The sequence below is a fragment of the Vigna umbellata genome, chromosome 5, assembly GCF_029865625.1.
Source record: "Vigna umbellata cultivar VRB3 chromosome 5, Vumbellata_1.0, whole genome shotgun sequence".
Lineage (NCBI taxonomy): Eukaryota > Viridiplantae > Streptophyta > Magnoliopsida > Fabales > Fabaceae > Vigna > Vigna umbellata.
In genome coordinates this window covers 59965848-60109045 of record NC_142169.1, presented here as the reverse complement: position 1 = coordinate 60109045, position 143198 = coordinate 59965848, and the positions used below count along the sequence as shown (strand labels likewise).

Sequence of the window (143198 nt, the reverse complement as noted above, 5' to 3'; positions counted from 1 at the left end):
AATTGACTATGTTAACATACAATTCAGATACCCACATAATACAATTATTCATATACAAAAATCATAAAATCGACCACTTTACACTGATTGTCCGGACTAGTATGAATATGAGTTATGGCCGTTCGTGCACTCGTGGGTGGTAACCTGGAAAACCATCAGTATTACTGCAACATGGAAAAATCCTTGAGCTTGCCACACGAGGTTAACCCGTTATACCTCACCTTAGTTCAAGGTAATACATACCGCCCAGGCTAGGGTCTCCTGCTATTCTCACCACATGCATCACCATTCTCTACTTGAGACTTAGTGACCATTAGAATTTCAGGATGAACGCCAATACTAAGCTTTCCCTATTCATACTTTTACCACAATACAACCAATCACTAAGACATTCCTCCTTAGAATTCTCTTTTAGATCCATAATATAATTTTCACATCATACTTTCTCATCCCATCACAATTATCATATCATAACTTAATACCATCACACTTTCACATTAGAGTAGAATTATGATCACTCCTCATCCATCACATCTTTAAATAACTTCAAACCGAACATTAAAACAACATCACCATGGAGCATAACTGACTTGGAAAATATCAACAATTATTATAAACAAAACCTGACTGAATGAGATATTGTTTCCTTATGGTGAACATGACCGAACGGTCATGTAAAGAGTGAAACTCACGCATGAGCTGAACGCTATTAGTTTGATCTGAGTACTATTGAATTAGACCGAACACTTATTTATTAATGCCGACCACTAGTAGATCATACCAAACACTATTATTTTAGACTAATCACTATAGGCTTAGGCCGAACACTGAGGGCTTATGCCGAACGTTATAACCAGGCTAAAAACTTTAGTTGAACCTAATACTTATTGTGAGAGAACATTTTCTCATGATTCAAAGACTATAACCTAACTGTATTTACTAGACAAAATCCAAAGAATTGAATGAATACTATAGAACATCTATAATTGGACATAAACAAATATTAAAGCTTATAATCAAAATCTAAGAGCTTAGACCGAATACTACGAGCTTAGACCGAACAATATTAGTTTCAATTTCAATTACATAATTTGGTAATATGAATATACCGAGTGCTTAGTGCATCACCAAGCACTACTGAGACTGAGTGCTAGCATCTAACCGAGCACTACCAAAACAGTTCAAGACCGAGTGGTCAATAACAGTTATAGTCTATGATAGACCGAACGTCGTTTACAAACAAAAGCTATGTTTAGACCGAATGCTGCAATAAATTGAAAATCACACTAAACCGAACGGTCATTAACTAAGAATCCACAATAGCAGAATTCAGTTAAGACCTAGCACTAGAGAGAAACTGAACGGTCAATTAAAGACCTTCAACAAACTACCTAATTCTGCAGAATAACTACAGAATTAAGATCGACACCAAACCCCACCAATTTCACTCGACCACTGCTCCATAATCATTCAGATATACAATCATCATAAACACAACATCAATTAATCCATACCAACAGTACCGAACACCCAATTCATCCAATTTTACATTCATACAACTTTATACCAATCAATTTCATACACATGCATATTTATCAAACAACATCTTCATATATCAAAACCAAGTAATTAAATTATCTAGCTTCCCTTACCTATTAGACTGAACCGAACAGCTCTACCTCTTTAGAAATTTACTCCTAATACCAGAAGACCTCAGGAACCTAGTCCAAAAATTTGCGGTAACAGACCAACCCAAAATACCAGAAAAGTGATTAGAAATAAGAAGTTGATGAACACATGCAACCAGAAATGTGGCTTGCATGTGTCAGAAAGTTTCAAAATCCTACAAGAACCCCAAAGAATGAGACTTACCCGTTCTAAAGGAAACATTGATCGGTGAAAATTGAAGTTCTTGACACTCGGATAGCTTTCGTACAATTTAATTGTAAACCAGATGAAGTGAAATGAGAGATTTTTAGAGAGAAGAAAAAAGATTTTAGAGAGAAGGGGGAGAAAAGAAAAGAGAAGAAGTTTTAGATGGAAAGAGTGGTGTCAGAAAATGGCAAGAGGTTTTAAAAATTTAATTTAAATACTACCACCGAAGCCACTTGTCCACTCGAGAAACATACACTTGCCTTCTCCCTTCCACATGTCATTTTTCCACATATCATTTTCAGGTTTTGACATATTTCATATGTTTACCAAATTCTATTCTAAAAATCATGTTTTGAAATTTTTATTTGAAAAAATTATTTCGGAAATTTCGAAAAGTTTGTTCCGAAAAACTTTCCAAATATATAATTCGGAAATAACTTCTGAGAAGGCAAAAGGACATTTCGAATGTGTGAGGGGGTGTGCGAAGAAATTGCGGAGATTCATGAAGGGAATTTTTCTGTTGAACTATATACTTATTAAACTTACTTATTAATGCAATGTTAGTATAAAGAGTTACATTGATCAAGTAACGCTTTATATATGACTTTTAAACTAAAATTAAATGGCGCGTTTACTAGTAGTTTAAATAAAAGAAATTCATCTAATTTCAAAGTATTATATAATTAATTGACTTGTGTAATAATTATTGTTGGAAGACAACTTATCATGATTTTTAGTTACTTGAAAACGTGAATAAACTCTTAAAACTAATTACCAGCAAATTTAATTTTCAATGACATGAAAGATTAAGATTGATTAACCATGTAACTAAAATTGTATATTTGATTAACCCATGTTACTATTGTCATGGTAATTGTTTTTTAATATTGTTAACTACGTTGTCTTTTTAATATTTTTTTTTAAATAAGAGATATTAGTTCGTTTTCTCTAAAAGCAATTATGTTGGTTCCTCTTATCATCATGATACCATGGCTCCAATGTGATAGATGATGCATGATACCTTGGCCAAATTCTCAAACATGTTCTCCAATGTGATAATACTTATGTTTCTTCATTTTTTAAATATATATTTCTTATGAGTTTCTAGCATAAAAAAACAAATTGAAATATTATAAATATGTATTGGTAAATCAAATTTAAAACCTCAGTTGTTACAAATTTAGCACCTTGATATATGTAAAAGGGCGAAAAGTAACAATTATTATGTTTTATGACACTGGATTGGTAAATTTTTCGGTTAGAGTTAAAATTAAGGCCCTGTTCTTTTGAGTGGATTTGAGAGGATGGATTTGAGGGGATTTGAGAGGATTTGAAGATAATTTTTTTTGTCGTTTATTTGAGTGAATTTGAAGGTAAATGAGAGTGAATTTGGAAATAATTTTTTTTAATTTGTCATGTCAATACAATTCTATACTAATTCTCACAAAATTTATTTTCAAATTCACTCTCATTTACCTCCAAATTCACTCAAATAAACGACAAAAAAAATTATCTTCAAATCCTCTCAAATCCCCTCAAATCCATCCTCTCAAATCCACTCAAAAGAACATGGCCAAGAGTCATCGTACATGACACACTTTATATGTATAAAGGTAAAATAATTATATAGGTAAAAAATATATATTAAATAAATGTAAAAAATTTAACTACGTCAAAGAAAATATTTTCTTAAAATTAATTATTTACTGTATGTGTTAAAAGTCAAAATTTTTATTTTCGTGGTTTAAATATCTAGTTAAATTAGAAAAAGTTATTTATAAAAGATATTTTATTGTTAAAGTAAAGATTAAGTCATTTAAATAATTAACACTTATTAAATATATTTATTTATCTTTTTTTATTTTAAGTTTATATTTATAAATTTTGGAATAAATTTTAAATTAATAATAATTTAATTATTGATAAATCTAATTTAAATAATATTCGTGATAATTGAAAACATTTTCAAACTGTTAATAGACCAATAACTATGCATGTAAACAATCACCGAAGGCCTACAAAGTAATATTTTTTTAAGAATTAAGATGTTAGGATATTTATTATGAAGAATTCTAGAATTGAGAGACAAGTTCATGTTATATTTTTATAAACAACACAAGTACATTTATTTTTATTTAGTACTATTTATTTATAAAATAATATAGATATGAACTTCAACCTTTTGTGAAGTAGGACACAGTTATGATAATGAATGAGCCATAAATATAGATTGCTTGCGTGGTTTTGCTTCCCTAAGCAGAAAATAAACATCCTTGTTGTGTTGTGCCGGTAATAAATCTTACTTTACTGTTACTTTATCATTCTGCCTATTCCTTCACTTTCTCCTAGTTTTTCTCTAACCAAACACTCAAGAGATTTAGAGGCTCTCTGATACTTTTAGTTGTGCTTCATTTTGTGGTTCCTCACACTCAGATCTTTTCACAGTACTCTTCAAAAGGTTTGATTTTTCTTACTTTGTTGCTGTTCTTTTGATTTTATCAATGCAATTTCTGAGTTGTATTCTTATAAACGGGTTTGATCGTGCTGAATATTGGTTCATTGGGTTGTTTCATAGATGTTGAGTGAACATAGACTAATGGGTCTGTTTCATTCTTTCACTGTTTAGTTACTTACTATTGGGGGTTTCGAGTGTTTCTTTTCTGTGCTGCAATTTTACATTTTCATTTATTTGGAACGAGATTTTGTAAAATGTTGATTCTGCTTTTGTCGGTGTAAATTGCTCCCGAAAAACTTTTGTCCCAATGTACAGAAAACATGTCGAATTACTGTGTTGTTAGTATTTTCGAATTTATGTAGAAACAGTTAGTGCTGCTTATTTTGTTGTTTGATTAGGTTTATCTTTACTATCAGTTCATGAGTCTTGTTATAAACATTGCTCCTTTTTTTTTGGTTTATGGAACTAATCCTTAGATTGCCTATGTGAGGGTGTGTTACATGTAGAGTACTGGCAACCCATTCTCTGATACACTCTTTCTAATACACTTTCTGTCATTGGTTAAAATTTATTGAAACCTAAAATGTGAAGCAAGACTCTATGTTTTTGTGATTTTCAGTAAGTTTCAACCAGTAGTCAAGAGTGTATTTAAAAGAGTATGTTACACATATGTTGCTAACATTTCTCTTGACTCATATGAATACTAAGTGTGGGGGTTGTTGTTACGTAGATGAAGAATATATTCATATTGATCTTTGGTTTAATGGTAGACAATTTAAGAGAAATTGAGACGTTACAGTTGTGGTATGACTACCCTTTTTAAACTATGGAAAGTTGAAGAAAGTCTCTGTTTTTTTCCGGCTTTAGAGAGTGAAGATTCTAGCATAGGATGTTTGACTGATATGAGTCTTTGTTGTTGAACAAAAGAGAGAGCATTAGTGATATTATGATGTGACCAGATAAATGTTTGCTAGAATAATACAAGTTTTCTTTTTCCTTCCCTCCTTCACCTCAAATTATAAAAAAATAAATTCGTTTTTAATTTTTATTTGTGCGCAGACATGTACAAGAATCGGCTGCAAGAGTTGGCTCAAAGAAGCTGTTTTAATTTGCCAGCCTATTCATGCATTCGCGAAGGACCAGATCATGCTCCTCGTTTTAAAGCTACTGTAAACTTTAATGGAGAGACCTTTGAAAGTCCTACTTTCTGCTCTACTCTTAGACAGGCAGAACATGCAGCAGCTGAGGTAGCTCTTAACACTCTTGCAAAAAGAGGTCCCTCTAGAGCTTTGGCTGCAAGAGTTCTGGTGAGCAAATGAAATTTCTTAAGAATCTTCTTTCTGGGTTTTCTTTCTTTCTTTAGAGCTGTAATCACTCTTCCATTCACAGTTTGTAGTTTGATGTATAAGGATTTTGATATTGAATACTGGAATTGGAAAAGTCTTTCTTCTTATGAAAATATTCAATATTGTACTAGTATAGTAAAATAAGAGCAGAAATCTATCTTAAAAGTATTTAGTGTATCAGAAATACAGAAATCATTTTAACACCCACTTTCTAGGTAACCAGAAACATTTTAATAAGATTATTTAAAGCTGAATTTTCATGTTTAGCTTTCTCTGTATTACTGGTTTAAATGTCAACTTATAATATAAGTCATTTCAGGGCAAAATATACATTTACAAATAGATATTTAATTTTGTAGTCTCTTTTTTATCTTCTTTTAGAGGGTTGCATTTCCCCAAAATATGTTGAGTCTGGTTGATTCATTAATTACATTTAACGTTTTTTGCAACCAAATAGTATATAGAATAGACAAATAGAAGAATTTTGGATTATAGTAAGAACAGAAACATACCACAAATGTTAGGAATTAAAGAATTATAGAATGTCATTGTTGATCTAAGATTTTTTCTAAATATAGATTTTTCATTTGGATATTGACAGGATGAAACAGGAGTATACAAGAATTTACTCCAAGAAACTGCTCATAGAGCTGGACTGAACCTTCCTGTTTATACTACAATTCGAACTGGACCAGGTCATGGTCCTAACTTCTCTTGTACAGTTGAGATTGCAGGAAAGCATTTTACAGGAGATCCAGCTAGGACAAAGAAACAGGCTCAAAAAAATGCTGCCATGGCTGCTTGGGCTGCATTGAAAAAATGTGAGCATTTTGATTCTTCAATCATATCTCTGTGTGTCTGCATATTAGCTGTCTGAATATGACTTTTTTTCACCGTACCTTTCTTTCTCCTTTTTTCACATTTTTCTGTCTTTCCTTCCCACATTTAACTGATTGTTATTGTTCTAAATTTCTTCAAGTGTCAGAGCATAGTTTATCATCTTCATTTTCACCGGAGTCTAGAGGCAATGACGAACAAGATCAAGTCATCATAGCTCGCATCCTTGCAAATGGTTCAGAGAATTTTTCCAAAGGTGATAATCAACTTGGACGGCAAAAATTCGCTACAACCTCTTTGGTATCTACTCATCCTGCTACAGACATGTACACTACTCAATGCCAGCATTGTGTAATCTCTAGTTTCTCGCCAGAGGTGGCTCTATATCAGATTTGGCAGCAAGAACAAATTTTGCAGCAACAAAATCGTCTGTTGGCACTAACCTTTCAGCCAATTATTCCATCTACTCAACATATTTATCCATTAATGCAGTCCATGTTCCAGCCAGACCACTGTCTTTATTTCCCCAGCGAGTTGGGATCAGTTCCTGTAGGACCAAAATTTTCAATGGCTACATCAAGCCCTTCATTTTGTTTTTCAAACCAAATTGCTCCAGAACTAAATGCAGGCAGGTCAACACTAACCATCAGAGAGATACAAGAAGAAAAAACAGAAGATCCTCCAGTTTGTACCCTTAGCAATGAAACCGGTCTCTTACCACCAGGTTCAGTTGATGAGAGTAAGAAGCATGATAGTTCTGGAAGCAGAAGTAGAACTACTGAGCAGGGAGAACAGTGTGAGAAATCTGAATGGGATTCTCATTGGAGCATGGGATCTGTACACAGACCACCTAATTCTGAGCTCCAAAACCCATCAAGGATTGGTTCATCTGTTCTCAGATCACGTTCACAAGCAAGCTACAACAGAAGTTTTAGACCACCAGCTCCTTCATCATCTTCCATTGTGCGAACCATATGCCCTACTTCATCTGTTGGTTCAAGACCACAACATGCTGCATCAAGGTTGAGAACAGGCATCCCACTAAGTCCAGGCACATCTACTCCTGAAAGATTTGGCATGATGAGAACACCTACTCCTCTATTTAGGGCACCAGCTGTGAGAATCAGATCCGTGGTTCCAGTCTGTTCAGCTCCTCCAAGGAGAACCATGGCAGAAGAGGTGTCCAAGAGCAAGGAAAAAGAAGATCTAAAACCTGAAGACAAAGAGGTATCAAGAACTAGCTCTGAGCTTGGCCATCTTAGAATATGAGTGAGTATAAATACTAGAAGATAAGTATGGTAGTTCTTTCCAAATATCATGACCTTTACAGTCATTTACAGGAAAGAATAGGCATCTCCTTTTGGTAATTTTATGTCAGGTAATAAATTGAAATACAAAATTATATATATAAATATGTCATTAGAATTTGTTGAGTGTATTAACACTATTAAGAAGGCTGGGCTACTGAGTTTGCCATCCCTCTACGATAAGAAAATGAACTAGAAAACCTGTATGAGGGAGAAATTAATATATTATATATACATATTGTATGAATAACTATTAAGTTAAATAGATTATGTACCATTGGGCAAAGTATTTGTGTATTATCATCTAATTACAAAGTATCATTACAGGTAGATAATTGTACTATAGAGAGACATATATATCTTGAGTGTGGGATTAGATATTTATAGATGAATCTTATATCATATTAAGAAATAAGTTTTGAACTTAACTCTATAAATTTGGATTGTAAGATGAAGTTTGAATTTATTTTTTCTTATTTCTAGTTAATGTGAGATCTCTGACACTTATACTTGTGCTAATGAGAGATCTGGCTGGATTCAGATCCTCTTCAGTCATTTTTCTCTCCTTGGAAGTGAATCATCTAATGGTCTAAAACAACTATATTACTAATAAAATCTCATGAAATGATCAGGCTTACACATTTTCTTTTCTTTGTTGCAAGAACTTCTAACTAGAATTGACAATACTTTACCCAGCTGAACTTATTGCAAGAGAAAAATTATAAAAAGCTCAAGACACACTTTGCCAACTATACTAAAAAAAATGTCAAATTTCACTTTGGGTTTGTTGGCAAAGTTCCGTATAAGTTTTTATAATTTTTATCTCGCAATGAGTTAAGTTTCAACTCTAATTACAAGCTCTTGCAACAAGAAAAAGAAAAAGAAAAGTGCATTTTTGAATCATATCTTGTCCAGTTTTTGTTGGCAATAGTATAATTATTTCATACCTTTAGATGATTCAAATATACAGGATTTGGTACATTGAAGTATAACAAGGTTGGAAAACTTTGGAATGTTTTTTTTACTTGTATTATTCTATTGTTTCTGAGTTTGCATTTCTTGGGATGGGTATTTTGGATCATATGCATTTCTTGTATTATCACGTTACGTAAGTGCTGTTAGTAATATTACATTTTTTTTAAAATTTTCAAAAGAAAAAAAGTGTTTATCATGTTAAAACGAGTATTAGTGAGTGAGGGTTAGAATTTTTTTTTTTAAATATGGGATAAATTAGACTTAATTCATTAAATCTTTCCTTGAATTCAAGTTAGATTGACTTACCATTACAGATATTAATGTATGAAAGTTACACAGATTAATACTTTAATTTTTAATTATTATCTATTTTTAATAAATATATAAAATAAATTAAAACAAAAAAAAATTAAATGAGTCAATCTACTTACTAACTCATCAATGAGCATGATTATAATGCTCTTGGTTCATAAAAAAAAAATGAAGCCGATTGAATTGACTCTGTTTATCAGCATAATTGATTTATTTTTACATTCTTAACAGTAATTTATAATTATTTTAATTTGAATTTGTATTGTCAAGATAAATAAGAAAGTAAATAAAAAATTATTTTCATAAAAAGTAGTCATTAAGTAAACATTTTTTATAATTCTATTGTATATAATTTTTTTATTATGAAAATGTAACAACCTAAAATATAATATAAATACTATAAAAGAGTTATTATAATTTTTAATAAAATAAATTAGTCAAGAAGTGAAAAGATAAAATTATTTACCATCCTCTCAACTTTATAAAAAAAAATTTATATACAAAAGAAACTTTATATACAAAGTGACAATCAAAACTATATATAAGATACTAGTCTAAAAGATAATTAAGTAATCTCTTGCTCTCTCTCACAAAGAAACAAGGAGAGAAACATTAAACAAAAATTCCTTATACTTTGATATTGATTTTTCTATTAATTTTACCAAAGTAACTGAAACTCTCTTTTCAGTGATATCAGTGAATCCACTGAAGTCGTGTTGTTTTCCAATATATAATAAATTGAAGTATTTAAATAATTTTGCTGGCATGGTCAACTAAGTCTCCTTCACAATGTTTTGTTTTGTTTTTTTTTATATTGATAATGAGTGACTCCTAAAACATTCTTATATCTCAGACTAATAATAATCATCTTTTAATCGATTTATTATTTTGTGCTTTGAGTAATTTCAACTAACAACACATTATATGTTGACACATTTGTACAAAAAAAAAATCATTGAACAAAATCTCAAATAATATTTGGATACTGAGTTTAAGAAAATATAATTATAGAAATTCAAAGATAAAATAATAATTAAAATTTATTAATAAAAAAATAGTGAGAATTTATATATATTATAATAACAATTATAAAGAGAAATTCTCTTTATTAATAATTATAAATTAAAATGTGAAAATAGGTGAAAATTAAAGAAAGACGAAGGAAGAAAAATCCATATCAAATTTCAAATTCTTCTTTTAACACAGTAAAATAACTACAATGATAACAAACAAAAAAATCCGACATATGATTACCTCGAATTTACCATCATAAAAATTCCTTTTTGTAAAAATATCTCATTGGAGAAAATTATGTAATGATCTTAAAATTAAGTATTATATCTTATATAAGATACTTAATATTAATAGTAGATTATTTTGTTTTAATAATTAAAATAAACGGTAATTACAAAAATTAAAATCCTAACAAAATTTGAAAATGTTTTTTTTATTTATAAAATCTTATAATTGAAGTAAAAGTTTTAAAATATAAAAAAATATCGAAGTATTACTTGCTTTGAAACTTGTCTAAAATATTGTTCATTATAGAAATTAGAGTTCTGATTTTATTTTTAAAAAGCGTGTCAAAAAAATATTTAAACTATCATATACTTTAATTCTTAAATTATAATATTTTAATAATTAAAATAAACTGTAAATTACAAAAATTAAAATCGTAATAAAAATTTAAAATGTTTTTTTTTATAAAATCTTATAATTGGAATAAAAGTTTTAAAATATAATGATTTGACATGCAATGAAATTAGGAACTTACATTGAAGTTTATTTTGTTTGGTTCCAAACAAATAAAAGATGTATGAGTAAAATTAAATAATTTTATTAGAGCATAAATTTAAGAATTTTGGTAAGGAAGTAAAGAATTTTGTTGAAGTAAAATGAGCGAATTTTGAGAGGTTTGCGTATGAAGAATTGAAACTCTTATTTATAACAATGATAAAATAATATAAAAAAAATATCTACATAAATTTAAAACAAAAATTGAGATAATTGTAATATTATTTTATTTGTAAATATTATTGTAGGTTAAGGATATATTAAGACTTGTTTTGTCCTTCATGTCACATTTGGTATTTTAACATTTTTTTTTTCAATATTAAATATACTTCAATATTTCGATATACAAGTCAATATTTAGTTAAAATAAAGTTTAATAAATATAATAAATTTAAAAGTATTGAATATTTTATCTGTATATTATATGTATATTATATTTATAGATATTTTAATGATTTTTTTGATCTTAATGATAATATAATAATAATTTGATTACTTTTTAATCTTGTTTAACATAATTTTATATTTAATTGCAAATTTATCTTTATTTGCAATCTCGACCAGAAAACTTGGAGCCGATTTAAATGAAGTTTAAACACCGATCGATTTAATTATAGTTTCCTATATATATCATATGTAAAGGAAAAAAAACTATTAACTTTTATTCTTTTTTTCATAAGCAACCATACTTACAGAGAGAAATAATACATCTTAACATTCAATTTATACTTAATTAGGAATTGCTTATTTAACACAATACTAAATAATCCTCCGTTGCTATAAGACGAGGAAATTTAAAAGGTATAAATACAAAAACATAATAATACAAAATACACTTAAAATAGTTCATTTTAAAAAGTTACATTTTATTTTATTTTTAAATTAGAATTTATATTTATTTATTTTTATAGTTTATAAATGTCATCAACAATATTTTCTCCATAGGTTATATTATAATAATTTAAAATACGCGTTTTGTCATATAAAAGACTCATTACTTCACGTGTTATATATTGAGAAAAGTGTATTACATTACTTATATAAAATACAACAACGTATATTAATTTAAAGACAAAAACAGTATTTTACAAAATAACTAGAGAAACAAACGTATTAGAGATCATATAAATCGAATTTATAATATATAAATAAATAAAAACTTTATTTTATTAAAGTTTTATGTTAGTTAAAAATTAAACAATTTTATAAGCGATTTTTGTATAAAGTTAAGTTAGATATAGAATCGTAGAAAATATTTATTTGTATTTTATGTCATACAGGTAAAAGAAAAGTCAGAGGAATATATAATCTCTAACTATAACTATTTTTAACGATAACTTCTAATAAAGTTTATTAGTAAACCTTATTTGTTAAGTATATTAAACTTTGATTATGGTTTTGTCGATTATAAAATTTATTTCGAGATAAGACAAAGAAAGTAGGTAATTTTTTTATTACCAATTTAAGATTTTATTTTACATCCAATCGATTAGATTAGTAACTTTAGCGTCAAAATATTTTAACAGATATAAAACTATTTAACCTTAAAAAATAGTATAATTTTGTTTATTTTGAAAAAGAAGAAAAATGTTAAAACAAGATTTAAAACAAGAAATGAATTATTTCTTAAAACAATAAGATAATGATATTTTAGTAAAATTATTTTGATAATATTTTAACATCATTTACATTATATTCTATGATTGGTCCATGTTAGTGTTTATGATTATTATTATTGATTATGGAGTAATTTTGGACCAATAACAGAATGACACGATGTTAAAATATTGTCAAAAAAATGTTATGAAAGTATCATTATTCAAACAATAATGATCACATGGATTAGATGCAGCAACATATGGCAGACATGCACTCATTGGGATGTGTTAGCACTCCCATTCATTCATTAAACTCTGCAACCCAAGTTTTATTTTTCTTAAACAAGACACCAAATTCCTTCTCCTAACGCAATAAATAAAGTTACTAAATGTTTATTAATAAAGATTATCAATTACGGATTAATGGCCGTGCCTTAGGAGTTACGAAACATCCCACTAAATACCCGTTAATTTAGGACACACACATCACTTACGTACAATAATACGGTCTATGTATGTATGTTGTATGTATCTATACAAACATCTACGACTACAAAAACGGCTTCGTTTCTGTTCTGTTTGGGATTTGACTTGTGAGAATCAGAATGAGAAGAAGATCTCACTCTTTTCTTCTTGTCCCAGACCAAAAGTCCAAACACTGCGCTACACTTCCGAACAACACTCAATTTCACTTCTCTTTTTATTTATTACCCTAACTCAGAGGCCATTCATAGATTTTCATTTCGCTGTCCTTTTTCGCCCAGATCACTGAATCTTGCTGGAACTACTGACGTTTCTGGTTTCTCTATGTGCTCCAAGATTGTCGAAATCAGGTTTGATTTTGGTTTCGATTTTAATTGCTGATTAAAATCGTGTTCTCTCGTGCAGTGAAGCTTAGGTGCATTTGTCTTTTTTTTTTTTTAGATTGGATTAATTGGCGTGTTGATGATTGATTGTTTAGGTAATTGGGAATGCCGATGGATGGAGCTTAGATTTGAGGAATGGGGTGTGTGATTAGCAGGGAGGTGTCGAAGGGGATAATCTCTGAGGTGAAGGAGGAGAAGGGTTTGAGTGGTCAGAGTAAGAGGAAGGTTGATGGAGTGTCGGGGAGCAAGAGTGAGGTTGTGGTAGAGGTTCAGAATGGCGAGGAGAAGGAGAAGGAGAAGGGTGGTGGTGAAGGGGTGCAACGGCCTCGAGGCGAAAGGAGGAGATCGAAGGCGAATCCGAGGCTGAGCAATCTGCCCAAACATTTGCGGGGGGAGCAGGTTGCTGCTGGATGGCCGCCGTGGCTCACTGCAGTGTGTGGGGAAGCACTCAGTGGCTGGATTCCGCGAAAGGCAGACACCTTTGAGAAAATTGATAAGGTGTGTCTCAGGGTGTGTTTGTGTATAATTTGTGTGTACATATGCATTGCATTGTGATTAAGAAACGGAAAAGCATTTGTAATCATCAGTCATGCCTAATCTGGATGTGCTAATGTGGTTTGTTTGAAACTCATTGCTACAGATTATCCCATGTCCCCGGTGTTGTCAAAAGTGAAACTTATGGTTGACTGTTAATCTGTTTGTAATTTGCTGGTGGTAGAATTAACTGGAATTGAATTTGTGCATTGTTTGAGTGGATGGGATAAACTTGTGTAGTTTGGGTTCTTATATTTTCTTCTGACTATGATTATTTCTTCTCTTTGTTTCCTCTTTTTTCTTTCGTTTTAGATTGGACAAGGAACTTATAGTAATGTGTACAAAGCTAAAGACACAATGACTGGTAAAATTGTTGCCCTAAAGAAGGTTCGTTTTGACAATTTAGAACCTGAGAGTGTAAAATTCATGGCGAGAGAGATTCTTATTTTGCGAAGGTTGGACCATCCCAATGTTGTAAAGTTGCAAGGTTTAGTTACGTCAAGGATGTCCTGTAGTTTGTATTTGGTGTTCGATTACATGGATCATGATTTGGCTGGACTTGCTGCAAGCCCAGGAATCAGATTCACAGAGCCTCAGGTTAGACCAGGTTTGCCTTAAAAATTTAAGAATTACTTATCTCATTTCGTAATTGGTACATTTTCTTTTCAAAGGCTAGGATCTGATGTCCCCAAATACGGTACCCTCCTTGCAGGTAAAATGTTACATGCATCAGCTGCTATCAGGACTTGAGCACTGTCATAGCCGTCATGTACTTCACCGTGATATTAAAGGGTCAAATCTTCTTATTGACAATGAAGGAACACTTAAGATTGCCGACTTTGGATTGGCTTCTATTTTTGATCCAAACCATAAGCATCCAATGACTAGTCGTGTAGTAACCCTTTGGTATCGACCTCCTGAGCTGCTCCTTGGTGCCACAGATTATAGTGTGGGTGTAGACCTCTGGAGTGCTGGATGTATTTTAGGAGAATTATTGGCTGGGAAACCAATCATGCCTGGTCGTACAGAGGTAACAACTCACCTACAGGCTATATCATCTTGTTGGCTTTTCATCATTTCCCTCTTATTAGGTAATTCTATGAATGTGTCGTATAATATGTATACATTTGTGAGGACAGAAACTAGAGAGGTGCTGGGAAGATTATAAGGATATTAACAGTAATTTAGCTTCAGTCATGCAACATAGATCACTACCTACCAAATTGCGTTGTGTACAATATGTAAATAATTTTCATATCCTGTTTATAGAAAGATGCTTTCTTTTAATTGGCATACTATTAGTAGATCTTATGTTTTGATTTCTCTTGCATATTTTGTCAAGAAGATATATAGCCATTGTTGCATTTAATTTCATGGTTATAAAAAATCGCAATTGGATTTTTTCTAACACTTTTCTTGTACAGGTGGAACAACTGCACAAGATATACAAACTATGTGGTTCACCTTCAGATGAGTTTTGGAAGAAGTCAAAGTTGCCTAATGCTACCTTGTTTAAACCGCGAGAGCCATACAAGAGGCGCATAAGAGAGATTTTTAAAGATTTTCCATCTTCTGCTCTACCCCTCATTGATACACTTCTCGCGATTGATCCTGTAGAACGGGAAACTGCCTCAGATGCTTTGAGAAGTGAGGTGAGGTTTCTCAAAATTCCAGATCTTCTTGTTAAAATGCTGGTTTGTTTCTTTCAAATTTTGCACTGCCGTGTTTTTTATTTATAATTTTTTAAATTTTCACAATAAAGTGGGCCGTTGATCTTAAATTAATGTAATATACTTATATCTGTGTAAAAGTTGATAGAATGACCTTCATTCTAATTTATGTGTTTTTCCTGCTGTGTTTTTATTATCTTTTTAAATCAAACCCATGTACATTTACCTTGCCTGTCTGCTCCTGCATTTTGCAGTTCTTTACCACAGAACCTTATGCTTGTGATCCTTCTAGTCTTCCAAAATATCCCCCAAGCAAGGAAATGGATGCTAAACGAAGGGATGATGAAATGAGGAGGTATCTCTGCTATTAAGTTTCTTTTCTGCAAAACCAAAGTATATGTACACACACAAATATATGGTGAGAGAAATTGGAAGGAAAATAAGGCATGTGATGAGTAAATGCAATGTGTTGTTGGCCCTGATGCTGCTTAACAATTAGATTTTGTATTCTTTAGATTATTCATTGGCATTTGTAACCTTATACCATCTAACAAACACACCCTTTCAACAAGCACATACACAAAATATAAACCCCAGACTACGCTTACTGATATTTATAGTGGTTATCAGAGCGAAAATTTTCTTGTCTTTGTAGTTAATCTTTGCTAGTTATAATATAGCCATCCTACTGTGTTTAGTTATCTCTAAGATACTTCATCTATATGAATGTACAGACTAAGAGCTGCTGGCAAAGCTCAGGCTGATGGCCCCAAGAAGCATCGTACTCGTGATCGTGGAACAAAAGCTTTTCCTGCTCCTGAAGCCAATGCTGAGCTTCAATCGAATATTGATGTAAGTTTAATAATCACTAGTATACTAGAGATGCTTTGGTTCAGTTTATAAAACCACTGAATATTATATGCTTTGAGATTATTATCTTTTGCAAGAATGCTTAGCACAATGAAATGATTGAGAGTAAGTACTAAGGACAATTAGGATTTGGCAACAGAACTTTTTTGTCTCAGACTGGCTCAAATATCTGCCGAGTGCCAACAGTACCATTTTCAACTTTCCTTCTAATATCTGTCCTACTTTACAATAGAAAAAAATATATATATGAATGATTATGCATCCTGAGTTAAAAATATAGTTGATTAAACTTGTTGTGTAACAGAGAAGAAGGCTAATCACTCATGCAAATGCCAAGAGCAAGAGTGAAAAGTTCCCTCCACCACATCAAGATGGACAACTTGGTTTTCCTTTGGGTTCTTCCCATCATATTGATCCGGATACTGTTCCAACTGATGTCTCTTTCACATCAACCTCTTATACCTATTCAAAGGAACCATTCCAAGCTTGGTCTGGTCCCATTGGCAATGCTGCTGACATTGGAGTACCAAAGCGGAAGAAACACACTGCAGGTGATGCATTGGATTTATCAAAACCACAGAAAGATTCTCTCAAGGACAAGATTAAAGGAAAGAAAATCATAGCTTAGATATTAATACATTCTTATAGAGTCAATTAAGAATCTCCCTCTGCTACCTCATTTTTGGATGCATACAACTGCTGCGCAATGCGTTTTTTAAAAATGTCGTGCTGCTTCCTCATTCCTCGGTAAAAGTATAATAGCTCTCAGTTCTCAGCAAGGGTACAAATTACTTACACCCATCTTTACACCTTCATTTTCCCCATTTTTTATTTCTTGGTTTTTATTTCAATGAAATGAAAATTTTCTTTTCTGTTCAATCTGTTAGTATGATGAGAGAATTACTACTTTGTACATCGTGATTTATTTTTTAAAAGGAGTACCGTGTTAATATCTGAAATGTGTTTGTTTTAGAATTACAATACATTTGAGTTATTTTGGTATTCTCATTTATAGATATAGGTAAGGATGGAAAGTCTCATGGGGAACGAACCACGTCAAAATTAAGCATATGTTTGATAGTGAGGAAACAAATAAAGGGAGTAGAAAAGAAGATAAATAGGTGAGAAATGAGTTGAAAGTAAGATTCTTTGGTTGGAAACAAATAGGTGAAAAATATAATAAAGATGGAAAATAGTTTGATGAAAGCAAAAATATGTACTATATTTAAAATTAATTTTTTATTTATTTACTATTATCATAAAATAAAAAAAATGTAAAAAAGAACAAGTAATTATCAAATTATGATTTTTAAAATCAAAGTTCGAAGTAATAGATTGTGTATACATGCATGATTGATTGTGTATACTCTATTATTGAAAGGAACAGTTTCTGTATTTTTAATCTTAAGACCTTGACAGGCATTTTTTTTGTAACATTGGTATCCTATTTTCTCTGCATTTATTTTGTTCAAAACCATCCGTGTTGGTTCTAAGAGCATAAATCATTGGGTCAATTTACTTTTCAAATGATATAAATTAATAATAATTATCATCATACATGTAAAGATAAAAACATAAGTATCAAAATCATAAAATTCAATGTATGTATTCAATTTGTTATTGTTGGAGACTTGATTTATAAGATTTTGATGAAGATGGTTGCTCTGTTGATGGTATTTTTCTCTTCAAAAATCTATCTGTTGTTAATCTACAGTTTAAAAGAAATTAATAATTTTGAATATAAAATATCCATAAAAATTAAAAATCTATAAATTCATCAAACATAATTAATATGTAATTATATTATTTATATATCAAACTTAAGGAGAAAAATAAAAAGATGTATGAAAAACCAATAACTAGAGTAGAGACACCTTTATAATAGTTATTGATATCGAAATCTTTTTTTTTTTGTTTAGTTATTGGTATTTAGAAGAAAAAGTAGAAAACATGCTCCAGAAGAAATGAAAGGGTAGAAAAAGACAAAAACTTAAAAAAATAATAAAGAAAGAGAAACAAATAAAATATATAATTTTATTCTAATCAAATAATATATTTATACACTCTCAATTACAGGCCTATCATAGAACAGTGAATTCAAACATATAAGATTTAGGGGAAGAAAATATTTTTTTTTGACATACTTAATAATACACATATCTGACACACATACATATATAAATAACACGAAAAAACGAAATCAAAATAACCGTATCTTATATTAATTGAGGAGGTTTTAAATAAGATATTTTTAGGAGATGGATGTTTTAGTGGTATATGGGTGCAAAAATTTAATTTTTCAATGATTTGTTGCTCTAATTTTATTTTTTTATTTTTATTTTCAAAGGTTAATTGTTGTCTTACATTTCTCTTTTTCTTTTATTTCGTAGTGATATGTATAAAGGTGGTAAACACCATTGTATTCAACAACCACATGCTAGCATTACATATATAATTTTTGTAATTTGTTAAAGTCACACCACTAATCATATGTTATAATTGTAAAAGTTTGAGTCAGTGATTAGGTTGGGATTAATTGTTTCTTGTATTAGAAAACATGTATTACATTGAACAAAAAATTCAAATGGATGCCTTTAATTATGCATACATATTTCATGGTTTTATTTATTATGTTTGTATTGTGTAACTCTCTTAATTTAACATTAACTTCCTTTTCTCACTCCATGAATAATGTATTAGCACATAATGAATCGGAGTGACAAACTATGCAAACAAAAAATATGCGACAATTATGTTAGAGATCTTCTTTTCATTAAAACTTAAGCACAAAAAATATAAAAAACATTAAAAAAATTTAATCTGTTTTTAATCTTTCTCACGCACAAACTTTAATTTCACTTTAATGCAAAAAATAAATTAAAACTTGTAATTGATTTAAATAAATTTTAGTACTAATAGAATTAAGTCATCCTCGCTTTATTTTCCAAATTACTATTAAATTTCATTGTTATCAATGTTTAACATGATTTATTTCTAGGAATTATAAGTGAAAGAATCTATCAGAATTATACTTCACTTTACGTATATTAGTTTTCATTGTTTTAAAAAGTTGTTTTATCTCGTAATTTTCAAATTATATTGTTAAAGAATCATTTATGAAAAAGCGTTTCAACCATTAATTTGAACTTCGATTCCGTTAAATTACGTTTAGCAATTTCAAGAATAATAAGTTTTATTTTGTAATTTGCTTAAAACAAATTTTAAAGGAACACGTCAAGTAAGTGACACAATAATTTCCTTTTTCATTTAAACTAAAAGAATCCAATTATATTATTCTAGTATAGTAAAAACTTCACTGTCATAATTAATGTAACTTCTCAAACATAATTGTCTTTAAAACTTCATATCATAAAATAACAGTATTATAAATAATAATATAATAAATAATAAATAGTAACTAACACAACACCAAAATTTTGTTATAATAAATAAATATAACTGTGTAAATTTAACTGCTCAAAGATAAAAAAAATTAAAAAACCGTTACGCTCTTTAATATAAACCTTAAACCGAACAATAATTATTATAATCATTAATTTATTCTACGTACGTTTAGACTTTACACTCACGTAATAAAACGTGACCTTTTTTTTTACTTCTACAATTAGTAAGATGAAGAAAATATTTACCCGAAAATAAAATCAGAAAAAAGAAAACTTGGCGAAAAAGGAAAAAAGAACAAGGCGAGAAGAGTCACGCTCACGCACCGCCATACGCCACCAGCACATAAATACGGAAAAAGCTGCGTGTGAGTGTGTGTTGAAGTGAACCCAAAAACCCAACCGAGACTTTGGGTTGAAAGAAAGAGCGAATCTCTTTCTCTCTCTCTCTCTCTCTGAAGAATAGAATCGAAGGAGTGAAAGAAAAGAAAAGAGTAGCAGTTGAAGTTAAGAATGGAGGACAGTGTTGGCAACAACGGCGTGACTGCCAACAATGTCGCCCAAGCTATACACACCGCGCTTGATTGGGCCTCTACTCCCGATGCTCGCCTAAACGCCGTCGCTTTTCTCGATTCCGTAACTCTTTCTTTCCCTTCCTCTTTCCGTTTTCTCCGTTCCGTGCCGCGATAACGCGTTTTACTTTTATCATTCCTCTTATGCATCATCTCATCGCTTCTTGTTTTGTGATTTTTCCTGTTCTCTGTTTGCATTTTTGCTTGTTTTTAGAAATGACTGCGATGTTTTTTGCGCATGCCCTAATCGACATATAGAACACAACTCTTCCATGTATTAGTGAATTTATATATGTTTCTTTGCATTCTTTAGATTTATTTATCTCAGTAATTGTTGTTGATTGATAGTGTAGTTACAATTTCAAGGAACTAGTCGGCTTTGATCCTAGGTTTCTTTCGTGTGTCCTCAATCGTGCTGTGAAAGTTGCGGTTTCATTTGTAATTTTGAATAAGTTATTAAATATATTTTTTGCATTTCAAAGTATAACGATGGATTGACCATGGAGTTTCTGCACATCATTACACTCACAGATGGATAAATAGATATAAAGGTTGCGATTATTTGTTTCTGGATGCAGTTTGTGTAGTTGCTGTTACAAGGATTAATACTGTTGCCTCTTTATGGTGATTGATTGTCTTCCTTTAATATTTAACATGTGTCTATGGTGATTCATTTCCTTGCTTTGGTGTTTGACGAGCGTGGGAGACTAATTAATTTATTTATATTTTCTTCAGATCAAGAGAGGTGATGTACGGGCATTAGCAAACACATCATTCCTTTTGGTGAAAAAGAACTGGTCGTCTGAAATTCGGTTACATGCCTATAAAATGCTGCAGGTTTAAGTTCACGTGCTTTTGTTGTGTTTTTTTAATGATAAGTCTGCTTTGGTGTTTATTCTTGCCCCTTATGTGAAACTGTATTTATATACAGCATTTAGTGCGCTTACGTTGGGAGGAATTGAGCCCTGCAGAACACAAGAACTTTGCAAATCTTTCCCTTGAGTTGATGTCAGAGATTGCGGATCCTTGTGAAAATTGGGCTCTCAAAAGCCAGACAGCTGCCCTTGTTGCTGAGGTTTTCATCGCAAGGCACTTCCTTTTCATTATTTTTGCTTCTTACTCTCTCACAATTGCAGATTTGCCTTACGTAGACCATATTCTTTGGTGGTTCTTTCACAGGTTGTTAGAAGAGAGGATATTAGTTTGTGGCAAGAAATGCTTCCATCTTTGATCTCTCTATCCAACAAGGGTCCAATAGAAGTAAATTTCAAGTTTCCCCACTTACATCGATTTGGGTCGATTTTATTCAATGTCAGTCCAGTTCCTGGATATTGTTTTTATGATTCGCAATTATGTATTAGGCTGAGTTGGTTGCAATGATGCTGCGGTGGCTTCCTGAAGACATTACTGTTCACAATGAAGATTTAGAAGGTTTGTAATAACTTAACTTTTCTCATGTGGATGTGTGTGAGTATGACTCAGGTACGCAAATTGTGTAAAAGAATTGAATTTCTCCAACTGGAGCAAATCTGATGACTTGATCAATGAATTACTCTAGGGAAATTTTAGACACGACAATAATAAGTTTTTCTGTTAATAAACAAATGGAAGGGACATTTTTGGATGACTTCTTTGTTACACTGTCCTTAAAAATGCTTTTCATCTTGGTGAATATCACGTCACTGTCCGTGTGAACCATGATGGGGAGGAAATATGAAGTGTGTCAGTGTGGCTGGATGCATGTTGTGATTCTTAAGATTCATGTGTGCATATTATACTAGTAGACATTGCTACCAATTGCAGGTTGAGGAAAATGGCAGAAAACCAATAATCTGCAATACCATATAAGAATAGCATTATGGACAAATAGCAGAAATAAAATAGTGGTTGGAATGTATGATATATATATATATATATATATATATATATATAATTATACATGTATAAAAAAAGAAGTTCTATGCAAATTAAAATAAAAGTTCATACGAATTGGCTTAATATTTACTCATTCAATCAGTGAACACTCACCAAAGATGACAAAGGATGCAGGAGGCATGCTGTAACCACAACATCTATAGCAGCTGTTATAGCACAAATGAAGTTGCGGTTCTGGATTCTAGGAATTCACCAACACAATAGTGCCATACCAGCTATTTAACAGCATTGCAAATAAACTAAGTGTCCTACAAATAAAATACAAGACATAAACCCAACACTCCTAACAGGCTGGCTGTTGACACAAATGTTGTCTATTTGATATTGAGTGATTTCTCCTTATGTCGTATGTTGCATATTTATTTTTACTTGTCATGTTGATGTGTTCAGGTGATCGGAGAAGGCTACTTTTGCGTGGGCTAACTCAATCGTTGAGTGAAATTTTTCCACTATTATACAATGTACATTTCAGCTCTAAACACCTTTCTTACATGTTAATCTTTTGTCATTGTTAATGACGTTGTGACTCGTAATATTTGATGCAGTTACTAGAAAGACACTTTACAGCTGCAATGAATGAAGCTGGTAGAAATCAGATGGATATTGCCAAACAGCATGCTGCCACTGTAACAGCTACTCTAAATGCAGTGAATGCGTATGCTGAATGGGCTCCATTGTCAGATTTAGCTGAGCACGGCATTATTCACGGGTATATTTATTTCCTCTATTATCTTGCACCATGCAATATTCTCAGTACATAATTTCTATATCGTCTGGTCATGTTTTTCTGTTAACTCCCTGCAGTTGTGGTGTGCTACTATCTGCTCCAGATTTTCGTCTTCATGCTTCGGAGTTCTTCAAACTTGTCTCTCCAAGGTATGTGTTATTGTTCTTTAATAGTTTTATGCATATTTCATGGATCAATAATACCACTGGTCTCTCTGAATTGTGTATGTAGGAGGAGGCCTATTGAAACATCTATCCCTAAATTTGACCAAGCCATGAATAACATCTTTCACACGTTGATGAATGTATCTAGAGAATTTTTGTATAGATCCGGTTCAAGTCCTGGGTCTATAGATGAGGGTGAATACGAATTTGCTGAATATATATGTGAAAGTATGGTGTCACTGGGCTCTTTTAACTTGCAAAGTATTGCTGGTGATAGCAGCTTACTTCCACTTTACCTAGAACAGGTATGAGTTAATATAGCTCAGGGAAGGGAAGACTTTGCTTAAAATGACATATTACGTATGATTTTGGCTTCTCTTTTGAAAAATTGTCATATATTGTTTTGAATTCAACATTATAGTTACAGATGACAGAATAACTTGTCTTGGTGCTCTTTCTTGCAAATTTTTCCACATCACTTGTTTGCCAAATATGTAGTTATTGTTGTTATTTTGTTGTTCACACTTGTGCTGATGAGCCTTTATTCACTCTCTTTATTGATGCATCTCTTCTTCCTCCATCATAATATTTGTTTCTCTTGCAAATGTCACTTTTTATTTTCTGGTTTTTTCTTCACTACAGAGGGTGTGAATTCTTCATTGCTGAACCTTCTCCCACATCTCGAGCGCTCTAATCCTTTGGATCCTGTGGTGGAATCTGATTTTAAATCTCAGATTGCAGCCTTGCAAAGAAATATCCTTGCAATTGATCTTTGATGTTGATTTGCTTGTGACACCAAGCTTGAGGAGTCATTCCCTTCAAACATGGGAAACTCCACCCTTTTAATCCAAGGCCTCAGCCTCCTCATTTGATGTACTACTATGTAGATATCTTTCTTCCTTTGTCTTCATCATCAATAAAGGAGTTTCCTCCTTCAGACAATTTTTTGCTTTTCTTGATATCTTGTGACATTTTTTTTATTTCTTTAATGTCTGGCAAACTTTCTTTAATAATAGCCATATCAGCTTTCAACTCTACAACCACCTTCCCTTGTTCACTGACCCATCTTTCCAATGTACTCAAATGACTTTCTGTAATGAACCTTGGCAGTAGAAGAGCTGACAGATCGGACCGATTTGTCAGAAATCAAGAATTGAAAAGAGCAACAAAAGAAAGGTTTGTATTGAATAGAATGAAGTGAACCAAAAATAGGAGAACACTCTCCTTTAAGGACTTCCCCTTAGCAAAGAGCTAACGCTCAATCTACAAAATTCACCTCCTTTATCCTCTCCTCTCCTTCCCTATTTATATCTAACACCTCAAGTAACTGACTCTTGAATATTCTAACTATCTTAACTAATTTCTTTGTGTATTCTAACATAGACCCTATTTGTCATAATCATTCATTCCCGTGTCTCCTTTCTGCTTAAGTCATAACGTTGCTACTGCTAAATTCTGCAGACCTCTACATTTTGCAGTGTGCCTCTATATTTTGTTCTCATGCTTTGTGGTCGTTCTGAGGATGTCCACACCATTCACCTTTGGCTTTACTGCTCTGCCTGTTTCGTTCTTGATTTTTTTATCATTTATTTTTTATTTTTATGTATGCTATATTTTCTTTATTTTTGTACAAATGTTACTCATTTTATTTATTTTTAGTTCTACTAATATTGTGTAGTTCTGATTTTTGTTGTTATTTTCTAATTATGTTTTAAATTCGGCCATATTTTGATTCTACTTAAATTTTACATTTTTAACTGGTGTTTTCTGATTCTGTTTTTAACTTGTTAACTTTTAGTATTGTTTTCTCTCCTTTTTTAACTGTTGTGTCCATACAAGTAACCTTATGTGTTCCTTTCTTGCTGTCTTGTTTAATTCTATATGTTGTTATGAATAACACGTATGTCACTATCCAGTATAACACGTATGTTGCTAAGCCCAAAGACAATTTTTTGCCTTTTTATTTTACTACTATTTTACTGGAGCATGTATTTTTTCTTGTATTTTATTTTATCCTTTCATTTTAATTTCTCTTGTTTCTCTCCAGATGCTGGGATTTTTCCAACATTTCAAGTTTGCTATTCATTTTCAATCCCTGCAATTTTGGCTGGTATGTGGGAATACTTCACCATAGTACTGTTTGATGGTGTTCCATGTTTCTTAGTGAATAGTCAATACTGTGTATCAAATGGCTATGTCTCATTTCTTTCCTCAAATGTCTACCTGTAGGTACTAATGAGGGATTTGATGTCAAAGCCAAAAAATTCCACACATTCAGCTGCTGACAGTTCAGCTGTTAGTAGCACAGGTTCTGGAGAAGTTGAAAATGCAAAGAAGAAGACTCTAAGCTTTGTGAGTGATGATTTTTGTGGTGCAATTTTGGATACATCTTTCCCTCGCATGCTCAAGAGAGAGAAAATTCTGCATGAGACTGCCATTACATTAGGGGTATTGGAGTTGTGGAGCGAAGATTTTGAGTGCAAGGGAACATTCAGCCTTTATCGATCTAGATTGGTATGTCTCATGCACATGTGAAGTTGGATAGTATTTTTCATCACACGATATATGCAATTTTTTTCCCTTCTGTTTACAGGAAAAAAAATGTCATTGAATGTGTTGTATGGATGTTATTAATTTATATTACTGATTTTTTTTCATCTTGAAGTTCTAAGATAATAATTGGAGCTAATGGTTTAATTGCTTCCAATGTTTCAAATGATTTTAAGTAAATCTTAAGTAAACTTTTATACATCATGGCTTCTGCATTAGTCATTATGGAACACTTATGGTTTTTCAATATTTTTATAATTTCACTTTTGGACATTTAAACCTGTAAAAGATATAGAGAAAGTATTTTGTGCATTGTAACATTTTGACTTTTAACCCCGGACCAAGTTTGCACGGCTGACAAAGTTGAAAAATACAGAGAGCAAGTATGTTACTTTAAATATTTTACTTATGAGCAAGTCACATGCAGCTCTTGTATCAATATACTCAACTATTCTGCCTTGGTATTCTTAACTGTTTATCTTTCTCTTGTTCCAAATCTACATATATTCTTCTTTAAGCTTTATGTCAAATTAACCCTTTCAAAATGTATTTAACTGATGAATGGTTTATTAAAACAGTTGGAGTTAATTAGGTTTGTTTCTTCTTACAAACCCCTTATAGCTGCTACTAAAGTATCTGAAAAGATTGATACAGTCATTAAAGGTCTCTTGCTCTCTCCAGCACCGACTCAGGTATAAATAAATTCCATTCCAATTTTAAACATACTCTGTGTCAGGTGTCATCCCCCCACCTTTTCTACCTTATTATGTAATTATCTGTTATGGCTTCTGCTTTGCTTACTGTAGGACTTACCTGTGATGGAAAGTATGCAGTTGGCTATAGAGGGTGTTGTAAATGCAGTTTTTGATGGATCCAATGACTTCACCAAGACAAATGCTGAAGTCCAGTTTGCATTATGTAGAACGTTTGAAGGTTACTTTGGTTAATCTTCCAAATTAAACTTTTAGAATTTCTTTCTTAGACCTCTGTTATAGTTATGGTTACTGTGTCTTGTAGGTATACTTCAACGCTTAATTTCCTTAAAGTGGACGGAGCCTGCACTTGTTGAAGTACTTGTTCACTATTTGGATGCTATGGGCCCCTTTCTGAAATATTTCCCTGATGCAGTTGGCAGTGTTATTAGTAAATTATTTGAACTTCTAACATCTCTGCCAACCATAATCAAGGTTCCTGCAACAATCTGTTTTTTATTGTTAATTTCAACCGTTGAGAAATTGTGTGGCATGTTTAATTTTTATTGCTATGTCTTTTGATAGGATACATCAGTGCATAGTGCACGCCATGCAAGGCTGCAGATCTGTACATCATTTATTCGGATAGCAAAAGCTGCCGACAAAAGCATTTTACCTCATATGAAGGTGAATTCTTTAAACATCAATTGACGGAAAACTATAATTAGCTGGTTCTGTCAAATAAATGGGAATCGTTTTGTGTATACATGAATGAGAGAAATGCATATATAGGACTGCACTTAAATATGAAATTTACAGAGGAGGGGCCATGGAGGAGAAATCATTCAATGAGAGTAACCTTAATCTATTTGTAAATTATTCTTATGTAAGTTTAGGGTTCATACTTTCTAGCTACATTATCTTTTGATATCCTCCAATAAGATTATTTTTCAAAGCAACCTGTGCAGTAACATGAATTCTAAAATTTTGTTTTTCTAGTCTTCACAATTTTTGTATGAATATCTTGAATATTGATTTTCTAGTTTGACTTGACATCTATTATCATGTATTGAAATCAGTTTTCGTGCTTTGTGCTCTAATATTTGTCTTCTGTTCATTACCTTGTTTCATTCTTAGGTCCTCTTCCTCACACGTGAATATACTGGTGTATAATGCCATTTCAAATTATTAGCCAAATCTCTTACAAAACTTGAAGTTAACTTTGAAACTTAATAATGGGAGTTTAATTGGATGTGGCTAAGTGAATTTAACTCTGGCAGAAGCAGTGTGGTTATTTTTGTTACAATAAGATGCTAAACATGATCAAAATTTCTGATGGTACGTTGGATTCACAAACCTTTATACTTTCAAAACTATAGGGACCTAAATGTTTGTAATGGATCTCTGTAGTTTTACATATTTTTAGTTGGGTCCTTAAACCCAGCCTGCAATAGCCTATTAGAGCACCATTATGAATTTTGTTCCTATGGTATGACATAATTATAACCATAATTTTTTAAATAAGTGGGACCTAGTTCCACACTTTTAAAAATAAAGATCTAGCTGAAAGCCAAGAGTCCATTAATTTCATAATTTACATTGCGTTGCATAATTGTGCACATCTTAAAAATCTGTCTAAATTGGGGTTATCCTAACTTTCCCTAGTGGCGTCCTCTTTGGGCTACATTAATTGCAGCATTGAAGGGGATGTATGTGGTCTGATATCAACTACACATTGAAGTTTAAATAGCTTATGAAGTTCGGGAATAAACTTGTGTATGGGTTTGGGACTTTAGGTGTTAAATTATTTGCTTAAACTTGTTTCATATGCAGAGAGACACGAGTGAAGTTAAGGTTTATCTGACAAGAGGTTTGTACATTATTTCTATAAAATACAAATAATGTTCAAAATTCTTACTGAGTTTTGGCTTATGGCACTATTCTGCTACTAAAATTTAGATGCGAGTATAAGCCCACCCTGTTGCTATGTCAGGAGACATCGATAGTTCATTAATATCTTGTTTCCCAATCGTTTAGTCATTACAATTTTTACACTTCATATATGCTCTATAGAAAATTTTTCTCCACTTCCTAAAATGTGGTTTGGTACGAGATAGCTTTTATTTAATTTATGAATTTTATATGTAGGGCATTGCTGATACAATGGCATGTTTGCAAAGGGACGGTTGTTTGCTACAGAGTGAGCATAATCTTTTAGGTGAAGCTTTTCTTGTTATGGCTTCTTCTTCTGGGTAAGAATCCAACAGGAGACGTAATTCTGTTAATTCTTATTTGATAGTCTTTTGATGTTTTGCAATTAACCACTTCTTGTTATTGCTCTAAACTTGGCTCAGAATTGAACAGCAACAAGAAGTTTTAAAATGGCTTTTAGAACCTTTGAGCCATCAGTGGACACAATCTGAGTGGCAGGAAAAATATCTGTCAGGTCCACAAGGTTTGGTTCAGTTGTGCTCTGAAGCACCTGTAATGTGGTCAATTTTTCATACCTTGACATTCTTTGAAAGGGCACTTAAGAGGAGTGGATTGAAGAAAGGCAATTGGAATTCAGAAAACAGCGCAACACCAAATTCAACTCCAACAAATCCAATGGCCTCTCACATAGCATGGATGGTGACTCCTCTCTTGAAAGTATGTATACCTGCCATTAAGAGGCTGGCCATGTTATGTTTCCTGTATTACTTTGAAACAAAAGGATCGGTATGCTTTATAATCTTTCTCTGTAACTACTTTGTATTTATAAGTAAATCACATTCTTGTTTTCCAGCTACTTCGTTGTATACATTCCCTTTGGTCTCCATCCATAAGTCAAGCTTTACCTGGAGAGGTAAGAGCTGCTATGGTCATGATTGATTTTGAGAGGTCAGGTCTTCTTGGAGAAGGGAACTCCAAATTGCCAAAGGGTTCTTTGACTGTCACAGATGGATCTAAGGTCGACATTAATAAAGAAGGATATGCGGAACCAAATGGATCAGATATACGGAACTGGTTTAAAGGCATTAGAGACAGTGGGTATGTGTGCAAATCTTATTCTATTTTTTCATTTATAATTCATTATCTGTTGTCCCAAATATAATTGATCTTCCCCTTCGATATTGGTTTTACACCAAATCTGTAGAAAAGAGAAAATAAAGTTCCTTGTGAACAGAAAATTATGTATCTATGATGAGACTGGCATTTTTATTTCCACTTTTTTACTAAATCCTTTCTTTATATGAAGATATAACGTATTGGGCTTGTCAACAACCATTGGCGATTCATTTTTCAAATATTTGGATGTGCACTCTGTTTCTGTTGCGCTGATGGAGAATATACCGTCAATGGAGTTCAGGCATATTCGACAGCTTGTTCATTCCACTTTGATTCCTTTGGTTAAAAACTGTCCTTTGGATATGTGGGAGATTTGGCTGGAGAAAATTCTACACCCATTGTTTATCCATGCTCAGCAAGCCCTTAGCTGTTCATGGTCTAGTCTTCTACAAGATGGTAGAGCAAAGGTTCCAGATGTTCTTAGCGTTCTTAGTGGATCAGACTTGAAAGTGGAAGTGATGGAGGAAACGATTTTGAGGGATCTCACGCGTGAGATTTGTTCACTCCTCTCTGTCATTGCTTCTCCTCCCCTTAATAATGGAATTCCTTCTTTGGAACAGTCTGGGCATGTTAGTCGATTAGACGCTCTGAAAAGCTTGGACTCAGTTGCATCTTGTTCTATGGTTGGGTATGCTTTCTACCTGTTTGTAGTTTTAGTTTTTCCATATTTTGTAACTTATATAGTTTGAGTTTTATTTTTCGCAATTCTTTTATGTGACAGTTTCCTTCTAAAGCATGAAGGTCTGGCCATTCCAACATTACGGCTATGTTTAGAAGCTTTTACATGGACGGATGGTGAATCTGTGACTAAAATTTCTTCGTATTGCTCTGTGTTGGTAGTTCTTGCGATAGTAACAAATCATGCAGAACTCGTAGAATATGTTTCTAGAGATCTTTTTACATCCCTTATTCAAGGTTTAACCCTTGAATCAAATGCAATAACCAGTGCTGATCTAGTTGCCATTTGTCGTGAAATATTTGTATATCTTTGTGATCGACACCCAGCACCCAGGCAGGTTAGTATTTTTCTTGTTTTTCATAACTTAGCTATTCTTTTTTTTTCCTTTTGACTACATTTGGCATTTGGAGTTCATTTCCAAAGAATGGGTTGCTAAAACTTTTGTTAGTGAGTAATGTATTTTTTTACTCCTTTTAGGTTTTGTTGTCTCTCCCCAATATTACCCCTCACGATTTAGTTGCCTTTGAGGAATCTTTAAAGAAAACATCCAGTCCAAAGGAACAAAAGCAACATATGAGAAGCTTACTTCAATTAGCAACCGGTAACAAATTGAAAGCACTTGCTGCACAGAAAAGTGTAAATATCATTACAAACGTTTCAAGTAAGCAATGACTTCTAGTTTTTTTCGCATTTTACTTCTCCAACTTCTGGAAAATATAGTTTGGCGTGGGCAGTTAGTTAATAAATCGATGTAATGCATTAAACTGTAGAACTTCTCAACGTTTGGGGTTAATTGTAATTGTGGTAACTGGAGACTTTGTTGGGGTAGTTTTTCTACATTGTTGTGCCTGTCAATTATTATGTCTTTTGTATATTGTAATGTTGCTTGTAATATTATAAACATTTTAACCTCGTAGTTATGGTTTTCAGTGAGACAGCGCAGCTCAGTCAATGCTCCGGAGTCCAAAGTTGATGATGGTGATGTTGTGGGGTTGGCAGCCATCATGTGATATTGTTTTGAGCTCATGGAAGGTTTTGTGTACAGGAATGAGCTCATTGAGAAGATTTTGGTTTTCATTATTTACTAACAAAGGGTGCGAAAGCATTTCCTCCCCTGCCCTGCCTAATTAACAAGGTAATCGGGTGAGTACAGAGATTTTATGTCCTTCATTTGAATAGGTTTACTGTATCCACGCTGTCCTTCATTTGTAGTATATATAGCATAGCATAACCACACCTGGCAGTTCAGACTTGTGTATTTAATTGTTGCCAGAATCCAAAGCTGCCATTAATTATTTTCTTATTCCTCACTTTGTAGCATAAATTTGAAGAATTAGAAACACACTTCTACTCTTTACATGTAAATGTGTTCTATTGTGGGGTTAATATCCACTACATGGATTGTTGAGGAGAGTCTAGTTTGATTTGTAAGTTGTCTTGCTCTTTCTATAGCTTCCAGCAATTACTATATGTTTGATTTGGAAAATTTAACTCAATTGTTTAAAAATTTTAGGCTGAAACTTTAGGTTGATACGTAATGAAGCGTATGGTTCAATTTTTTTATCTACTTAATAATACATATTGATGATAAAATCATTACAAAAAATGATACGGTTTGAATAGATCTTTCATTTTTTTTATTGTAATATATTTCTGTCGTTATAAATGAGATCATAAGAGAGGTATTTTAAGCTCTTTAAGATATATTTTCTCTTATTAAGTATAATAGTCAAATAGAGCAACTGATAGAGAGCGCATTTGTTACTAGTGGTGTGACTGATTGTGTTTATGGGTGCATTATATAGAAAATATCAAATTTATGATTGATGAATTTTTCGCCTCACCATTTGGACTATTATTTTTATAATTTACTAATATGAAAAAAAAAGGTGTGAATGGTTGGAGTTTATGGTTGTATTATATTGAAATATCTTTATGAATTTTAAGTGAATATTCATATATTTAGTATCATATTGATGAATTGAGTTACATAATTTTAGTTTTCTGTAAGATGAAATTATTATATTAAATATACTAGTAGCTTTTAGAATAAAAACATGTGGAACCAGATCACTTCAAATATTTTAAGCAAAACTAATTTCACATTCAAAATCAATCTTGCAAACCCAGCTTTTTAGACTTAAAAAGTTATTTTCACCACATTTGAGGTGAACTAGTTGAAAATACTGATTCACAAAATGACATATGAGTGATTTATAAGTATATAAAGGAAAATGTATTTTATTTGGTAAGCTTTACTGAATCCAATAGTATTAGTATTTTCTAGATTTAAATAAGCATATATTTCCGTCTATTTTTATTCCTTCTAATATTTAGTTAGTTTTAAACCTGATATTTCTAACTTTTTTTTTTAATTTAATGCTGCTAAAGCAAAATATTAGAATACTTAAATCAACAAAGAATATTTAAAATTTTGATTATTTTATTGTTTAGACACGTGATTTAACTAAGTAAAGTAATTGGATAATGATAGGTTGATATATTTATACTCATTTGACATGGTTTTTATAATAAAAAAATAATGTATCAAATGTAGAAATGTATAAAAAGTATATTTTCTCTTTGTTATTTAGAGTAAATTAACGTAACTATGCATATTGTTTTTCTTTTTATTCAATAATTTACTATTTTTATCAAAATAATTATATTTTACGTAATGTTTATACTATATTTGTATATTAATTTTGGTATTATAGTTATAAAATAAAATAATTTGTTAACATATCATAAACATGAATCTTATCTCTAAAAGATATAACAATAAAGTATATTTTAGATGTTATAATTAATAATTATAAAACACAAATAATTATATGAAATTTTAAAAAGTCACTTCAATTTTTTTTATCCTTACATAATTTGAAACTAGCATAAAATTATTTATATAATTATATTTTAAATTTTGTATATATTATCTTGTCCTATTTAAGTTTGCGCAAATTATTCTTAATTAAAGTAATTAATATTTTTTAGTGAATTTAGTCTTTATTATCAATTGTAATAAATGAGTATCAAAATGTCAAATATTAATTAAAATAATTTGATTATATTTAAGAGCACAATTCAAGAGGGTGATAAATTTAATTTTTTTTACAATGTTCTTAAAATGAAAGTTTTTTTTAATAGAAATAGGTATGGGAATATGTACGCAAATTTAAATGCTTTTCAATAAAAACTTTTACTTTGATTTCTTACTCATTGCCCTTAAATATATATCACTATACTCAAATTTTAAAATTATAGTTTCAAAATATATACATAGGTCAAAAAGAATATTTAAACTACAGGCCTCTTTTTTGTAACTAAATCTTCAAAAAAAAGTCTTGCCTATTTAGTAAATAAATGTGAGTTAACTCAGACTCTCAGTAACATCCTAAATTATTACTATACTAAAAGCACATATTATGAGAGTTATTTAGTTAAATTATTATTTTTTTAAAAATACTTTTATGTGTCATTAAATTTTGAGCTGTGCAAAATTATGGAAATTTTGGTATATTAGCCTATATTTGTTATGAGTTGTTTAGTATTTGCGTTAAATATGTGAGTTAAACAATAAAAACTTCCATTAAATGAAAATTAATTGAACTTGTTAAAATTAAGATGAACTGATTATGTGAAGAACAACATTGAAGATGAATCATTCACCAATCAGATTCCGAAATTCTAAAGATGTAGTTATTGAGTAACAACCTTTCACTAAAAGTATTTTCAACGAGAATGTGATGTAGAAGATGGTTTGAAAGTTAGGTTAAAATTAATTGGAAGATTAGTTGGGAGAAAGTGAACAAATGTATAATATATATACACATATGCTTCCATGCTAAGTTAATTTCATGAGCTGTGTCCTATAAATTTCCAAGGAACTCAAACTTCGTATATATCTTTTTCCTTCTTTTTCTTTTTTCAGGAACTCACATATTCTCAAAAGACAAAAATCGTTGCTTAAAATGGGACCAGGCGGCCCGCCAGGTTGGGGTTCACCCGGCCCACCGGGGCCGGGTTTTTTCGGTGGGTTTTGCGATCTCGTTAACTCTTGGTAAGTAAATATTGTGATCCAGTAATTATGCTATTACAGAGGATTAACTCAATACAATTGCTTAGTTCCTATTAAAACTGATGATATAAATGCATGAAAGGCTTAATCTATTACCTTTTTGAAACATAAAAGTGGAAAAAATGTCAAAGATAAAGCATATAAAGGAAATTTTATGTTCTATCATTTATAAGTTAGTTTAGAAGAAGTGATAAAAAATTAAATTTCTTTTTTTTTCAATTGTAAATTTAATTATAGATATTAGCTAGTATGAAACACAACAGGGTAATTTTAAACTGATGCTTAGTGAAATTATTGTGGGTTTTAAAATGTTGTGTATTTTTCGTATTTAATCAGAACATTTTGATTTTTGTTTTCTTTTCATACCAATTCGTCTGGGGACAGTTTGAGCTTTTTGTGCTGCTGCTGGTTACTACAGGACTGCTTTGGGGGTCCATCTGGCCCACCTGGAGGCCCATTCCGCCCACATGGGCCTCCATGAGTTTCTAAGTTGCCATGGTTTCCAATGTATGTATATGACGTTCTATATGTTATGTAATTAATTATCAATCAGAACTCTGCTAATCTCTGTTTGATGTAATAATACATTCCTGGCACGGTCGAAGGTTGAAGAATAATTTATTGTAATTTATTTTATTTTATTTTTATATACATTTATATATTAGTATATTTTCTGATATAATTTAAAAATATATATATTATTTTAAAATTTTAAAAATGATAAAAAACACATTTTTGTTGAAAAATCGGCATTTAAGAAGAATGGAGACTACTAATTAATCACATGGTTAAGCAACCCATTAAACAAGAGTTTTTTGTCTTCATTTTTTTTATACAAAAATTGGATACTAATATGGAGATATTTATAAGAACTCACAAATATTGTTCTTACCTCTTTATTGAGAAAAAGGTAGTTTAATTCATTTGTTTTGATCTTATTTATAATGAATGTGTTCTTTTATGTTTAATCATCTTTCAAATCACATCTGCATAACAATAAAGGATACGTAATATTATTAAATAAAATATGGATGTATTTATCAATAATTATAGAACTGAACCAACATTCAAATCATAGCTGAACATGTATAAATATAATATAAGAGTTAAAAATATAAACCATAGCTTCATAATATGCATTCTAAATCTTAATGTTTCACGCTGACTTTTTATATAATATTTAATAATACATATTGCAAGTCTTAAATATCACATCAAATATTATCCTTCTCAAATCGATTTTTTATTTTTCTCATTATAATTATCCACGATAAGTTTTTTAAATAAGTTAAATAAATCGTTTATGCATTACGACTAAATTTTAACGAATTATATTAGCTCACCGATTATTTAACCATTTGACCAATTTTCAAACCACTAGGTTATTGATGTTCTAATTAAATTGTAAATATTGCAATATTTTATTTTGAATTTTTAAGTGTATATTTTTTAAAAAGAAAAAATATTGGGAATGTTTACTATGAAAAAAATTTGATCCAAAAATGACAACTTTTTTTTTATTTAACTATTTTAGTGTGAGAAGTTATTTAGTATAAGGGTGAAGAATTTAGTTACACTAAAATTAAAGTTATGACTTTATGAAAGTTATAATTAGGCTTAAATATTTACTTCGTCTTTATGTTAAATTTTTGTTTATTATCCGGTTTTAAAAATAAGATATTGGGTTAAATGAAGAGAAAAAATACGACCACGTCAGCATGGACTTAATGTCGTTGTTGATACTCGCATAAAAAAATTGACGGATATTTTTCAATCCGCAAGATACCTATTCGATACCAATTTTCAATCTGTGAATATTTTAAAAAAATATAAATAATTGAAAGGAAAAGAAAAAAAAGGTTGGAAAACGAAGAGTCAGGCCAAATTTAATAAAAGCCAGCTTTGCAACTTAAGAATAAAAAACTATTAGGCTTTAGGAGATCCAATTATCATTATGAGTGCAATTTTATAAGATTCAATTACTGAAAAGTTTACAAGTTTACAAATGCAGCTTCAAATTTGTAATAATTCCTAATAATATAAAAGAATAAAACCTAATTTAAATCTAAGGATAAAAATGTAATTTTAATTTTGTAGGAGTAACATGTACCAGGGGTCGGGTAGTATAGTATTCATACTCAACGCATTTATAAGTGGATATTAAAAATATATTTGCTGATAGTAAATATCCGCAGGTACTAATTATCCGTCATAAATTTTATCCGTCACGAATTTTATCCGCGAATATTTGTAAGCGCAAATTTTTTTGCCATCTTACATAACGAATTAATTCAAGAAAATAAATTTCATGAAAATTGTGATTAAGATATATTAAATGTTTCAAGACGTTACACGATACATATTACAAATATCCTGTAGTGATAGTGAAATAAGTTTAATATATTATACTTTATTTCAATATTTTTACAATATATTGATTTAACATGTATGTTTTCTTCTTCACCATACACCACAACAATAACCATCAACATTAACAATAACACATCAATTATTATCATTTTCAACCTTCTCATTTATTTGAATTTATAAATCATTCTCACGACCTATTTCAGGATTTCGCATCTCAACAAGATTCCATTACATCACTGCCCTTATGCCATCCACAATCATTCCTACACTCATATCAACGACCAATACAAAAACAATAACAAAAAATAAATATGATAACAACATAAAAAAGATGTTCAATCATTTACCACAACAAATCAGATAATTGCCAAATAAGAATTATAATGAAAAGCTTAAACACAAATTAGGAAATCAATTTGTGAGAAAAACTCTCATGAATGATTTTATTGTACCAGTTCATTTAAAATATTAATTTTTTGTATTAAATAAAGATTGTCAACTTAAATATTTATCATAATTGATTTCAATTTTTATTTCATTTTTCATTGACAAAAATTCATTTTAACCTACCTTAAAAAAACTATCATCTAAAGTAACCTAAATCTGAAGTACTATTTTTAAAAATATAGAAAAAAACTATAATTATAAAATAGTTGAGAGTTGTTCTTTCAGTTGAAGGTTGTAGTTACGAAAGACGAAGGACAGTTGAAACGTGTCTCCCAACAAATATTTAACTTGCTAGTCTCACTCATGCTGTAACCAAAATTCTTATATGCATATGAAAGTAACATAATCATACTTTCACTATCATTTGACAGTACAATGATAAAATAATAATAAAAATATAAATTTTTATATTGTTTAAAAAAAAGAGTACAATGATAAAATAATAATAAAAATGTAAACTTTTATATTGTTTTAAAAAGAAAAAGTAAAAAGTAAGTCAAGATAATTCAAATAAACGAAAAGAAATTTAAGTGTATCATAAAATCATTAGTCATGCATATAAATGAAGTGAAGAAAGAAACTGAGAAGAGAGATGCCTCCACCGTGGAGTCCACCACCAGGGGCTTCCTCTACTATCTGCGGTTGCATATCTAACATGCTTTCATTATCTACCACCACTAAATTAATACAAATCTTTCTCTTCTTCTTTTCTTCCTCACTCTACTCATCCAAACTAGTTTTCATAGCCCAATGTTTGGTAGACCACCTCCTCCTGGGCCTTGGGGCTCGGGCCCAGGCCCAGGTTTCTGATGGAGACTCTGTGTGATGGTTGTTCTTTGGGATTGTATTATGAAGCCACTACTGGTAGCTACTTCTCATGTCTGGGATATGTTATGTCGCTTCCTCCCACAGAATTCCATCTTCTATAATAAGAATAAATAAAAATTACATTTCATTTTCTTTCAAAAATGCTTGGAGACCAAACTTTAATTTTTAAATTAGTATAAATTTGATCAATTCGATTAATTGCGCAAACAATATAAAATTCAAGGAATTATATTAATGCTAAATTAATTAATTTAAGCTTCTAATAGTATACTAAATCAATCAAGAATAAATTATAGTAACTAAAAAAGGAATTTATATATTTTTTTAAAACATGTTTCTTCCTTATTTTTATTGTTTATAAGACTTAACAAACAACATGATGACCGCCAATATTACTTTTTCAAATCTTATTCGGGTAACATATTTAGAGCCTTAATTCAAGTAAATTTTGAGGATGACATAAAACTCACTTTTTTTGTGATTTCAAAGCCACAAATCATAAAAATGTGTTAGGTGTTTATTTAATATTCCTAGTAATAAAAAAATATACAACTAACTTGGAGATTCACTTACACCCTCAAAATATTATTTTCACCACATAAGGTAATGCAAATATTTTAATAAACATTTAATTATATCATTTATGGAGTCTTTGTTCCATGTATTTGTATAATTTATTCAATTTAACCCTATATTTATATAGTATATTCAATTCAATCCTTTTCTTGTTAAAAGATTCTATAACTTCTTAGATATTTAAATTAACATCAATTTAATCCCTATTGCATAACATTGTTCGTGCCAATCTATAGATAGTACCCAATTGACGCTAATTTGAAAATGGAAAGAAATGGTTAAGTTCTATAACAATTTAAAGATAAAATTGATGAAATATATACCTATAGCAACCCAATAAATAATTTCGCCAAAAGAATAATTGTAAGTGAAACTATTATAGAAATTTGCAAAATTATCGTGTATAATTTGCACAATATACAAAGATAAAAATTTTGTTTATGAGAATCACTTTGTGATGTATATAATAAAATCATATTTGACATATAAGTATAAATATAATAGTTGGCTCTAACAAAAATCTTTACTCTGAAAATAAAAAACAAAACTAAAATAATTTTCTGAGTTTTTTTTATCAAAGATTGTTTACACTTTTCTGCTTGAATTTTTGTAACAATTGAAGCCATTAATTTGATAAATAGTCCATAACTATGAAATGTAGGCGTATGTATAAATGAATTTAAGTTATACATTTTTCACGAAGAGTGTCTCGTCGAGTGTACTTTTACTTTGATGTCTATAAAAAGTGGACACTATCTATGTCCTCCACTAGTAGTCCATAATGTAAATAAATCAGTGTAAAATTATTTTATAATGATACCAAATGTTAATCAAAGAATTACAATTTGAAACCGAAAATTACTCAATTAACACGAAATAACGAATAGGGTGTAGAGTTTCGTGATGAAGTAAACAATGATACCTAATTCTTTCTAAACCTCTCTTATGTAGTGAAGCCAACATAATTATTAAATTCATACATGACCCAAAATTGGAGGAGTTTATTTTTACATTTGTCCTAATAATTACTACAGTTCGCCTAAGTATTTTTCAACCGCATGAGTACAGGAATGATCAAGGAATCAAAATATCAATTTCGAAAGTTTCATCACTTAACCTGTTGAGTGAGTAAAAATTAACAGGTAAGTGAAACTCGAGGGATACGATCTTCTAAGGTTTTCATATTTCTTAAGATTAATTCCTCCACATAATATGCACAGAAACTCGTCAATAATTACCCATTTGAAAGCGTATATGAATGCACTGAAGCCCCTTTTAAGCTGCTGAGATGACAGGACCCTCAAAAATCCTATCTCATTCCTCGTCATCATCGTCTTCTTCGGGTGCCTCTTTTAGCCACTACAACATGAAACGTTAAATGGCTTACCCAAAAACGCAGGTAGCATAAAACCTAGTTCTGTTAGTGTGAAAAAACAAACAATGGTTCCTTACTTGAATGAACTTTTGGGCTTGCTTAACAAAAACTTTATCTGCCTCATCAGCATCTTTCTTCTCATCTTCCCAACTCAAAATAGCATTTTCTTCTACAAAATCGTCATTATACAAGTGGTGCAAAATCTGAAAGCAGCAATTAAGTCACAACATAAAAAAGAAAAGGCTACACAGTTAAAATGACAAAAACTCAATGTCACAGAAGTACTTTCAATTCAAACAGATGCACAAGAATGAGAGCAAGAGACTTTCTTAAACCTTGTTTCTGCGTAAAAATCCGTTTCCTAACATTGTTAATTGATTTACTTTTTACACAGAACAACAATGCAAAAGTTACTATGACTGATATTAAAAAAATTTCTATTTGATCAAAAGAATATAACATTATTTGAATCTGAGTTCACCATTTTAGTTTTCCTATCAGATTTAAATTAAAACATCGCAATTAATTAGCCTAATTTATGAAAGATATAAAAAACAATTTCATAATTATGAAAGATATATGGCCACATTTATACTTCTATGCATGATGTTCCCACAAACAGAATGAGACGTCAATAAATCTAACTAAAAGAAAATAAGCATACCGTTGTGAACAATGTAGCAAACTCCTTAGCCGACTCCAAACACATTTCTTCAAATTTAAGAATTACTTCAATCTGGTGTAAAATTTCAAAGCAGATTAGCAGAGGGCTAGTTAGCCAGTAAGGCACCACACGGTGTACAAATTCAGTAAAATTCTATCATTCAAAAAAACATTAGACAAGTCACGAAAGTAATTCATAATGATAAAGATCCTTTATGACAACTCAAAGTTGATTACACTACAGGTTTCACACAATCAAATATCATTTTGCCTTCTCTACTTCTTTTACCCAACGAGTAATAATAGTTTTAAAGACCATCAAAACGCAAGTATAAGATGAAATAACCAAGCTCAAAGATTGCTCAGCAGCAAATCCATAAGAGATTTTATTTGATACTGCCACAAAAATCCTAACTTTAGCAGCAGACAAAAACTAACAGTTTGTATAGTCCAAAACAAGTTAAAAATTACGTGAAGAACATAAAGTGCCATGCATGCCAGTGTAGATATTTAATTAGTCAGAGAATATGACAGCAACGCTAGAGTTATTCAGCCTACATACAGAAATAAAAAGCAGAGAATTGCATGTTTAATTTTACAATTTTGCAAAAGAATTCATACCTTGAAGCCTTATAAATGGCAATTGAATGATGAAATCATGAAAATAAAAATATATATTCTATAGAATTTTGCAGTGAAAAATAAAGAAAAAGTATTGACAACATTATCAGTAAATATTCTAATATAATTGCTACACAAGTGAACATGAATCTCGTAAACAAAGGGAGAGAATTGACAGATTCACCTGCTCATCGTTGCCATTCAGATAGGATGTAAGAGCCTTTTTCCACTTAGTAAATACACCTTGAACATTTTGAAGCAAACCATCTGAAAAATATCCCAAGCAATAATAAAATCAGTAAACAACCTGATACAGCCCAAATACCTGTTGGGCCACACAATATATTGGACAAAGAAACAAAAGAGCAAAAGAAGTGGGGACAAGTTTATAGCAGGAGAAAACAAAATAAAAGGGGCTGAGGTGGACAAAATTAGTTAGAGAGAGAGAATGGGAGGATCCTAGGAAGATTTACCTTTTCGTTATTACCTTTATATTGTCAAGACAGTGTGTGTAGGGGAGGGGGGTGAATGAAATATAGAGTGGAGAGTACCGTTTTGGTCTCTTAAGGAGCCTAGCTCTGGACAGTAGGTTATTCCTTCTGTTTTGGCCTTTATTTCAATGAAACAGGATCTATGATCCTTTCTTATACCATTTTGTCCTCTTAATTCATTTATTGTTCATAGGTTTCCTAACAATTCTGGTCCGACCTGCCGGATAACTTCATTAGAGGGTGAATGGTTAACACACGAGCAGACAGCAGAAAACAAGGAGAACCAGTGGTTTCAGGAAAAATGGAGGAGAGGGTTGGGTATGTAGAAGAAGAAGTTATTCGAATGAAAGCAATCATGGAAGAGTTGCGTCTGCAAGCAACTCAAAATTACTCAGCACTAGAAGAGATGAGAAAAGAAGCTGCAGAAAATCAAACAAAAATGATAGAGTTGATGACGAGGAGTTTTGAAAAGAGAATATATGAAGAGGGTGAAGGTTCTGTGGGAAACAAAAATACAGAGACTAAGGAAAATACCAAGGGTGGAGCGAGTTCTACAGCCCTAGAAGGGGATGCTTTGGTAGAGTTTCAACAATCAGTAAAAAGGATTGAATTACCAGCATTCACGGGTGAGGATCCGGCTGGGTGGATTTCGAGAGCGGAGATTTACTTTAAGGTCCAGGAGACCAGCGAGACGGTGAAAGTACATCTGGCTCATTTGTGCATGGAAGGAGGGACAATCCATTTTTTCAATTCATTGTTAAACGATTATGAGGTGTTGTCATGGGAAAATTTGAAGAGGGAGTTGCTTGAACGTTACGGAGGAATGGGGGAAGGAAGTGTATATGATCAACTGACGACGCTGAACCAAACAGGGAACATGGATGAATATATTGGACGATTTGAATGCCTGATCGCCCAAATTCCTAAGCTCCACGATGAACAATATTTTTCATATTTTACCCATGGGCTCAGGGAGGAGGTCCGAGCGAAGGTGCGAAGCTTACATATCGCAAACCCTCTAACCAGAGGACGTTTGATGAACGTTGCGCGTGCTGTTGACCTGGAGGTGTCGGGACGAAGCAGAGGGTGGCACAGGCGGAACGAAGCACAGGTAGGAGGGGACAATTCGGGTCACAAAACGGGATCCAACATAATAGGACGAGTGGGTCAAAAAGGGTATGGGTCTAAGGGTTGGAGTAATGGGTCAGGCCCAAACTGGAAGAGCGGTGCAAATGATAAGGGATCAGGGGGAGCACGTGAAAGGGGCGTGCATCACTTATCTTATCAGGATTTGGTGGATAGGAAAAAGAGAGGGCTATGTTTCAAGTGTGGTGGGCCGTATGGGCCAAATCACCAATGCCCAATTAAACAACTAAGGGCCATAGTCGCCGAGAATGAGATTCAGATTGAATGTGAAGATGAAGAAGGAACCAAAAAAAGTGACGACGAGAGCGAAACGGAGGAAGCCGATGGAGTTTGTAGTGCAATCAGTCTCTTCGTGCTGGAGAAAGAGACTCGAGATGCGCCCAGAACGATGAAACTAAAAGGGATGATCAAAGGAGTACCTCTTCTCATTTTGATAGATTCCGGAGCGTCTCACAACTTCATTTCGAGAAGGTTAGTGAAAGCAATGGAATGGGAGTGGCAAAATACGCGGAGAATGCGTATTTTGATGGGAGATGGGCATCAAACAGAAACAGCTGGGGTTTGTCGGGGGTTGAAGATTGTTCTTGAGACAGGGGAGTTCGTAGTGGATGCGTTTTTATTCGAACTTGAGGATATTGATCTTATCCTTGGCATGGCATGGTTGGAGTCGTTGGGAGAAATGCGGGTAGATTGGAAGAAACAAATCATGAAGCTTAATTTGACCCAAGGAATTAAAGTACTGCGAGGGACAGAGCAAAGTGAATCTTTGAGTGCTAACCTTTGCAAGTTCGAAATCGAAGGGGAGGCGAAGAAGGAAGAGGAAACGAATCAAACTCTGTTGGAAAAATTAAAACAGACGATGGGTCAATATGAAGATGTGTTCAAGGACCCAGAAGGTCTACCTCCAAAACGCCAAAAGGAGCACTGCATCAACTTGCTTCCCGGAAGTGCACCAGTTAACGTGAGACCTTACCGGTATCCGTTTCACCAGAAAAATGAGATAGAAAATCAGGTTCGTTCCTTGCTGGAAATGGGGCATGTTCGGCATAGTCAAAGTGCGTTCTCAAGCCCGGTAATCCTGGTGAAAAAGAAAAACAAGCGTTGGCGAATGTGTGTAGATTATAGAGCGTTGAACAAAGTGACGGTACCCGACAAATTCCCAATCCCCGTAATTGAAGAGCTCTTGGACGAATTGCATGGAGCTAAGTATTTTTCAAAACTAGATCTCACTTCCGGGTATCATCAAGTCAGGATGAGGGAACAAGACATAGAGAAGACGGCCTTCCGAACCCATGAGGGACATTACGAGTACTTGGTAATGCCCTTCGGACTCATGAACGCACCTTCCACATTTCAAGCTTTAATGAATGAAGTTTTTAAGAAGATGTTGAGAAAGGGAGTCCTGGTATTTTTCGATGACATATTGATATATGGAAAGGATTGGGAAGAGCATCTAACAAACTTCACTAAGGTATTACAGCTGTTAAGGGAGAATATTTTATTTGCAAATAAAGAGAAATGTAGTTTCGGGAGAAGTAGTGTTAACTACCTGGGACATGTGATATCAGAGAAAGGAGTCTTTGTAGATCCTGAGAAGGTAACAAGTGTGGTTGACTGGCCCGTGCCAAAGAATGTAAAAGGCGTGAGGGGCTTCTTGGGCCTCACAGGTTATTATAGGAAATTTGTGAAAAACTATGGAAACGTGGCGCACCCCTTAACTGAATTGACGAAGAAAGATAACTTCAGTTGGAATGAAAATGCCCACAAAGCTTTTGATGAGTTGAAGAGATTGATAACAACTGCTCCATGTCTTTGTTTGCCCAACTTTGAGAAGGAATTTGAACTTGAATGTGATGCATCAGGTACTGGGATTGGGGCCATTCTGATGCAGGACAGGCAACCAATCGCCTACTATAGCAAGGCTCTAAGCCCAAAGAATCTGTCCAAATCAGCGTATGAGAAAGAATTGATGGCTGTAGTTCTATCCATCCAACATTGGAGACCCTATTTACTGGGGCGAAAATTTAAAGTTTTTTCTGATCAGAGAAGCCTCAAACAACTATTGCAGCAGCACATCACAACAGGGAGCCAACAGAATTGGGTAGCAAAGCTATTGGGGTATAACTTTGAAATAGTGTACAAGCCGGGTTGTGAGAACAAAGGTGCGGATGCACTGTCGCGGAGTAAGGACGCTGCAGCTTTAAGAAAATTGGTGACAGAGCCAATTTGGATGGATTATCCTGCAATAGTTGATGAGGCGCATAAGGATGGGGAGCTGGTGGAGATTATTACAGCACTGAAAGAGGGAAGAGTTGAGGGTAAGTATACATGATTCAGCTATCAACAAGGTGTACTACAGTATATAGGCAGGTTAGTCATTTCATCTCTATCACCTTGGATTCCTGAATTGTTGAAAGAGTTGCATGCATCTCCCCAAGCCGGACATTCTGGTTTCTATCGAACATATAGACGGGCTACGGCGAACTTATATTGGAAAGGGATGAAGGGGGATATCATGAAGTTTGTTCAAGAATGTGACACCTGTCAACGTCAAAAATATATAACTGCTGCCCCTGGAGGATTGTTACAACCCATGCCAATTCCGGAAGAAGTGTGGGAGGACATAAGCTTAGATTTTATTACAAATTTACCAAAATCCAAGGGATTTGATACGGTGTTGGTGGTTGTTGATAGACTTACAAAATATAGCCATTTCATTCCAGTAAAACATCCTTTTACTGCGAAGAGCATCGCTGAGATTTTTATCAGAGAGGTAGTTCGCTTACATGGGGTACCTAAATCAGTGGTAAGTGACAGAGATCCTACATTCATAAGTGCTTTTTGGAGGGAATTTTTCAGGCTACAGGGGACTAAGTTAAGGATGAGTTCAGCGTATCATCCACAAACCGATGGTCAAACGGAAGTGACCAATCGATGCCTGGAGACATACCTACGTTGCTTCATCACTGATCAACCGAAGGTGTGGATTAATTGGCTGCCGTGGGCAGAATTGTGGTTGAACACCACTTACCATGAATCTATAGGAACTACACCCTTTGAGGCAGTTTATGGGAGGCCTCCTCCAAGGATTATTCCAGTTGTAAGAGGAGAGGTGAAAGTAGAGGCAGTTCAGCGGGAATTAGTTGATAGAGATGAAGCTATTCGTCAGCTGAAGGGACACTTGGTGCGTTCCCAGGATCGTATGAAGGCACAAGCAAACAAACATAGAAAGGAGAGAAGTTTTGAGATAGGGGACATGGTGTTTCTCAAACTAAAACCTCACAGGCAACACTCGGTTATTTCGCGCATCAGTCCTAAGCTTAGTGCAAGGTACTACGGACCTTTTGAAGTCATTGAAAGGATCGGAGAGGTAGCTTATCGGTTGCAGTTACCACCCAATTCAAAAATCCACCCTGTGTTTCATGTTTCGCTGCTCAAGAAGGCCATTGGGGAGTATAAATCAGCAGAAGGACTGCCCACAGGGCTAGAAGAGGACCAATCAGAGGTATGGTTACCCCAGAAAGTGTTGGCTACTAGATGCATACTCAAGAGGGGAGAAAGGGTTGACCAATGGTTGGTGCAGTGGCTAGGAAAAACAACAGAAGAAGCAACGTGGGAGGATGAAATGTCAATGAAGGTCCAATTTCCAACTTTTAGTCTTGAGGACAAGACTATCTTTCAAGAGGGCGGTATTGATACAGCCCAAATACCTGTTGGGCCACACAATATATTGGACAAAGAAACAAAAGAGCAAAAGAAGTGGGGACAAGTTTATAGCAGGAGAAAACAAAATAAAAGGGGCTGAGGTGGACAAAATTAGTTAGAGAGAGAGAATGGGAGGATCCTAGGAAGATTTACCTTTTCGTTATTACCTTTATATTGTCAGGACAGTGTGTGTAGGGGAGGGGGGTGAATGAAATATAGAGTGGAGAGTACCGTTTTGGTCTCTTAAGGAGCCTAGCTCTGGACAGTAGGTTATTCCTTCTGTTTTGGCCTTTATTTCAATGAAACAGGATCTATGATCCTTTCTTATACCATTTTGTCCTCTTAATTCATTTCTTGTTATGTGGTTTCCTAACACAACCATTAACAAATAATAAACAAAAATACAGAATTATAAAAGAGTAACATATGTCAATCAATTCCTGCACAAATTGACAAAAAGGTAAAATCAGATGTGCAACAAACTCCAGTAGAAGTCAGCTCCATGGATCACATCACACCAATGGACTCTATGAAAACAGTCTAGTGTAAATTGATTTTTCCTCTAACCCTTTTAAAAACAATACTTCCATTTGACTCAATTTTTAACAAATCCTCCGGTTGATTAATTTATCCAAATCATTCTGTATATTTTGTTAATAGCATTCTCTGACAATCAAGATGCTCTTTGTTTTCCAAGAAACAAGAATGTTCAAATTCTAAAATAAATTCCACAAGATATTATAATTTAATTTAATAAGAAAGGAATACTATATAAAGAAACAGATGGAAAAGATTAAAAAGATTATGTAACAGTTGAAAAGGGGAAAAGCTCACCAGATGAACTATGGGGGATGTCTAAAGCATACTTCATCATGGCATAAAATAATGCTCCAGCACAGTCAGAAGTTTCTTTATTGTATGACAACCTACCACATAAATAAAGCCAGTGTTACTACAACTTAAGACCCAGAGAACGCATGTTTAAAGTGTAAAACATATAATAAAATATCAAACTTGCAGAATAAAAATAGTTTGATAACGACTGCTGAAGATATTATGCCTTCTAGAGAAAACAAGAGTGACAATTCTCATATATTTAAACAAGAGCAGATGGAAGTCGGATGGTCTAGAGAAGACATTCCAATATTTCCCGTGGAAAACATATAACAATTAATGGTGTCATTTGATTCCTCCCCCAGCATAGCACTGTCTGCCTTCTCCATTTCCAAATTTCCACTCAAGAATAGCACAAAAACAACCTATTAACCTTCATGGCTAAGTTATTGCTATTCATGGTTAGACTACATATACATTTCAGTAATTTTATGTGATATAAGCTCTCATGTCATGAACTTATTGAATAAGAGCTTAATTAGTTTGCCCAAACACAACCTCGATGTCATCCATGAAGAAAGAAAGAAATACAAATTTTCACATGTGACAAGGACTAGTGAAATTTTGTTAGCATCCTGGTGAGGTCACTGTGGTTATGGAATAAAGCATGTTGGAAAGAGAATACACACATTGTGCATGTATCCATCGGTATTAGTCATTGATCCCAACAATGAATAATCTGTACCAGTACCATGATTACAAAAATATACACAGAAAAAAGGACTTCAAAATTTGATAATAGAACCCATTCCTTTATATTTTTTGGTGAGAATCGGATGAAATGGTATGGGTCTAGATTCAACTTTTACTAATACATTTACGTGTATTACTTACTTCAAAGAATTGATTTCTAAGATCAAATGGCTTTCTTGTATGTTTTCATGCACAGCTCTAAGAAAGGTTGCTTCAACCTGCAAATGATGGAGTGTTTTAAAATCAGATATCCACACAATGCATCTGACACAGGTTTAAAGGTGAAAATTGGAACCTCTTTCTCAAAGTAATAAGAGTCATCTCTAGAATCTTCATGATCATCATCATCTGAATCATTAGAATTAGGTTTCAGTTCTCCAGAAGGTGGGAGAAAAACGTCATCCGTAGCAAACTCCATATCATCTTCCATAGTTTTGATTGCCTCCTGAATTTTATCTTTAGGAATAGGCGCCACCGAGTGCCTCCACTCTTCTTCGAGGCCACCTTCACATGTTGACCAAACATGACCTGCCCCACCCACACCTAGCTGATCAATATAAAAGGGTGTAATGAGAAACAATAAATTCCCTAACCAAATCTTGGGGTTCATTTTGGTACTCCCTCTTAAAAAAGTAGTATGATATTGCATTTTTTTATTATCAATATTAGTGACTTATTTTGTTATTGCAACTAACTAGTGTAAAAGGATATATTAAATGTGGTAAGGAAGAGATAGAACAAGAGAAAATCAAATAATTTCACTTTTTATTTTAAATCTAAGACTATTGGCGGAGACAGAAAGGTCACCAGCCCAAATTACTAGCTTGTTTTGACCCTATGCATAAATAATATACATTTTTAGTCCCTAGACAAGCAAATTAATGAATTTAGTCCCCATGGTTAGTTGTCTTCAAGGACAAGACGCATTAAATTAGCTCAACTAAGCACCAAAATGCATTAAATTTGCGCATTCACCTTCAGGGAGAGAAGCTTACAATTTTTACTTATAGGATCAAAACAATAACGTGGGGATAAGTACCGGGAACATTAATGTAGGAGCATGTATCCTTGTAGTCCTAAATATCCCCGTGTAATCAGAACATCTGAAATGGATCTCCATATATAGTCCTAATTATAAGAAATATGGACCTATTTCAAATGTATAAATTGTTAAATCTCTTTTAAACCTTTACTTTATTGTAAAGTCTTTGTTAATGAGACAGTTACTCATTCCCCGTTTAAGTGGATGTATTTTTCCTTGAATGTCTAATTAATTGAAGTAGTTTTTTTCTCAAGGGATATTGGTTGATGGGAAATACTCATGACTTGGAATTAGAGGTGATTAAATCGGTGTCATTAAATATTTAAGTTCTATAATTTAGATTTCAACATAACTCAATTCTATAAAACTAGTTTGTGAGGTCTTAACTCAGGTTAAATAATAGTAATTTGTTAATCTTTTAATGAATCTAAGCTTATTCTTCAGAACATATCAAGAACAAGTTAATGCAAACAACTGAGATAATGGTGAAAAATTCATATCCAAAAGCCATACACGGACTAACCTGAGAAGCCGGACTAAAATTTGTCTCCAATACTTTGGAAGCAATCTCTACATCTGATTTATCCACTTGGCTGCCTATGACTGCATACATGCAAAAGGTAATGAAAGATTTAGCTTATGCTTTTATTCTATCAATCAATACACAGCACTGAAGAAGAGTAAAAAAATGCATATAATTTAACATAATATAGAAGCTACAACTAGAAGAGCATATAGAATGGACGATCTAATAGTTGATTGCAGTATTCTCTCCGGACCAAAATGTTTTATGACAAATAAGTTATGAGAATTCTAGTAAGCAAATTATTATGACTCAAACTAACACAAACTGTGTCATTGTTTGCAAACAGGTACAAATAAATTGCATTCTTACCAACTAAGGTCCTCAACTTTATTAAAATGTATTTTTATTAATAAACTGTTGAGAACACATAATCATTATTCAATAGATGAAAATAATAATATGAACAAAATGCATATAGCATATATCTCCTGATTATTTTTCAATAAAGCATAACAGTGTCACTTGTCCATGTGACCAACAGAGCCAAGTGTACTACCTGAATATATTTACTCATCAAACCAAAAAAACAACAACACAGATTTAACTCACAATCAATCCCAGTTCAATCCAAACACATACAAACCCCCCCTACAAGAAATAAATTCATAGGTAGAAAGATATCAAAGAAGCACATTCCAATCAAACTAATTATTTATATTAAATTGAATTTTCTTTTAAAGACTAACAGAATCAATAAATCAACTCGTATCTTAAACTTTAGCAGCTAAACAGGCTCAAAATACCTGTTTGAAGCATTAAATGGAACAAACTTGAAATAAGGCATGCGAAGTTACCAGTGCAAATAATTTTAGTTTTAGAACCTAAAAATTGTCACTTTGGTTTTGTTAACTCCAGGTAATATTTAACTTGCTATCAATATGACATTTTGCAATTCTAATTATTTAATTTAATATAAGGAGAATAAAGAATCAGCATATATCACCACGGCACAGTTCAAAGTTTCACAAAAATTCAACAATACCACTAGTACTATCAGCATATTCAAGCTCCTCGTCACTGTCCTCCTCAATTGGCTGCTGAAAAAGAGATACTTGTGAATACGCAGGAACAACAAACTCTGGCCCAACTACAACCTGGAAGCATAAAATTGGTTGTTACATCAAAAGCTGTATGCACAGTACATTATTGACAAAAGACAAAGTCAATATATTTCGATCTCAGAGTGACTAATTGAAATAAATAAACAAGAAGCTAATTGAACTTCTATTAGACCATAATCTCGATCAAGAAAATGAAAGTAAATTGTTAGATTCATATCTATAGAGAGCACAAGAAAAAAATAAGAAAAATTCCCCTCCTATAGCAAATTTACTCTCCTTTACCTCTTGAATTTCAACTGGCATTTTAAAAAGAAATCATAAATAGTTTAAAAAATCTTATATCACAATTAAACTGTTGATTGTAAATCCAAAATATAATGTATATACGTAAAGATATTTATTTATTCGAATTTGAATTATATAACTAAACACTTATCTGTGCACACAGGCTAAGAAAAAAATTTAAAGACTAAACACTTCAATTGTTCTCAAGCCTTTCTTTTGGTTTGAAACCCTCTATTTCTGGAAGCCACTTTCGGCTCAAGTAATCTGAGTCTGGTGGGCCCACTTAAAGGAGATAAATTCCCTGTGCAAATTAGCCTATTTCCTTCATTAAAAAAAAAAATTGAATCCAAGACCTTACATAATAAAAAAAAAACGATGCGCCTTGATAAACCAAGTTTTGGTACATGATGCTCAGATTTAATGACAACATAACTATTGTGGTGAAATACAAAAATCGTTTTGAAAGTAAGAAATGATGGCTACAAGCATGGTATAGATAGTAGAAGGATACAAACCTTAAAAGACAAAATAACACCAGGTTCCAGAACAGCCCCTGACTTTATAATCACTCCATCACATACAATTGCATGCTGGAGTTTACAGCCATCTTCTATGATGATGTTATCCCATATATAGCATCCCTCTATGATAACATTTGACCCAATTTTACATCCTTCGCCAATAACGGAATTCAAAATTTTACTGTTATTCCCAATTTTGGTGCCAGATCCAATGACAGTGAAAGGGCCAATAACAGCAGACTGCGATTGTGATATTTCTGAAAGGAGAGAAAATTGTCAAAACAGAACAATGTATTAAAATAGATAAAATTTGTAAAAAATAGTTTTGACACAACAAAAAGTAGAGCAAGTGAATGAGCAATATTGAGCAAACAGTCAAACATAATCATTGATTGAAAGTTGAAACTGGACCAAATATACATCATATTATCATGTAATATTATGCACAGCTAACAAGCACACCTAACTGACAAAAAATTCCAGCCATACCTAAAGCACGGTACATTCCTTGTCGTTCAAGTTTAGTCGCAGTATGGCCAAAATTCATTACATCTGGCACCAGTGGATAAGTCCATCGATGAATTATATCCTTGCTGACAGTATCATAACTTCGGAAATTATCAATCCTTGCAGCATAGTCTGAGTGGATTTCATGAACAAAAATTTTGTACCCCATTATCTGAACGAAACATAAGGTCAATTTTTACATGCAGTACAGAGAATAATAAAGAATATTTATTATAGATGAACAGAATGATGAGCTTGGATACAGAAAGATTCAAAGACAAGAAATGCACAAGTTTATCAGACTAGTTAATTGTTCATGCATCCAATGCATGTACAAAAAAATTGTTGGAAAAGTGTGCAGGTAGGATATTATTCAAGCTCCTACACATGCAAACACATAATCAATACAAAAAAGCACTGTGTTTAATATGTACTCACCAACATGACACCTCTGAAGGAATATCAAAGGTCATAGGAGATAAAATTTGATTGTGTTCTGCCAGTTAAGTGAATAACAAAAATATTGAAAGGATAAGTTTTTCCTTCCAAGAAGGATTTAAGAAAGAACTTCAGAAACTTATTACAGGATCCATAGTACCAAAACAAAAGGTATCTAAATTTAAAACCGAGAAGAGAAATTACATCATCAAGAAGCAATCCCTTGACAAAATGACGCCGTAGATGTTGGTAGTCAAAATTGTCTGTAAATAGACTAAGTACTTCTGGCGAGCAAATGTCAATGTAACAATCCTGCAGATAAGATATTACTAACTTAATGAGCTGAAAAAAATTAAAAAGGTAGTCACAGGCCAGAGATATGATCCAAAATATACTAGGAAATATATAATAACAACAGTAAATAGTTTATTAACCAACTGAAAAACAACTTAGATAGGTAACATGTTCGATTGAGAATCAATAGATTATTCCAGGGCACCCAGTCATGTGATAAACATCAGTGGAATCAATTAATTGTTGCTAAACAGTAACTTTTTCACGGAATGAATTTAAAATAACAATTTGGACAGGAATTAGTAATGTGCTTTTTTTACAAATAAGTGCCATCAATGGAATTCCTTTTTTCACAAGAAGTAAAGTTGAATACTAAAAGAAATATCTAAACAGTTCAACCTGCTTATCATGATGCAGAGAGAGCGAAGGATTATCAACAAGCAATGACTTGTCAAGCTGTAGTGTCCCTCTTGATTGGTCTGCCCTATCCTCATAATACACAAGCTGTTTGGTATTAGGATCAATAGCCATAAAAAGTTCATCAGTACCAAGTCGAGATTGATGGATAGCTGGATTCGGCTTTGACCGTTTAATGACCATAGTCATTACTGCATTATTATCTTTCTTCCTCCTTTCTTTATGTTCCAGAAGTGCCTGAGTAAGCGACATGTTGCTCACAGTATCTCCACTGATAAGGACAAAGTCTCCTTGTATCTTCAACATAACAAATAACTCAAAAGTGTAACTATACAATACTCAAAAGTCACAACTCAGACAGCAAGCATTGGCACGATGTGGAAAGAGCAGTAAATATTTTTTAAAAATGCAGTAAATCATTAATTTTACTTTAGACTGGCAGTGGCTCACATGTAAGGCTTATAAAAAGGGCATACAGAAAGTTTCATAGTTAACCTAAATTTCTTTAAATAAATTTAAATTAAAAAATACGAGGATAATCATGGATGGTTATTATGCTTTAAAACTCCAATGTCTTGTTTGTGGTAAAAAGGAACAAAATATTAAAATTACAATAACCGTATCTACTGTACACTACGAGTAGTTAACGATTTAACAAAGTACAAGATGCAAATTATGAACGAGTTTATGCACTATGGGAACATATTGTTACATTGTCAATAAAAAAAAATCATGGAAAATATGATTTTCAAGGTAACAATTCTAAACTTTAACGAACTAATCGTACATATCATTTCATGATTAAATCACAATGTAAAAGCTGCAAGTGCACGTAATTAAGAACAGCTGAAAACCAATCCTAATTAAGAACAACCATTGCTTAACAACAATTCTAATATCAATTTTTTTAAAACTTGCAACATACTTTTTCTATTGCATCCATACAGGAGACTGCAAAAATTAAAACCAGAATCGAAAAGAATCCGTACCACATTGCGCTCGTAGATTACGCGGAGAGCATCTCCGGCGCTGACAGAGTTCTGCGATTCTATAGTCGTCACCGTGAAACTCGGTTGAGATAGCCACTCGGATTTCTCGAGGTAGTTAATGACCTGCTTGGAGTGAGAACAGCAGAACACGAAAACCTCTTCGACGCCGGCGGATTCGAGCCAAGTCAGCGTGTAATTTATCATCGGAACATTCACGAGCGGAAGCAGCACCTTCAAAACCACGAAAACCGAAAGATAATCAATAAAAAAACGGAAAATGCAGGTTTCCGTGGAAGATTAAAGAGAGTAGGAAGATTACTTTGGGGCGTTCAAGCGTTATAGGTCTGAACTTGGTGGTGAAACTATCAGCCAAGAGAATGGCCTGCAACGGAATCCGCACCAGTTCGTCGGGGTCCTCGGAAACCCTAGCGCCGCTTTTCTTCTGTGCGCCCATTTTACTTCGATTTTGGTTTCGACTTTGCTTTGCCTAATATTGGCACTGGCAATTGAGAAAAAGTGATATCACGAATTGTAGGAATGAAGAGGGGAAAACCTGAAGACTTAACAGAACTTTACAGTGGCTACAATGGAGTATGGCTTTATTGTTCCATTTCGTCCTCTTCGATTCTCTTCCTCTCTTCTGCCACATTAAAATTAATTCTCAGTCAATAATGATTTCTCACGCCATGAATTTGATCGGGCCGGAACTAGATTCCATTTTCTCATAGGGGCTGCACCCGACGTTTTTCTTCTTCATGCACCCCCAAATTTAACTGTGCTCATTATAATCCTACTATATATATATATATATATATATATATATATATATATATATAAAATTTGCTAAGCAATAATAATTGCTGATATCCACCTGTATTTAATGTTATCGCGGCTATACTTATTTCTTCCCATAGTCATTTTCATCCATTAGACTTAAACGAAGTTTTTCTCTTTTGAGTGGTATCGAGGTTAAATAGCAATATTCATTGTTTGTTGATTATGTTATTTTATTGTAATTGAAATTGCAACGTTAATATTTTATTAATTAACAATCGTCAAATTTTTAAGTGTTATAACGGTTAAATTATTTATTGTTTTTATTATCTTTTATTGATTTTATTCTTCCCTAGTTCTATAAACAGAGAACTTTTTCTCCATTCCAAAATACATCCCAAATCAGTCTTTTCTCATTCTCCTCTCTTTTATTCTTCTTCTAAAATTATTATGGGTTTATTTTATACTCTTGGTAGAGTTCCTTGCTAGTTCTGAGATTCTTAGAGATATTCTGGGAAGTTTCTGTTGTATCCTGGGGGCTTGCATAATACACTGCGAATAAGTCCTTAAGGACACAGAATCTATGCGCCTCAAAAAATATTGTTCGTGATTATGTCAAGGACATAAAAACTCAAATCAGTGAGGACCACAAGTTGTTGGAAGATATCAAAGCAGAAAATATTCTGCTACCGGATGAATTTGTTTCAAAACTTCTGATCAAGAAATTACCGCCATCCTAGACAGATTACAAACAACAGTTGAAACAAAGTCACAAACAGAAGTCTCTACCAGAACTCATTACACGCATAATAATTGAAGATACCAACAGGAAGGAGTCTGCTACTGCAAGGGCCAAAGCTTTATCTGCGAAAGCAAATATGGTACAAGTAAAACCTGCTCCCAAAAGGTACGAATACAAACCTGATCACAAAAAGAAAAATAATTTTCTTAAATCCTGTCACAATTAATCTAAACCCACCTTTAAGAAGAAAAGAAATTGCTTCGTATGTGGGAAGCCGGACCATCATGCACCACAGGGCAGACGTAGAGTGAGAAACGACAATCCTCATACGGTCAATATAGCCGAAGGAGATGACATTATTGTTGCGGTCGTTTCTCAAGTGAATATGATGACCAATGTGAGCAAGTGGGTGATAGACTCTGGTGCTACTAGGCATATCTGTGCAAACAGAAGTGCTTTTACCTTTTACACTAGTGTAGGGGATGGAGAAGAACATGTCTACCTCGGTGATTCTAGGATCACTCATGTTTTGGGAAAAGGAAAAGTTCTTCTCAAACTCACATCTGGAAAGACTCTAGCCTTTAGTGATGTGCTACATGTGCCATCAATCAAAGTTAATTTAATCTCTGTAGCACTATTGGGAAAGGTGGGGGTTAAAGTGTCATTTGAGTCTGACAAGATCATTATGACAAAAAAAATAATGTTATCGTGGGGAAGTGATATTGTGATAAAGGACTCTTCATTCTAAATGTTTTTGAAAATATTAATGAATCAAGTTCTTCTACTTATATTGCTGACTCGTATGATATATGGCATGCTAGATTAGGACATGTGAATTCCTCTTATGTTTTGAAATTACAACGCTCAGTGGTTTTAAGTCATAAAACACAAACTTCTTAAGAAGTTTGGGTATTATGATTTGAAACTCGTGAGTACCCCTTATGATGTTAACTCTAAATTAATGAAAAATAAAGGAGAATCATTATCTTAGTCTCAGTATGCCCAGATAATTGGGAGCTTACTGCACTTGATGAGCTTTTCTAGACCTGATATTGTTTATGCAGTAGGTAGACTGAGTAGGTACACTCAATGTCCAAATCAAGAACATTGGGGTGCACTTTCCAAGCTTATAAGATACTTAAGAGGTTCAATGGATTATGTCATTGAATATAGTGGATTTCCCGTTGTACGAGAAGGGTACAGTGATGTTAATTGGATCTTTGATTCAAATGAGACAAAATCCACTAGTGGCTATGTATTCACACTTGGGGGTGGTGCGATTACTTGGAGATCAGCCAGACAAACAATTATTGCAAGATCAATAATGAAATAAGAGTTTGTTGCTCTTGAGATGACTGATAATGAGGCTGAGTGGTTGAAGAACTTCTTAGCGAACATTCCACTATGAATGAAACCAATCCCATCGGTATCAATACATTGTGATTACCAATCGGCAATAGCTATAGCTAAAAACAAGAATAATAGAAAGAATAGACATATCCAATTGAGACACAATTTGGTGAAGCAGCTGCTAAAGAGTGGACTATTTCCGTTGGTTATGTGAAGTCAGAATGGAATCTAGCAGATCCTCTGACGAAACCCTTGGGAAGAAAATGATATTAGAAACATCAAGGGGAATGAGACTTAAGCCACTTGCAAACAAATAAGTGATGGTAACCCAACCTTTGTGATTGGAGATCCCATGAATAAGGTTCATATGGGTAAAAACAAGTCACTTGTTAGTTCTGATAGCACAAAATTGATTTTAATCAATTATGTCCCTTCCTATGGTGTGTGAAAGTGCTAAAGACTACATTATTGAGAGGCTAAACTTTGTTACTAAAATTCTATGTGGTGAAAGAATTTAGTTTAAACAAAGTTTTTAATGATTTTCATATCTCTTATGGGTGATGTATGATTTGCAACATACACTTGATGAAATGACCTATATGAGTGTCGAGTGGGGCCGCTTGCATGAGATCTTGACATGATCTCTAGGCACTCATGAATATCGGCCACGCGCATGGCCTAGTAAGCGCAACACAACAATAACAACAAGGATTGTGGAGGTGTACTCTGATTGATAAATCTCTAACACACATCACGTGTCTTTGGTTCATATAGTTTGCTATACCAACTATAATGTGTGTTAAGTATCTCAATCTAAGATTGGTTCATATAGCTTGCTATACCAGCTCTGATGCATTACATCCTATGAGACCTAAGATAAAAGTTTTTTTTCTTTTCTCTCAACTTTCTTTTGCAATAAGTGGGAGATTGTTGTAAAATATTATTATTTTATTACAATTGAAAGTTGTGCAACGTCCGTAAACTTTTGCAACGTTAATACTTTATTAATTAACAACAGTCAAATTTTTAAGTGCTGCAAAGGTCAAATTATTTATTGCTTTTATTGTCTTTTATTGATTTTATTTTTCCCTAGCTCTATAAATAGATAACTCTTTCTCTATTCCAAAATACATCCAAAATCAGTCTTTTCTCATTCTCCTCTCTTCTATTCTTCTTCTAAAATTATTCTGGGTTTACTTTATACTCTTTATAGAGTTCATTGCTAGTTCTGAGATCCTTAGAGATATTCTGGGAAGTTCCTATTGTATCCTGGGGGCTTGCGCAATACACCACGGATAAGTCCATAAGGACAATGAATCTACACGCCTTAGGAAATATTGTTCATGATTATGTCAGCTTTTATACAACAATATATTAGCATGAAGGGTGTGGTTGAAGTCTCACATCGACAAAGATAAGATTAATTTATAATCTATAAGTGGGTGTAAACCTCATCTTATAAACTGGTTTTATGGGGTTAAATTAGATATAAAGTTAATATATGTAACACCCCAAATTTTCAGGTGTCACGGTGTAATTTTTTTTTTCAAAACACAATATTTCCATAAAACATTTATGAAAAATAATAATCTTTATTTGATAAGAAAATGCGGAAGCTAAACATAACCATAAATGTTGTCTGCAAATCTCAGAATATCTCTGATACATAAAAATACAAGGTCTGAAAACTTTTCAATAATAGAAAATAAAATCCCCGAACTTAAATCCCAACTCTCGTCAGCTACTCCGATCCAGTCTTATCTGCATACCATCTAATCCCGTACAAGTACGATCATCGTAGGTGGAAACCACAACCACAACATTTCAGGGTGAGCAACCAAAATTATCATATCACACAATAAACAATAATCATATTAACTACAATAATAACCAAATCATAAACATATATCATCACCAGGTTAACATCACAACATTAACATCACCACATTAACATCACAACAATAACATCATAACATTAACATCACAACTCAATGGTATATTTTCTCTACACTACCACAACACCTAATCGCCATAACCAATTCAATACGAGTCACACGACATCCTCTTTTCGTATCACACGACCAAATAGAACATTTTTCCCGCATTACCCGGATGAAGAGTCATTACTACTAAACCATCATCTTCCCGCATCACACGACCGAAAGAGAATTTATTTCTCACATCACACGGCCGAAAAAGTCATCACTACGAATCATCATCTTCCCGCATCACACGGTCGAAGAGAATTTATTTCCCGCATCACACGGTCGAAAGAGTCATCACCACCGAATCATCATCTTCCTGCATCACACGGCCGAAGAGAATTTCTTTCCCGCATCACACAACCGAAAGAGTCATCACCACCGAGTCATCATCTTCCTGCATCACACGGGCGAAGAGAATTTCTTTCCCGCATTACACGGCCGAAAGAGTCATCAACACGGAAACATCATCTTCCCGCATCACACCGCCAAAGATAATTTCTTTCTCGCATCACACGGCCGAAAGAGTTATCCATACTCAGTTCATATTGTCCAACAACCTTACTCACAAATTAATTCTCCCATAGAAACTTTTCCTTAACAACCATCAACTTATTATCAACATAACCAAGTCAAACCAAAACAATGGTGTCGCAACCGGAATCGCGACGGGACGACGATCCGAAAAAAGGAACGGGTTTTGAAAAGAGATTTGGAGTCGCCACCATAGTTTATACTGGAAAACTACGGAAAAAACCATAAAATGATAAGGCATGGTTTAGGAAAAACCAGATTCTGGGTTCGGGAGTCGGTTACGTGTAGGGAAGGTGTTAGCACCCTACAACGCCTGTCCTAAGGCAATACTTTTAACTAAATGCACGAATATGATGTGGTTTTCAAAATGTTTAACTATCCCCTAAAATAAAACTGTAAAGAAACAAAATATATTTTTTAGTTTTTTGGGCCCGCCAAGGATTGACCTTGCTCCTACGTATTCTCATTCGAAATGAGAAATTAGGGTTACGTAGTTCTTTTGGAAACTGTGTTGGAAATTTTGTTTAGGAAATTGTTTGAGAATTTTGTTTGGAAATGATTTTGGATTTTTGGGAAGTGAACCTTACAAGGACTAGCCTTACTCCTACGTATCTCCACTCTTGATGGAGAATCAAGGATCGTGTAACACCCTAATATTTTAAAGGGTATTACTGATAGTAGAGACTAAATTAATTTGATATCTCATATAAACAATCAAACTTTATTTCAATTACTCCAAAGTACAATACCAAACTTACACACTTTAACAATATAGTCTTCACCATTGAAATTTCAACTTATAAGTTTTACACAACATAATCTTCCCAATACAAATTTATTCTTTTTACAAAAAATCCCTGAAAGTTTTTCCCCGCATCTCTCTCATCTCTAAGCTTTTTCAACCGCATCTGCAACATTATCTAATCACATATAACATGAGTTATATGATCATAGTACAAACAAATAAGGGTAAGCCAACCATATCATAAAATCATTAAACTTGTAATAAAAATATTATAATCATGTATTTCTGCAATTGATAAAATATCATTATTCCGATGTCATTAATTCATCGTTATCAAAATCATCTTTCTCCTTTCCATAAATCTTACAAGTGTACCATGCTTACTCATGAAGCCTTATGGTCAGACCACTCTCTGCCTGCTTCCTTAAGTCTCACTTATATACTATGTCTTACTTTCTGAAGCCTTATGGTCAGACCCCTCTCTGCCTGCTTCTATATAACTTACGAATCATATGTTTATGTCAAAGCCTTATGGTCAGACCACTTTCTGCCTGCTTTCATAAACCTCAGGTGTTACATTGCTCATACCAAACTCTCATGGTATAACTCGAACATACTACTCCCGGTAGTAAACATCATTTCATAAGTAATGATTTCTCATATCCACTCCAACATTTCATAAAACCAACAATTCATACCCTCTTATCCATCTAACTCAATCATGTTCATTCTTTAATCATGAATTCATAATAACCCGTTTTGGTATCAATAAATTAAACATATAGCCAGATATCATGCTTCATATTATAAACTCATTTTTGCCCATAACGAGTATAACTCAACGTATTTTCACCAAACAAAGATCATGGATCAACCAAAATATATCAACATATCTTAGGAAATACATATTAAAGTCTGGGCTCAATGTAATAAAATATATATGAAATTTTTACCATGATAATATTATGCATCTACAATCAACTTGTTTTATTTTATTTTCATCCTAGTATGGATTTTTCTTTATTCCAGTTGGTCACCGGAGAGGACCCAGATGTCTGAACGCATCAAACTCACCTTCGACGCCAGCACATATGACTAGTCACAACTGACTGGACCAGGCCAGGGCTGCTCTATGATCAGGGATGTGCCAACTCAGGTTTTTAAGGTTCCTCTATCCTACCAACAAAGAAAGGCCCTAAATAATTAACAATTGATTTATTTAAATTATCTATCATGTTCTCTTATGCTCTAAATCTAAAATGCCTAATTTTAATATTTTTACTTCCTCTCACAACAACCTCAAACAGTATCTGTATATCTATTTAATACTCATATATAAGCTATTACAGAACCCTTACTCCAGACCTTCCAACAAGATCAATTTCAGCCAACAAACTCATTCAATAAATTCATCACATCACAACATGTACATTTAACAGTTTCAGTTATAACACTCAATATAATAAAAGTCATAAAACAGTTTCGCAAGAGAACACCAGTTCAACATTCGTATATTTATAAATTCATACAAAAATAATTAGTTGCCCTTACCATCAAAATAATATTAATATAAAAATTCAGGGGAAACAAGAAGTTGAATCTGGCAGAGCCGGTTAGACAACTTCTCATCCTTCCACAAAGATGCAATAAAAAGAATAGATAAAACAATAAAATTTCTGGGGAAACAAGAAGTTGAATCTGGCAGAGCCGGTTAGACAACTTCACATCCTTCCAAAAATACAATATAAAGATATAAAAAAACAACAACAAAAGCTTTGGGGAAACAAGAAGTTGAATCTGGCAGAGCCGGTTAGACAACTTCTCGTCCTTCCAAAAATACAATATAAAGATATAAGAAACAACCAAAGTTTTGGGGAAACAAGAAGTTGAATCTGGCAGAGCCGGTTAGACAACTTCTCGTCCTTCCAAAAATACCATATAAAGATATAAGAAACAACCAAAGCTTTGGGGAAACAAGAAGTTGAATCTGGCAGAGCCGGTTAGACAACTTCTCGTCCTTCCAAAAATACAAAAGAAACAAATAAATGTTCTCATTCAAAATTCAAGACCATACAGCAACAAAGTACTACATATTCAAGATTTAGGATTAGAGAAAAGCAAAGTATAAGAGTGGCTTCCCTTACCTCTATTACAGACTTAATCTCCTCGCTCTCTGAAAACTTCCACAATATCCCCTTTGCAATTAGAAATTCTTCCAACTCTCTTCTCTCAACATTTTTCTAAGTTCTTTGGTGTAAATTTTCAGCCTTCCCCCTTGGCTATTTATAGTAAAAAAATTTACTATTCATTTTTACTATTCATTTGTACTATTCATTTTTTTATTCATTTTACTATTACAAAAATAATTTTTTATTTGCAAATTGGTGAATTCTGATCTCAAAGCTACGTGTAACACTTATCCTTTCCAAAAATAATTTTTTTTTTACTATTCACTTTTTACTATTCACAATTTACTATTCACTATTTTTTTTTATTAATAATTTTTTTTTTAATTTTTTTTTTTAGTATCTAACTTACAAATATTTTCAAGGATCTTACAATCTCCCCAACAACAATTATTTTCGTCCTCGAAAATTATTTATTAAAACAAAGACTATTTAACAAAAGATTACTTACAAAAGAAATATGGATTTTCGAAAACCATTGCTCTGATACCCAATAGTGTAACACCCCGATTTAGGCGTTACAATTTATTTTTCCACAAAAATGCATATATTACTTTTCTTTAACAATTTTCAACACCAACAAAATATTAAGTGTTGTATTACAACACAAGTCTTCTAAAATAAAATTTCACACAGTTCATAAACTTCTTAAATTTAAAATTCCACACAGTTTGAAATTTCAAAATATATTTATTTAAAAATCCCCCATGTCTCTTTTTTTTTTTTTTTCACAGATCTCTCATCTTCTAAGCAAGTCTAGAACCATATGCTAATTCATCTGAAATAGTTTATGCTCCCGTATAATATCACACATTATACGATCATTGCAATCACATACACAAACACAAACAATAGGTTGAGCTAACTGAAACAAGCATACAATCCATTCACAATCTGTTAATAATACATCCACAATATTCAATACAGTTAAGCACACCCACTCAACATATTATCACAATATCATTGCTCAACAATTTTACTATTCCACTTATCAAAGTGTTACAACTTCACCTCATCCGACCTACTTACCAAAGTAGTACAAACCAAGTTATTCTCTCTACTTATCAAAGTAGCACCGCAAGACAATATTGTCTACTTATCAAAGCAGCACAGCAAGACATTATTGTCTACTTACCAAAGCAGTACGGTATAATTAATTCGCCTACTTACCAAAGTAGCATAAAACAAGATCTTCTGCCTACTTACCAAAGTAGCGCAGCAAGACAATACTGTCTACTTACAAAGTAGCACATAGTTAATCTGCCTACTTATCAAAGTAGCCCGATTTATATCATTCTCTTTATCTCTTCATTCATCATCTCATCCTGCCTACTTATCAAAGTAGCGCAAATCACCCTGCTTACTTACCAAAGTAACGCAAACCCAACATCTACTCGCCCACTTACCAAGGTAGCGCAAACCAACATCATTTACATTATTTTAAAAAAATTATTCATAATCAATCACAACCCATCCAAAATTAATCATATTCAACAAACATAAGAGAATCGGTGAACTTTTCTCAATTCCCTTCTGTCTACTTACCAATGTAGCATAAATTAACAAAATTACATTTTCCTAACATATCATTCATAACCAATCACATGTCATCTCAACCACTAATACCAAACCAATCATGCTCAACAAGCACATAATAACCAATCAACATATCTCAGTTTCAATTCTGCCTACTTACCAAAGTAGCACAAATTAACCAAATTACCTTTTTCAACATATTATTTATCGACGATCTGAACCAATCAAACTAATCAACAACATGTTTAGATCATATGGTAAGCTTTTCAGTCCAATCCAACAGTTAATGAGGCGGAAATCATCAATTTTTTTTTTTATAAATGATCCAAAAACATAAATTAAGCAATATTGAGATCCCTGAGAAGTTACAAAATTAATATCTCTAAATCGGTAACTCTGATCTATAATCCGAACGGTCGAAGTATGTTCCTATCTGTTAGAAACCTCATACTAAAGTTTCAGGTTAATCTAACGGTTAACTAAGTAGATATGAAGGTCTTACCGAGGTAACTCAGAGACAGAAATTTAAGTGGTTCTCGGTTAAACTCAAAATACGGAATGAATTCCTCTAAGAACAGACATCTAATTCCAAATCGAAACGGTCAAGATCACCTAATATGTCTTATGAACTCCATACTAAAGTTTGGGCTCAATCTAACGGTAAATGGAATATATATGAAATTGTTACCATTATAACTTAAGAACAGAATTACATTGTTCATCAAATATTTCAAACTTTAGAAATTTCTTTCTCTAAGCATAGACCTTCAATTTCAAATCCGATCGGTCACAGTGTATTAATATGTCTTAGGGATTCTATATCAAATTTTGAGGTTGATCCAACGGTCAAATAGGTAAAAATCTATATTTTTACCGAGACACCTTAGTAACAGAACTACAGGGATAACTAATTTACTCAAACTTGCAGAATTTGTTTCTCCCAGTACAGACCTCTATTTTCAAATCGGAACGGTCAAAGTTTAGTAATAGGTATTAGGATTCACATACTAAAATTTTAGCTAAATCCAACGGTGAAGAAAATTAATAGAAATTTTTCACCACAGTAACTCGAAAATAAGAAATTATAATCATGAAACCCAAATTTTACACAAGTCAATAGATAACTACCATTACCAAATTTTAACACATTCATACTCATATTCATGATCATAACAAGAAAGGATTAACTCCCCTTCATCAAAATCAAGCAATTGGAACCATATTTCTAACTACAAAATTCTAGAAATTAAGTTGAGTTAGCTCCCCTTACCTCATGAAGACTAAAACACCTTAAACTCTTCTTCAAAAAGAGCAACTCCTCTCCTCCTTGCTAGACCAAGTCAGCCTCCACACTTAGGACACTTAGGATTTCGTTCACCTCCCACCAAGGACCTCTCTACTCTCCTCCAAAACTCCAAATCTGATTTGGAATTAAAAGAAGATGCCTTAGACAACTAAGGACCCATGCACTTGGCACTTAACAATAATAAACAACCAATGGACCATCCTAAACCATTTTCCAGCCCTAAAACATGGTAGGAAAGTTTCCAAAGGGTCCCAAAATGTTCTCCTAGTGCAAAACAACCTACTCACTCCAAAAAGTTGCAACTTGTAAAAATACACCTAAAATTAAGGTTGGACGCTAGCCCCTGGACAATAAAACTGTCACGTTTTCCCCAGCTCAGTTAGACCCCTTCCCGAAGTCCAAAATATGCGTATGAGTAGTCAAATTGAAGCTCTTTGAGTCTAGTTTCCAATAAAACAAGAATCAACTCAATTGATATTTTACTAAGAATAATAATTTCACTCCCCAGAGTCCCAAAATATTTTCGAAAACCATTGCTCTGATACCAAAATGTAACACCCTAATATTTTAAAGGGTATTACTGATAGTAGAGACTAAATTAATTTGATATCTCATATAAACAATCAAACTTTATTTCAATTACTCCAAAGTACAATACCAAACTTACACACTTTAACAATATAGTCTTCACCATTGAAATTTCAACTTATAAGTTTTACACAACATAATCTTCCCAATACAAATTTATTCTTTTTACAAAAAATCCCTGAAAGTTTTTCCCCGCATCTCTCTCATCTCTAAGCTTTTTCAACCGCATCTGCAACATTATCTAATCACATATAACATGAGTTATATGATCATAGTACAAACAAATAAGGGTAAGCCAACCATATCATAAAATCATTAAACTTGTAATAAAAATATTATAATCATGTATTTCTGCAATTGATAAAATATCATTATTCCGATGTCATTAATTCATCGTTATCAAAATCATCTTTCTCCTTTCCATAAATCTTACAAGTGTACCATGCTTACTCATGAAGCCTTATGGTCAGACCACTCTCTGCCTGCTTCCTTAAGTCTCACTTATATACTATGTCTTACTTTCTGAAGCCTTATGGTCAGACCCCTCTCTGCCTGCTTCTATATAACTTACGAATCATATGTTTATGTCAAAGCCTTATGGTCAGACCACTTTCTGCCTGCTTTCATAAACCTCAGGTGTTACATTGCTCATACCAAACTCTCATGGTATAACTCGAACATACTACTCCCGGTAGTAAACATCATTTCATAAGTAATGATTTCTCATATCCACTCCAACATTTCATAAAACCAACAATTCATACCCTCTTATCCATCTAACTCAATCATGTTCATTCTTTAATCATGAATTCATAATAACCCGTTTTGGTATCAATAAATTAAACATATAGCCAGATATCATGCTTCATATTATAAACTCATTTTTGCCCATAACGAGTATAACTCAACGTATTTTCACCAAACAAAGATCATGGATCAACCAAAATATATCAACATATCTTAGGAAATACATATTAAAGTCTGGGCTCAATGTAATAAAATATATATGAAATTTTTACCATGATAATATTATGCATCTACAATCAACTTATTTTATTTTATTTTCATCCTAGTATGGATTTTTCTTTATTCCAGTTGGTCACCGGAGAGGACCCAGATGTCTGAACGCATCAAACTCACCTTCGACGCCAGCACATATGACTAGTCACAACTGACTGGACCAGGCCAGGGCTGCTCTATGATCAGGGATGTGCCAACTCAGGTTTTTAAGGTTCCTCTATCCTACCAACAAAGAAAGGCCCTAAATAATTAACAATTGATTTATTTAAATTATCTATCATGTTCTCTTATGCTCTAAATCTAAAATGCCTAATTTTAATATTTTTACTTCCTCTCACAACAACCTCAAACAGTATCTGTATATCTATTTAATACTCATATATAAGCTATTACAGAACCCTTACTCCAGACCTTCCAACAAGATCAATTTCAGCCAACAAACTCATTCAATAAATTCATCACATCACAACATGTACATTTAACAGTTTCAGTTATAACACTCAATATAATAAAAGTCATAAAACAGTTTCGCAAGAGAACACCAGTTCAACATTCGTATATTTATAAATTCATACAAAAATAATTAGTTGCCCTTACCATCAAAATAATATTAATATAAAAATTCAGGGGAAACAAGAAGTTGAATCTGGCAGAGCCGGTTAGACAACTTCTCATCCTTCCACAAAGATGCAATAAAAAGAATAGATAAAACAATAAAATTTCTGGGGAAACAAGAAGTTGAATCTGGCAGAGCCGGTTAGACAACTTCACATCCTTCCAAAAATACAATATAAAGATATAAAAAAACAACAACAAAAGCTTTGGGGAAACAAGAAGTTGAATCTGGCAGAGCCGGTTAGACAACTTCTCGTCCTTCCAAAAATACAATATAAAGATATAAGAAACAACCAAAGTTTTGGGGAAACAAGAAGTTGAATCTGGCAGAGCCGGTTAGACAACTTCTCGTCCTTCCAAAAATACCATATAAAGATATAAGAAACAACCAAAGCTTTGGGGAAACAAGAAGTTGAATCTGGCAGAGCCGGTTAGACAACTTCTCGTCCTTCCAAAAATACAAAAGAAACAAATAAATGTTCTCATTCAAAATTCAAGACCATACAGCAACAAAGTACTACATATTCAAGATTTAGGATTAGAGAAAAGCAAAGTATAAGAGTGGCTTCCCTTACCTCTATTACAGACTTAATCTCCTCGCTCTCTGAAAACTTCCACAATATCCCCTTTGCAATTAGAAATTCTTCCAACTCTCTTCTCTCAACATTTTTCTAAGTTCTTTGGTGTAAATTTTCAGCCTTCCCCCTTGGCTATTTATAGTAAAAAAATTTACTATTCATTTTTACTATTCATTTGTACTATTCATTTTTTTATTCATTTTACTATTACAAAAATAATTTTTTATTTGCAAATTGGTGAATTCTGATCTCAAAGCTACGTGTAACACTTATCCTTTCCAAAAATAATTTTTTTTTTACTATTCACTTTTTACTATTCACAATTTACTATTCACTATTTTTTTTTTATTAATAATTTTTTTTTTAATTTTTTTTTTAGTATCTAACTTACAAATATTTTCAAGGATCTTACAGATCGCGTAGTTCTGACTGAGAAATTTTTTGTTTGAAGATGTGAATGTTTTATATTTTGGTATTTTCATGTGAGAAGGAGAAAAATTTTTAGCACAAGGACGATGCGAACGATCACACATGTGCCTAAACCTTAAAAATATATTTTTGTATTTTTTTATAAAAGAAAGAGAAAAGGTCTTTTAGCACAAGGACGATGCGAGCGATCACACATGTGCTTGACCTTTAAAATGTATTTTTGTATTTTTATAAAAGAAAGAGAAAAGGTTTCTAGCACAAGGACGATGCGAGCGATCACACATGTGCTTGACCTTTAAAACGTATTTTTTGTAATTTTTAGAACAGAAGAAGAAAAGGTTTTAGCACAAGGACGATGCGTGCGATCACACATGTGCCTAAACCTTTAAAACATTTTATTATTATTTTTTTTAGAAAAGAAGAAGAAAGGGTTTTAGCACAAGGAGGATGCGTGCGATCACACATGTGCCTAAACCTTTAAAATATTTTATTGTTTTTTTTGGAAGAGAAGAAGAAAAGGTTTTTAGCACAAGGACGATGCTAGCGATCACACATGTGCTTAACCCTTTAAGACATATTTTTATAATTTATTTGAGAAAGAGAAAAGATTTTTAGCACAAGGACGATGCGAGCGATCACATATGTGCTTAACCTTAAAAATATTTTTTTTGTGTAATGAGCATTAGGCTTATGCGTACGATCGCACGAGCGTTCAGATGACTTTTTTCTTTTCTTTTTTATTTTTCATTATTTTTACTTATTGTCTTCTATATTTTTTTTATAGATTTTTACAATATAAAAATAATGTTTTCCTACATATTTAAAATAAAATCTAAAATAATAATTACTTAATTATTTACGTAACACAAAATGATACTTAGCTATTTAAAATAAAAAAAACAATAAAATTATTTACACAAGTGTTTTTAAGAATGTCAAAATAAATAAAAGTAAAAATAAACCTTATTTACTAAATGTTAAAAACACACTAAAACTATTTCTTAATTTTAATCTTATATATTTTAGAAAACAATTGCTTAAAGAAATAACGTTACTATTAAAAGCTCTAAAACCATTTTATACAATTTTATATATTTATTTCTTTTGTACCTTTTTTCATTTTTTTTGTCTTTTTAGGTTGTTTTTTTTTTATGGTTGCGTCGTTTTCTATTAACAAATAAAATTGAAGTTTAAAATAAACAAATCTAATTAATAAACAGACAAATGTTAAAAGAGTAAAAAAAATAAAATAAAAAAACGGAACAACCAATAGGGAACCAAACAAATACTAAGAGCATAAAAAAAACAAGGGTGTTGCTCCCTCCACCACCCCAAGTGCTCCTGCACCTCTCCACTATTTTCATTTATTCTAAAACTACTTTACACCTCCTCACTATTTTCTTTTATTCCAAAAATACCCTACACCTCCCCTTTATCCTCAATAATCTTTCCCTTTCTCTCTCTACATTAATGGAGCATTTACATGGCTCAGATTTGAACTTGTGATATATTGCAAAATGTAAAATAACTTTAATATTATTTACATGACTTAAATAACTTGAATAAAGTATTTAATTTATTAGATAAATAATATAAAAATATTATTAAATACTTAAAATATAAAAGAAAAGTTATTTGTTAAAGATTTGAAATTTATTTAGTTATTTCGTCATTATAAAGTTAGTATATAATAATAATAATATATTATTATTTACTATTAATATTATTATGTTTATTATTTTGTATTTGCATCTAATTTTTAAGTCTATAAAGTGGAAGTAGTAGAAGCACTAATATTGAAGTTTCTCAGAATTTTATATATTTTGCAATATATCACAAGTTCAAATCTGAACCATATGAATGCTCCATTAATGTAGAAAAAGAAAGATTATTGAGGATAATGGGGAGGTGTAGGGTATTTTTGGAATAAAAGGAAACAGTGAAAAAGTGTAAAGTATTTTTAGAATAAAAGAAAATAGTAGAGAGGTGGAAGAACACTTGGATGGTGGAGAAAGCAACACCCAAAAAACAATTAAATAAGGATAGGGGTGTATGATGAAAAAAAACCTTCCCTGGCAGCCGCTGGCCCAAGCCCCAAACCCTTTTAGGGTTTACTTTTTTTTTTCTAAGCACATGTAAGAGAAAGGAGGCAGCCTCCCTTTCCTCCAAACCGACAAGCTGCAACTGGCCGGCGCTTCCATCATTTCCTCTGACCATATTTGCAATCAGTTCAAAACCTTTAATATGATCTTCTGCAAAATACCATTCACTCCAAGAACAATCATCATCCCACTGCATCCTATCGGACATTTCAACAGTAACCTTTTCTTCAAATTTTCTAACTCTGGAAGCTTTCATATTGTCGTCATCATAAGAAATGCTTGCCGTTGAGAGAGGTGCTGACGGACTTCACAAGCGAGTCGCGGTCTGAGAGCTCCACAGGGACAGCCATGGCGGAGACCCTAGCGTTGCAGCTTCTTCTGGTGAGAACGACACCAGTGGATTGATGGCGAGAACCAGGGAAAGGGAAGGAGGAGAACTTTTGTGAGTTTTTTAGGAGGTCTCTGAGGGTGAGAGTGGGTTAAGGTGGTGGTTGGTCGGTAAAGTGGAACCGGATGTTGACTCGGGCTTCTCTGTTCTTGTTTGAATGCAGGGGAAACAGGAGAGAAGTATGATAAGAAGGATGAGAACGAATATTTGATTGAGATGAAGACGGTGGAAGGGTGTTGGTAGTAGCTGTAAATGTCAAGATGGTTATGGCGATGTGTGAATATAGATGATGGTTGATGATTGAGTGAGGGGAGTCAAGGTCTAGTGGAGAATCCAAGCGGTTGATGATGGTTTGCGAGTAAGACAAAGGTTGGAGTGGGCAGAGGCTAGGAAAATGAGTGAATGAGGATGAAGGTTGGGGAATGATGGATTCCTGTGACATGCTTGATGGAGGAAATTGGTTTCTCCAAAGGTCTCTCTGTTGAGTGAGTAGAGAGTGAATCCCCGTTTTGTGAGAGGCGAATCCTCGGTTATGTGAGTTGATGTCCCCTTTTTTGTACGAGAGGGAGGTGTTTGTTCTTGTGGATGGGCATGATGGAGGAATCAGTTCTTACCTTCTGAACAAAATCATTTTGAATTTTTCTTTTCCCTTTCACAGGCTAAAGTCATCTGTAACCACTCTACAATCCAGCCATCCTTCCCTGGGCCAGAGAAGTTCTTTTCATTTTTGTGGTAATCCAGCTAGAGGTAGAGTAGGTCTATCCAAGGATTTGTATCCCAAAAATGGGAGATAACATAGAGAAAAGGACTGATTTGAGAAAGCTAACTTTGCCTAATGCGTGTTCTATTTTTTTTTTTTTTTTGCTTATTTTTATATGTTGGATAAGTTAGTTAAAGTAAAGAAATATTAAAATGACAAAATAAAATAACACTAAATAACAAAAATTAAGATAACAAAATAAAAATAAAAATACAAAAGAATAAAAATGTAAAAGATAAAATAAAATAAATCAAAGTAACAAAATAAAGTGACTTGAAATAAAATTAGAATAACATAAAATCAAATAAAATAAACAATATTAAATAAATTGAAACATTATTTATTTAATTAGTTACTCGGACGAAATTGAGTGTAAATGGATATACAAATTCAAACAACAACCCTGAATAGAAAGAACAAAGTTAAGACACTCCATCTTAAAATAAGATTTGACAAAAGATAAATGTGTTAAATTATGTTTCAAATTAATCTCTCAGCTTCAATATCGTAAAAGTCATCAATATATTTTTTTAATAGAATATTTTTGAAACGCAAAATTTGGAATGAAAGTTATAAATCTAACACAAATTTATTATTCCCCCACACCAAAGGCTTCTATTATGATTGGTGTTCTCTATTTGTGTATGTGATCCCCGCATTGCACGCTTCTTTGTCTCCGTCTCTTCTTTTCTCAACGATTCTCATCATTCTCCGACTTTTTCTCTTCTGCTTCAATCGAACAAATATCCCCAACATTTTCTCCACTCATTATTCATCATTCTCTTTGTTTCCCTTCCTCGTTTCGTTTGCATCATTGCATGCATATAGCTTCGGACTAAAAGCTTAACATTTCCATTTGCCGGGAACTCGAGCACCAGTTTGGTTCCTTTGATTACAGAACATCCTCTCTTAGTTTCCACGTTAATTACTCTTAAATTCATCAGCATCTTGCAGCCAAGCGTTTTGGTGAGAGTTTTACGTAATTTTTTGTTCTTTCTATCACGTGAATTAATGTTGAGCTTATGGTTAGAAAAATGTCTTTCCAACTTTTTTATGCTGATAGATTCACGAGCATGTATGTTGATGTTTTGATTTAGTTGCAGAGACTTTAATTTGTTCTTGCAATACATTGGATCCAAAGATAATTAAGGAGAGTGTTAAAATGTGTACATCTCCAAGGCATATTATAAATTCGGATTTGGTTCGTAAAGTGATGTTGCAAGTTGCTTAATCTCAACAAAGAAAATCTGAATTTGGAAGCAAAGAGGTTTTGCAATTGAGGGTTCAAAGAATGGGTACTGAAATAAGTTACGCACTTTCAAAATTGCATATGCTATCCACTTCAGATTATGCCTCCGTTGTGTCCATGAACATTTTTGTGGCTCTGCTGTGTACTTGCATTGTCATTGGCCATCTTCTTGAGGAGAATCGCTGGGTGAATGAATCTATCACTGCCCTTTTTATAGTAAGCGATCATTACTCCATAAATTAATTAATATACTACGAACAAATTGCTATACATATACACGCGTGTAAATTTTAGTACTATAAATAATTCTGTCAATTAATTGCTATTTGCAGGGTGTTTGCACTGGTGTAGTCATTCTGTTGCAAAGTCGCGGCAAAAGCTCGCATCTTCTAGTTTTCAGCGAAGATCTTTTCTTTATATACCTTCTGCCTCCTATCATATTTAATGCAGGGTAAGGCTTTTAGCACCGAATTCTTGCTCTCTAATGGTAATGATGATAAAGTGTCTGACTCTGTATTTATCATCGTCTAATTAATTGGAACTACAATGAAAATTGACCACCATGTATCCAATGAGATAATCTGAATGTAGTAGAAAGGCCTGAATTTTTTCAATTCTTGCGGAAAATGGCATAAAATAATCTTAATATTCTACTATACTACTAGTCAAATTTTCTTACAGACATTAGTTAAACGTTAATAAAATCATTAAATAATGTGTATCCAATTTCATATTTACTGTCACGATTTGGTGAATTCTAGTATAAATTATTAGCTAATAATTACTGGTGTGCTCATGACACTGCTCTTTTAGTCCAAGGTACTAATGGATAATGGCCTTTCTGCTCAACTCTTCTGAGATTCCTTGTGGGGTGTTTTTTTGTGTTTTCCTGATGTTGTTGTTGTTCTTTTACTTAGACAAATGTATACCTGAGTAATGTTATTATATATTTCTTCCAGGTTTCAAGTGAAAAAGAAACGGTTCTTTGTTAACTTCATGACCATTATGCTTTTTGGAGCTGTTGGTACATTAATAAATTGTAGCATCATAACTTTCGGTATACCTTTTCCCTTTAAATGGATCTCTTACCTTGTTCTCTCCAAAACTTAACATAACGACAAAAAAATTGGCACCTCAGATTACAGTTAATTTGTAACTGAGTGCCAATCTAAATTTGCTAAGTAACTTTTTCATTGGAAGTATTTAGATTCTTACCTGACTTGAATTTTCGAAGCATTGTTTCAGGTGTCATACAAATTTTTAAGAGAATGGGTGTTGGAAAATCACTGGAGATAGGAGATTATCTAGGTATAATAATATTATTCAATCTCTTCTATTTGGCAACTTTGACAATCTATTTGTAACTGACTCCATATTTAAAAATAATTCAGCAATTGGGGCAATATTTGCTGCAACAGATTCAGTGTGCACATTGCAGGTTTGGAACTAAATGTGCCTTTTTTCACAATGTTATAGCAACAATCAAGGTGTGAATGCTGAGCACTGAACTTACAAATTATGTTGTTGCAGGTGCTAAACCAGGATGAGACACCTTTACTATATAGTCTTGTGTTTGGCGAGGGTGTTGTTAACGATGCTACATCTGTTGTGCTTTTCAATGCAATCAAAAGTTTTGATCTCGACATAATTGACCACAGAATTGGTTTACATTTTTTCGGCAATTTCTTCTACCTGTTTATCGCAAGCACCATGCTTGGTGTCCTGGTAACTGTCTTTCTCCCTATAACTCTCTCTAGTGTAACGTCACAAAGTGACAAGATTTAACACATCAATTAGCACTTAGTACATATTGATACTTAATATATATATATATATATATATATATATATATATGTATATATATATGTATATATGTATGTATGTATATATATGTATGTATATGTATGTATGTATATGTATGTATGTATATGTATGTATGTATGTATATGTATGTATGTATGTATGTATATGTATGTATATATATGTATGTATATGTATGTATGTATGTATATGTATGTATATATATATATGTATATATGTATATGTATATATGTATATATATATGTATATATATGTATATATGTATATATGTATATATATGTATATATGTATATATATATATATATATGTATATATGTATATATGTACGTATCTGTATGTATATGCATGTATATGCATGTATATGCATGTATGTATGACATACATGCATGAAAAATTATAGAAACATAAACATATTGACCCTTAATGGACCAAAAAATATAAACTATCCTCTTTATGTATGATCACGTGAGAGAGGAAGATTACACTATATCTTTAGAAAATAGAAAGCAATTATGATGAGAACAGTTTGCAATTTTTACTTTGTTCTTGGTAATTTGCAGAGTGGTAATTACATATTTTAGAATTTTATGTACTTATCGTTTCCTATATATTGTTATAATATTTGTATCATGTGTGCATCATAGGGTCTGATATGTCCATATCACCTTGCAGGCCGGTCTACTCAGCGCTTACATTATTAAAACGCTTTATATTGGCAGGTATCATGTTGATAGAATTCCTTTTTTACCACCATTATTGTTTTTCAGCAGTTACTATGATAGTGTTCCATTGTTTTATACTCTATATGCAGTTAATATGATATTTTTTTCCGTAAGGAAAATGCTTTCATTGCCTTATTTCACTACAGGGGAATCTCTTGGGTGTTTCTACGTTTTATCTTGATCACCAGTTTTCTAAACCTACCATAAAAAATTGTAACAATTGTTTAGGTGCTCAACAAATTGCTTACTCAATATTACAGGCACTCTACAGATCGCGAGGTTGCTCTCATGATGTTAATGGCATACCTTTCCTACATTCTAGCTGAAGTAAGTTTTGAAGAACGCACAAACTCCATTGTGGAGTCCTTTATGGGCTCTATATTTATCCATTCTTGCGGTTGACATTAATCAGTGGGGGTTCTCATGTATTTAAATAAAATGCAGTTATGGTATCTGAGTGGCATTCTCACTGTATTCTTCTGTGGGATTGTTATGTCACATTATACTTGGCATAATGTGACTGAGAGCTCAAGAATCACTACCAAGTATATCTTCAATCAGATTCTTCAAACTATATATGTGGATCTATTGGCGGTTGTAACACTATTTAACTTGTTTTGCCTTGCTGTTACAGACATGCTTTTGCAACTCTCTCTTTTGTTCTTGAAACCTTTATCTTCCTTTATGTTGGTATGGATGCGTTGGACATTGAAAAGTGGAGGTTTGTTAGCGATAGGTAAGTCCTGATTCTGTCACACCTTGACCATTTTTATTTATGAAGATTGTTAAATCATGCATCTCCCTACTCAAAAATGCTTTCCTCAAAAGTTCCTTTTAATTACTATAGAAAACAACTCGTGTACCTCACTCGGTTTCTTCTGCAGGCCGAAAACATCTGTTGCTGTTAGTTCAGTTTTATTGGGTCTCGTACTTGCCGGAAGAGCAGCATTTGTTTTTCCCCTATCCTTCTTATCAAACCTCACTAAAAAATCTCAAAGTGAAAAAATAAGCTTCAGGGAGCAGGTATGGCTAGATTTCTGTGAAAATATTATCTTTCAGGATTTCGCGGGATGTTGAAAAGGTTTCCATTATTCCTTGTTTTAGGTGATCATTTGGTGGGCTGGTCTTATGAGAGGTGCTGTTTCAATGGCACTTGCCTATAATCAGGTCAGATCAATGTTGCTCATTTGGAGATACAGTTTTTGAAATATTAGTGTTAATGGCCAGTTAACAAAGGCGAAGAAACAGATTAACAGTTACTGTACATAGGATCAAGTCTTAAATTGCTGTTGTATTTACCTTGGGTATGATTTAAGTTCAAAGTATCTAAGAAAATGATACTCCTGTAAAATGCAGTTCACCTTGTCAGGTCACACTGAACTGCGAACCAATGCCATCATGATCACCAGCACCATCACTGTCGTGCTTGTCAGCACAGTGGTAAGAAGCCTACATTTTGTAAATTTTTTATATCATGTTAATGTTCACATAAAGAGATTTTGCTTTCTGCTTCGGTGATAATTACCAACCATTTCATGAGATAGCTAACATGATAGGAAATGAAAAATCCACCTCAATAATATGCTTAAACGTAAACTATATCAAATATTGATCAGTTGTGGGAGATTTGGGATCTGTAAAACACGATACCTCAGTTTCGAAAGAAAAATTCTCGAGATGAGGCTGACACAATTTAGTTACAACTTGTCAGGTGTTTGGTTTGATGACCAAGCCACTCATAAGGTTTTTGCTGCCAGTTAGTCCACCTCCTAAACGCAAGAACAGCTTGGGAAACATGGAATCATCTAATAATCCTCCAAAATCAATCACTGTGCCCTTTCTTGGAGGCTCTCAGGATTCTGAAAACGAACTTGATGGCAATGAAGATCATCGTCCAAACACTATTCGTGCCTTACTAAGCACTTCAACTCATAATGTTCATCACTTATGGCGTACGTTTGATAATTCAGTCATGCGTCCAGTTTTCGGCGGTAGGGGATTTGTTCCTGTGGCTACTGCTTCACCAACTGGCAGAAGTAATAGTCAACAGTGGCATTAAGAAGATTGCTCAGAAATGTGTACTATAGTAGATCGAAAATTTTGTTCAGATGATGCAACGCATGTATAAAAACCGCGTTACGTTTAGTCGAGTTCTTTTGGGTAGTGAGAACATTGTGCCATGGGTTCTATTTCATTTTGACCATACTACGGGTCCCTGCGAAAGTATTGCTGGTAGTGTGAGAATTGTGAATTCAGTTATGAACCCATTTTCTTTATTTTTTTAAGTTAAGATTATTGAAAATTACAACCACTGTCTTTTTATTCAAGGAAATGTTTAATTCGGTAGGAAAGAATGGAGGAATAGATCACAATGAAAAATGAATTATATTATCTATTTCATTTCATGACTTCCGCTTCCCGATTCCCCAATTAACTTTATTCCATTCAATCCCTTTTTCCGACTTATTTATTTCTTTATATCCTACTACCAATCCAAACATTATCTGACTAATTCATCGTGAAAACCTCTCATTACCCTAATATCATGCTGCAAAGGCAAACCGATCAGATAAATATGGACAAACCACTAAACACGCAATTCAGGCAAAAACCATGAAATAAGCATCAAGTGTCTACAAATGACTCTCATACGATACAAGTGAAACACAGAATTCAGCAGTACAGACCAATCCTAACCAAACGGGTTTAAAAGGGCGATTCTTTATTCCACAATTCTAAAGCTTCGTCATACGATCACGCCCGTTTTCATGTGACTAGTTTATCCTTGCAAACCAATGATACCTATACCAACAAACGGCAAAAAGAGGATATCAGTACAGTCAACATAAGCAAACGGAGAACTGAAAGGAGCCATGAGACAGTGAAAACAAAAATTAAGACAGCCGACATTTTAGCAAAGGCTGTCAAATTATATATTATTGGTTGATATATGATAGTATCTATTAAGATGTATGTAAACCTGTTTACCACATCGACCATTGATATTGCATGGGTAATAAGGAATATCAGAAATACGGTATTTTTAACATCACAGTCTGCTTACCACATGCTACTCTGCCACCAGCATTTCCAGTAGACTTGCTAAGCTCATGACCACCTACACAAAAGGAGGAGGAACTATAACATGCAGTAAACCGAAAAACAACGAACGCTTTTAACATAGAATAATGAATAGCTGTGATTTGGTATGCAAGGAAGGAGAAATGACCAAAATCATCGTTTGTTAGCAAAGAAAATGAACGAGAGGAAGACAATTTAATTCGATGAACCAACCGCAAATGATGGTGACACTTACTATAACTTTTCTACTTATATGAAAAAATCATGTTCTTTGTTAACACGACAGGATACAAATCCAACCGAATTAAGATGGAATGTCACGAGTCACAATTGATGACCGATGCCTCAGATACCAAAAATGGCAAGGTATAAAACAGATTAGTGAATACCTTTCCCAAGATCATCAGGATCAGCATGGACAACAACAGCTCTCCCAATGATGGAGTTTGGTCCAGTGAGAGGAATCTGCGCACATTCAATAACTCATTAAAAACTGAAGCTTCTCATGGTATCAGTCAACTCTCAACATAGAAGAAATAATCAGAGAATTTGATCAGGAGCTGAATAACATACCTGACTGTCAGTTATACTAAAGGTGGCGGTACCTGGGTTAGACACGAGAGTAATCCATTTCAAAATAAGGACCAAACAAGTATGTGGTATGTATACAAAAAGAAAAAAGAAAAGTTTTTTCAGAGATAGACTATCACCAAAACAGAAAGCAAGTAATCTTGATTACCAGCCATTTGTTCAAAAAATGGAAAAACTATTAATTACATCCGTGTAATGCGTAAAAGATTACTATTATTAAACATCGGTATTATAAAAATAATCAGAACTTTAAGAATTCGAGTCAGAAAATTAGCATTATTATCTATCTTGGAATGATAGGGATCAGCACAAATCAAATAAATGAGACAGAAAAAATCATATCGATCATACCATCATCACCAACATTTACATTCCCTAGATCACCAGCATGGCGATTCTCATCCTCGGGGGCACCATGCTCCTTGCTATTAGGATTAAAGTGTGGTCCTGTAAAAATTGGGGATAATAAAAATTAAGCCTTCTAACATGTTACTAAGTGACAGGATTTTAATCCAATCCAGCTGCTTTATAATAGATTTTATTGCTTCAAACTTTTAAGAATCTCCCATACAAATGTTCATTGCTTTCAATTCAAGTGAAGTGAGAGTTTACAATTTGTTCCAGTTCATTAATGTCCAACAGAATTAAAAATTTACTCGGGTTATTGTCCAAAGACTATACCAGTTGACAGGCAACCATTGGTAGTGTCCCCCAAGGCATGGACATGGAAGCCATGGTGACCAGGCTTAAGACCAGCAAGAGTGCCAGTTACAGTGGTTGGACCTGCACAATTGACAATATATATTACTTGATTTGGCTCAATGGTTAGTACAGAAAAAGAAAAAAGGTTAATGTCATAACATATATCATCAAAATATGCACTTTTGTAATAAAGGTCATAATTTAAATTTTTCGTAATAGAGCGGCTTGATTCATCTTAATTTATTATTTTTCTCCCTAATAAATGCTTATTGTAAAGTTTATTAACGATGAGGGTTATGCTCACTGTTGAGACTCACCATTTCCGTCCTGACTGAAGTAGACAGTTCCAGTGACACCCTCACTGCTGCCAAGAACTGCCACAGCCTTCACCATTGCACAATGTGATCTGAACAACAAAGCAGGCATTTCAGATAAAACAGACAATACATGTACAAGCTCATAGAATCAACATGCGTGACGTGTGCACATACAGTGTCTTGGTTATCATGGTGGTGAAATAAGAATGGTACTATGGTGAAATAAAATAAGTAGGCATCTCTCTCATCCAGAGTTACAACTAGTAAGTAGTACTTATGGTAAAACAAGAACAGTAAATATAGACCAGTAGATCATATTCAAATGGTCAGAATCGAAAAGATAAAAATCCACGACTGATGTGCCAACACAACAAAGTCAGCTGTGTAACACGACAAACTAAACACTAAAGACATTTCAAACTCTTCAAAACTTCCGATCCAGGTACAATTAAGTTCACTTGATGAAGTCTTTTATGTTAGTTCCAGACATAGAAAGAAAATATTGTGTTGACCACAAGAAAATAGAGTATCACGACAAAAAGCATAACCTCAATTTCCAATTACAGAAACAAGCTACCTATTCAGTAGATCTGTCTATCAACGCTAAACAAAACGGACAGATCTACAACGAACACAAATCCTTCCTTATCTCATAGTAATAGCACGAGTTCAAACAAAAAACATAGAAAATCACTAAAACTAAATTCATTTCGAAAATCGAATCCGAAGCCAGGAGTTTAACAGATACGCTTTTCAACTCTTCCTTCGTCCAAATTAACCAAAGGACATTAAAAAAAATGCGGTCAACAGCGTTTAACATAACGTAATCGATCTGTGCACGACTGAGAGTAAATACAAAAAAGAGAGATAGAGATTTGAGAGGAAAAGTAATCAGAAACAACAATCGAGTATTCTGAGAGGAAATTGAAGAAATGTTGAAGAACAATAATCAGAAACAAAAATCAAGAATCCAGAATCTTGAGAGAGGACATCGAAGAAATGTTGAAGAACAATGATCGGAAACAAATTGATAAAGAGATGAACAAAAGAAAGAGAGAGAAGCGCATGCATACCTCAGGGCACCCCAAGGAAGAAGTGTGAGAAGAGAAGAAGAGTCTAGAAGTAGCAGAAGGAGAGTGATGATAGAAACAGTAAGGTCTTTTTGTTTTATTTATAGCCATGGAGGCGTGTTGGGACTTAACACAGGTAACACGTTGCAGTATATCACTCACCTAACCATCCACCTCTTGACCTTATCACTCTAAAATTTTGGAGGATTTTGTTTTATTAAGATAAGTATTTTTCTACTTTTTTTATTTATATTTTAATTTTTACAATTTTGTAAATTAATTTAATTATTGTAGTTAAATATTTTTAATTTTTCAAATTTATGGTCATATAATATTATTCTATGCTATTATTATGTTTTACAAAATCTAATTCTTAGAATTTAATAATTAATAACTTTACATTTCCCACTAGTAGAAATATATGTTGCAATATTTTGATTAAAAAAAAATTGTACATCTATTTCATTTTAATTGTGCTCACTATGACTATTTTAATTTTTTATATAATTTTTAAAGAGCTTTAGGCCTTTGTTCTTTTGAGTAGATTTGAAAGAGTGGATTTGAGAGGATTTGAGAAGATTTGAAGATAATTTTTTTTTTGGTTTATTTGAGTAGATTTAGAGGTAAATGAAAGTGAATTTGGAAATAAAATTTGTGAGAATTAGTATAGAATTGTATTGACATGACTAATTCTCACAAATTTTATTTCCAAATTCACTCTCATCTACCTCCAAATTCACTCAAATAAACGATAAAAAAATTTATCTTCAAATTCTCTCAAATCCACTCAAAAGAACAAGGCCTTAAAGACTTTATAAAATCTCATTAGTTATTTTATGTTAAATGTGTCACGTGGTGTTATATTATTTTTTTAATTTTCGTGTGAATTTTCTTTATCTTTGTTTATTTTAATGGATTTGAGAGAGTGATGGAATAGATTTGAAAGGATTTGAAGATAATTTTTTGTGGTTGTTTATTTGAGTGAATTTGGAGGTATGTGAGAGTGGATTTGGAAGAAACGTTTGTGAGAATTAACGTAGGATTTGATTGATATGAAAGATTAAAAAAAATTACTTTCAAATCTATTCTCACATACCTCCAAATCCACTTAAATAAACAACAACAAAAATTTATTTTCAAATCCTCTTAAATTCATTTAATCACTCTTTCCTAAATCCATTCAACTGAAAAAATCTTAATAATAATATTATTGAATTTATATTTTATTTTTTATTTTTTAAAGACTCACATAGGAAATTTAATATATTCTTTATGTTTATATATAAATGGTATCAATTTAAATTTCTTATAATACCTATTGTTAAGATTAAGATCCTAGGTAGACTTTAATATTTCACAAGTTTTTATTAATTTGTACTTCTATATTAATCAATGTGTACTTTTATATTTTCAAATATTTTAAATATTTATATAAACGAGTGAAAATAATCATGAGAAATTGTGACATCTCTAATTCTAATTATCTTTAAAATTTGATGACCACAAATTTATTGTGAATAAAATTTAATGTAGTTGGTCTCTATATTAATGTTCTGACAAGAAAATTCACAGCTTTCTGCCAACACTACAAGTTAGATTGTTGCTTCTTACTCATACTTACTTAGCACCATACTTATCCATTTTCATCTATTTTGTTGACTTTTTTCGGTTTTTATGTAAACTTTACAAGCATTCATTACAAGTACATAACCCAATGTTAACATTAATGACATGTTTTACTGTAAAATTTTTATAGTTTTATGAAAAATTTAGAAAATGGTCCACTGAATTATAACCGACATAAATTAATTTAAATGGTCATTTATTGTTTAGTTAGTCAATTGTGTAGGGTTACCATATATAGAGAAATAAACTTATCATATTTAGTAATATTTGAAATTGTTTTTATTTTAAGGTTTTTGTATTGAATGAATACGAGTATAGATATAGATAATACCGATTTTGTTTTTAATTGATTATGAAGACGAAGATAAATAAGTATATATTTATATTTCTTTTTATACATATCCTAATACTTTTTCATTTAAATTATTAAAGTATTTATTATTTATTAAATAATATATAAATATATATATATATATATATATATATATATATATATATATATATATATATATATATATATATATATATATATATATATATATATATATATATATATATATATATGGGGTTTGCTAACGCGCGTACGCCTGTTTTTCAGTTGGTACATTTTAGCAATGTGTACCGGATTTTAGTAGACAAAAATACCCTTATATCATGGATTCTAAGTTTTAAGGTTAAGGGTATTTTAATAATTTTCATTCTCAAAACTTAAAAAAAAAAAAAGAACCCCCAAACCCTTACTCACCTCTCTCATTCCTCTCAATCCTTTCTCTTTCATCTCTCTTACTCCAACCTTTTCTCTGTCATCCCTACTGTACCCCAATTGAAAAAATCAGAAACACTTGCCTTTAAAAAAATTGCCTTTGTAAAGAGTTGAGTCATTTACATATTCACCTTTAGGCAAAGGTTCCTTCAAGATCTCTTCAATTTCACCATCTCCACTAACCTCTCTAATTTTATATGTCATCATCTCTAAAAAATCCCTTCAGGCCAATTACCAATTCTTTCGGATGTCATTATGTTTGTGAAAATTAGATAAAATTATATACGACAAAAATTATAAAATGAAAACTCATTATAAAGTTATTTTTTGTAAGAAATTGTTTAACAACAAGTGTTTCTGATTTTTTTCCAAGCCAATTACCAATTCCTTACAAAAATTATAAAACAAAAACTCATTATAAAATCATTTTTTTGTAAGAAATGGTTTAACAGTAGAGTATTTCTGATTTTTTCCAGGTCAATTACCAATTCCTTTATACTTGTGAAAATTGGATAAAATTAAATAAGACAAGAATTATAAGATGAAAACGTAAGATTGTTTAAGGGCAAGTGTTTCTGATTTTTTCAATTGGAGCTACAGTAGGGATGACAGAGAAAAGATTGGAATGAGAAAGATGAAAGAGAAAGGGTTGAGAGGAATGAGAGAGGTGAGTAAGGGTTTGGGGTTTCTTTTTTTTTTTTAGTTTTGAGAATGAAAATTATTAGAATACCCTTAACCTTAAAACTTAGAATCCATGGTATATAAGGATATTTTTGTCTACTAAAATTCGGTACACATTGCTAAAATGTACCAACTGAAAAACAAGCGTACGCGCATTAGCAAACCCCATATATATATAGGGTTTAGGCGCGTACGCCTGTTTTTCAGTTGGTACATTTTAGCAATGTGTACCGGGTTTTAGTATACAAAAATATCCCTATATATCATGAATTCTAAGTTTTAAGGTTAAGGGTATTTTAATAATTTTCATTCTCAAAACTAAAAAAAAAAAAAAAACCCCAAACCCTTACTCACCTCTCTCATTCCTCTCAACCCTTTCTCTTTCATCTTTCTCATTCCAATCTTTTCTCTGTCATCCCTACTGTAGCCTCAATTGAAAAAATCAGAAACACTTGCCGTTAAACAATCTTACAAAAAAATGATTTTATAATGAGTTTTGATCTTATAATTTTTGTCTTATCTAATTTTATCCAATTTTCACAAGCATAAAGGAATTGGTAATTGACCTGGAAAAAAATAAAAAATACTTGTTGTTAAACAATTTCTTACAAAAAAATGATTTTATAATGAGTTTTTATTTTATAATTTTTGTCTTATCTAATTTTGTCTAATTTTCACAAGCATAATGACATCAAAGGAATTGGTAATTGGCCTGGAAAAAATCAGAAACACTTGTTGTTAAACAATTTCTTACAAAAAAATGACTTTATAATGAATTTTCATTTTATAATTTTTGTCTTATATAATTTTATCTAATTTTCACCAGCATAATGACATCCGAAAGAATTGGTAATTGGCCTGGAGGGTTTTTTTAGAGATGATGATTCAACATATGCAGATGATAAAATTATAGAAATTAGGGAAGATGGTGAAATTGAAGAGATCTTGAATGAACCTTTGTCTGAAGGTGAATATGTCAATGACTCAACTCTTTACAAAGGCAAATTATTTAAAGGCAAGTGTTTCTGATTTTTTCAATTGGGACTACAGTAGGGATGACAGAGAAAAGGTTGGAGTGAGAGAGATGAAAGAGAAAGGATTGAGAGGAATGAGAGAGGTGAGTAAGGGTTTGGAGGTTTCTTTTTTTTTCGAAGTTTTGAGATCAAAATTATTAAAATACCCTTAACCTTAAAACTTAGAATCCATGATATATAAGGGTATTTTTATCTACTAAAATCCGGTACACATTGCTAAAATGTACCAACTGAAAAACAGGCGTGCGTTAGCAAACCCATATATATATATATATATATATATATATATATATATATATATATATATATATATATATATATATATATATATATATATATATATATATATATATATATATATATATATATATATAATCAACTCATGTCTTTAGACGTAATTTTTCTATAATTATATTCAAACTGTAAAATTGTGTATTATCATCAGTAACTTTTTTGTAAGATTATATTCAAATTGTTTATTGTTGATTATATTCGATCAAATAGTTTTATGTATCGTATTTGAGTATTTATATTCTTTTCAATATTTTTATTTTTTTCATATAAAAATAGTTTGACTTTCAATTTCAAATATTTACTAACATGAATCTTTATTTAATAGGTAATATAAAAAGAATATTTTTTATTTTTTTTATCCTTAATTTTTTTTCACAGGAAAAACTTTTGTTTTGTTAAAATAATTTTCATATCTCTTAATAGTTAAAATTACTATGATATTTGATTTTTAAAAAAAATTTTAAAATATTTTTCATCTTATCACTCTCTTAATTATATATTTATTATTATTTATGGGAATTCATTTAATGTGTACGAAATTATTTTCAAGACGTACATCTAATATTTTTACCATTTTTAATATTTATTTGTAGTTTACTTTTATCATATAAAATACTATTTTGATGATTTTTTATATAATTATTTTTATTATCTAGTTCATTTAATAAGTTTCAATGTCATTGTCATGAATCTTGTTTATTATCATCTAACATAGATTGAACTTCAGAAAGATGAAAAATGTATATTAAATTTTAATTATTATTAGTTTAATATTTGTTTTTTATGTGATTTAGATTGAGTTCTTTATTATATTTTTATCAGTACATAAAAAATTAAATAAAATCTAAAGAAAGGAAATAAATAGACATTTAAAATAATTTTAAGCTTGGATACCTGTTTCTTTATAATATTTTTAAAATATTTTTTAATTTTATTATTTTCATTTCATCAAGGTTTGCAAATTTAATAAATATTTTGATTCTTATAATATTTTATCTTGTACTCTAATTTCATATGTATACAATTATAATTATAACTTTTTAAAATTGTTTGATTTTAGAAAAACAATAATACATAATTTTGATATTGAATATTTAATAATATCATGTTTTCTTTATCGTAATTTGTTTTATAAAAAGTAATTAATTGATATTAAAATAGTGATAAAAATAGTACGTGAATGAGAATAAGTATACACCCCATTATTTGATCGAGATGAAGATGGAATAAAAGTGTTATACCCGTGTATGGGTATGAGGCTTGATTTTTCTTTTGAAGATGAACGTGAGATAATAAAGTCGTTTTCATCTCACCCTGTCATCATTATTGTTTTTTATATTGTGTTATTCTTCAATAATGATTGTTTTAATAGTTTATTGTTGTTATAGAGTCATGTTAAACTCTTTTTAGAATATGTTGTGAGATACGTGATTTGTATGTGTATAAAATATTTTGCAATATTTAATTTCATTTTTTTTTGTCTTAGACTACCAACTTTTACGGTAAATATTTTTGTAGTTAGAATGACTTTGAATTATGAAGGATATGTCGATGCAGTATGAAAAAATGTCAACGAAATTGTTTTAAAAGAAGATCGACATAATTCATAAAGCTAAAATTTATGGATAATGATACTTTTTGACAACATTTCTTTTATAATATTTTAATATTATTTATGTGTCATTATGTGATTGGTCTTTGGTGTTTATGATTATTATTATTGATTGTGCACAGTAATTTTGAGTCAATCACATAATGACACGTAAATTATGTTAAAATGTTGTCAAAAAAATGTTGTCAAAATATCATTATCTAAAATTTTTAAAAAATAAGACGTCGAGGAAGATCGCAAGGAGATTATAACGTGGGTAAATTTGATTTGAATCATAGTGCTTCTTCATGCACTTTTCTTTTTTTTGCTGCTCCGAAATATTTTTGGAAACACTTAACGTGAAATGCATAAAAAAAATACATTTCAAATTGGATGTTTGAAAGATATTTCCATATTGGAAAATGAATTCCATAACTTATTTTTATATTCTGGAATAACTATTCTTGAATGTATTTCCGAACTCAAAAATATTTTCCGAAATAATCATTTTTTTTTCAAAAAGGTTGATTCGGAAGTTATTTTCGAATTGAGAAATACCTTCCTGAAGATTCATTTTGGAATGTATTTAAAATTGTGTTCTGGAATAGCCTTTTCGAAAAGTATTTCAGGATTCAAAATTAACTTTTGGAATGCTCATTCTGAAATTAATGTATCTAAAAAAAATAAATGCTGAAGCAGTGATCCATATATAATCTTCTAAAACATATATTTTTATTTATTTTTCATTCCTGTATTGTTTTTTATATTTAACTATAAACGTAAACAATTTTCTTTTAATAACGATAATTTACCTCACTTTTTTATAATTATTATAATTTTTTTAAATTAAATCCAAAATATTTTTCTATTTTTTAACATATTAAATATAAATTATAAATTATATGCACTGTTAAAATATTAGAAAAATTAGCAAAACGTTGCGAATGTGTTAAAACATGTAAAATTCATAAAAAACCACAACAAAATATAAATCCAATCTATTATAATTTTTTAAAATTATCATAATAATTGATAACATTGTTTTGTAAAATATGATACACTGAAAATTATAGCCTATTTTACTCCAACTCTTGATTAACTAAATTACAAAACCCATTTAAAAAATGTGAAAAAGTAAATGTTGTAACCTAATTTAAATATATTAAAAGTCTGACCGACCAGGCACGTTGGAGTTGTCAGCATCTTGCTCCAGCTCTCTGCGTGATTCATCCCATAGTTGCGTTTCAATATCCAACCTTCTGATTTCGGCAAGTCCACGTTCAACTGCGAAAAAGGAATAAAGTAGGAGCATTGACATATATTTGCAAGAGAAGGTTATAACAGCAGTGAAACTCTCACACACGTTACATAATTTTTTGTATTTATAAAAAGAAGTAAAATATAATATTAAATGAACCTAAAAGTTTGTTGCCTGTGAAAGTATCATTTACATGATTATAATTCACTTAATACATACTAACAAAAAATAGAATGATAACATTATAGAATGATAACATTGGATCTTTTAACTGCTGCAGCCGGTTTAAAATGCTGATTTGAATCAAAGTTTCACGTTATATAGAAAGATCCTTTAATATATTATTTTAAGATTTTAGATTAAGAATGATATCAAATTTTTACATGTTACATGGTTGAATTCAAATCTCGTTAGATATTATATTTGTTTAAGTGAATTTCCTTTTGAATAGATCCAGTTCATGGTATTTGCAAGTAGAACCACCAAGAAATATATAAAAGATACTTATGGTTATATCTTCTGCTAATACTGCTTTTCTTATTACATGCTAAAATATACCATAAAAGTGACAGCATTGTGCAGAACTATAATAGCAAAAGCTTAATTTACACGAAAAGTTTAATAGGGCTGTTGCAGGTAAATTACAATTGATAGGTAGGAAAGGGGTGGACAATACCGTCAACGGCATCTTGTGAATTAGGAATCTTTGAGTTATGATTGATCCAAAACTGTAAACGCTCGTATGCTATGTCAGGTTCTATTTCATGATTTTTTGCTCTCCTCCAAATGTAAGCAAGCCAAGCCTAATCAAACATGATTGATAAGAGTCCATATATACTCAAAATGAAAATAAAGTGAACAGTTAGGAAAATAAATGCTATAAATGTATGATTGTAAAAAATGATTTTATATTTATATTAATTTATCGTTCTTCTATTAATTTACAGCAATCTTAAAAAAATATGATGAAATCTCTTTTTTTTTTATTCACATACTTAGAAATTGCTAAATACCTGTTTAAAAGATACATCTTCAGCCTCCTCCTGACTCAAATCTGAAAATAAAAGATTTATACATAAATAACGTCAATCCAATTAAATATCAATTTATGTTATCGAGTGTCAATGTGAATAAAGCTACAGACGAGCAAGTTGTGGTGAGGATGATAAGGTATAAGGTAGACAAAACATGTAACATCAGATTGAATGGTCAAGACTATGTATGCATCTGACCTCTATAATTCTCACTTAACATACTCCATATCTCATATTTGAAAAAAAAATACAGTAAACTAAATCAAAGTCCCTAAGTTATTCAACTTCAAAAGTTTCAAAGCAGGGTTCAGTTACTACTCCCATCTAACATTATAACTCCACTTGCATTAAGTTTCAGCTTTTTAACACGTGATTGGGCAAAATGGAAACTGTAATCCAAAAAACTTACCAAATGCATCACACTGCCCTTCAACCGGTAGTTTTAGGTCATCTACACCAAAAAAATAAGAGTGTCAGAACTTACATATATCAATCTTTGAGTAAATGAATATGTGGATTTAAATAACTCTTAATAGTGTGATTCTACTATTTAAATAACTCTTAACAATATGATTATACGGATTCTCTTCCATCTTTCATAATTTCATAAGCAAAATTTATAACAGAAGCTAAATGACATATGACAACAGCATTTGCGGAAAAAGCTAACGTCTTTTTTTTCTTCCGACAACTTTGGAATAACATTCTTATCTCTCTCTTCGATTTTTATGAAATGCTTTTGACATGTGCATATGTAAAACGAGATAAAGGTTGAATGAATAATGGAGACAAATTAATGTATACTATATCAAATAAGATGATGAGAATGTACTAAACATACTATAAAATTAGAGTGAATATTGAATCGGGCACCTGAAAAGCCAAATCTTAACACATTTGGTCGCCTATGTTGAGCCAATACAAACGCCAATGCTTCCTCTACCTTCAAAACAGTCATGGAGAAGAAATCAAATCATAGATAGAATAATTTTTTTAGCAGTCAAAATAAGATGTTAACAGATGAATTAAATGTCATGAGTGCCATGTTGTTGGCAAATTTAGCTCTAAAAATAGTATGGCTGTTAGTAGTCATTTCACTGAATAACATAATTAGTATCTATAAGAAAAACAAAGTATTTCTAAAATTACTTTCCGACAAAAGTTAAAAATATGGATAGAAGGGCATTTCTAGATTTTAAATTCCTTGGTGAACCGACTAAAAGCCTAAAGGACTCATGTTTCTATTCAATAAAGACCCAACTTACTGAAAACCATGCACAAGATGGATGGTAAAAATAAAATTTACCTAGAAAAAAAATTACGTATAGACTAGTAATTTAAATTTTATTATTAAATTAAAATCTTCATACATTTTCAATGTCCAAATTATCCATTCTATCTTTGATAATAGTAATCAAACAGCACTTTAGTTTTACGTCTTTTTGACCCCTGATTCTAGCACCTCATGTTAGCACACTCTTCCAGGGAAGATAATACACGCTTGCTTACACATTATCATATATTCGATCCATTTCAGATAAAAAAGCTATTATGTGTTCTAGACTGAAAGAAGATATTTTAACATACATTTTTTTGAGAATATGTCACACGACACATTAATTTTTTACTAGTTCATTATTTATTTATCATTATACTAACATTTTTTAAATTTTAAAATAAAGATCACATGTATATTAAAAAAATCTATGTTAATAAAACGAAAATTTCACTAAAGATGCCTTTTTAATAGTACACCACCTGACACGTTTTAAGATTTTTTAATTGTATAATAGTAACAAGTAGATTTAATTTAGGACCAATAGCAATTACTCCTTATTCTGACGACCTTAATTAGTAAGATTCTATTGATAATGAGTTAACATCTTAGTGAATAATACGAGAAGAAGTTCTTCTGAAGAAAGGTAAGGATAAATTCACAACATTGTACTTGCGTGCGAAAAACACATGTCAGTATTTCAGTATCTACTACATTTGAAGCAATAAGGATATAATAGAAGAAACCTTTAGTGAAGCCAATTGTCGCAATCCTTGCTCGACAAAAAGCATGTTCTCAATGTTTCCCTCTCCTGAAAGTTCCTTTATATCACGTCGATTTTCTGTATCCTCTACATCGAGGTCTACCATGTAGAACAAAGCTCACGGATATTTAATCACCCGAATTTATTTTCAAGAACGGTGGAAACACTTAAAAATAGAACACAAGAAATTCGAAAGTAATTAATGTTACCTGCTTCCTCTTTAGCTTTCTGTCCTGCTGCTAATACAACTTCAACCGGATTCGGGGCGAACATAGACCAGTATTTGTATTTTGCTTCAGCAATATCAACATGAATACCTGGCATATATTTAAGTGCCATTAATGTATTTTTATTCTCCCTATTTTTTCTTTGAATAAAAAAACATAATTAATCCTAAGTAGAAAGTAAGTTCGTTAAGATGAAATTGCATGTTATTTTGTATACAAAATCCACAATTTAATTGCCCAATTTCGGCGGAATTAAAATAATTTTTTTTATATTCTTTTTATACTGCATTTATTTTTGTTTTGTTAAAGCTAGCTTCAAAATGGAACTGTATAATATTTAGATTTTAGAATAGATTAATTTTTAATCTTGTTATTAGTTATTGATTTTTTTCGTATTAAGAAGTTTTTGGAATAATACTTCCTCAACACCTACAATTTTTTAAAATAATTTTTAATTTATGTAATTTATTATTTTAATTAAAAAAATACAGATATTAATTATTTTGAAATTTCACCTTTATATATATATATATATATATATATATATATATATATATATATATATATATATATATATATATATATATATATATATATATTCCTAAATAAGAGTTTATTTCTTAAATTTTTTTTAAAAAAACTCTTAATAAACTAATAAAAAATTATATAGATATTAAAAATTCCAAATACTAAATAATGTTAAAAAAATTAAATAAAATATAAATAAACTCAAGTATATTAAATTTAGTTTATAGTTAATTACAATATAATATTCTATGTGCTAATAAATAAAAATAATAAATAATAAAAATAGATGAAAATACAATAAACAAACTAAAGATATTTTATAGAAAAGAAATTGAAAAGAAATAAAAGAGATAGAAAGATGAAAGTCAATTGATGAAAAATAGAATAAAAAATTCGTGTATAACTCTCTTATTTTCTTAATTACTTTCTCTTTATCTTATATATATATATATATATATATATATATATATATATATATATATATATACACACACACACACACATACCAAACAAACCCAATTGAATTCATTCTTTCTATTTATTTATTTTTTGGTAAAAAAACGTGAAACTATATATGTAGAATAAATTTGACTCACCACACACACAACCCATCAATTTTAAAATGTTTATTCTGACTCTAAACAAAAGTAAATGATACAAATGGTGAGATGACCATACCATGTTGAACGCATAAACCCCAATACCGAGCTAGCCAACACCTCTTTAAAGCAACCTCTTCCTGCGAAACAAAACGGAAAGCCACTACATAACAACGCAGAAGGCTATTAAAATTAAAACGAAACACATTACGATTAACATTAAACCTACCATTTCTTCCGCGTTGAGTATCATTCGTTGAGTCATAAGCCGTAGCTTTTCCAAAGCAACCGTCGCCTCGTCCTTATGCCAAATATGAGAAATTTAAATTGAAATTCTATAAACAAAATATTCCACGCATTCAAATAGCAGATTTAAAGCAGTAATATGAAACGTACAAGGTAAATTGCTGGATACCTCAGCATCCGACGCTTGAAAACCAAGATTCTTTGGTGCATTTTTCAGAGCGGCCTGAAAAAATGGGAAGATATTCATCATTCGACTTCCTAATCTCACTTTAATCAGAAATTTGGGTGACAATGACATGACTTCCGCATGCACGTGTTCCCGACACGTTTCCATATATATACATACATTAAACACAATAAGATGTTCAGTGTATTGATTTTCCATGTCAGTGAAATATGCTCGGATCGCCTAGTAATATGTGTAAAAAGAATTACAGTTGGTGGTATTTTATTCTCTTAAGTTAATTATAAAAGCATTACTCCAATGATAAAAAACAAGGTTCTTAAACTTACGAATCTGCTTTTATGCAATTTCGTTATTGGAATAATTTGTAGCAATTTATTAGTATTAAAATGCTGTCTTTAAATAAGAAACTCGCTCTTAATAAGTTCTAAGAATTGTGAGAATTATAAGAATAATTTCTAAAGGTTCAAAGTAAAATTTTAGACGGGGAAGGAAACTAGGACAAACCTCTCTTTGCTGCAGTGCTGCCTCTTTCCTGAAGAACAAAACGAACAATAGTGATGAAAGATAACTTACCCGATCACTTAAGGTATATTGCACAACTTAACGAAAAAAAAATTAAATCTTGATTTGACTATATCTTTTTGTTAATCTACTCTATTTTTCCCGCTGTAGTAGGTAATATTCTTAAAGCACACACTAACATTGAATTTATATGAATTTCTTTGTTTTAGTCAGCCAAATAGAATATTTATTATCCTCAACCTTCATATAAAACATATGCATAGACTAACAAAAGTTACATCATCATCCCAATGAATGTGTTTCTGTGTATTATCTCCTTCTTAAAACAAAGTTGACTCATTATAAATTTGTTTAATGCATTCTCTCAACTTACACTGTTCAAGAAAAAGCCTCCATCCTTCAAAATGGATTCAATAAATTGTGAATGTTAAGTTTATTGTAGAAAAATAATCATAAATGAATAAATAAAATGATTAATGAAAAAAAAAACTTCGAAAAATTATAAGTGGAAATCAACGCTCTTATAAATCATATCTAAATGGTAAGTGGAGTTAAATGTAAGGCAAACCACCAGTGTTGAAGTTATCAAAATGCCCTCATGTTAGTTTGATTTGGAGAAGATACCAAAATAAGATCCGTTATTAATTGAGTAGGGTCCATAAGTTGTTTCTCAATTCTCTTTTTCTATATTAACTCACATTTCATGGTACCTGCTTTCATGATCTAATATTGTATCGAAGTGTATAATTTGTAAGGAGAGAATTTATTAGGTACACCTTCGCCAGCTTACCACTTACCTGGCCAAAAGGCGAGCCTCCATAGTTACACCTTCGCCAAGATTAGCAACCTATACGAAAAGATGTGCAAGACTATTGATAATTAGTAGTCTTTGATGCTCTCTGACCAGTAGAACCATACAACGATACAGACATAGAAACATGAGATGATGCCAATGTAAGAGTCTTTCTATATGTATCCCACCATGTAATTCAAAATTGTGGAATGGTACGCCAACCTCAAGAAAACTAGTTGTATTAAATGTCAATAGAAAATTCCACTAATAATGCAATTAAATTAGAATAAAATAATATATTACTATAATATATCTATTTAAAGATCAAACGGCAGAAGTAGGCGCGCCTGGGAGACTGATAAAATTACAATTACATTCAAAAAGTGATAATTATCCATAAAATCTGTCAACGAGTTACAAATTTGATTTTTCTTAGTTATTTATTAGCATATTAGAGGATTTTTTTTTTACCATTTAGTCGTAATTCCTTAAAGAATATAACATGAATTTAAAAAAAAAAAGATGATGGTTGTTTTCTCTCATAAAAATGTTGAAAATGTCGTTAATTTGAATAATTTTCTATTGAAATTTTTATATATAACAATGACAATTTCCAACTTTTTATTTAAAATGAGAATGATTTCAGTTATTTTATTTTTAATTTGAAGTTGTATATACAAATACACCATATTTAAATAAAATAACTGAAGTCATATTTATGCGATTTCAGTTTAAAAATAAAACAACTTAATCATATTTATCATGCATGACTTCGATTTAAACAAAAATAATTAAATGTTGTCTTTACCATGTACAACTTTTAACATATTAATAAAATATTAATTTTTTTTTTAAAAAAAATGTATAACTTATGAGAAAAACAAATTAAAGTCATCCTTGTCATTCACCCTTTAATTTCAAACTCAAAGTAATTTCAAACTTAAAGTTAAAAACATGTTATATGTTATATGAAATCGTGAATGTCAAAAACAACTTATTGATCCCTATAATTTTTCTAACCGGAGATGACAAACTTCTAAATCATATTTACTTGCACAAATATCCGTTATTGTAAAAAAAAATGTGTCTCACGTTTCCCTGGTTGATATGAACATCATCAGGTGTATGATTCTGCATTAAAACTTTTTTTTTTTCATTTTAGATAATAAGGGTACTAATGTAAACTTATAGCCACATCTAAAATATTGCAGTAGCACATTCCTAATGGTTTGCTTGTTAACAAAGAGACAAACATTGCCCGAGATGGACACTATCCCTCAAAAGTATTACCTGTTGTTCTAGTTGCCTGACTCTTGATTCAGCTTCCTCAAACTTCTCTTCTGCAAGTCGAACCTGCGGAGGATATACACACATTTTTTTCAATTAATGAATGTCTATAAACAAAATCAGCTTTTATAATGAAAAAAAAGTCCATGTTATTTGCATTCAGCCAAATTATAAACATTCGCATGTGAATGCTAAGCTAGTAATATAATCTAGCACAAATTATATCTGAATCTAAAAAGAAACTATTGTATCTTATCTAAATATAAACCGAACAACAGATGGAATGAAGAAAAAAGAGATACACACGATTCTTTCTTCTACAATGTTACAAACATCCATTTAGAATCTCAAAACTTGAATGTTTACAAAAAACATGCTCAAACTATTGCATTTTATCACCTTTTCAACCAAATTGTCATTTTCTTCTTGTAACATATCAAGCTGCATTAAAATTCACATCGCATTAGTAGATTCCTGAAAAGAGACAGCAGCCATGCATGGCCGAACCCGTTGAAGATTAAGAAATGCAAGGCCGTAAGTTAAATGGGGATGAAAGGGAGGAAGGAGTAAGTAAAATACAGAACGTGTAGCTTGATTAGTGCCACCGATATGAAAAAAAAGGACATCAAAAGCATGCATATGACCCTAATAATTAGATCGCGCATGGACCCATGTACTACCTCGTCTTCAAGCTCATTAGTAGGTTGCTGCTGATTGGCGCTTTCTCTTACCTTCATACTACCCAGATCAAGAGACAATCTACACAGGACATAAAAAAATCATATAGCATTATATAGATGATTAGCGTGGGAGATCTAATTTTGGATCTGAATGTCATCCCTAACTTTATTTACGACGTGCATTTTAAAAACTTAAGATTGTAAAACTGTGATTCATTATCAGATTTAGTCTTTTGTTAGTTTAGGTGGACCAATCATGAAATGACTTTTCACCCGAATTTTCCAATTGGATCAAACCTCTCAAGTTAATGAATGAAATATTTTCGCTGATTAGAATTTCCAATCAGCAGCTAAAATCGTGGAAACAAAAACTATATATTTGAAATTAATTATAATTTCAATAATTTTTAATTAATGATTATTACTTTAGGTTATGTTTTCAAAAGTAACCTCTTTTATTTTTAGAAAATGAAATCCGAGTTGTGAGAAGAGAGTGCAAGAAATACTACAAGGAAGTATATCACTCCGAGCACAATTCTCTTTAAGGAAAAAGTTTTTTTAATTTTGATAATTTTTTTAAAACTGGTAAAATGTGATTGATCCATTTTTAAAATAAATTCAAACAAACCAAGTGACTAGACGTATTCTATAAAAAAGTTGTTAAAAAAAAAGTTGTTCCTTCTCTTTAGTACTGGAGAACTCCAGTATGAGAAACCACACATTCCACTTGTCTTTCTCTCGTATGTGGGAGCTTCAGTGGTGGAAAACAACAGTTTCTATGACTTCAGTGTCTGATATTTTCTTGTTAAGGAAATGTAAAAGAAAGAGCAGGAGTAGCAGCATACCTTCTGTCTTTTCTAACATCAGTAAGAGGCTCAGAGGGTGGAACACCAGCAGAAGAGGCTGGTCTGAGGGTGATAGGTACACTAGGAGGCACCATGGGAACCACCTTAGAAAGTCCACTGGGACGGCCGACGGTTGAGCGAGCAGAGGGAGGTTGATCAATGCTCGCGCTACTGGGTTGAGTTGACCGTGTCGATATCATAGCGCGAGAAGAGGGAGAAAAATCCAAAGATCGGTTTCCCGACGCCGAACGAGCAGAGGGTGGTTGTTCTGCGTTATTCAGTACTGTGGGTGTCTGCTCAGCAGGAAGAGCATTTAAAACGGGAGATGATCGAACGTTAGATGTGCCTCTCAAAGATTGTGGCTGCTCTTGAACAGCGCGAACTGACTAAGGCAAATTAACAAAATCAAAGTTTCATCAACTTTATCAAATTACTACTCATTCTAAACTAACAAATTAGTCCCTCCATTCAACTAATTAAAAAAACACTTTAATTAATTCACGTTATATAGTAAAATTAGTTTAAAACAATAAATTACTCAAAAAATATATTATTGCTTTAAATATAAGTATGTCTTTGTATTATCAAATTAGATTAAAAAACTTTATATCTCATTCATTTTACATATCTAATGTTTTAATAAAACACTTTAATTAGTTAAGAATGTTTTAGAAAAAAAAATTAATGCATGTTTTAATTACAAAGGAATAGTAAAAAAAGGATAACAACTATTTAAAAAATATATATAAATATACAAATCTGTGTCATCTGGTTCTTACATTGAAAAAGCCTTCCTCTTCTTCTTATTCAAACTCCAACTAACAACCAAACTTGGTAGATTAAAAAATAACTACCTAAACACTCTTTAAAACCTTACCTATTGAAATAGCTTTCACACTCTTGTGTCCAATTAAATTAATGAGTGATACTAATATAATCTACACTCTTCCAATACACTTTTTTTTTTTGTTAATCTTAAGATTTCTTAAAATATTGTAAAATCTAAAGTAAATTTCATCATACAGAGTAAAACAAATAATTTAATAATTTTATTAGTAAATTGTAGAGATTGTGTCGAAAGTATTTCCCATTAAAATGGTAGGCAGAGAAGCTAATTACCGCTGGGGATCGAGATCTAGCAGATAGCGAAGGATCTTGCGTGAGGCGAACTGACTGAGAGAAACAAAATCAAAAGTGTTCATCAACTTGTGTGATTCCAATTAAGCAGCCTTGAATATGAATATATACATCATTGCAACGAAAAATCCAGTTACCGCAGGAGAACGTGATCTCGCAGATGGATTTTTATCTTGAAGAGAGCGAACTGACTAAAAGAAACAGAACAATTTTAACACCTAAACTAACACCGGAGACAAATTTCAAATAAACCACTGCGATCAGATCATCAAGCCAAATTACCATCGGTGACCGGGACCTTGCAGACGCTGCTGGGTCCTGAATGCTACGAACTGCCTAATAGAACAGCGGCAACAACAACATCAAATTCGAATCACGTTCAATTAGAAAATGAGGAAATATATGCAACCAAAACGGTGAAGGTGGTTAGTTAAGTTACCATGGGAGAGCGACTTGGCATCGGTCTTCCACCACCGAGGCCAATGCCTCCGGCGCCGGTGATTGAGGAGTAGTCGAGAGGAACGTCATCGTCGTCTTCACCATCGTCGTCCGTTTGCGACATGACCTGTGCGAGTCTCTGTGCGGCGGCCTTGGTGGCAGTGTTCTGTGCTCTTCGGATACCTGCCATGGCGGAGCCAGTGGAACCTGTACGCGCGTGGCGGTTCACTGGCGTTATCGTGCTCCCCGGCGATGAAGGCGTCGTCGGCATCCCGGAAGAGCTGTTCTGCCTTTCGTACACTCTTCGCCTATCCATCTAGAATCCAAGAAAAGTAAACAGACATAAATAAATACCAGAAAAAATTATCACATTCTCACACATGTATTATAAAGATATGGTAAAACTTGCTTTGATCTGTGTCTGGAAACAGGAATTTATTTCAAAATAGGAAGAATCAGGAAAATTTAGTATCCAAATTCATTGGTTGGCTTAACCTAATATATTTTGTATTTTGCATTAGAGAGGCATTGGTGTAAGAAGAAAAGGGAGAAAGAGGAAAATGAAATGAGTAGTGGAAGGGTCTTGGAGTGGTATCCTGCTATTGTGGAGGGAGTTGAGGATCTGTTCCCAAAGGGAGACACGTTATAGGTTGGAAACTTTGGAGGTGCATCTTGTAACGGTTTCCCTCTTTTTCTTTTCCTATTTATTTATACAGAATTTTGACAGTACAAAAAGTTATGTAAGGATGAAATGAAAGAAAAGATAATCGACGCCAGCAAGACAAAAAAATATTGAGCGATGTCTTGTGAGCAAGACGTGTTTTTGGATTAATAACAAATTGCATTAAGGGAGAATAAGATGGAATTTTGAATAATATATTATTTAATAAATTTATTAAAATAGTCATATTATATATATATATATATATATATATATATATATATATATATATATATATATATATATATATATATATTATATAGTGTGGTCACTTTAGCAATGAATCAAGCTGTCAATATTTTTTTATCTCATAAGAGAAGATTGGTGGGTGGATTGATTAAATTAGGACAAAATTAGTAACTAAAATAATTATGTTAACTCTAAGTTAGATTAATACTATTTAAACTGTAATTTAGTAAATACTAATAAAAAATTTATCCAAAAGTTATAAATATAGTGTATACTAATAATTATTCCAAAAATTATAAATATATATTATTTAGGTAGTTAATTATTTTATTACGGGACAAATACTAATTTTATCATCGAAGTACTTTATTTAAGTAACCCAACTCAACCGACAAAGAAAAAAAAGACGAAAAATAAACCTTAACCTAGACTTAAAACTTAAACACAATTTGTGAAATAAGAATTAACATCAATCTTATAAACCAAAACACAAACACACGCATACATATATATATATATACATACATATATATATATATATATACATACATATATATATATATATATATATATCAAACATAATTTTTAAAAGCGTGAGGTGAATAATTTCTTGGTAAAAAGTAATTTTCTTAAACTCCATATAAAATTATAATTATTTAATATATATATATATATATATATATTATATGGAACACATTTTGACTAATTTTGTCAAGTCTAAAATTTAACTCTTAAAGAAAATAGTTATAAATTAAAATTAATTATAAAATAAATCAATTTTACAGTTATGAATTATTTTTTTATCAGAGATATTAATTAAATTTAAATAAAAAATGTTATAAAATATAATAATAAAATCATTTATATTGATAAAAAAATGGATAATAAAATATGTATATTAAAATAAAAATAATGACAAACTCTTTTAGAAAAGCAATAATCTTATTAATAGTTCTAGATAATATAAGTTTAATATGTTTTCTTTCATTTAAAAAGATTAATTATATTTGTTTACCAAATTTAACTTTTGAATTTCTTATTAAGAAAAGTATGATGACATTTACTTACTATATATATTTTACCAAATGAATTACGTGGCAATATGAAATAAAATTATTTTACAATATAAAGTTATTATTTGTATATTTGTAGACGATAAATTCATTACATAAATCATATTTAATAAGGGTTAAAAATGTGGTAGTTTTCGAGGTTAGTTTTTGAGGACTAAAACCAAAGTTTTGAGGACTAAAACTAGAGTTTCGAAAAGAATGAGGACCAAATTGTACCTTATTTTAAAAGAGGGACGAAAATTAGAAACGGCCAATAGTTTAGGGACTAAAAACATATTTAACCCATTTAATAATGTATCATTTTAAAATAATAAAATTCGTTCCATAATAATTGGATGATAGATACATTTAATTTAACTTTGGAAGATTTATGTAATAATAAATAAATTAATGATACGTAAGTCATGTTGTGGTCAAAGATGTTGTTAGAACCAGTGAGTCACGCAACAAGTTAATTGAAGCCGAGCTCCAAATATGCCAAAATCAAGAAATTAGGGTTTTCTTCTCCCGTGCAATTCCCCTTTCAGAGACTATGGTTCCACAGACAGTGATAACGCAAGTCTCCGATTCACGTGGCGTGATTTCAAATGGTTCAACCCACGGGTTCTACGATTGGCTATTCGAATGTCACGGGTTCTGGCACAATGCCATTCTCATCATTCCCTCCTTCCTCTTCGTCCTGTACCTGATACTTCAAGCCAGACACAGCTTCCCCAAACTCTCTCTTTCTCGCTCATACATCATCCTTTCGTATAACGCCTCGCTCTGGCTCGCCACACTTCTCAATCTTGCTTGGTGCTTTTTCCAGGTTTGTTCTGATTCATGTATAAAGACTGCTCCGTTCAGACGGCAATTACCAATTTCTATACCTTTTTCCAGAAAATGATTTTATGGAAGTGTTCTTTTTCTTCAGATTTCTGTGTAGCAGAGTGGTGAATTAAGCTTATAGATTAGTTCATAAATATAGCAAAGGTTGTTGGCAGAAATGTTTCTTTATTTGAGTGTCATACCTAAGGATTGGGATTTGACTGTACTATTTCTTACTTACTGTCTTGACTAGGGATAGAAAAAGCCATGATTTCTTGTTACAATAAATAAACAAATAAAAAGTTCATATAAATTAAAGGTAAACTTTTGGAGAAGCTACTTGATTTTAATTTAATTTGATTTATTTATTTTTCCTTAGATTCAATTTAAAAAAAATGATTTATTGTTTCTTTTCCCCTGACCTCTACCTTTAAAAAAAAAGTCAAATTTTGCTGTATTTTTCATTCCCGAATTTTAATTATTAATTAAATTAATAGAAAGTTGTAGTGAGTATATTATTTCTACGATCAACACAAGTACTCATATTCTACGATAAAGTCTGAAAAAGATAAAAAAAATTCTTTTCAATCTTTATCAAACTTTTAGATTCGTTGGTTGAATTTGAAGTTATGTTAGTGTGAATCTTTCCATTATTTTGAGAAAACTGGTAATTTTCCTTTTATTTCTCAAGGGGCTATGATGACATTTTATGGAATTGGGTTAATACCGTATATTTAGGCTTTTCTTGTTTCGATTCTTATGCCTATAACATAATTTCTTTAGTTAAAATATGGAAATTGGTGGTTCGGAACTATTAAAACTATTACAGCGGTTATTAATCCGTCACATATTGTTCCTATAAAATTAAAAAAGAAAGATACAAAATTTGTGGTTATTTTCTATTGTCTGAAAATTTATGAGATTCCTTATCAATTTCACGTAATGAAATTAGACGCTTGACATCGAGAACCAAAATGATATCAAAAGTGCATGTGTTTAGCGTAATATACGAAACATATGAGAAATTAAACCTAAAAAGTTTATCCATATGCATTGGAATTTGCTTTTCTGATGCTCATTTCTAGCTTACTAGGATTTTCTGTACCTTCACTTGTGACTAGAGTGGTGGGTTAATATATGTTTTATTTGATCTTTGGTGACTCCAGGCATGGGAGTGCACATCTAGGAGAGAGTTGTCATGGAACTTGCTATCATTGTTTACTACTTCCGGAATGCTGTTTTTGGAAGTGAGCTTGGTGGCTTTTTTACTTCAAGGAAATAATGCAGGTGGCTTAGAAGCAATGAAGCGGACTTTTGGTATCTCAACGCTTGTTGTTGGCTTGGATATACTGCTGAAGGTATTTCTTTGGTTTTTACCAAAATGCAGAGTTCGTGTCCTTGTTTAAATCATGTTATCTTAATGGAGATACAAAAAACACATTAGTGCTCTCTCACATGTCAAATCAACTTATTTTTTCATGCCAAATATACTGCTGAATGAAATATGGATTTCTGCTGTGGCAATGAAAAAGCATGCAATTTCAGTTTTCTTATCGGAATCTGTGCTTTATGTGGCACTGCATCGTATAATGGAAGAATGATTGCACCTTGTTTTCTTGTTAGGCTTTATATGTTCTTGTGTTTGGGATCCCATTATTTGTCGACAGCAATGAAAATAGGAATCATGTGAAATGGAGCTTGTTGATTGTCCACAAGCTGTTGCTCACTGCTGCTTATGGCTTCCTAATGTTTATGTACCATTCCGGATGGAGAGAAACGTTGCCTGGTGAGTATTCGTTTAACATGACGTTTTTTAACTGTTTCTGACTGCCTAATTTCCTTCCTTTCATGCAGCGAAAATTGCCTTTTACAAGTATGTTGCTGTCATGTTCATTTTTAATGCGATTGCAACAATTGCTTGTGGCCTCACTGGAAACGGTGTTGCATTTGGTTTCTGGTCAGATCCTAATTTAACTGAGAATACCGTTTTTAGCTGTTCTTCTTTGGCAATTAGAGCCTTGTTTACTTTTTTTACAGGTTGTATCGTGTGGCGGTTGTCTTTTATCATGCATTTTACCTTCCTTTTTTGTTCATAACATTCCAAACAGACTTTTTTCAGGTTAGTGCCGTTTATTTTCAAGCATTTTGCTATTGTTTAAAGACAGCTTTCCTTGTAATCTTGATTTTTGCTTCGAAATTTCAGGAAGAAAATTTTCATTTGGAAAACGTGTATTATTCCGAGATGAAAGATGCGGGTTTCTTCGACACAGATTGGGAATAATGTTATCAGCTAAATCAAGGTTGTATCAGTATCAGGACTATGTAAATAAAATAACTATTCTAGCAGATTGCAATATCATGTACAAAGATGTTTATCTGTAGAACCTCAAAGTGTTCTGTTATTAGATGAACATGACTTTTAACGTATACGGAGTTCTCATCCACTTGGTGTTGTTCAGGTTAAATTTCTTCCCCTAATTTTTGCAGCAGCCAAATTATCTTAATTACCCAGCAAGAATTGAGAACTAAATAAAATTAACATAAAATGTCATTGACATAAATAATCTTATCTCTGGTAAAACTAACATCACTGACATAAACCACTTAATGCAAAAAAGACGACTTAATAAAACTAATTCCACTGGGCTAACTTGTCTTCCCAGACTATCTTATCAAGCAACAGAGTTCACAACTAAAACACTCGAGACTCAAAATTGCCCCACACCATAAATGTTGACTGGTATGGAGACTGAGTTCATGTTTACTCAAACCTTCTGGTACATGTTTATTCTAAGAACTCTTGTTTTGAATGATATCTTCGATAAGATCTGCAGCTTGCTGAACTGTAGTGATGGTCTGTGCCCTCTCTTCCTCAATGGCAATACCGAATTCTTCCTCGAGTGCCATCACGATCTCAACCTACAAGGCATGATATTTAAACGAAATCCACAATTATTCATGGCATATGTAATATAGGATGCTAGATACAGGTACCATCTGGTAATATACTGTGTACTATTCCGTTACGTTTTTCTCATTACCGTGTCAAGGGAATCAGCTCCAAGTTTTTGAAATGTTGATGCAGCGGTCACAGTTTCACCTTCAGCCACGGCCAACTGCTTCTTTACTATTTCGCAAACCTTGTCCACTGTCTCTGCTTTAGCCTGCTCAAAGGTTATTTCATAAGCACTTAAAAAGTATAAATACATAAACATATCTACATATACACACAGACAAAGGGAGAAGGCAGGTCCTGGTCATTTATGGCTTGTTTAGTTAAATTCCAATAAAATATGACAAAATATGCCATCAAGCCCTTTGAAAGCCAAAGTCTGTTACATCCACCATATGTTCTTCTTCACCCGTTGGTAAATCTCAAGAAAGCGAAGCATTAATGGATCAATTTAAATTGGTGGAGATGGGATAGAAAAAATATTCTTTCATTAATAGCATCACATTTTTCAACTGGTGTTAAATAGAGATTAATTAAAGACCTGTACATAAACAGGCATACAGTTCCCTGCATGTAAAACCCTTTACAAAATTAATGAAACACAAGATTTCAAGAAACAGATCAGTGTGTATAATTTACGTTTACAATATTACGGTTAATGGCCTTTGCAGCAATATCCACATAAAAGTTCACAATAGTAGTTTTCAGTGTTTCTTCATTTAAAACCATCTCTTACAAAGCATGAAATTTATGTATGTCAATACACTGTGCGGAACACAAAGGGTTAATTGAGGCCAAAGGATAATCAACCAAAGTAAGGACGTTTGATCTCACGTTATAAACTAGCATACTATGTCACCTTTCACATAACATTTTTTCTCAATCATATTTATCAAGCACCCTGCTTCGAGCAAAGAGAGTTCGCGAAGAAGAAAAATCCTACAGACAATAGGCTTAAGAAGTCTAAAATACAGGGATTTGATACCCACGCAAGAAATAGTCAATTACGAAAATATGAAGAATAACACACTGCAGTAGCTACTTACAGCACAGGAAATTTGAAGGCGAATTTGTTTTGGCTGCAAGTTAAAAGAAACGTTCTTTCTCCCAAAGCTGGAAATCAGAGCAGATCTCCGGCCAGAAAGTGAGGTGAAGGCCTGTTCAAAAAAATCCACCAGTACAAAGTTCATTAAAGAATTAATTAATGAATTAAAAATAAAACAACAAAACCTAATTGCAATACATTAAAGTTTTTCCGGGTTCTTTTTCATGTGAAAAAATTTAATGACCACCATTGATATGTGCAGAAAGCATGCCATGATATTGTCCAAAAAATTTCAAAATTTGCCCAGCTCCTATCACTAATAAGTTTGCACCGTTTGTCAACCAGAAAAATAAAAGCAAAAAAATTATACATTTGTTTGGCATGAAACTTGAGAAACCCAAAAAACATATATACATTTTTTTTATCTAAAAGTCTTTCACAGTTAAAATAGACATAATTTAAATGAAAAAAAAAAGATGAGTGGAACTGGCGATTAGTGACAGTAACTGAAAAAATTAAACAGGAATAAACAAAAATTAAGATTCAGGAGTGTTGGTAGCAAATCGTGCCCTATAAAGCAAAAAAACAAGCATGTAAACGACCGCATCGAGGACTTTCCCACGAGGAATGAACAGATCAAGAAGGGAACAAAGCGCGGAGCAGCAGCTATAATTGATAAGGAAAAGGAAATGGAAAACGGTACCTGCGTTTGCGGAGTTAGAGATCGCATGGAGAGTGATGTTCCCGCGAGTGTATTGGTGGCCATTGTGGTGAGTCGTGAAGGTACAAAGCCGCAGAAGAAAAATGGAGAGAAAAGGTAGAAGGTGGCGGAGAACACGAAGAGTGTGATGGAGAAGATATATATAGCAATACCGTGATTGTTGGCTGTAGGAAAGAGTCCTCTCTTTAAATTCGGAACCCACACCACTTTTCTTGGGCTGGGGGATTCTCCACTACGCTTTTGCTTCTTCCACCCCCGTAGTTTTCTACCTGCACCGTTGTAACTTTTAAATTGACACTTTTATCCATCTATTTTATTTTAATATTCCTTCTTTTTTCGTTCGGTTTCTTATTTTTGACCGTGTGGTTCAAAGGAAAAATTGAAAATTTAAAATGCTTCGTTCGGTTTCTTATTTTTGACCGTGTGGTTCAAAGGTAAAATTGAAAATTTAAAATGTATGAATTGCAGGATGTAATTATGGAGGTGCAGAAAGAATCAGCTCAGTACCAATTATCTAAGGAATCGCCTTAATCATGGACCAAAGGCCCTACAGGCCCAAAGTATCTAACAGAGTTAAGCCCATTCAAGTGCAGCAATTTCAATTCAGATGTGTTGGTTTGGATCGGGGTGAGGCAAGGGAGCAAAAGCGACGAGTAGGACTAATCAGATTCAGAGTGTATAGTGATTCTGATTCCTTCGTTTTCCATTGTTAGCGAGTGCGTGTTAGCGAGAGCGAGAGAGAGAGAGAGAAAATGGTTCGTGAAGTTTCAGAGAGTTGCGTTGATAGCTTATTGACGGAGATGGTGGCGTGTTACTGCAATCGATTCTACGCCAACAAGCCTGAACTCGCTGCACGCAGGATCGAGGCCATTGGATATCAGGTCGGTCACCAGCTTTCTGAAAGGTTGTTTCCAGTCCCTGATAACATCATCAAATTCCTATTATGTATGATCTTTGTACCTTCATTTGGATTTCAATTTCTATATTCTTTATGGAGATCTGTGCTGAATAACACCATAGTGCTACTGATTTTAGATAGTTTACGCAATTATACGAATAATCCCTAACATCAAATTAAACTAAGTTTCTTAGATAATATCTAGGCTTATTGCATACCTGCTTGGTAAACCTTTGACATCACTGGATGGTGGTGATAATTTAGGGTAGGTTAACTTTGTATTGTTTTCGTATGTAATGTAATAATTCTTCGTTGTTGTTTTCTGGTGGAATTACTATGAATTTTGAGGGAATTTGTGAAAATGTGATTTGTTGGTAGGTATACCATGGAGCGGCCTCGGTTCACGGATCATCTGGAAGCAATCAAGTTCATCTGCAAGGATTTTTGGTCTGAGCTATTTAAGAAGCAGATAGATAACTTGAAGACGAACCATAGGGTGAGTTTGGAATTGAATCCTGTGGGAGTGTTTATTTATTATTATTATTATTATTATAATTATGTAGTTTTTGATTGAGATGGATGTATTTGGTTCTGTTGCAGGGTACATTTGTATTGCAAGATAATAAATTTCGCTGGCTTGCACGCATGTCAGTTGATCCATCCACTGATAATGCTGGTTCGGTTGAGGATAACAATTCACCTACAGCTGAAAACAAGGCGGCACATGCAATGAGCATGCATCTTTATTTCCCATGCGGGATCATTAGAGGAGCTCTTTCCAACTTGGGAATTCCTTGTGCAGTTTCTGCGGATATATCAAACCTTCCTGCATGTGTGTATTTCTTTTTCTCTTTTTTTCTCTAACACAGATCAGAGAAGTACTTTTAGGGATAGAGAAGAGTTCATTTTCATCATGAATGTTTTTTGGATGCACAAGTTATTTATCTTTCTTAGTTTGGTAATGGTTATCCATAGTTTTCAATAGTGCGTAATCACGATGCCATATCGATTCAGTGTTGTGTTCTGGCATCTGGCTTCTATATTTTTCACGATGCCTTTTTGTTGCATCGTTTGATGTGTGCTTAGGGGGAAATCTCACAATTTTGATCCCTTTCATTCTGGCAAAGGATTTGAAAATTGAACCTTGTTTCATGTTCTGAATATGGAAATATGATCCCTGCCTACTGTTTGGATAAAATCAATTCCATTCACTGCTATTTGCATAGTTTCCACCCAAGTCAGACCTTTTCCGACCCTGTCTTTGTTTTCTGACCAGTCCCTACTGTGTTCTCTGTGTAGACTGTGCTTTGCTCTTTCTTTTTTGTTTTGTTGACTGGGCTTTTGGATGATTATAGATCTTTTTATTATTATTAATGAATACGTTTTTAATGTTATGTAAACTTTTATATCTAAACATTTGTATTTGTAGCATATTGATATAGATTATTTAACTTATAAATAAAAGTTTAATTTAGCAGTCATTATTCTGCCATCCCATATAGCAATTTTGAGGTTGGAAATTCTACATGGGCTAGTTGGGATTGGTAACTGTGATTATCTAGCATTGTTGCAAAATAAATGTGACAAGATTTTGATCAGTTTGAAAGAAAAGTTTAAGTGGTTTCCAGTCTAGTTGATATTTAATGGCCTATAGTGAAGTTTAGGAGTGTGAGAGCATCCTTAATTTTTCAAGTATCTTGATCAAATCATGTTGGGTGAAGTTGTGCAAGTGTGTATGTATATTTGTTTTTTATTGCATCCTAATTTGTATGCTTTTACAACAATATGTCATATACAAACCTTTCATCATTGACTGATTAGCTGTAGAAAAACTTGCATTACAAATTTTTAAATTCATCTTTTAATTAAAGAATAACTTTTTCCTTCAAAACAGCTCAAACAAGGGGCCCTATATGTACTTGGTCTTACCCTCATAAGTGGGGACTTAAGAGGCTCATGAACTTGCTTCTTTGATTAGACATTGCTATTCTCTTAGTCACAAGACTATAGCTTTGCTGTGTGCCAACCAAGCCCGAATCTTTGTTTAACGTTTTAGTTTAATAAGGGCCTGATTGATGATAATCCTGTTGTTTACTTTCAAATTATTATGATCCGTACTTTTCAGATCTTTATGTTACGGAATAAAAGTACTATATGGTGCTGATGATAAAGTGGAAATAGTGCTATTATTGCCTCAGTTTAAGAAGTTTAATTTTTGCATGTTAATTTAGGACAAGTTAAACAAGATTGTTTGTCCCCGTACATGTAAAATGTAAACATTACCTAGCTGTGTGTTCATAAGCCCTGAATATCACTGTTGCAGGTGCACGTATCTTAGTCTTAATGTGGGATAAATGATGCTTTCATTATCTTGTCTGCTTCTTTTGCTCCCTTTAATTATGGAAAACTATCAACATTGCACTCAGCATAACAAAAAAACTACGAGCATTGCAGTGCGTTAATTCCTTTATTTTGAGTCAACAATGCAGTTCTAATTTCTGTTTGTTTGACATGTAAGTTGTGAACAGATGAACATTAATGGTTTGGAATAATGATACTTAAGGTGCTTAGAAAATAGTACATCCTTGTACCACGAGATAAAATGCATTTAGTCATGGGTAATAGTCGCTAGGAAGTTACACTTAACCATCAGTCTAATTAGAACCTGTATGTAACAATTATCTTCAATAAGGATAAGGATGCATTCCCGTTCTCATTCTTATTTCTCTCTAATTTTATCATCTATTGACCTCTACACTCAAATACAAGTATGTTTGTATAAAATTTGTCTTCTCTGCATGAGTTGCTCTGATCAATCTCCTTTTCTACATCATTGAGCAGGTTCGTTTGTGGTCCGTATAAAAGCATGATGAGTTCATAGTTGTATTACTGGTGAGAGGGGAAGCATTAACACTGTTCAGACGTTGCTTTGATGTCTGCAAGCGCTTCTATCATGAAATGATCGACTGGGTAATGTTTCTTTACCGAATTGAACAATATCAAATGTTATCGACTTGGTTGCGTAGGAAGGGCTACTGAGATAGATTTGGTTCTTTCAGATGCAAATTCTATAGAGTATGATAGTATCGAATTATTGTGCTGTGTGGAAAGACATGGAGAATTTCACCATTGTAACGTTGTTACTCTTGTATGGAATGGTTAACCTCATAATTTTAAAATTTGTATCAACTTTTTTTTGTTGCCAATTTAATTGAACATGACTTCTTTATGAGTCTATCTTAAATTGATTACGATATAAATGTTTGATTACGACGAATTTAATGTAAAATTTTGCCATATTCTATAGGATCCTATACCCACCTCCAAGAATTTGGATCTATCTGTTACGATGCTTACATGAAGATGGAGGAATGGTAAAGCATACTATTATCCATCCGATTTATCTACAATAACGAGTAAATCTACCAATTATAAAAATATAAATTTATCCATTTAATTTTATGGATAATTAATTTTCCACCTATTATTTTCCGAAGTTCACTAGACTCTCCTAATACTTAATCGAATACAATTAATTCAATTACTTTTTCGTAATTAAATATACATATTTCATAATTTTATATACCATTTTATTGGATGGATTGAATCTTTATCCTTGAAGTAGTTATTAGTAGTTGAATTAGCTTGAATCTTTTTGAAATAGATCAAATTGGTTGGAAATTTTAACAAATAAAAAGTTAATAATCTTTTATTCAGTTCATTTTAATTTGAAATATTGTTATCGATGTGAATACTAAATAGAGAGCATGGTAACGTTTTATTCCCAACTGACGTAGACAAAAATGATACACTGAAACACCGTCTGCGTTTATGTATATAATTTAATTTTAATAAAAAAAATTATTTTCTTTATAGTTTTCAGATAATAATAATTTTCACACAAAGAATTTTAAGCGTGTGTATTGGTAATTAAAACAACCGGCTAGAATTCTCTACAAAAACTATTTTTGAGGAATTGGGTTTTAAAAATGAGTTAATATTTTTGTTCTAAATAGAAGTATCTAAAGAGTGATTAAAAAAGTTAGGTTTTTTGCTCATTTTATTTATTTATGCTCAAAACATATTAAAGATAAAACTCTGGATAGAATTGAGTTACATTTCATGTAACCTTTTAATCTATCCTATTATTGTCTACACCAATTAAAATAATTTGAATTAGATTAGGTTGGATGTGTCATTTTTGAGTGGTGCTCCCTCCACCACCGTCCCTTCTTCCCTCCATCACCACTCCTTGCTCTTTCCACCATCTCATTCCTATTTTACCCCTCTCTTTATTTTTCGAATCCTATTTTACTCTTAGTAAAATTTTAGGGTTAATATTTTTTAACCTCTATCCACTCCAATCCTCTACATGTATGCAACGACAACTCTTCTTCCTCTTTATCGTTCGTCCCTCATTGTTTCATTGTGTTCTTCTTCCTCTCTTTCACGTTTCACTTCTTCCTCTCATTCTTTATTTGTGATAGAATTGTGGTGTGAGAGTGTGGTGGATTTTCAGTGTGCTTAGTGAGAGATTCAAGTGGTGGTGGAAGCAATTGATCAGTCGTGCCAAGATCGGTGTGTGGTAGTGGTGTGGTGGTGCTTAAAGGTGCAGGGTGAAGGTGCAGAGATTCGTCATGAAGGTGCGTAATAAACCCTAAAAAAAATAAACGTATAATCTGTAAACGGATGTGAGCATCCGCTGACGGATGCTCACATCTGTTTAAAGATTACATGTTTATTTTTATTAGTTTATTTTTTTATATTAATTTTGGAGATATTTTAATAATGTAATTTATATGTTTTGATGTATTATTTTTGAATATATTTTTGATGTATTTTAATAATGTATTTTTGAAGATCTTTATTGTTATTAGGTTATATTTATATTTTTTTGTATTTTGCACGTTATATATAATTAGTTTTTTGCTTTAATGTTTTTGTATAATATATATTTTTTATATATGATTTTTGTATTCTTTAACAATTTTATAATTATATAAAAAATTATTTATTAGTTTAATTATATAAAATATATAATTTTATTATATTAAGATTTTTATATTTGTTTCATTAATTATTAATTATATTAATAAGACTTATTATAATTTTATAGGTGATTATTGTTTAAAATGGATGAATATCTTCATATGGATTCTCAAGTTGGTTCTAGTTTGATATCTGATTTCTCTTCATTCATTAGCGAAGTTGGAGAGGAAGATTTAACAAATAAATTTACCACAAATGAAATATTTCGTTCACGGGAGCACTTAATTGATTGGGTAAGAGGGATGACTTATGATTTAGGATTTGTTGTGGTAATAGTAAGATCTGATATAGCTATTGGTGTACGGGAAAGAAAAACGTTTGTCATACTTGGATGTGAAAGAATAGGAAATATTGGAAATACAAAGCCGATGCGGTGCCTAGTGTATACTACACTCGTAAATGTGAGTGTCCGTTTAGATTAAAGGGTAAACCATGTTCAGACGGGGATGGATGGGTGTTGAAGGTGATGTGTGGACATCACAACCATGAGTTGGCTGAAACTTTAATTGGGCATCCTTATGTTAGCAGATTAAATATGAGTGAGCAGTCATTATTGGTTGATATGACAAAGAGTAAAGTTCACCTGCAAATATTTTATTAACCCTCAAACAAAATAATGATCGAAATGTCACAACGATTAAACAAATCTCAAACGAAATATTGTGGACGTTGTTGATGTTGTGGCTGATGGTCACTGTGGATATAGATGCATTGTTGTGTTGTTGGGATTCAGAGAAGATTCATGGCCTGTTATAAGAAATGATTTGTAAAAAGAACTCAGTCAATGGCGTGATGAATACGCAAGCCTAGTAGGAGAGTATGATAGACTAGAAGAACTGAGAAACTCTTTGTTGGTGCAGTCACAATTGACGGTAAGTGTTTCCTGTTTTATGTATTTTATTTATTATATTTATTTTATCTAACAACTTCTTTTATTCATAACAGGCTAACAAGAATAAGTGGATGACATTACCAAACATTGGTTATGCAATTGCTAACCGATATAATGTCATCTTAGTGTGTATGCCATCATCTCAAAATTATACTATCTTCCCACTATGTTCCACACCACCTTTTGATATAACTCAACATCGGTTAATTTGTATAGGACATGTTCATGGATGTCATTTCGTGCAGGTAAATTATATTATTTTGTGATTTCATTTGAAAATTACTTATGACTCAATTAACTATTGTAATTTGTATTATGGTAGGTTAAGTTACAAGAAGGTTGTCCTTTGCCCATGTGAATATCATCTCCTCAACCCACTGTTATCCTGAGGCACGAGCGTAGTCATCTATTTATACTAGTAGGATGCAAGCATTTGCACAGTTGATGGGCGTAACGACGTCTTATGTTGACTTGGGTGATTTGTGATATTTATGAAGATATGTAAAAATACACTATTACTTTTTGTTAAGGTGTAATTTCAATTTTATGTTTTGTGAACCAATGATTTTGAAATCCAGGCAACTTACTATGATGGAACATAATTAATACCATTATTACGAGCTCGATATAAACCTCGATAATATATGTTTAATTGTCGAAAACATTGGTTATGCGATCTAAATTTTATATTGAGGAAATACAAAAAATTTTAAGAAATGAAAATGTATAACTACATTAACAATGCTAAAATATTAAATGCATTGTCATACAAATGTTAAAATTAAAAAGTACGGCTACATTAACAATGTAAAACATACAAAATGTAGTAATTTACTTAAGGCCAAATTGTGGAAAAGAAAATTATTTAACGAACACTTAAGGTAAACATTAGTGTATCCCAAATAACACATAATCTTGTGTGTCATAACTTGTTAAAAAAAATGAAATACAAAGTCCTAACAATTAGACGTCAACCGTCTACTACGCACATGTCTTTGCCCTCTCCTAGTCGAGAATATTCGTCGATGCCCTCATTAGCAATCTGAAGCAGGTCCACCGACACCTGATGTGTAACAGTACCCTCAGTCACATGACGACACAATATCAACGATTGTAACATTCTCGCCATTCGCCTAAATCTAGCCTACGTTATAGTTATACCAAACAAATAAATAAACATGGTTAAGAAAATTTAATAACATAAGCAATGAAAAATAACATACCACAACGCCAGATGGTGAAGGTGGAGAGGATCTACAATGGGGTTGTGCCTCCTATAGAACATCTGGGCACTATGTAGGCGCAAGAGCCAGTCTCACGTGAGGTGGAACAGGAATAATATAGGGATGTGAAACCCTCCAAAACCACTGTATGTATCCATCGACACATTCAGAAGGGTATGATGTCTGTCTCACATTCATAATAATGTGATTCATGAAGTGCAACCACGCATAATCAACAGCGACTACATCTGCATCTGCAACGACAGTGGGTGGTCGTGGAATCTTCTGGTATAACCCAAACTGCCTCATCACACGCTCAGGTAAATGACGGGAAAGGGTGTCACCAATCTGAATCCATCCATAATACATACAGATGTCGAAGAATGGACGAATGCCTCGATGTCCCTCATATGGATGTCATACTACTCCACTATATGTCAAGCCATCCAACTACGACCGGATATCTGCAAGAGTCGAACTCTGCCGAAGGCTCTGCCACCTAGCCGCACGTGGTGTGGTGTCATCATAAGAAGACACCAATCGCCTCCTTCCCATGCTAGGGAAATGCTCGTATATCCAACTCTAAAAATGCAATTATTCAATTAAATATCTTTCGTCTTTGAACATGGAAATAAGTACATCAAATAAATGTGAAGGGTATATGTATGTACCTGAAACAAAGTTAGATATCCAGCCATCTGCTTCGTGGAAGCCAGACTTGCATCCCCGAGCTGGTCGTACAAATGAGCGAGTGCAGCAACACCCCAAGCATATCTGTCACACGCGTGTACATCTCTAAATAATAGTAGGTAAGACACGCGTATAAAAGTGACACTTTTATTTGCAAAAATCATGCATCCTGCTAGATTCAATAGATATGCTCTGGCAGCATAGTCCCAATGTTGCGACTGACACCTCTGAACATATATCTCTCTAAGCCAGCTGAGTCTGACTTTCGGACCACGTGTGTCCTCCATCTCAGCACCAGCTACGCCACCATCAACGCCGAGCAGGTTTACAAGGGCTGTACGACCTCCTCAAACTCCAACTCCTCCAAATCATATAATTGTCCTAATACCGGGAGGTGAAGTAAAGTGGAGACATCGTCAAGAGTGATCGACATCTCCCCTATAGGGAGATGGAAACTACTCGTCTCAAAGTGTCATCTCTCTATGAAACCGAGCAACAAGCCCTTATCAATGTAATCATAACAAATATCTGTGAGAGGCATCAACGAGGAATGCAAGACAATGTGTTGAATTCCTTCGGCGCACGGTCCTAACTTATTAACTTTTTTACCATGGGAGATCAACTTCAGTATCTCCCATCGATCCTACACAATAATATTTAATATCATTTGTATTCGAAAAAAACTGAATAATTAAAATTTAAGTTATGCACTCACCCGGTCCTGCGAAATACCATAAGCAACATGCTGAACATAGTACGTCAGCAATGAAGCATCACGTGGACCTGTAGGAAATCCACCGACATCCTCCTCCTGTATGTCAGGAACATCGACATGTTCCTCCTCCTCATTATCGTCGTTAGGGGCCTCAAATGCCTCCTCCTGAACAGGACCCTCATAGGCCTGATATGCCTCCTCCTCAAACGCTCGGTCCTTGGCTATAGGGTCATCTGAATAGGAGTTGCACGTCTTCTTCGAGCCGAAGCTGTAGGTCATCTCCTACCTTCACCCTGTGAAAAACTCTCTCCTCGAGAACTTTCTCCACGAGAACTAAAAATGCACCTCTTGTTCTTACCATTGCTGACAAAAACATTTTTAATTAAATTAATAATTATTTCATTAAATTAATATTATTTTTTCATTATATAAAATAATTTTAATTTAGATATAAATAAATAACAAATTATAAAAACACTAAATTTAAATACTATATAAATTAATTAAAAATATAATAAGTTAATAAACTAAAAAAAATAAAATAAAATAATTACATAACAAATTAATTGAAAATAAAAAATTAAAATAAAATTAGTTGATAAAAATAACTAAAAACTAAAAACTAATAATAAACTAAAAACTAAAAAAAATAAAAAAAAGAACATCCAAGCCTGAACGAATGTCGCATATTCGTTTGGCCCGAAAATGAATGTGGATATCCGTTGACGGATATCATCATCCGTTTCAGGGCCAAACGGATATGCGACATCCGTTCAAGACCTGTTATCTTCTTCCTTCGAACACACACACACATAGAGAAAACAAAAAGGACAGACAAAACACGAACCACCACAGCATCCACAACAAAGACAACATATTCAATACATTTACAAAAAAAAAATTAAAAATATCGTGTGAAATAAGTAACGAAACAAAGATCCTAACCTCTCGTAGACCCAAGACGCGAAGCACCACTGACCACCGCACACACCGCCTCACCGCAGCACCATCGAAGCAAGAAAATGAGACTTGGAGAGTTGGGGTGGGGCTGCGTAAACGGATGTGGAGGAGAGAAAGAAGAGATGAGAGATGAGAAGAACGGAATGTAGTGGAGTTGGGGGGTGAGAATCTGAAAAGAGAGAAAGAAGGGGAGTTGAGAGGTGGGCTAGTGAAAAGTGAAAATGAGTAGAAAGATAGGGTTTGAGTTTAAAGTAAATAAATAAGGTTAAATGTAAAAAATGTTATTTTTATAATTAAAAAAATTTTGCAAAATGTTAGGGAGGTGGAGGGAGAAGTAGTGGTGGTGAAAGGAGAAACACCCGTCATTTTTTAATCAAATGCAAATTAAACCCACTTGATTAATTGTAAATTAGGTTTGATTTGGATAACATACTAAGAAATTAAAAATTAATATAAATTTAAAAAACTACTTTTATTTTTCTTTTGCACTTTGATATAGTTTACAATATTTATATAGTATTTGTATATATGTTAAATAATTAATCTAAATAAATCAAATCAAAACTTAAATAAAAAGAAGAAGAAAAAAGTGGAGATAATAAGACGTAAATAACGTTTAGGCAAAGACATTAAAGCAAGAAGAATAAACATCGTATATATGTTGTCGTTTTCCATTGGTATCTTTTATAAGACCCACATATATATAATAAATAGAAATTAATAATATATTAATAGATGAGTTGGGTTGAATTTATACATCAAAACACAATACCTAGTTAAATGAGTAATGAGTTTGTCTACCTAAAATATCTACAGTTTTTACAGGGACTTTTAGAAAAAAACTGAGATAATGTCTTATTATATTATATTGTATACAAGTCTCACTATCAAATTTTTTGACTTAATATCCTATTTTGTCCTCAGTTTCGCTCGACAATGTTAAATTAGTCTATCATTTAAAACATGCGTCAATTACGTCCTTACTTAATAAAATTTATATCAATGAAATTCCTTCCGTTAAATCCGTACAAACGGCGTTAATAGAAGAGAGAGAAAAATAATTAACGTCGTTTGTACGGATTTAACAGAAGGGATTTCATTGATATAAATTTTATTAAGTAGGGACGTAATTGACGTACGTTTTAAAGGATGGACTAATTTGATATTGTCGAGCGAAACTGGGGACAAAATAGGGTATTAAGCCCAAATTTTTTTAAACAACTTATATATATTTTTATAACATTTGTTTCAAACCTTATTATTAAAAATCTACCTTATTTGGATTAGTAATAAAAAAATGTCATTAACATTTCTTCGTAACTGTGTGAACAATTAGCAACTCTCCTTTAAATATACACTTAACTAGTATTGTCAAGACGCGTTGAAGATTGAGTTGAAAAAATTTTGAAATTTCCGCTCACCAAACCACATAAGAGAATATTCGACCTTTTGCACGAGAATTTATAGTTTGTGAAACTTTTAATTGTGAGTGCCTAATTTCTTATCATTGGAGTTGGGTTTAGATAACCCACTATCTTACTTTAGGCTTGCGTTTATTTTATTAGAATTAATCTAACAAAACGCACTCTTGTTTGTCTGGATTAAAGTGGTAATAGTATTATTTAATCATGTTCTGGTTTAAAACCTGTGGACTTGTATAAAATTGATGAAAAATGTTAATTTGACACATAATTTTTTTAGATTCATTTAATACTATTTTTGTTTTTTACCTTTTTTTTTCTTAAAAAAATACAAAAAATTATTTTTTATGATTCTTTTATTTTTGTACTATTTGTCATGTAAAAATACGTAAACATATCATTACTTATCAAACCTAATAAAGTTGAATGAGTTTTAAAATCATTACTTTTATCATATTGGTGGGTACCCCGTCAGCTTTTGATAACTATCAGAGACCTTGTTCTCTACCTTTGCTTATCTTAACAATTAATCTGCTGTGTGGTTTTTGAACTGTTTCAGAAATCAAAAGAAATGGGTAGTGCTTACCAGGTGTTGAACATTTGTGCTCCAATGACCCATGAACAACAATCTGTATCTGTTGAGCAGATCGTGAATAACATGAAACATGCAAAGGCAGAAGGTGCTGATACAGTAGAGATTAGGCTGGACTGCATCACCAGCTTTCACCCTCTCCTTCACCTCAAAATCATCCTTCAAAATAAGCCACTACCCGTGCTTATTGCTAACAGGTAATTCATCTCAACTCTCTTATTATGTTTGTTTTGTTGGAATATAAGGAGTCTAATTCACATATGTAGTAGAAATAAACAAGAAAATCTATAAATTTATTAAGATTTTGAGTTTGAGATGACGTTGATACTTTATGTCAGTTTGAGTGATGTTTTATCAGTACTGTATTTTCTCGGTGTATTTTCTCTTTTTCTGTTTTCCGAATATGACAGCGAGTGAAATAATATATCAAACAAACAATAAATATTTGGACAACGAGTGAAATAATAGTGGAACAAACAAAATTTTTTGCTAAAATAGACTTTAATTCATGGTTCTAATATCATGTTAAGAATTGACTGTAAGTAAAACTCAACTTTATAAAATCGGCTTATAAGATAGATTTATACCCAGATATATTCTAAACTAATCTTATTTTTAATTATCGTGGGACTTCCATCAGAGTTGGAAGATAAAGTGTATCAATTCCTTAAAAAAAACCGATCATCTTTTGACAATTTTTTGTCTTAGCATGATAGGATTATCACTGGTGACATAACTCATCTTTGCAGTGCTTAAAGTGATAGTCCAAAATTTAAATTTTAGACTACTGATTAAGTTGAAACAGTATCAGTTTCATGTTTAAAATTCAAACTTGAGACAACTGATTAAGTGGGAACAGTCTCTCGCTAGATCATTTATTTTCATCGCCTCCTTTTTAACTTTACCACAAACTTATCCTGCTATTATATCTTACTCCCTTTGCATTCAATGTGTTTGTTCTATTTACTTGTTTAAAGGAAAAAATGGGATGATAGTTTATCCAAAGGCGATGACAGCATGCTACTGGAAGCATTGCAATTAGCTCTGGAATTGGGGGCTGATTTCATAGAGGTTGAGCTGAAGGTATCACTTATAAATTTTTCTTACAATATCTCATTAATGCAATTCTAATTTTCATCCATATAATCGCAGTTATGTATTTATATGTTTGAAGAACTTTCATACATTTGTAAAAATATATATATCACCTATTGCATGATGTTATTTTTGAAATAAGCTTATCACATGCATTTGCTTATCATAAATAGCCACTGAATTATGCACTCTTAGAGAGTGAAATCCCACTTGGGTGCTTATCATTACACTGTATGGTTGTTCAGGATGCTTCTTGTCTTCCTACATTGCTGGAACATAAGGGAAATCATAACAGTCATGGAAAAATAATTGTTTCTTGCTATGTGGATGACATCACCCCTCCGCAAGAAGAACTCCTTCAACTTGTTGCACGAATGCAAGCAACTGGATCAGATATCATCAAACTTGTTACACATGCAGCTGATATAACAGAGCTTACAAGAATATTTAGCTTGTTTCCTCATTGTCAGGCATGGATTTTTCTCTTTTTTTTTTTGCTTACGGTTTAGAGGTGGAATTTAAGTCCGATAACGGGTAGAATAATATGCTCAACAAACAACAAAATATCGTTAGGATATGTTCTAACCATAACTCTGATGCCAGATTAAGAAGTGGACTTTAAGTCTAACTTAACCCCACAAAATCGGCACCCACTTATATACTCTAAGGCCTTATCTCTGGTCGATATGGAACTTCCAACACTTACATTTCTTCAATGACAGTATTTCCAATATAAATTGTACTAAAGAAATAGTAATTTTGGCACTAGACAGAGCCAGTAGGAGAAATCTTGTTCTCTTGGTTTCGTTCAGTGTGGAATAAAAATGACTTTTGTGAAGGTGTTTCTAATGTAAAAAGATGGAAATCTGACAACCTGTTCTCTCTTCTGTTCTGATCTTTTCAATATTTTTGTGTCGTAGTAAAATTAATTTTCTCATTATTTGTTTCTACTTTATAATGTTTGCCTGCTCTGGTTAGAATCTGCAGGTACCATTGATTGCTTACTCTTGTGGAGAAAGAGGACTTATAAGCCAGCTTCTATGTCCAAAATTTGGTGGGTTCTTTGTGTATGGATCATTGGCAGGAAATCCAATCCTTGGTATCCCTTCTCTTGACAGTCTCAAGGAAGCCTATAAATTGGAGGATGTCAATGAAGATACTAAAGTTTTTGGGCTCATCTCAAAACCAGTTAGCCACAGCAAAGGCCCTATATTGCATAATCCTTCCTTCAGACATGTAAACTACAATGGAATCTATGTCCCCATGTTTGTTGACGATCTTAAAGAGTTCTTTAGCACCTATTCAAGCCCTGATTTTTCTGGTTTTAGGTATGTCATATGTTGCTATTCATCCACTTACAAGTTGGAATCATATATTTCACTTTGAGATCCTCATCCTTACTTGATACTGTTTGAAGTTGCAGTTAGCATGAATGAATTTGTTTAATAGTTTTGTTATCACTTCAACCATTTAAGGATTTGTATTTACTTCTTATTTGGAAAATTCTCATTGACTTTTGTATTGCAGTGTTGGGATTCCATATAAGGAAGAAGTTCTAAGGTTTTGCGATGAAGTCCATCCGCTTGCTCAGGTTGGCTTAGTCTTCCATTCAAGTGTTCCACAATAGATGTCTTTTTCCAACATCATGGTTGAACATGAATTTCCATAGTAGTTCTTCCCTATGTTAAGATATAAATATTGAAAATTTTACATCGACTGAAGATAAAACTAAATTACAATATATAAGTGAATGCAAACTTCATCTTACAATACAGTTTTATAAGATTGAATTAAATTTAAAGGTTATTTTTTCACATGATATCAAAATCATGCTAGCGTAGCGCCTATCCTAGTTTTGTTATTTGTTGGGACAGATATCTAGTCTTATATGAGAGCTGACATTACCTTCAATACAAAACCTTAAAGTTCGTTCATTTGTACTAAATATGGGACTTTCAATGGTTGCAGTCTCAAAAGCTCATTAAACAATTTAAGCTAGTTTTATAATGTCAACACAAAATTTGGTAAATAGAACCATGTACTATTTCCAGTAACTTGATTCCGTGACCATATGTTTTGGTGGTCCATATAAATATAATTGAAGTATGTCTTTCCATGCATTAACTGAGCGTTTTTATGTATTTTTCTTTTAGAGTTGAAAACTGATAATTTGAAATGACACTGATGTTATTCTGAAAGATTAGTCTGTCTAAATTAGTTCAATGAAAATTAATGTAGTAAGGTAAGCTATCAGTTGAAATTAATGGTGCTCTTTTAAACTGGACTTATGATGCAGCTATTCTTCCATAATGAATTTTTATTAATGCATAATCAATTCGTTTCATGTTCAACCAGTCTATAGGAGCTGTTAATACCATCATAAGGAGACCAGGAGATGGGAAGCTTGTTGGTTACAATACAGATTGTGAGGCTGCAATTACTGCAATTGAGGATGCACTCATTGGTAATTCTTCCGCACTGTTATGCTTAGTTTAGTTTCCTTGACCTTGCCAAAAGATACAATTGTAAGAAATTAACATCCTAAAAGCAGGCTGTTAAGTTTATAGGAAGGAAGTTCACTGAAGAGATACAACATCAATGAGATTTGGACTTAATCATATAAGGGATTGACACTACTTTCTATCCAAAACCTTAAGACTTTGGATAGAAAGCGATGTCAATATCTTATGTAATTAGGTTCAAATCTGATTGATGTTGTATCTTTCCAGTGAACCTCCTCTTTTATAAATCTAACATAGACTACATGAATATCTTAAAAGGCGAAAAATAAAACCCTTTCTCATTTAACAAATGAGATTTAAAACAACATCAAGGACCAATTTTCTTAAAAGCTTGAATTGTTGGGTGCCTACAATTTTTTTTACATGTTATTTGATTAGAGAATTTTTTTAACTAGAACATAAATATCTTGATCTAAGTTTTGTAATCTTTTTCAATTTGTTATCTAACTCAATTCCTTCTTCCGGTGGGCAATATCAAATTACAATTTGTGTAATTTTTACTAATACTGTTTTACTGATTCCCCTAAATAAAAATTTGTCAGAGCATGGTTGCAATGATGGTGGAGCATCGTTAGGTTCAGCCCTTGCTGGTCGATTGTTTGTGGTAGTTGGTGCGGGAGGTGCAGGGAAAGCACTTGCATTTGGTGCTAAAAGCAGAGGAGCTCGTCTAGTAATATTTGACATTGATTTTGGTATAAAAATAAGGGATATATTCTCTATAATAAATTTAATTTTCCTTTTATTCTTTCTCATCTTTTGAGCTATATGAACTACGATCTTTGTAGGCAATCACACATTTTCAGGCCTACATATATGAATACTAAAAAAAATATTATTATTCAACATGCAAACAAAAATTACAAATTTTCTTATACAATTTTTCTAACAAGAGTACACAACTTATCATTTTTATTAGTTTTCTATTTTTCTTTTCTTCATGTAGAACTTTAGTAAATACCCACTAGAAAACTAATCTTTATTAACATCTATCTTATACCAAATTTCAATACAGTAAACTGTTTCTCTTCTGCCCTGTAGTTTATGTTTTGTTAAGGGCATTTATTATGTTAGTTTGTATGTTGACTGTTATTTCTGTATCTCTATTGCACATTGTTATTATCATTTTTGCATTGACAAATGTTCTGTTATTTCTCTATTTTTGTTTAAAAAGACAGAGCAAAATCTCTTGCCTGTGCTGTATCTGGTGAGGCTCAGCTTTACAAAGAGTTGGTGAACTTTGAGCCAGAGAAAGGGGCAATTCTTGCAAATGCAACACCTATAGGAATGCATCCAAATACTGACAGAATTCCGGTGGCAGAGGTTCTACACTCTTTATTCAAATAAATTACCACAAAAAACATAGATACAATTTTTTAATGTTTTTATCTAATAAGATTGAAATATTATTTGAAGGGATCTAAAATATGTCATATCTCATAGTAATGCATTATAGTAATCTAAACGTTTTCAGGAATGTTATAGTAAGCTGAATTTACAATGACAGGTTTTCAAGAATATGTTATAGTAGGCTCAATTCAGATATGTTTTCAAAAATTTGTCATAGTAATTTGTCATAGTAAGTTAGAATAACTACAATGATTACTCATTTATTGATCATACTAAATCTTATTATGACAGGTTTTCACGATGTCATAAAAAACAAATTTTCTATGACTCTTGCACAATAACACTAAAATATTGTTAGAAGTCTTACATCAATTAAAGATAAAAATAATCTAAAATATATAAGTGAGTGCAAAAGTCACCTTATAAACTAGTTTTGTGGGGTTGAGTTAGATTTAAAGTTCACTTCTTCATACGGTATCAAAGTTATGGTTAGAAACTATCTTTGATGGTGATTAATCTCCTTTAACAAAAGTTTTCATTGTATTTATAAAAGTGAAACTTTAATTTTAATTAAAAAAATGTACCACATGCACTCTTAGTTTTGTCATTAAAAATTATTGGTGCTGTCCTCTTCTTGCAGTCAACTTTGGAACATTACTTGTTAGTCTTTGATGCTGTATATACACCAAGAAGAACGAGATTATTGAAGGAAGCCAATGCTGCAGGAGCAACAACTGTGGGTGGAGTAGAAATGTTCCTACGGCAGGCTATTGGTCAGTTTAATCTTTTCACGGGCTTAGAAGGTACAACATTCTTTTTCTTTTCATGGATGTTATCTGCATCATCAAACGTTTTTTTATTTGTTAACTATAAAAAAAGTAAAGTTTCTCGTCACCAAGCTATATAACTTTTACATGTTATTTGTTGAAAAATATATTATGCATAACTTTTATAAAATATAAGATTAAATACTTTATAATTTATTTTAAGAATGAAAAACAATTTTTTATAATAATTTAGAACCGGAAAATATATTTAACTTAAAAAATGACATAATTGATTACCTTGCAGCAATTCAATTAGGTGCATTAGTTCAGTTTAATGTATGAATCTGGTGTAAAGTTCATTACTTGATCTTATTTCTTTTGTATGCAGCTCCTAAAGAATTTATGCGAGAAATTGTTTTATCCAAGTTTTGAAGATGTTTCTTCAACAAAATGCTCCTACGACTTGGTGGAGGCTTATCATTTCTCTAAGAACTATAACGTTCCCGGTTGTTTTTTTCTTCATAAAAAACATTTTTTTTCTAAGAAAAGTATACAGAAAACTTCTGAAGATAGAAACACATATATGAGTCCAACCATATAAAAGATTGATATCACTCTCTACCTAAAACCTTAAAACAATGGATTAATAAGTTTTTCATCTTTATATAATGTTCTATTTTCTAATTTCTATCCAATGTGGAACTTAGACTCACATATGGATTTCCAACACCTTCAGCATCTGGACAGTACATCCCTTTCATACAAGTCTTGTTTTATTTTCTCAAAAACATCTTCAAGTATGAGATTATTTATGTTATTAATGAATTTAACTATTTTTTATTAATTTTATGTATAATGAAATCAATCACACTAATGCAATACACTCAAACCAATTAGTTTATATAATCAGTCGATGCAATAGCTTATTTAGTCCATAAATCTATAAGATGTAGGAATCATTTCTTTAATATTATAGCCCAAGGATAAAATGATCCCTAATGGTGTGCTTCTGGTAATCTCTTAAACTTGTTCGTTTTGGGTCAAGCCATTTGCTTTTGGTACCACTCCAAAAGGCTTCTTACCAATGAAGGTAACTATGTGTATATAAACTCATATGTTCTACTTTCTATCCAATGTGGAACTTAGACTCACATATGGATTTCCAACACCTTAGCATCTGGGCAGTACATACCTTTCATACAAGTCTTGTTTTATTTTCTCAAAAACATCTTCAAGTATGAGATTATTTATGTTATTAATGAATTTAACTATTTTTTATTAATTTTATGTATAATGAAATCAATCACACTAATGCAATACACTCAAACCAATTAGTTTATATAATCAGTCGATCCAAAAAGGCTTCATACCAATGAAGGTAACTATGTGTATATAAACTCATGTCCAACTATTCTTTTATCCGATGTGGGACTTTGTTTGTACCCCAACATTCTCCCTCAAACAAAGGACTATGATTCTTCTTCCTTCTCTATTGCGGAAGTCTTTTTAATTCTCGAGTACACCATGGGCACACCATGGTCAACACTGAGCATCTCTTGCTCTCCACCTCTCATGATTCATCTAGCGATGTGCCATTGGCCACCTGCCTAGCTTACCTGATCATGAAGGGACGTACTCGTTTAAGCCTGGTCACCAGACCCGACACACATATATATTACTTTATTACTTGTCAGTGTGGGATTCTGCAACATTTTTTTTAACAAGTTTGTACCCTATTCTAATATATTATAATTTCACTATATCATTATTTTATATGGGGTGTGCAACACACTACTCGCATTAAGAACATACATGGTGGAAATTCAGAGAGATGATATTATGATATAAAAAGTTAAACAAATCTTGAGAGTATACCTTTGAGTACAAAAGTGATTATTATTCTTTTATTATTTCATAATCTTTTTGATACCACCTCCACACCAATGTGAACCTCCTCCTTCATTCACATTTACCACCTGTTTCGATTAATCTCCTAAACCCATGTATGCTTCTTTTCCATTTCAACTTCAATAATACTTACCTTATGATTATCTTTAATCACACGCCAACACACTGAGAAATTTGAAAGTGCATACTAGATATGAAAGGATAATTTTGCAACTTCAATCACTTTCTCACATTTTCTTCTCATCCATGTGAGGATGTATATTTCATACTCATCCTTAAATATGTGCTCATAAATAAATGCAATTCCCTTGAAACAAACTATTCTTTTCCTCACTTTTCTTTCTTTATGTACATGACAATTGTAAAAGCAAACTAAAGCTAAGTTAGTCCATTTGATTCTTAAATTTACTTATATATATATATATATATATATATATATATATATATAATACAATTCTATACAATTTTTTTGAAACAAATGACTGCTTCTATCACTGTTCTTTACATGACAATTGTAGAAACAAACTAAAACTAAGTTTAGTGTAAATTTGTTTCTTTAAATCACTTAATAATATATATATATATATATATATATATATATATATATTAATTTTATTTTATCGCTCGTTAATGTGGGATTCTGCAATATTTCTCTTCACGATGTTTGTACCTTGTTCTAATATATTATAATTTTACTATATCATTATTTTATGTGGGGTGTGCAATACACCACTCACATTAAAGACATACATGGTGAGAATAGAGAGAAAACAAATTGTGATATAAAAAAATTGTGATATAATTTTTATGATCTGTCAATATGAGATTCTGCAACATCTTTCTTGACAAGGTTTGTATCCTACACTGTGAAAATAGAAGAGACACAATAATATAATATAAAAGACCAAACAAATATTTATAAGTTTTGACACTATATTATGAAAATGATAGTAGGATATCCTCTTATATATTATAATTTAACCAAATTTCTTGTTAAATTTTAATACACACCTTATATTAAAAATTTAACATCTTAAAAAACAAATGAGATTAAATACCAAAAGACACAATAAATCCAACAAATCTCGTAAAACATACATTTAATAAACTTTTATATGGTCTTATAAATATTCTTTTAAGTGTAACTTAATCTAAAAAAACTAATATATCACATAAAAATTTGAATCTCACTTATGTATTATAATTTGATCATATTTTTAAATGATAACAATCTCCAAAATTCAATAAAGAAATATAATATAATATTAAAAATAACATATAAATACAATTTTGCAGAATCTCTAAATTTTTATAATTTATTAAGAAATCAATTTAAAAAAATAATTTATTGAGGACTCAATAAAAATGATTACATAAAACTTATTTAAGCACTTATGTCACATGTCATGCTTTGCTATCTCGGAGGAAATTTACAATATTGATGCTAAAAATACAGTTTTGCATAGCAGACTACATCTATAAAATACAAACTTTACGAGTTTACATTGAAGAAGGAACTGTGCGAGTTCACGTAGCCATTTATGCCTATATGTTGTTTTTAGCATTTGAATTTGGTTTTGATAGCATCTTTTGCACACAATATAATGTCAGGATGTGGTTTTGAATATCTTGAAGTTCCACATTGAATATATCAGTTTTCAAATTTTCTTTTCCTTTATATAAAGCTTTATTCTAAACAAAAATAGATTTATTTAAGTGAATCCAACTGCAAGTGAAGACTGGCATGTCAAATTCAAGGTAAGTTTTTCAACTTCTTTTCTTTTATAATAATGTAAGTTTTTTTTTACTTGTAAGTTATTTGTTTTTATTTTACATGGTGCTTAGATTTAGATACTTTTTATCAATTAGTATGCTTAGATATTGCTTTTATGAGAGAACATAATTGATTGCCAACAAAACCAGTGATTCACATGTCACTAACAACTAATTCTATTAGATAAGAGATAAAAAATATTATATCTACAGATATTAAATTAATATTTATTAATAATGATTATTTATTACAAAAATAAATAAAGTATTCTGATATCTGATGTGTGAATATTCGCAAATATTTACTGCTCTTTCATAGTTATATTTTTAAATAATAATTTTCTTGAATAAAATTTGCTAGTAAGTTTTATTTTAGTATTTTTTAGAAAAAGTACTCATAAAAACATTATAATTATTAAAAAATGATTTAAAATTTAATTTTATGTACTTTTATTGTTTATTTTGCTATAAAATTTAAGCTATTTTAAAAAGATATATTTTTTTGTTAAAATTTATACTTACTGCAACTCATTTAAATTAATATTACATTAATATTAATATTAATATTTTAGTGAATAATTTGATTTGAATTATATTTATTTTAAAATTTTTATTTAAAATTAAAAAATTAAGTATAAAAATATTAGCGGATATTAAATACCGTATATACTTTTTCACATAAACGGGATGAACAGCGAAATAAATTTTTTTAGGTGAATCGGATACGCACTGTATCCAACCCACTCAAACAGTTGTCATCATTGACTTGTTACACCAATATACTATCATGCATCTTCGAAATATACATTACATAAATAAAATATTTAAGATTAAAATTATATTACTAAACTTATAATAGGTTTAATTTTAATATCACCAATCCTCATTTAATACCAGTCATTTTAGTTTTATTGCAAAGAAAACAATTGGAGAGAACTTTTCTTAAATCAATAGTAATTAATAACTAAAATATTTGCAATTTATGTCAAAATATTCTTTACTTTATCTTCTATTTAATAAACAGTATGTAGGATTAAATAGGATGAATAAAATTAGATAGTAGATGTAAATATTTGTGTATGCTGGCATCTAGAAATAAAAAATTTGCAATACATATTGGAGTTGGTATTCGTATATAATTATTATTTACGAGCAGTGAATAGTAAATAAATGATATTTTAATACTAATTTATAAATAAATAGATACAAGTATTATACTTTGAATATTTGTTAATATTAATTAATATTTTATTAAAATTAAAATTAATTTATATTTTATTAAATTAAATTAAATTTTAATTTATATTTAATTTAATTTATATTTTATTATATATATTTTTTTTTTAATTTTATATATTTTTTATTTTAAAAATTTATAAAACATCTTTCTAAATATTTATAGGTATAGTATACTCGCATATATTAAAATACATATAAATATTTTTTAAACAAATATCTAATCAGTAACAAAAAAAGATTATAAATTTTTTATTGTAGATTTAATAAATAGTAAACATTATTCAAATGATGAAGAGTTTCTTTATATATTAAAAAGTTAGATTGATTAGTGAGTTGAATTAAGTACTTTGTGAACACTTAAGATAATAGGTTAATAAAATTTAGAAAATATGTAAAATGGTCCAAAATATTACAAAGAAAATTTAATTAAGTAAAAGATATAAAAATTGAAATAAATTATATAATTAAATATCGACCATGCCCCATAATTCTCTGGAAGTTTCCGAAAAGTAGGAGAAAAAAATAATTAGAGTAGATTACAAGGGCCCGTTTCTTCTAATAGTATAAAACGGTCAGAATTTTCCACTTTGTTCTATTCTCACTTTTTCACTTCCCGCTTTTATCTCTATGGCTGGGAGTGAGTGAGTGTGATTACCGTACTATATACAGTGAGGTTAACTGTTTATCTCTTTTCGACTCGTTCCAATGGCGTAGCGGTTGATGTGCAAGTGAGTTTCCTCACCGATCTGGCGGTTCCTTAGTGTTTTAGGTCAAACAAAACGATTTCCTATGCACCTATATTTACTCTTTATTTTGTTCACTCCTTTCCTCTGTTAGGGTTTAGGTTATGTTTTTTGTCAGCTTTGCAAATTTCATTGTTGTCTAAAGTTTACATTATTAGTGTTTGTTATCATCTTATCGTTATGATGTCTATCTAAAACTTTTTTTTTTCATATTTTGTGCAAGGATGTTTTTCTTTATAGCTTAGGGAAACACGTTTATCCTTTTCCTTTCTTTTTCTAAGGTTTAATTTTATAGCGCCATCTGAACAACAGCAAAGAAGAACATAAGGAGAAAAAAATAAAATAAGTTTATCTAAGGTAACTCAAATTAGTTTAAGTACAAGGTGACGTTGGAATATCTGTCATTTAGGTTCTTCAGAAGCTAATTGTGGGTAATTTATAAAGGTTATGTAGGAAGAAGAATAAGTAAACTGATTTTGGATAAAATCATTTATTTGTGAGCTAGTCTGTGGAATTTCTCATACAAAAAAAGTTGATCTTAAGTTAGTTATGAGTTGGGATAGGAGATACTTGCCTACAAATTTGAACAAATTATTATATGCTTGGTCTCATTTTTATTGTTTTTGATATTGATATAAAAAACTAGTTTTAGATTACAAAGTAACTTATTTGTTGTTTTTTAATTCTCTTCTATTATAAATATTTTTAGAGAAGTTTTTATATAAATATGTTTCATGTCCAAAAGACTATACATTGCATAGGAGTTGATGTCAAAAAAGTATGTCCAAAGATATCATTACTGAATGAAACCGACTATTAAGATTTGTTTAACTTAATTATTTGGACTATCACATAAGCAATCGTGTCTTCAATAAGAAACCTTGGTGCTTGGTAAAGCTATCTCCATGAGTGAAGTTTCTTCTAGAAAGTGTTTCTCTGTTTCAAGAAACACTCCAAGCATCTTGAAGTGATGAAAAAAAATCAATGAGCGTATACTGTTAGCTAATGTGTTTGTGTGTGTCTATATATATTTAAGGATGAGTGCAAGTTCATCTCAAAGAGGAAGGTTCGAGCCTGTGTCCCCTAACCTAAAACTAGGTACTCCTACAAAACTTAGTGTAAGTTGTACAAATACTATAATTGTCATAATTTTAAAACTCTCCTTCAAGTTGAAGTATATAAATTGTGTGCACCAAGCTTTGAACATCGAATTTGAGGTCTTCTCAAAGACTTGGAGAGAATGTTGGCATGTTGGTCATTAAAGCTAGTAAGTCCAATACATATTTCCCAAACGAGCAACTTTTTTTTGATTGTTGGAAAGTTTCACATCGACTAGTGAGAAGGCCAATTTAGATTATATAAGTAAGTGTAAATCTCACCTTAGAAACCTATTTTATGGGGTTGAGTTAGGTTTAAAGTTCACTTCTTAACTTGGTATCAAAGTTAAGCTAGAGACTATCCTGGCATGATTTGTGTGAACATATTGTTCCATCCACTATTAGGCCGTTATCGAATCATCCATTAATGTCTAGTTTTACGTTCGAGATGTATATCCTTAAGTATGAGAGGGTGTAGTCTCGTATTAACTAGAGATAAGGCCAATTTAGAATATATAAGTGAATGCAAACCTTACTTTACAAGTTGGTTTTGTGGGATTGAGTTAGGTTTAAAGTTCACTTCTTAACACTGATAAAATGACAAATTTGTGCTTGGTACTTTTATGAAGGGTTGGAAGCAATATGAAAGGCCGCCTGATTATTACAACACAATTTAATTTTCTCAACTTTACAAAATTTCAACACTTGGAGTTGTTTGGTTTGCACTAGTTCACAATTAGTTAGGACCATATATCTATATTTAGCTTTTATTTTGGATCAAAGAACAATATTTTTGTTTATTGCTCCTTGAGGAGACAATATTTCGCCCATTGAATAGACAATATCTTGTAGATCTTTTATTAATTGGACAACTCAAACTACATCATAATGCCCTATAATTTGAGTATTTTGTTTGTCCTCATACATCTTGTCCTAGAGCATTTAGAAATGTCAGGTCTTGTAATAATGAGATAAAAGAGTTTTTCAACCAACCTTTTATATATTTTTGGATCTGAATAGAGTTTCACCTTGGTCAACCATCAACTTTTGATGTGGATTCGTGAAATTGATTCACTTTGATACCAAGCATTTTAGAAAACCAAACTCTTTAATTTAAAAATGGCTAAATAAATGCACCTTTAGCTACGATCATGAACGTAGATCATTAGATACCCACATTTCCTACGAGAAGTTGACAATACCAAACTGAATGATTTGCCTCACTTTTGTTTCATCCAAAAACCTGCATAATATGATTGAATTTACCAAACCGAGCTTGGGATGAATTCTTTTGACCATAAAGAGAGTGGTGTGATTTACACACTAGAATAGACTCCCCCCTAAGTGATAAACCCATGAGGTTGCTCTATGTAAATTTCCTCCTCAAGATCACTATGAAGAAAAACATTTTTAAGGTCAAGTCAGTGAAGTGGCCAATGTTGAGTAGCAAATTGCAAGAAAAAACCAAATGGTGTAAATTTTAGCAATGAGAGAAAGTTTTACCGGAGTCAAGTCCATAAATTTGTGTATATCCTTTGGTCACAATTGATCTTTAAGAGGATCAACTTCACCACTTGACTTGTTCAAACTTTAGCAACATAGACCCATCTACAACTGACAATCTTCTTTCCAGACGGAAGAAGAACAAGCTTCCATCTGCCACTGCTTGCAAGAGCCTACATTTTGTCAATCATGACATGTTACCAGAATGATCAAGTGTCTCAAATAATTTTGGGAACAATAGTGGCAGACAAAGAAAACAAATAAAAAAATAGGTTGGAGACAAACAATGATAACTCGAAAAATTATAAATAGGATATGAATTACGAGTAGATGGAATACCTTTCCTAAGAGCAATAGGTCAATTTGAAGAGGAGTTATGTGAAAGAGTTGATGAAAAAAGATCCATGAAGGAGAAGGATCTAAATCATGAGAGACTTCTCGAAGAGGTAGGAGGGAGCTCTTTTTGTAAAAACTTATCGAAGAGTGGGAGTAACTCTTTCTGTTCTGTGTTAGTATGTAAGTAAAGGTGGCCAATTGACATATATTATCTTCTAATAGTTTGAGAATAACATTTGTATCCTATTGAAGATAAGAATATCCTATAAAACAAGATTTAATAGCCTTTGTGGAGAGTTTTTCTAAACTTGGAGATACATTATGAACAAAACAAGTACAACCAAATACCTTAGGAGAAACATGAAATAAGGGATCATTTGGAAAAATGGTGGAGTGAGGAATTCGATTTTTAAGAGAGGAAGAAGACATTCTATTTATTAAAAAACATGTAGTTCTCATCTCCCAAATTTTGTAGATGAACATTTTTGTTCAACATTAGAGAGAGTGTGCAGTTTCAATGAGATGTCTATTCTTCCTCTCAACAATGCCATTTTGTAGCTGTGTGTGAGAGGACAAGTAGACTCATGTCAAATAACTTATGCGGATAAGAAGGAAGTAAGTTTAACAGAAAAATATTCTTTAGCATTGTCACTGCAGGAGAATTTAATTACTTTTCCAAATAGGTTCTTAATTTCATTAAAGGACATAAATATGGACAAAAGCTTAAATGTCTTTCATTAAATAAACCCTAGTACAATGAGAAAATTCATCAATTAAGGTTACAAAATATCTAAAGTAAAAAATGTGACAAGCCTTGGTCCCTGAATATTTGAATGAATGGTATAGAAAGCTTAGTTACATTTGTTTTCACTTAGTTTTGAAAATGATGACCATACATGTTTTCTTAGGCGATGTGATTCATATTCTAATGCTTGAAGTTTTGTAAGACTTGGAACTATCATCTTCAACATGGCTAGAGTTGGGTAACCCAAACGATTATGCAAAAGCTGTGGGGTTGAGGTAGCAAAATAGGGTGTAACAGTCATAATTTCAACAGCTCTTATTAAGTTAACCCAACACGATGTTAATGGTGCGGAACTTTGCCTAATTGGTAGTATTTGAGGTGAAATGAAAATTTATTCTTCCTGGATTTACTGGTTTAGACATCATATATTTTTTTACCTGTTCCTGAGATAGATAGTTACTTAAACATATTATTAAGTTAAACGTGTCTTTATTTACTTATGCAAGTTAAGTATGAAGTTCTTATTAAATGGTTCATTTGCAGTTTGGCTTGCGCTTTGTCAGGTTAAAATGTTGCACACTGACTGGGTGGTGAATTTCTGAATCGGCAGGAGTTCTTTCCCTCTCTGTGTTGTCAGGAGATTCAGAGAACTGCAGTGTATTGGGTTTTGATTTCAACTAACTGATGGAGTGCAACAAGGATGAAGCTGTGAGGGCTAAGCAGATTGCTGAAAATAAGATGCAAGCTGGTGACTATGAAGGGGGGCTGAAATTTGCTTCAAAAGCCCAAAGGCTGTTTCCTGATATTCAAAACATTGTTCAGATCCTTGCAGTTTGTGAGGTCCACTGTGCTGCTCAGAAGAAACACTCTGGGTCTGACGTGGACTGGTATGGAATTCTCCAGACTCAACAATCTGCCGATGAAGCAACCATTAAGAAACAGTATAGAAAGCTTGCACTGCTACTTCATCCTGATAAAAATAAATCTGCTGGTGCAGAGGCTGCTTTCAAGTTGGTTGGTGAAGCTAACAGAGTGTTAAGCGATCCATCGAAGCGTACTCTGTATGACTCAAAATTTGGAGTTTCAGTGGGAAATACAGAAGCTAAGGTCGCCCCTTGTCACCCAAATGGAAATGCAAGGAATTATCAGAACATTTTTAATTCACAGCCCCAGGCTTGGAATTCATATCATCAGTTTGAAAGTTCGACATTTTGGACATGTTGTTGTCATTGTAATATTAGATATCAATACTACAAAACTATTTTAAATCAGACCATACGCTGTCAACACTGTTCTAAATCCTTTACAGCTCATGCTATGGGGAACCACAATGTGGCACCAACATATTGGCCACCTTTCAATAATCACCAAGGGTCTGCAAAACATGCATCGTCTAAAGAAGCATCAAAAGGCAATGGTGGAAAATCTCGTGGTAGAGAAGAAGAGGGTGTGTCCATGTCAAAATGTGGTGCAGGAGTTGGTGCCTATTCTAAAGTTGCAAATGGCAGAAATGGCCATGTGGCTGCAGGAGTGACAAAGGCTGATGTTAAAGTGTCCAAAGCCAAGGAATCGCAAGCCTCAACGAAAGTTGGTTGTAAAAGAGCAAGGCAGTCAGCATCATATGACAATAACAAAGCTGGAGATGGTAAAGGCATGAAAGACACCAAGGATCAAGAAAATACGGTTGATCCTTCTGGGAAAACTTCAAGGAAAAAACAGCATGTTCTGTACCCAAAAACTGATAAAGCTGGTGATTTTGGAAGTTCATCCAAAAGTACACAAAATCATGAATCATCTACCACCCCTAGAGTAGAGAAAAAAGAAGTGTCAGCAACTGGTGATGGTGATCAGAATGGGGAGACAAGAAATAAAGCAGGTGCACTACATGAAGAAACAATTTTAAGGAATAGAGCCAAAGTTGAGCAGACTAATGTGCAAGGAAAGGAGGTATTGAACTCAGATTTCAATGATAGAAAGTCTAAAGCTGTCTATTGTTCTCCATCGAAGTCAAATTTATCTCCCAATTCAGAGATTGTCTGTCCTGATACAGATTTCAGTGATTTTGAGAGAGATAAGGCAGAGGATTGTTTTGCTGTTAATCAATTATGGGCTATTTTTGACAATAATGATGGTATGCCACGATTCTATGCTCTTGTGAAGAAAGTCTACTCCCCTTTCACGTTGCGGATTACTTGGCTAGAAGCTGACTCAGATGACCAAGGTGAGATTGACTGGCATAAAGCCGGTTTGCCTATTGCTTGTGGTAAGTTCAGACTTGGTCATTCTCAGATTACTTCAGATCGTTTTATGTTCTCTCATCAGATGCATTGCATAAAAGGAAGTAGGACTACATATCTGATATACCCAAAGAAGGGAGAAACTTGGGCAATTTTCAGACACTGGGATCTTGGATGGAGTTCAAATCCAGAAAAGCATTTTGAGTATGAATTTGAATATGTGGAAGTTCTATCAGATTTTGACGAAAATTTAGGCATTGAAGTTGCTTATCTTGGGAAACTGACAGGGTTTGTTAGTCTCTTTCAACATTCTGCATTGGATGGTATTAGCTTATTTTGTGTATCACCTCGTGAGATGTACAAGTTCTCTCATCGGATTCCTTCTTACAAGATGACAGGCGCTGAAAGGAAAGGTGTTCCAAGTGGATCTTTTGAACTTGATCCTGCTGGTCTGCCTACTTGTCTTTTTGAAGTTGGTGATACTGGTGTTGCGAAAGTGGATGGAGTCAATTGTTCCCACCAGGAGTATGCAAACTCTAAAGTTGAACAGGCAACTTCTAATGATAGTATTCACAATTCAAAGTTGCAAGAGAGTATTGACACCGAAAGAACAGCACAAATTCTCAGAAGGTCTCCAAGGTCGAGCCAAAAAAGTATGGACAATGGCCAAGCAAGCACTGTTCAATTCACGGTCAGAAAGGATGACATAAACATTGACCACAGGGACTACAGTCCCCCAGAAGGAAGCGCTGCTTCGTCCCATACTAATGAGAGGAAGGTCAAGAAACCTCAGAAACACAAGAAAAATAGTTATGATGGAGAGACATTGAATAAGTTGCATAAAGATCTAAGCAAGAAAAATGTTCTAGGAGATGCATCTGAAAGGACATGTAAGTTGACTGTTAATCATTCAAAAAACAGCAATAATGTGAAGAGTAGCAACACTCCTCAGTTTGGAGAATCATGTTACGACTTTAAGAAGGAAAAATCTGAAAAGACGTTTCAGTGTGGACAGATATGGGCAATATATTGTGATAGGGATTATATGCCCAATACTTACGCTCAAATTAAGAAGATTGAATTCACTCCTAATTTTAGATTGCAGGTTTCCATGCTTGAACCGTGCTCACCGTCAGGTGACCTTAAAAGAACAATATCTTGTGGCACCTTCGAAGTTAAAAAAGGCAAATTACAGATTCTCTCTCCCTCTGCATTCTCTCATCAGTTAAAAGTTGAACCTTTGGTAAATAATAGATATGAAATTTACCCTAGAAAAGGTGAGGTTTGGGCTCTTTACGGGGACCAGAACTATGAGCTGACTTCTTCAAAGCAGGGCAAAGGTAAATGTGATATAGTAGAAGTATTAGCAGATAGTGACAAGACTATACAGGTTGTTGTTCTGACGCCACATAGCAACTCCAAGACAATTTTCAGAGCTCCTAGAATTCAGAGATCTAAAACTGGTGTAATTGAAATATTAAGAGAAGAGGTTGGCAGATTTTCACATCAGATTCCTGCTTTTCAGCACTGGGACAATGTGATTCTCAGAGGGTGTTGGGAGCTTGATCCTTCTTCAGTTCCTGGTTCTTTCGTACCAATAAACTGAAGTATTTCTATACCCTCTTGTCCACTTTGTTCGTGGTAGTGAATCTATGTTTTGTTATATATTATTTAACCAGCTATACTGTGTAGCAGCCATGTATTGAATTGTGTTGAAGGGATCCTCGTTTCATGTCTTTGATGAGTTACATTAGTTAAAGCAGCTGTTAACGCATTCTGGCTATATTTTTGTTTTCATCTGTGTGCGCAGGATGGGTAATCTTGGGTTGGAACTCGACATTCCTTAACTGTGTCTCCTATCCCGTTTGTTATGATGTCTTGTGTTCACCTCATTTTAACATCATTACAGGATGAAACAGGATCTATGCTGGCAATACACTTTGATCCTGGTGGACTGTATCAGTATATAATTCTACCTTTTTCTATGTTATTACCCTTGATGTTTGGCGATTGGGGTTCTGAGCAGCTATTTACCAGTATAAGCGATACTGTCAACCTTCTTTGGTAATTCGGCCCAAGGTAATATATGTCAGGTTAGTTAAATCTGCAATATCTTGTAAAGTTTGGATTGCACCAACTATGTTCACTGTGTTTCCCAACCATTGACCAAGGGGACTTTTGGCACCGGACAAAAAGTTTCATATTTAAAAATCATAATTTATACTAAGCACTTTCTCATTGACACGCTATTGATATTTTTTTTCACTTACCGGGAGTCTGACATGAATTAATTGAACACTACCAGCTAGAAGAATATAAGTATTTTGGTAAACAGATTTTTCAAGAGATAGAACTGAGCTTATTCTTGTGGAAATGGGGTTATGAACTAATCACACAAGTGAACATGATATTATATTCAATTGAAAATATATTTTTTTCTGAAGACAATAAATTATGATTTTATTTATTTATTTATTCCATCGTACTCACTGTTATTGATCACATATGATGTTAATTGTTGGATTCTCTTAACTAACTGGGTTTCTTTTATCACATAAATCAATAGCATTGTTGAACTTTTCTATTACCAAACTCATACTTGAATTATAAACTGATTCAGTTATGTTATCTTCGAGTTCTAAATTCAGACAATGATTTAGGTAATTTGGATGAACGAGAATAAAAAGTGAAGAGATTCTATATTTGCAGTTTGTGTGGTTTGTGCCTTTTTCTTCATTTTATACATAATATGGAGCAAATAACATGCAAAAGATTCATTTTGTAAATTGGGATTTTGGATGACGAATGGATAAGAATATTAATATACTAGTGACAACAATTTATATATCTGATATCGCGTTTAATTCATGTTTGCTAACTAATATGTTTGCTCGATTTAATTCATATTTAATTAGACTATTCTTTTTACCTGATAATTAATTATTTTGTCTTGCTTTAAAATAAAAAATAAATAAATTGGTTAAAATTTAAGTTATATTAACAAATTAATTATAATTTTAAATATAACATTTTAACATATAAATAATAATATGTTAATAAAATAATTTATTTTTTAATAATTATAACTCTAATATAATATTTTATAACATAAATTTTATAATTATTTAATTGGAGTTCATTTATGTAATTAATTCAACAGGTTCAAAATTATCCAATTCAATTTAGATTACAAATTTTTAGTTTAATCTAACTTTTTATTTTGTTTTAGGTTTTTCAAATTAATTCATGGGAATCATTGAGAAGGCAAACATTTCTCAAAATCATGAACAGTTCAAGGCCAAGTCTAGAGATTCATGCAAGGGGCCTCTTCCTGCACCCTCAAATTTGTTCATATCCATAAATCATCCTAACTGTTTTTAGGTTCTGATTGTGATTAGGGTTTAAAATCCTATTTGAAACTCTTCAGCATGCCATAACACCTCATTGCCTCTTGTCCCTTCACTTTAAAATCCTTTTGCACTCATAAAAATTAGATTTCGAAATTTGGTAAATAAAAAAACTCTAAAATTTAAGAAGATTTTGAAATGTATTAACAAAAACAATTCAAATGTATTTGAATTTTAAAATCGGATGGAAAAAAAATCAGAATCAGATTTCAAAATTTAGTTTCTCAACCAAATTTTGAAATCTGGTTTCTAAAAATTCAAAGAATATTTTAAAGTCTAGGAAAATACATAAAGAATTTCAAAATCTTGGAAATTCAAATTATATTTTAAAATATAATTTCTGAAAATCAACAAACAAATGTCAAAATACAAAAAAAAATCATATCTAAATTTTGAAATAAAAAAATCCAATAATAATCAGAACAGGATTCCAAAATCTAGAAAAATCAAAAAATGAATATAGAAATTTCAAAACTAAGTTTTAAAATCTGGAAAAATCTATAACAAGATTTCAAATTATGAGACTAGAACCTGATTTTAAAATCAGAAAATTCAGAACCAAATTTGGAAATATAAAAAAATCCATAACTAGATTTCAAAATTTGAGAAATCTAAAACCGGAATACAAAATTTGGTCTCTAAAAATCCAGAACTAGATCTTCCTCAAGAAAATTCAGAATTTGTTTTCAAAATCGAGAAAATCCGTAAATAAATATAGAAATTTAAGAATCCATAACGGGATTTCAAATGGAAAAATTTAAAATTGAATTTCATAATTAGATTTTGAAATCCAATTTTTTGAAAATGCAGAATCAAATTTTGAAATTTTGAAAAATCTAAAACTAAATTTTGAAATTCGAAAAAATTCATAACCAAATTTTGAATACGAAAAATTTATAATTGGATTTCAAAATTCAAAAAATTTCAAATCCGTGAAATATATATATATATATATATATATATATATATATATATATATATATATATATATATATATATATATATATATATATATATATATATATATATAATGTGTAGGGTTATAATGAGCATCAGTGAGATTTGGCACTGTAAAAGAAAACCTGGAATGCAAGAAGAAACTCCAGGATTCAATTATATGATGGCCCAACGGGTAAACGATCACACTGGAAGGCGGTGATCATAGACAACCTGTTTCTTTTTTTTTTTACCTATCTTTTGTCTTCCTACACCCTATTAACTTGATAAAATTACACTTTTACCCTCCTTTTCTCCATCATCTCCATCTTCACCACTCTCCTGATACTCCACCTTAATCTCCATTTATTTTATATCTTTATTTTATTTTTCATTTCCACACACGACCTTTCTATCTTCACTTTACATTATCTCCGTCTTCTTCCTTCTTCAATCTTCTCATCATCATTTTTTTTAACACGTCCTTTACCACCCACAAATACTATCATGTTTTTCATTTCCATTCTTTGTAACAAATAGTGTCGGAGAATAAAATTATCAGAGCATTCGAGAACAAGATAGAGAAAAATAAGATTCTTCCAACACCTTTTTTTCTTAATATATTCTATATGGGTGATTTGGAAGGTATTTCCAACTTTCAGAAGATATTTTCAGATTTCGAAATGTGTGTGCAGAAGATATTTTAGGATTCAAAAGTACTTTCCAAATCACTCATTTATAAAAATAAAAATTTTATAAAAAGAGAGTATTATGAAGATATTTTCGAATTTAAGAAGATATATTTGAATTTGGAATGGATATTTTAGAAGATATTTCATAATTTAGAGAAACATTTTGGAACATCAATTTTGAAATATATTTGTAATTTTCAAAATGAGTATTCTGGAAAGATAATTTTAGATCCACAAGTATTTTCTTAAATATTTATTCTAGAATTCGGAAATACGGTTCGAAACATCAATTTCATAATAGATTTTTTATTTTCTGGGATGAGTGTTTCGAAAAGTATTTTTAGATTTAGAAATATCTTAAAGAAAAACTCATCAATCCAAAAATATTTTCGAAAATATGAAAATGCTTTTGAAACACCTATACCGAAAATATGTTTGAAATATGCAAATATATTCTAAAACACAATATCAAATATGAAATTACCTTTTGAAAATTATGAAATTACCTTTTGAAAAATATGAAATACAGATTTCGAAATATGAAATACATATAATCCATAAATTCAATAGTATTTTGATTCCAAGTTTATACATTATTAGAAATGTTTTATTGTCTCTAATACACGATTTATAGGATCGAATGTTCTATTATCAGTTCTAAAAATTGAATGTTGTCTTATCGATTCATGGTGAGTGTTACTGTTTCAATTTCAAGTTCACCAAATAATATCATTAGGATCAATCACCACACATATGAAAGTATTGTTCACTTTAGAGTTTTGTTAGTCACAGTTTTGTCCTTCAAAGGCATTACTATTTTGATCTTAAGTTCGTTGAGTGATACTGTGATATGATCATAGATGAAGAAAAAAAATGAAGAGTTTTTAGAATGGCAATAAGCATAAAAAGAAGGAAGAATAAACAAGTCTATTCTCTTTTTAGTTGTTTGTATTGCAAGTTAGTTCATGTATAATTTTAGTGTTGGTCTTTAGACTAGTTAGGTCGCTTATATACCTTAAGAAGTTATAGAATTAAGAAAGGTGAAACTTAAAACAACTTTAAGAGTGGCAGTCCAGACTTGAAGGCATCCAGTCCCACATCCTTTAGTTTTCGCCATCTACTTCATCTCTTAGTACTATATAAGCAATCTAAGGTCTCCTTTATACATACACAATTTGAACACCTTCAAATTTGAATACAAAGAGTGTTTTGCATTCAATTGCATTGCTTCTTTGAGATAAGATTTTGTTTCTTAGTCTAATTTTGGGTCTTATATCTTGCGAAAACAAGTGGTGATCCTCTTTATCTGTTTATAAGTATGAAACTCCATCATGATTTTATCCTTAAAAGACCAAAGGATGGAGGAAGAAATAAGTATTTAAATTGCACTTGACCTCAACTTCTAAGCCTTAAGGGATCCAATGTTGCATTATCAGTTCTAGAGACTGTATGTACCTAGTGAACCTTCTTCTTAATAGATCCAACAATGGTATGGTTTGTTTTGGTAACTAGTTCAGAGGAATATAATGGTCTCTACATTAAAAATCGTCTTAACAAAAGATTCCAGATAAGTGTGATCCGTTAAAATGAATAAAAATGTATTTTTCTCGT

General features: G+C 32.0%; 12 protein-coding genes and 1 long non-coding RNA gene across 21 annotated transcripts; 9 read left to right on the top strand and 4 right to left on the bottom strand.

Annotated features, from left to right (window-relative positions):
* The first annotated feature begins 4130 nt into the window (after positions 1-4130).
* On the top strand, positions 4131-8063 carry LOC124822745 (double-stranded RNA-binding protein 2-like). Its single transcript, XM_047294788.2, has 4 exons — positions 4131-4333; positions 5390-5637; positions 6278-6497; positions 6656-8063. The coding sequence occupies exons 2-4, from the start codon at positions 5392-5394 to the stop codon at positions 7780-7782; spliced, it is 1593 nt and encodes a 530-aa protein (XP_047150744.2). The 5' UTR covers positions 4131-4333; positions 5390-5391; the 3' UTR covers positions 7783-8063.
* Positions 8064-13075: 5012 nt separating this feature from the next.
* On the top strand, positions 13076-17398 carry LOC124822734 (putative serine/threonine-protein kinase At1g54610). The gene is made up of 8 exons (XM_047294776.2): positions 13076-13332; positions 13461-13863; positions 14212-14496; positions 14612-14929; positions 15324-15551; positions 15824-15924; positions 16304-16421; positions 16744-17398. Exons 2-8 carry the CDS (start codon positions 13501-13503, stop codon positions 17065-17067), a joined length of 1737 nt encoding a protein of 578 aa, XP_047150732.1. The 5' UTR covers positions 13076-13332; positions 13461-13500; the 3' UTR covers positions 17068-17398.
* Positions 17399-20150: 2752 nt separating this feature from the next.
* Positions 20151-31698, top strand: LOC124822717 (ARM repeat superfamily protein). The gene is made up of 22 exons (XM_047294758.2): positions 20151-20476; positions 21148-21249; positions 21344-21487; positions 21592-21672; positions 21774-21843; positions 22738-22808; positions 22893-23056; positions 23152-23223; positions 23306-23543; positions 25286-25348; positions 25468-25752; positions 26367-26480; positions 26595-26721; positions 26806-26975; positions 27066-27167; positions 28629-28732; positions 28835-29129; positions 29266-29510; positions 29719-30216; positions 30310-30604; positions 30745-30928; positions 31198-31698. The coding sequence occupies exons 1-22, from the start codon at positions 20354-20356 to the stop codon at positions 31275-31277; spliced, it is 3627 nt and encodes a 1208-aa protein (XP_047150714.1). The 5' UTR covers positions 20151-20353; the 3' UTR covers positions 31278-31698.
* Positions 31699-34126: 2428 nt separating this feature from the next.
* On the top strand, positions 34127-34981 carry LOC124822703 (uncharacterized). Its single transcript, XR_007027592.2, has 2 exons — positions 34127-34327; positions 34730-34981. It is a non-coding gene; the product is annotated as an uncharacterized LOC124822703 (long non-coding RNA).
* A 4489-nt stretch (positions 34982-39470) lies between these two features.
* On the bottom strand, positions 39471-55045 carry LOC124825770 (Trimeric LpxA-like enzyme). Of its 2 annotated transcripts, none has more exons than XR_015786821.1 (16): positions 54614-55045; positions 54295-54525; positions 53288-53602; positions 52799-52906; positions 52139-52328; positions 51644-51906; positions 50765-50876; positions 49720-49799; positions 48450-48701; positions 48296-48372; positions 47402-47493; positions 41410-41492; positions 40606-40677; positions 40019-40144; positions 39805-39925; positions 39471-39683 (listed from the first exon to the last, which is right to left on the bottom strand). XR_015786821.1 is itself a non-coding variant. In XM_088116030.1 (16 exons), exons 2-16 carry the CDS (start codon positions 54746-54748, stop codon positions 39881-39883), a joined length of 2181 nt encoding a protein of 726 aa, XP_087972156.1. In that variant the 5' UTR covers positions 54749-54793; positions 54871-55044; the 3' UTR covers positions 39471-39880. The 2 variants fall into 2 exon arrangements, 1 of the variants encoding a protein (XP_087972156.1); XM_088116030.1 differs by having other exon boundaries at positions 39471-39925; positions 54614-54793; positions 54871-55044.
* An 18001-nt stretch (positions 55046-73046) lies between these two features.
* On the top strand, positions 73047-78173 carry NHX2 (sodium hydrogen exchanger 2). Its single transcript, XM_047295185.2, has 14 exons — positions 73047-73394; positions 73511-73629; positions 74138-74235; positions 74424-74486; positions 74570-74616; positions 74709-74903; positions 75672-75718; positions 75982-76048; positions 76166-76266; positions 76356-76457; positions 76606-76744; positions 76826-76888; positions 77078-77161; positions 77433-78173. Exons 1-14 carry the CDS (start codon positions 73221-73223, stop codon positions 77778-77780), a joined length of 1647 nt encoding a protein of 548 aa, XP_047151141.1. The 5' UTR covers positions 73047-73220; the 3' UTR covers positions 77781-78173.
* A 147-nt stretch (positions 78174-78320) lies between these two features.
* Positions 78321-81627, bottom strand: CSD1 (copper/zinc superoxide dismutase 1). Its single transcript, XM_047295183.2, has 8 exons — positions 81486-81627; positions 80413-80501; positions 80075-80176; positions 79745-79840; positions 79376-79407; positions 79192-79267; positions 78786-78839; positions 78321-78523 (listed from the first exon to the last, which is right to left on the bottom strand). The coding sequence occupies exons 2-8, from the start codon at positions 80486-80488 to the stop codon at positions 78501-78503; spliced, it is 459 nt and encodes a 152-aa protein (XP_047151139.1). The 5' UTR covers positions 80489-80501; positions 81486-81627; the 3' UTR covers positions 78321-78500.
* Positions 81628-88567: 6940 nt separating this feature from the next.
* LOC124824115 (uncharacterized) lies at positions 88568-99806 on the bottom strand. The gene is made up of 20 exons (XM_088092042.1): positions 99293-99806; positions 99136-99189; positions 98991-99044; positions 98836-98889; positions 97717-98102; positions 96872-96950; positions 96591-96632; positions 96195-96257; positions 94909-94958; positions 94094-94121; positions 93572-93625; positions 93386-93457; positions 93236-93296; positions 92012-92119; positions 91786-91901; positions 90637-90706; positions 90173-90214; positions 89743-89783; positions 89406-89532; positions 88568-88755 (listed from the first exon to the last, which is right to left on the bottom strand). The coding sequence occupies exons 1-20, from the start codon at positions 99605-99607 to the stop codon at positions 88634-88636; spliced, it is 1938 nt and encodes a 645-aa protein (XP_087948168.1). The 5' UTR covers positions 99608-99806; the 3' UTR covers positions 88568-88633.
* A 1879-nt stretch (positions 99807-101685) lies between these two features.
* On the top strand, positions 101686-104525 carry CAND2 (Protein of unknown function, transmembrane-40). Its single transcript, XM_047296502.2, has 6 exons — positions 101686-102082; positions 103248-103439; positions 103705-103867; positions 103936-104038; positions 104119-104200; positions 104285-104525. Exons 1-6 carry the CDS (start codon positions 101807-101809, stop codon positions 104360-104362), a joined length of 894 nt encoding a protein of 297 aa, XP_047152458.1. The 5' UTR covers positions 101686-101806; the 3' UTR covers positions 104363-104525.
* Positions 104526-104599: 74 nt separating this feature from the next.
* ACP1 (acyl carrier protein 1) lies at positions 104600-106943 on the bottom strand. The gene is made up of 4 exons (XM_047296504.2): positions 106783-106943; positions 106081-106191; positions 105123-105245; positions 104600-105000 (listed from the first exon to the last, which is right to left on the bottom strand). The coding sequence occupies exons 1-4, from the start codon at positions 106843-106845 to the stop codon at positions 104872-104874; spliced, it is 426 nt and encodes a 141-aa protein (XP_047152460.1). The 5' UTR covers positions 106846-106943; the 3' UTR covers positions 104600-104871.
* Positions 106944-107410: 467 nt separating this feature from the next.
* On the top strand, positions 107411-114197 carry LOC124824133 (Transport protein particle (TRAPP) component). Of its 3 annotated transcripts, XR_015779747.1 has the most exons (9): positions 107411-107704; positions 108077-108194; positions 108299-108530; positions 110540-110668; positions 111006-111072; positions 112218-112341; positions 112815-113619; positions 113693-113884; positions 113962-114197. XR_015779747.1 is itself a non-coding variant. In XM_047296505.2 (4 exons), the coding sequence occupies exons 1-4, from the start codon at positions 107553-107555 to the stop codon at positions 110566-110568; spliced, it is 531 nt and encodes a 176-aa protein (XP_047152461.1). In that variant the 5' UTR covers positions 107411-107552; the 3' UTR covers positions 110569-110927. The 3 variants fall into 3 exon arrangements, 1 of the variants encoding a protein (XP_047152461.1); XR_007027693.2 differs by having other exon boundaries at positions 111006-112341; XM_047296505.2 differs by lacking the exons at positions 111006-111072; positions 112218-112341; positions 112815-113619; positions 113693-113884; positions 113962-114197 and having other exon boundaries at positions 110540-110927.
* A 4921-nt stretch (positions 114198-119118) lies between these two features.
* Positions 119119-125815, top strand: LOC124824134 (bifunctional 3-dehydroquinate dehydratase/shikimate dehydrogenase, chloroplastic-like). Of its 2 annotated transcripts, none has more exons than XM_047296506.2 (10): positions 119119-119437; positions 120218-120323; positions 120581-120805; positions 121314-121663; positions 121863-121926; positions 122691-122799; positions 123400-123549; positions 124029-124177; positions 124845-125007; positions 125360-125815. In XM_047296506.2, exons 1-10 carry the CDS (start codon positions 119220-119222, stop codon positions 125401-125403), a joined length of 1578 nt encoding a protein of 525 aa, XP_047152462.1. In that variant the 5' UTR covers positions 119119-119219; the 3' UTR covers positions 125404-125815. The 2 variants fall into 2 exon arrangements, with proteins under 2 accessions (XP_047152462.1, XP_047152463.1); XM_047296507.2 differs by having other exon boundaries at positions 119120-119437; positions 121323-121663.
* Positions 125816-130473: 4658 nt separating this feature from the next.
* Positions 130474-138335, top strand: LOC124824135 (DNAJ heat shock N-terminal domain-containing protein). Of its 5 annotated transcripts, none has more exons than XM_088116240.1 (2): positions 130474-130619; positions 134879-138335. In XM_088116240.1, exon 2 carries the CDS (start codon positions 135000-135002, stop codon positions 138156-138158), a length of 3159 nt encoding a protein of 1052 aa, XP_087972366.1. In that variant the 5' UTR covers positions 130474-130619; positions 134879-134999; the 3' UTR covers positions 138159-138335. The 5 variants fall into 5 exon arrangements, with proteins under 5 accessions (XP_087972366.1, XP_047152469.1, XP_047152467.1 ...); XM_047296513.2 differs by having other exon boundaries at positions 130476-130619; positions 134926-138335; XM_047296511.2 differs by having other exon boundaries at positions 130480-130619; positions 134859-138335.
* The last annotated feature ends 4863 nt before the right edge of the window (positions 138336-143198 follow it).

Excerpts from the sequence above, each read along its gene's own strand:
- LOC124822745 (XM_047294788.2), top strand. The coding sequence starts at position 5,392 with ATGTACAAGAATCGGCTGCAAGAGTTGGCTCAAAGAAGCTGTTTTAAT. Across the intron at positions 5,638-6,277 it reads CTTTGGCTGCAAGAGTTCTG|GATGAAACAGGAGTATACAA; the intron begins GTGAGCAAATGA and ends GGATATTGACAG. Across the intron at positions 6,498-6,655 it reads TTGGGCTGCATTGAAAAAAT|TGTCAGAGCATAGTTTATCA; the intron begins GTGAGCATTTTG and ends AATTTCTTCAAG.
- LOC124822734 (XM_047294776.2), top strand. The coding sequence starts at position 13,501 with ATGGGGTGTGTGATTAGCAGGGAGGTGTCGAAGGGGATAATCTCTGAG. Across the intron at positions 14,497-14,611 it reads TCAGATTCACAGAGCCTCAG|GTAAAATGTTACATGCATCA; the intron begins GTTAGACCAGGT and ends CCCTCCTTGCAG. Across the intron at positions 15,925-16,303 it reads AGGGATGATGAAATGAGGAG|ACTAAGAGCTGCTGGCAAAG; the intron begins GTATCTCTGCTA and ends ATGAATGTACAG.
- LOC124822717 (XM_047294758.2), top strand. The coding sequence starts at position 20,354 with ATGGAGGACAGTGTTGGCAACAACGGCGTGACTGCCAACAATGTCGCC. Across the intron at positions 25,753-26,366 it reads GCCTTTATCGATCTAGATTG|TTGGAGTTAATTAGGTTTGT; the intron begins GTATGTCTCATG and ends TTATTAAAACAG. Across the intron at positions 26,976-27,065 it reads CTCTGCCAACCATAATCAAG|GATACATCAGTGCATAGTGC; the intron begins GTTCCTGCAACA and ends GTCTTTTGATAG.
- LOC124825770 (XM_088116030.1), bottom strand. The coding sequence starts at position 54,748 with ATGGGCGCACAGAAGAAAAGCGGCGCTAGGGTTTCCGAGGACCCCGAC. Across the intron at positions 51,907-52,138 it reads AGGAATGTACCGTGCTTTAG|AAATATCACAATCGCAGTCT; the intron begins GTATGGCTGGAA and ends CTCTCCTTTCAG. Across the intron at positions 40,678-41,409 it reads TGAATGGCAACGATGAGCAG|ATTGAAGTAATTCTTAAATT; the intron begins GTGAATCTGTCA and ends ATTTTACACCAG.
- NHX2 (XM_047295185.2), top strand. The coding sequence starts at position 73,221 with ATGGGTACTGAAATAAGTTACGCACTTTCAAAATTGCATATGCTATCC. Across the intron at positions 75,719-75,981 it reads AAAACGCTTTATATTGGCAG|GCACTCTACAGATCGCGAGG; the intron begins GTATCATGTTGA and ends TCAATATTACAG. Across the intron at positions 76,267-76,355 it reads AGCTCAAGAATCACTACCAA|ACATGCTTTTGCAACTCTCT; the intron begins GTATATCTTCAA and ends TTGCTGTTACAG.
- CSD1 (XM_047295183.2), bottom strand. The coding sequence starts at position 80,488 with ATGGTGAAGGCTGTGGCAGTTCTTGGCAGCAGTGAGGGTGTCACTGGA. Across the intron at positions 80,177-80,412 it reads CTTCAGTCAGGACGGAAATG|GTCCAACCACTGTAACTGGC; the intron begins GTGAGTCTCAAC and ends TCAATTGTGCAG. Across the intron at positions 79,841-80,074 it reads CAATGGTTGCCTGTCAACTG|GACCACACTTTAATCCTAAT; the intron begins GTATAGTCTTTG and ends CAATTTTTACAG.
- LOC124824115 (XM_088092042.1), bottom strand. The coding sequence starts at position 99,607 with ATGGATAGGCGAAGAGTGTACGAAAGGCAGAACAGCTCTTCCGGGATG. Across the intron at positions 93,297-93,385 it reads TACTCAACGCGGAAGAAATG|GAAGAGGTTGCTTTAAAGAG; the intron begins GTAGGTTTAATG and ends TTTGTTTCGCAG. Across the intron at positions 90,707-91,785 it reads GACAATTGGCTTCACTAAAG|GTAGAGGAAGCATTGGCGTT; the intron begins GTTTCTTCTATT and ends ACTGTTTTGAAG.
- CAND2 (XM_047296502.2), top strand. The coding sequence starts at position 101,807 with ATGGTTCCACAGACAGTGATAACGCAAGTCTCCGATTCACGTGGCGTG. Across the intron at positions 102,083-103,247 it reads TTGCTTGGTGCTTTTTCCAG|GCATGGGAGTGCACATCTAG; the intron begins GTTTGTTCTGAT and ends TGGTGACTCCAG. Across the intron at positions 104,039-104,118 it reads GGTGTTGCATTTGGTTTCTG|GTTGTATCGTGTGGCGGTTG; the intron begins GTCAGATCCTAA and ends CTTTTTTTACAG.
- ACP1 (XM_047296504.2), bottom strand. The coding sequence starts at position 106,845 with ATGGCCACCAATACACTCGCGGGAACATCACTCTCCATGCGATCTCTA. Across the intron at positions 106,192-106,782 it reads CTCTAACTCCGCAAACGCAG|GCCTTCACCTCACTTTCTGG; the intron begins GTACCGTTTTCC and ends TTTTTTGAACAG. Across the intron at positions 105,246-106,080 it reads GCCTTCAAATTTCCTGTGCT|GCTAAAGCAGAGACAGTGGA; the intron begins GTAAGTAGCTAC and ends ACCTTTGAGCAG.
- LOC124824133 (XM_047296505.2), top strand. The coding sequence starts at position 107,553 with ATGGTTCGTGAAGTTTCAGAGAGTTGCGTTGATAGCTTATTGACGGAG. Across the intron at positions 108,195-108,298 it reads ACTTGAAGACGAACCATAGG|GGTACATTTGTATTGCAAGA; the intron begins GTGAGTTTGGAA and ends GTTCTGTTGCAG. Across the intron at positions 108,531-110,539 it reads TATATCAAACCTTCCTGCAT|GTTCGTTTGTGGTCCGTATA; the intron begins GTGTGTATTTCT and ends ATCATTGAGCAG.
- LOC124824134 (XM_047296506.2), top strand. The coding sequence starts at position 119,220 with ATGGGTAGTGCTTACCAGGTGTTGAACATTTGTGCTCCAATGACCCAT. Across the intron at positions 119,438-120,217 it reads CCCGTGCTTATTGCTAACAG|GAAAAAATGGGATGATAGTT; the intron begins GTAATTCATCTC and ends ACTTGTTTAAAG. Across the intron at positions 124,178-124,844 it reads ACAGAATTCCGGTGGCAGAG|TCAACTTTGGAACATTACTT; the intron begins GTTCTACACTCT and ends CTCTTCTTGCAG.
- LOC124824135 (XM_088116240.1), top strand. The coding sequence starts at position 135,000 with ATGGAGTGCAACAAGGATGAAGCTGTGAGGGCTAAGCAGATTGCTGAA.